Source organism: Elgaria multicarinata, chromosome 17, assembly GCF_023053635.1.
Source record: "Elgaria multicarinata webbii isolate HBS135686 ecotype San Diego chromosome 17, rElgMul1.1.pri, whole genome shotgun sequence".
NCBI classification, from domain to species: Eukaryota; Metazoa; Chordata; class Lepidosauria; order Squamata; family Anguidae; genus Elgaria; species Elgaria multicarinata.
Window position 1 is genome coordinate 11,202,480 of NC_086187.1, and position 101,727 is coordinate 11,304,206.

At 44.9% G+C, this 101,727-nt stretch overlaps 6 protein-coding genes across 6 annotated transcripts; 3 read left to right on the forward strand and 3 right to left on the reverse strand.

Moving 5' to 3' along the window:
* Positions 1 to 14,254: 14,254 nt before the first annotated feature.
* Positions 14,255 to 34,167, forward strand: EEF2KMT (eukaryotic elongation factor 2 lysine methyltransferase). The gene is made up of 8 exons (XM_063143436.1): positions 14,255 to 14,458; positions 19,796 to 19,858; positions 21,227 to 21,307; positions 23,551 to 23,652; positions 26,451 to 26,584; positions 27,626 to 27,933; positions 30,023 to 30,172; positions 33,429 to 34,167. The coding sequence occupies exons 1-8, from the start codon at positions 14,255 to 14,257 to the stop codon at positions 33,527 to 33,529; spliced, it is 1,143 nt and encodes a 380-aa protein (XP_062999506.1). The 3' UTR covers positions 33,530 to 34,167.
* Positions 34,168 to 37,067: 2,900 nt separating this feature from the next.
* Positions 37,068 to 38,000, reverse strand: LOC134410155 (olfactory receptor 2K2-like). Its single transcript, XM_063143283.1, has one exon. The coding sequence runs from the start codon at positions 37,998 to 38,000 to the stop codon at positions 37,068 to 37,070; it is 933 nt and encodes a 310-aa protein (XP_062999353.1).
* Positions 38,001 to 53,341: 15,341 nt separating this feature from the next.
* Positions 53,342 to 54,280, forward strand: LOC134410269 (olfactory receptor 10A7-like). Its single transcript, XM_063143438.1, has one exon. The coding sequence runs from the start codon at positions 53,342 to 53,344 to the stop codon at positions 54,278 to 54,280; it is 939 nt and encodes a 312-aa protein (XP_062999508.1).
* A 2,041-nt stretch (positions 54,281 to 56,321) lies between these two features.
* ALG1 (ALG1 chitobiosyldiphosphodolichol beta-mannosyltransferase) lies at positions 56,322 to 71,326 on the reverse strand. The gene is made up of 13 exons (XM_063143597.1): positions 71,114 to 71,326; positions 69,444 to 69,521; positions 68,836 to 68,939; positions 68,362 to 68,510; positions 67,802 to 67,891; positions 67,062 to 67,178; positions 65,911 to 66,035; positions 63,972 to 64,010; positions 62,928 to 62,987; positions 61,927 to 62,037; positions 60,579 to 60,693; positions 58,234 to 58,309; positions 56,322 to 56,612 (listed from the first exon to the last, which is right to left on the reverse strand). Exons 1-13 carry the CDS (start codon positions 71,319 to 71,321, stop codon positions 56,472 to 56,474), a joined length of 1,413 nt encoding a protein of 470 aa, XP_062999667.1. The 5' UTR covers positions 71,322 to 71,326; the 3' UTR covers positions 56,322 to 56,471.
* Positions 71,327 to 76,213: 4,887 nt separating this feature from the next.
* Positions 76,214 to 89,907, forward strand: C17H16orf89 (chromosome 17 C16orf89 homolog). The gene is made up of 8 exons (XM_063143459.1): positions 76,214 to 76,382; positions 82,062 to 82,211; positions 83,108 to 83,255; positions 85,596 to 85,713; positions 86,896 to 87,031; positions 87,164 to 87,268; positions 88,499 to 88,582; positions 89,837 to 89,907. The coding sequence occupies exons 1-8, from the start codon at positions 76,214 to 76,216 to the stop codon at positions 89,905 to 89,907; spliced, it is 981 nt and encodes a 326-aa protein (XP_062999529.1).
* Positions 89,908 to 92,868: 2,961 nt separating this feature from the next.
* On the reverse strand, positions 92,869 to 98,122 carry LOC134410273 (olfactory receptor 5V1-like). The gene is made up of 2 exons (XM_063143460.1): positions 98,104 to 98,122; positions 92,869 to 93,806 (listed from the first exon to the last, which is right to left on the reverse strand). The coding sequence occupies exons 1-2, from the start codon at positions 98,120 to 98,122 to the stop codon at positions 92,869 to 92,871; spliced, it is 957 nt and encodes a 318-aa protein (XP_062999530.1).
* Between the last annotated feature and the right edge of the window lie 3,605 nt (positions 98,123 to 101,727).

The window sequence follows — 101,727 nt, forward strand, 5'->3', positions numbered from 1 at the left end:
CCACACTAGAGGCCTTCAAGAGGCAGCTGGACAAGCATCTGTTGGGGATGCTTTAGGGTGGATTCCTGCATTGAGCAGGGGGTTGGACTCGATGGCCTTGTAGGCCCCTTCCAACTCTACTATTCTATGATTCTATGATTCTATGAAGAGCATGGCAGTCTTCATGGCCAGTTCTTTGTACCTTGGGGCAGAGCGAGTTGGAACTTACAGGATAGCTGTTATCTCAGCAAAAACCTAGGAGGGACTGGGAGGTTTATATCTTCTCAATTACCTCTTCCTCCTTCCTGGTCATCTGTTGGCTCCCAATGTGCCCTAGTTTCTTCCTTTGCTTCTCCCTCCTCCCAAATAGAACCTTGATAGTGAAGTTTTCTGGCAACCAGACGAGTGCTTCTCAACCAATTCTGGGCTTCTCTCCAGAACCGGCAATGTCTCAGTTCCTGGGGTGACTTTAGCATGATGGGAGTCCACATGCACTCTGTGGGTGTCCAGGCATGGTCTAGATACAGTGCCTGAGATCATCAGGTGGTATTGCGGCTGGCCAACTCAGCCTGCTGTGTCTGTTCATAGTCCCAGTTGCACCACAAACTTCCAGCAGGGTCCCTCTGCAATTTCTCAGAAGAGAAATTCTCTTTGGGTTATGGTCATTCAGTAGCCTCTTCCTGCTTTCTTTCGTACATAAACTACTGAGAGGCTGGACGTAATGAGAGAAGGCATGCTTGCATCTCAAAACGGCCATTTCCTGGGATTCACCTCTTCAAAATGCAGATGGGAAATTGCCAGACTGAATGCTTCCTAACATTAAAAACAAAACTCCCTGCTTCTAGAAAGCTAGCATGTCAGGGCAAGGAGTTCTAGCCTAGCCTTCCCCCTGATGATGTGCTAGTTTTCTACTTTTCTACTATTTTGGCTAGAGCAAAGGGCAGCAACGTTCTTATCCCCAAGAGGAAGGTCAGCAAATATTAGGATGCGAGCTGGTCATTGCAAATCCAGTTTTATTCAGCCCTGTAAAAATATCTGCTCCTTCACAAATCACATTCACACCCCCAAAACGTCAATAAAACACTCATTTCCCAGTCATAATTTAGTCATGTTTCACTCACACACTGATTATTCTGGAATGAAATATCAATGCAAGCATTATTAAACTCTATGAAAATGTATTAGTAAACAACAAGCCATTTGTATAAAACTTTCTCGTGGATTCAATCAGCCAGCAATTGTGATGGCCATTTTTTACTTTATTTTATTTTTTGCTTATGACATTACAAAAGATCTTCATTTTCTCTTCTAAATGCTTGAGCCTATAAAGAGACATCCACACTGAAAACTGTGGAAGAGTGAAAGCATAACCTAAATTAATGTATTGCAACATTCACTGCATTCCTATGATTTAAACCATAACTTAAGTTTCAGTTTCCCCCCATTTTTCTTAACATTCCCATTTTCTTAAAATTTGTCCCCTTATTATGTGCATGCATTTACACACACACACACACACACACACACACACACACACACACACACACTTGCATTGGACAGACTTAGAATCATCGAATAGCAGTGTTGGAAGAGGCCTATAAGGCCATCGAGTCCAACCCCCTGCTCAATGCAGGAATCCACCTTAAAGCATCCCTGACAGATGCCTGTCCAGCTGCCTCTTGGAGTCCTCTAGTGTGGGAGAGCCCACGACCTCCCTAGATCATTGGTTCCATTTTTGTACTGCTCTAACAGCCAGGAAGTTTTTCCTGATGTCCAGCCAGAATCTTACGGAATAAGAAGAATAGCGAGTTTCTTCCCAATGTCCTAGAGCCCTGAAATAGGATACTACATGTTGTCTAAGAGGTTACCAGGAGCACGGCTAGGGCTGGATCTTGGGGGCAAAGTCCAGCGCCCTGCAGCCCAGAGAGCCCCCAAAATGACCACCTAGGGAACACTGACATCACCCCCAGGGCAAACAAGAGACTATTCTGGTCATTGCTCACCCAGAGACCAAGGGATCACTCTCTAAGTGTGTTTACCATCAGGGCAGCAGAAGTTAACTCCATTTTATCCCTGTAGTTGTGATGGAGCTTGGCATGGAGCCAGTCACCTGCATTCCTGATCTAGGTTGAGTCTGACGCTCCAGAAATAACAGTCACACCACAGTAGGGTCTAAAATAGGGTGACCCTATGAAAAGGAGGACAGGGCTCCTGTATCTTTAACAGTTGCATTGAAAAGGGAATTTCAGCAGGTGTCATTTGTATATATGGAGAACCTGGTGAAATTCCCTCTTCATCACAACAGTTAAAGGTGCAGGAGCTATACTAGAGTGACCAGATTTAAAAGAGGGCAGGGCGGTATTTTTGTGAACCGCCCAGAGAGCTTCGGCTATTGGGCGGTATAGAAATGTAATAAATAAATAAATAAACTGTTAAAGATACAGGAGCCCTGTCCTCCTTTTCATAGGGTCACCCTAGTCTACAACAGTTTATTAGTTGCACACAAAAGGTCTGGTAGGGTTCCCACGTCCCAGGGCCGGGACAATACGTAGGGGAAAAGACACAGCACAAAGACAAGGAAAGCAGGAAGGACAAACACAACACCCTCTCCACACTCACACACTCAACCATCCCCCCCACTAGGGTGACCATATGAAAAAGAGGACAGGGCTCCTGTATCTTTAACAGTTGCACAGAACAGGGAATTCCAGCAGGTATAATTTGTATATATGGAGAACCTGGTGAAATTCCCTCTTCATTACAACAGTTAAAGCTGCAAGAGCTATACTAGAGTGACCAGATTTAAAAGAGGGCAGGGCACCTGCAGCTTTAACTGTTGTGATGAAGAGGGAATTTCACCAGGTTCTCCATATATACACATGACCCCTGCTGAAATTCACTTTTCAATACAACTGTTAAAGATACAGGAGCCCTGTCCTCCTTTTCATAGGGTCACCCTACCCCCCCACCCACCCAGGCTGAACGCAGCCACTCCTTTCCCAAGGCATCCAGCCCTTAAACTAACTTTTACACGAACTCTGCCTCTGCGGGCCGTAGCCTCATAGAAAAACATTCCCTCTCAGCCTATGTTACCAGTATCCACACTGCAGCAAGGAAGCCCCACCGGCTCAACCTTGATCTTTTATCGGCTCGGTTGCACGGACAACAGGGGAATATCGGCCAGGTGCAGAGTCGGATGACTGGACACAATGATTACTCAAGGTCCTTGGCATCCCTGTCACAGATCTGCCCAGAGACCAACTTTGTCAGTAGTCTTAAAGGGACTTCGGCCCCGAAGCCCATCACAGAGCATAAGTGAGTTTAAAATGCAAAACTGCACATGCTCAGAGTATGTGTCTTCTCTTTAATCAGGTCTGGCAAACATGTCACCCCAAAAGGCTTACCATGACAACAGGGATAGCTCAAAGCAATCTATTGTTGCTGGGAGAATCCAATCCTCCTCCCCAGCTATGGAAAGGATTGCAGCGAAGATCAGAAGAGGTTAGACTGAACAGGAGGCCAGTTGAGGTCACCACTCCTGCTAATTAAAAAGTTCCAGTGCTTTGACCCTGAGACAGGGTTGGTCCAAGACATTTTTTCTGTCTGAGGCAAAGGACAAGATGGCGCCCTGACCCATTCCACATACCGAAGCCTCCTGGACTGGCAGATGAAGCCTACTTCAAGCCTGGCAATGGGGTAGTGTGTGTCCACCAGCATTATCTGTGATCTGTCCTTCAATAGAGGACTCAAGAGAAAGAACTGGATGGCGGAGGTTGACCTGCCAGCATCTGCCACCCGGTTGCCTCACTCTGCCTAGAGGTAGGGCCGGCCCTGAACTGAGAAACCCAGCTCCACTACAACACTGAGTAACAGCCTTTTTGCCTTGGGAGGAGAAACCCTAACGCCAGCCTTGGTCATGTTTGTATGGGGTGGAGAGCATGTTTCTTTATCTGGAATACTTCCTCTGTTCTTAACTAGGAGTACAAGAAGTTGCCAGTTTGACACACACCCTCACATATGTTTTGTACTACAACTGCCGTCATCCCCAGCCAGTAGGGCAAATGGTTGTGTTCACTGTAGGTGATGTGAAATGTAGCCCAACATATCTGAAGGACACCAGGATAGATGTGGCTGCCATGTTAGGCATTATAAGAAAAGGAATTGAGACTAAAACGGCCAGTATCATGCTGCCTTATACAAATCTATGGTGCGACCACACTTAGAGTACTGTGTACAGTTCTGGTCACCACACTTGAAAAAGGGATATTATAGAGCTGGAAAAAGTGCAGAAAAAGGAAACTAAAATGATTAAGGGGCTGGAGCATCTCCCCTATGAGGGAAGGTTACATCAACTGGGATGGTTTAGCTTGGAGAAGAGGAGGCTAAGGGGAGACACGATAGAGGTGTACAAAATTATGCATGGTGTGGAGGAGACATTTTTCTCCCTCTCAAAAAATACAAGAACCCAATGGGGTCATCCCATGAAACTGACTGGTGGGAGATCCAGGACAAATAAAAGGAAGGACTTCTTCACACAGCACATAGTTAAATTATGGAACTCACTACCACAAGATGTAGTGATGGCCACCACTTTGGATGGCTTTAAAAGGAGTTGGATAAATTCCTGGAGGCAAAGGCTATCCATGGCTACTAGCCCTGATGGTTGTGTGCTCTCTCCAGTAGTCGAGGCAATAAGTCTGTGTGCACCAGTTGCAGGGGAACATGGGTGGGAGGGTGCTGTTGCACCATGTCCTGCTTGTTCATCCCTGGCCGATGGCTGGTTGGCCACTGTGTGAACAGAGTGCTGGACTAGATTAGGGTGACCATATTTGGGAAACCAAAAAAGAGGACACCTAGTGTGTGGGGGGAAGCAGCTTTCCGAGTCCTGCAGAAAGTACGTCATTCCCCCGCCACCTTAAAGAACCCGATTGGAGTGGAGGAGGGGAAAGGATTTCATTCTGCACCACCACCATCCACTCCAATTGGGGCCTTTTCTATAATGTCCACGAATGACCCACTTTCCCCTTTAAGACCTCAATTGGAGCTCGGGGTGGGGGAATGATGTGCCTCAAGAAAGCATGTCATTCCCTCCTGCCATGCTAATGGCAGCCTTAAAGAGGAAGGTGTGTCATTCCAGGACATTATTGAAAATTATAGAAAATCCCCCGACACCATGGAAAGAACAAAAACCAGAACAAATCCGGGGAAATCCTGACAGTTGGTCACCCTAGACTAGATGGACCCTTGGTCTGATCCAGCAGGGCTCTTCTTATGTTCTTATAACAATATGCAATTGTGGGTTTCCCCCCCCCCTCCTTTGCCTAGAAAAAACATTTTCAGTTCCTAATTAACAATAGGGTAGCAGATGTTTTATTCAGTGTACCATCTATCTCTGGATAAAAAGCATCGAGAAACGACTCCGACAATCTGTTAGAAGCCACAGCGATGTGCACAAACAGCGATGGAATGCATCCATTCAAAACAGATTTTCAAAGTTTGCACATATGTGGCCGTTTGTTGTTGGGGGGGGGGCAGTTGCCGGTTTTGTGGACTGTGAAATGGGAAAGCATGAACAGCTTTACCAGAACAAGTGATGTAAAGTTTCTTTTCCAAAAAGAAAGAAACCCGGGGGGGGGGGGGGTTGGTTTTTTTTTGTCAGTAGTGATACTTCTAGTCCGATGTAATGGTTCCATTAATTAGTTAGAACTTTTGCAAACAACGAGATGCAGTTGCCGTGGCAATCCCCAAAATAACTTCGATCAGGAAGAAAATGGTCTCTAAAGGGGAAATAGCCTAATTAATGCTCTCACCCACCCACCCACCAATATATACACCCACCTTGATCTAGTCTTTTGAGGTTATACCAAATATCATATGAAGTTCCTGAAAAGGTTTTGCCTCACCTCTTCAACCATAAGGAAAAGCAGGAATAAATCACGAAGTGTTGTTTTCGTATAAGGACATCAGAAGAGCCCTGCTGGATCAGACCAAGGGTCCGTCTAGTCCAGCACTCTGTTCACACAGTAGCCAACCAGCTGTCGGCCAGGGACCCACAAGCAGGACATGAATGCAACAGCCATGTTCCCCAGCAACTGATGTACACAGGCTTACAGCCTCCAATATTGGAGGTAGCATTCAGCCATCAGGCCGAGTAGCCACGGATAGCCTTCTCCTCCAGGAATTTCTCCATTTCCCTTTTAAAGCTGTCCAAACTGATAGCCATGAGTGCATCTTGTGGTAGTGAGTTCCATAGTTTAGCTATGCGCTGTATACATTTTGCGGCATTGCTAGCTTGTGTTTCCAGGGCTGTCAGAAGACAATCCTCTGTTTGGAAGTTTGTCTGGGCTAAATCCAGTTTTAAAAAAGATCCCACAGAAAGGACAGCCCAGGAGCCTTGAAGTTTCCCATCAACTGCTAGCACGAGCAAGTACCCTGGTCACCTGGCTGCAGTTTTCCCCACTACATGGGGAGGTTTTGTGTTTCTATTGAAATTATAGGGTCCCCCCTTAAACTGGCATCTATACAGATGAATTATTTTATTTATTTATTTATTTATTTATTTATTTATTTATTGCATTTTTATAGCACCACCTCACCATTTCTGGCATCAACGCGCTTTACAATAATATGCAACTTTTCTCTTTTAGCCTCTTTTGCTTTTCTTGCATTTCTGTTTTTCGGTGCTGCATGCATGGCCACCCTAGGAGGAATGGACTCTCAAGCCAGAGGGAGGGTGCAGTAGTGATGTTACCAATAAGTAGGTTATCTGAAAGACCGTATTCTTCCTTATGAGCCTGCCCGTCCTCTGAGATCATAGAATCATAGAATAATAGAATAGCAGAGTTGGAAGGGGCCTACAAGGCCATCGAGTCCAACCCCCTGCTCAATGCAGGAATCCACACTAAAGCATCCCTGACAGATGGTTGTCCAGCTGCCTCTTGAAGGCCTCTAGGGTGGGAGAGCCCACAACCTCCCTAGGTAACTGATTCCATTGTCGCACTGCTCTAACAGTCAGGAAGTTTTTCCTGATGTCCAGCTGGAATCTGGCTTCCTTTAACTTGAGCCCGTTATTCCGGGTCCTGCACTCTGGGAGGATCGAGAAGAGATCCTGGCCCTCCTCTGTGTGACAACCTTTTAAGTATTTGAAGAGTGCTCTCATGTCTCCCCTCAATCTTCTCTTCTCCAGGCTAAACATGCCCAGTTCTTTCAGTCTCTCCTCATAGGGCTTTGTTTCCAGACCCCTGATCATCCTGGTTGCCCTCCTCTGAACACGCTCCAGCTTGTCTGCATCCTTCTTGAATTGTGGAGCCCAGAACTGGACGCAATACTCTAGATGAGGCCTAACCAGGGCCAAATAGAGAGGAACCAGTACCTCACATGATTTGGAAGCTATACTTCTATTAATGCAGCCCAAAATAGCATTTGCCTTTCTTGCAGCCATATCGCACTGTTGGCTCATATCTTCAGGGGAGGCCCTTCTCTCAGTCCCACCATCATCACAGGCACGCCTGGTAATAACGCAGGAGAGGGCCTTCTCAGTGGCTGTCCCGGGGCTCTGGAACTCCCTTCCCAGGGAAGCTAGACTGGCCCCCTGGTGTGTTTCCAGAGGCAGGCAAATGCTTTTTTGTTCCAGCAGGCCTTTAGGGAGTACTCTGAACTTCTGTTAATGCACTGTTTATACATTGGATTTTTAAAAATTATTCATATTTTAAATATTTTTAAATGTTTTAATATTGTAGCTTCTTCAATTATTGTTTTAATTTGTGTATATCTCTATTTGTTTTAACTGTACATGTTTTAATTTGTAAAGCCACCTTGAGTCCCAGTTTTGGGGAAAAGGCATCATTGTCATGATGATAATAGACCAGCCTTCTCCAACGTGGTACCCTCCAGATGTTTAAGACTACACCCCCCCAGCACCCATGACCATTGGTCATGCTGGCAATGGCTGATGGGAATTGTAATCCAGACTGTCTGAAGAGCATCGTGTTGGGGAAAGCTACAGTAGATTCGTCTTCTCCCTTTTTCCTCGGTGTTAGCTGCAAGTCCAAAAATTCTGAGCCCAGAATTTTTCAAGCTGGCCCTTCTGGCAAATTCTGCAATAGCAACGGCCAACATTGCTCAGAATATTTCAAAAGACCTGGCAGGAAAGGAAAGTGGAAAACCAACAGGAGAAAGCAGGGCCGGTTCAGGCTATTTTGAGCCCTAGGCAAGGTGAGCTGCTTTAACCCCACCCCACCGTACCACCGTGCCCCAGCATACCCCCCACCCCAAGTAGGCAGAGACAGGCGGGGCTGGAGGCCGTGTTACCTTTCCCTTGCCCAAAGTCAGAACGTGCGTCCCTGGCTTGGCTTCGGCTGGGCGGGACGCTGGGGGGTGGGGTGGGCGGACGACTCCACGTTCTGACTTCCGGAGCACGCCGGAAGTCAGAACGTGGAGCTGTCCGCCCCCACCCCACCCCCACCCAGTGTCCCGGCTTGGCTTCGGCTGGGCAGGGGCCCAGCCGAAGCCAAGCCAGGGACACTGGGGTGGAAGGGCGGCTTCTGAACGCCGTGCCCAGAAGCTGCCCTCGCTCGGCTAGAGAGGCTGTGGGAGTGGGAGGGCGACTTCCAGGCGCGGCGTTCAGCGCCCCCATTACCTTGGCACTCTAGGCGGCCACCTGACTGGCCTCTATGGCAGCGCCGGCCCTGGGAGAAAGGTTAAGCACAGCCAGCTGAGGCTGGGATCTGAGGCTGCTGCTGCTGCTGACTCAGACAGCACCCATCAATATCCCCACGTTTTGATACACATTTCAAACACGCGGCAGCCATCTTGCTAACATGGCCGCAAGGGCAGTGTAGAGCTGAATAATTATATTCTTTTAGGCGCCAGGTGAAGACCTTTTTATTCTCCCAGCATTTTAACAGTCTATAAATAAATTTTAACTTGGTGTTTTAAATTTTGCATTGCTGCTGTTTTTATCTGGTTGAGCTTTTATATTGTGTTTTATATTATGGTTTTATACTGTTGTTTTATACTTTGAATGTTTTTAATTTTTGTGAACCGCCCAGAGAGCTCCGGCTATTGGGCAGTATAGAAATGTAATAAATAAATAAATAAATAAATAAATATACCCAGTGTGGAGCCCGCAGGGGCCATGGCACCACTGGGCACCTCTAATTGTCTCTGTGAAGGCATCCTCAATGTGGTGCCCATCAGCACCCTCAAAACTTTTAATATGCTTACATGGATTTATAAATATTCTTAGCAATGAATATATTTCTTCGATTCTAAGATGCACTTTTTCCCCATATAAACATCTCTAAAAATGGGGTGCGTCTTAGAATCGCAGGTGTGTCTTAGGGTTGTTGTTTTTCCTGTTGGTGGTACTGAAATTAGTGTGTGTCTTACAATCGATGGCGTCTTACAATCGAAGAAATACGGTATATGAAATGCATACAACTTTCTAACAACTATACATAGGCTTCCACAAAAGCTGACCAGATATCCAATAAGTATCCATTTGAAGGTGATGGTCTCTACACCACCCGTTCAAATATTGAAAGTATTGTAAAGTCCTCAGTCCATTGCATTATAAGAAGTGAGTGTTTATCCTACCAGTGTTGTAATATCAGTCTTTCAACTGTAAAAAGGGCCCAGAGAATCCATTTATGTTGACTATTCGTTAATTTCCATGAAGCAGGTGAATAATTTAAAAGAGTGTGTACATCCAAAAATATTAAGGAGTATTCCAGTACAAGGTTTATCTGTATAATAACCTCCCCACCTTCAAAAGGAACTACTGTACATTGCCAAAACATATGGTTAAAAGAAGTATTAGTTGTGTTACACCTCCAGCAATTAGCCAACTTAGATAGACCCTTATTAAACAGAAGTTGGGGCTGTTTAATAAGGGTCTATCTAATCATGGAGTTTTTGCTGAATAAGGTGTAACCTGAGGTCTATAGATGCTTCGAATATAGATGCTAAGGTAGCGATCCATTGCTCAGGCAAAATGGGACAATCCAATTCCCTATTCCAGTCTTGCTTAAGACCCTGTGTATCATATTTATTCACCAGTAATAAGTATTTATATACATGGATCATGGATTGATATGACTGGTTGGCCTTAATAAGTACGTCAAATAATGAATAAAGCTGTAAAAACATCACCTTAAAATAAAACCGTAAGACATTTTTAGTTTGTAAACCCCATCGTCTGCAATAGATATCATCACACCTTTAAGAACTTAAGAAGAGCCCTGCTGGATCAGACCAAGGGTCCATTTAGTCCAGCACTCTGTTCACACAGTAGCCAACCACCCATCGGCCAGGGACCAACAAAGCAGGCCATGGTGCAAGAGCACCCTCCCACCCATGTTCCCCAGCAACTGGTGCGCACAGGCTTACTGCCTCGAACACTGGAGATAGCGCACAAAAAATGTAACAGTTAATGTTAAACTCTATTTGAATCCATAATACTCTCTAAATCATATCTGTTTTTTGTTTTTTTTTAATGCTTCCATCAGCTGTGATGAAAAGACGACCGTAATGAAATGGCCGGTGCAAGTATCAACCAACTTCTGATGAATTGTTTTCCTGATCAAAGAAGACAATCCGGCACTGGAATAATGCCATGGGAGGTTTAAGTCACACACAGACAGCAGGCTGAGATGGGAATGGTAGAGTCCTCTGCAGTGGTTGAATGGAGCCGTATCACATCAGACCACAACCGTGCTGGAATTATGGGGGGAGAGGCAATTTTAGGCAAACCATGGCTCACCTGTAGCCTTCTAAAAATTGGAGCTAAGTGGGGGCCATCCGAAAATGGTATGGGTGATGGGGGCCCCTCTTCTCCACCATCCTGTAATTTGAGCAGTGGAACGGAGGTGGGAAATCATGTACATCATTCTCTGCAAGTAGAAAAGAGCCCTGTTTGCACGCGATGCTAAAGATGTACACAAGCTGGAACAAACCCCAAACAAGTCTCATGCTTCCATGCTCCTCTCTCCCCTCTGCTACTCCCACACAGCCAGGAGGAGAATTCTGACAATACTTTTGTTTCCTTTTCACTGATTTTCCACTTAGGGGCAGCTTATAACAAGCCGGTCAGTTTCAAAACAGGTCAGTTTCAAACTGTATGGGTTATGAAGCTGGCTTGTTAAAGGGCTCCATCACACACTGTGGGTTTTCGCTTGTTTGCTCTTCCATTCCACCCCGCCCCTTCTCCTTCCTCCTCTAGTTCATTGGTTGTGGTACTCTGATGGGCGTGAGCTCTTCTCCTCCCCCCTCACTCTGGCTTTGTTATCTTGCAATTACTGATTTAAGGTTTCATCCAGGCTCCGTTTCTGTGGGCAGTGGGGGCAGGGAGGGAGGGTTGGAGCACTAAAAAGTCCATTCAACCAACTAACAAGTCCCTACCACAACCGTGCTAGAGGAGGAGAGCCGCCCCGCGCTCTCCTTTCGCCAGCAAGACTCCATTAGCACACGCCCCTAACAAAGGAAAAAAGCGAGAGGGGAAAATAATCCAGACTTTCCCCGCACCAAAATAAAACGCAACGAAGTAGGAGGAAAGGGTGAGATGAGTGCAGGACAGGGACGATGTCATGTGAGTCCCGTGCTGAAAAACCACATACCAGGCATGGCGGGTGGGTGATAAATCGTTGGTGTGATGGAGCTCAAAGTAATCAGAATTCATTATGAACCATCATCTCTGGTTCACTAAGCCTGGATTCTAAGCCAGGATTCTATGGAAACTAAACTAAATGCCTCTGAAGTCTTCCTCCTCTCTATTTTGGAGGGGAAAGTGCACAAGTCCGAAGCTTGTTCAGGTTTATTCTAGCTCATGCACATCATGCATATGTTAGCACACTACACCATGTGCAAAACCAACCAACTATCCTATGCAAAACTGACCAACTAGCATAGCACTGAGAGAACTGTCATAGTATTATTATTATTATTATTATCCCGCCTTTTGCCCAATACTGGGCCTCAAGGCGGCCTTACAAAATTTAAAATATATGCATTTTAAAACCTAGGAAAAGAAATGTACAAAAATTAAAATAAAATAAAATGCAATATTAAAACATTAAAGGTTTAAAATACACGACAATTTTACAAGTCCTTAACATAGATGGAGGACCAGATTATTCTCCTAAGGCCTGCCAGAACAAAGAAGTTTTTGCCTGCTTCCGAAAGCCCATCAAGGAGGGAGCCAGTCTAGCTACCCTGGGAAGAGAGTTCCAAAGCACCGGAGCAGCCACCGAGAAGGCCCTCTCCCATGTTCCCACCAAGCATGCCTGTGAAGACGGTGGGACTGAAAGACGGGCTTCCCCAGAAGATCTCAAAGCACGGGCAGGCTCATAAGGGAGAATACGGTCTTTCAGATAACCTGGACCCGAGCCATATAGGGCTTTATAGGTCATAACCAGCACTTTGAATTGTGCCTGGAAACAGACTGGAAGGCAGTGAAGCTCTTTTAACAGGGGAGTTGTCTGCTCCCTGTAACCAGCCCCGGTCAACAATCTGGCTGCAGCTCTTTGAACCAGATGGAGTTTCCGAACACTGTTTAAAGGCAGCCCCACGTAGAGCGTGTTACAGTAATCCAATTGGGATGTAACTAAGGCATGTGTCACCGTGGCCAGGCCTGACATCTCTAGGAACGGGTGCAGCTGGTGCACTAGCTCTAACTGTGCAAATGCACTTCAGGCCACCGCCGAAACCTGGGCATCTAGGCTCAGGGCTGAATCCAAGAGTACACCCCAGCTGCAAACCTGTGTCTTCAGGGGAAGTGTAACCCCATCCAGCACAAGCTAGAACCTTCCTCTTTGCAATGATGATGAAAAGGAGGAGAAGTGTTTTTATTTTATTTTTTACTTGCATGGATTTTTCCCCCTGCCGCATGTGTAACACAGGCTTGATTCATTTACTGTATATGGGACATGGGACTACAAAGAAATATATTTCTTTTTGCCATATCCGTGTGTGTGTGTGTGTTTCCCATTCGCAAACTCATTGGAGCAGATATGTCTGGCAAGTATGTGTCCTTCTCAAGACAACACACGCATCCTCAATCATTTCACAGATATGAAAACAGCAACACACTCGTTCACACCCTTGCCGGAGGGTAGATTGCGGTTGAACATTAGGCGAAACTATAGTCGGAACCAATTACCTAGAGGGGTGGACAGGCGGGCTCCTCCTTGGCTGAGAGTTCTTTAACCTGAAGCTGGACAGCCATCTCTTGGGGATGCTCAAGCTCTCAATCTCCTGCATCAAACGAGAGGATGTACTGGGACAAGGCCTACGAGGTACCCTCTGACTCTTCTCCTTCGTCCACCGTGGGCTGGGACATAGCTTGGATTTCCTGCTTCCTCTGAATGGAGGAAACACAGGGGACAGCATGGTGCACTTCTCCTGATGGGTCAATATTCAGTTCCTTTTTGTTTCCTTTTCCTCCAGTCACTTTGGGTTGGATCCAGGATCCGCCTTCTACTGATGGAGGGGCTCCGCTCACTCTGAATCACTGCCTCTGGCCAGTTTTGGGGGCCCTTCCATGCCCAAGAACTATTCAGCAGAATCATCCCCCACCCTGCCCTCTGTATAGCAGAAGACCACTCCAAACTGTGGCCCTCTAAATGCATTGAACTACAACATCTAGCATCCCCAAGCCAGCCTTTTCAGAGGGCTGGAAGTCCGCCTCTGTGCGCACATGTGCCTAGACCTGGATCCAACCCTCCTCTAAGATCCTAAAGGTGTATTTATTTTGTTTACTATTACATGTACATCCCGCCTTTCCTCCAAGAAGCCCAAGGCAGTGTACACGATCCTCCACTTTTCTATTTTATCCTCACAACAACCCTGTGAGGTAGGTCAGGTTGAGAATCAGTGCCCGGCCCAAAATCACCCAGTGAGCTTCATAGTCCAGTGGGAATTCCAACCAGGATCTTCGGAGCCCTAGTCTAACGCTCTAACTGCTACACCACACTGCATTACATGAAAGAAGCTGGATTTACAGTGAGCTCTCACCACTACACCACACTGCCTCTGTTGCGCTTGGCGGGGGGGGGGGGTTGTTTCGTTTTTTGCTAAGCAACGAGGGAACCGGGCAGCGCCCTGGACGCAAACGGGGCAGGACGAGCTCGGGTCTGAAAGGAAAGCACTTGGCTCCCTGCAGAGGACGCGTTGCACTACAAGTCCCACCACCCCCGGCTACCAGGGGCGGATGGGAGTTGGAGTCCGGAAGGACTGCAGGGCTACGGGGTTGGGGAAGGCCGGAGACGCGTGGCCCGCGATGCCTCGCCCTCCCTGCGCGCTCCGGAAGGCCGGGGAGGCGCGGCTTGGCAGCCCGCGGGCAGCGGAGGAGGAGCCGCTGCTGATGGAGGAGCCACGAGCCGCCGCCGCCGCGGAGGAAGGGGAGGCCGAGGAAGGGAGGCTGGCGCGCCGCTTCCAGCAGGGCTACCTGGCCGGGACGCGCCTGGCCGAGCTCCCCTGGCAGGTGAGCGCAGCGCCAGGACGCGCCGTCGGGGCTGATCCTCGGGAGGAAGGAGGGGGCGCCTCGGCAGGACGGGGGGGGGGCGGCTGAAGGGGGGAGCATGCGGGGGGGCGGCTCTAATGGGGCGTCGCCTTTCGGGGGCAGGAGGAGACACGCCGGCTTCGGAGTCGACACCCGTAGGGTTCTTGCACCGCTGGAAAGCGGGGAGGGACACGGCGGGATGCCGATGTTCCACCACCACCAGCAGCAGCACTACCCCGCGTTGCTTTAAACACAAAAGTGTGTGTGTGTGTGTGTGTGTGTGTGTGATGGCAGGGGGGAGGATTTCGAGAACGCCCCTTTTATATTACCCTTTCCCCACCACCACCCGGGTCGAGATGTGGTGGACTACAGGCCCCATCGTCCTGAGCTATCGTGGTCATTGGGGAGGAATGAGCGATGTTGTCCGGATTCGAGGTTTGGTATTTTGTTTTCAAGTGCTTTATTTTAAAGGTAGGTGTTTTCTTCTTGGGCTGGGGCTTTGGGGGGGGGGCAGATTTTGGCATAGGTGGAGAAGCGCCGTTGAAATCATTGGGACTGAAGTTGGCGATCCTATTGCTTTCAATGGGTCCGCTCCAAGTATGAGTTGGGCTTGGTTTCCGCCTTGCGTGCTGCTTTGAAAACATTGCCTGTGTATGTGTTTGACGGAGGTGATAACCGATTATTTTAATTTTATTTTTTATTACATTTATATGCCGCTTTTTTTCTCTTGGAAGGGACGCGAGGTAGCTTACATGATCCTTCCCCTTCCCGTTTTTTTTATCCTCACAACAGCCCTGCGAGGTAGACTGGGCTGAGAGTCAGTGACTGTCCCAAAGTCACCCAGTCAGCATCCATGGCTGACTGGGGACTAGAACCTCGGTCTCCTGAGTCCTATTCCAACACTCTAGCCACTACACCACACTGCTCTTTTATTTTAATTAAAATAAAACAACTTCAATAATGCTCCTATGTAGTTACGGCCCTCTTTTCCCTTACACGCTGCCCCATCTCACCATCTTCCTTCTTTAAGTGCCAGGACTCAAAACAACCTGGAAATCTTCACCCACTTCTGACTTGGCAGCTTCTTTCCACCCCTGTTCCTTGGGATAACTAACAGAGCAGGGAGGGAAAGGCACTCTGCGCATGCTCTGGGCTATTGTTCTGATCACACGCTGCTTTCTGCCCTCTGCGGGAGCCGAATTGCTAGCACTAAGTCTGATCTTTTTAAAGCTCTGTGATTTTCACACCCCTGAACATAAATGAGGGAGAAGCTTCCTCTCCGCCCCCCACAAGATGAGTTTTGGAGCCCGCTCAACATTGAGATATTCTTCTCATCTTCCTTTTTGATATAGGGCCCGATTCCTAAGAATAAAAGAAGAGCCTCCCTAGTCCATCAGCCTTTTTTGTACAACAGCTCTTTCCCGCACACATTCCACCCAGTGGTGGGCAGGGTTGAAGGCAAAAGAAATGGATCTGGAAATACCAGCCTGATTCAGCATAAAGTTCTTCCTGCCAGTAACAAAGCCTTAGAAGAGGCATTTCAGCTTTTTTAGAATGGGGAAGAAAACTGCAAAAGAAAAAAAAACCACCAAGATGTCAGGGGAAAGGGGGTGGCAGATCGTTGGAAGATCCAGTGATGGAGCTCCATGTCGCCTCCTTTGGCCCAGACACGAAAGTTTGCGGGTCTTTTACATGACGACAGCAGCGACAGGACGTCTCCTGCAGTATCCGTTGGAAATTCCGCCATGAAAAGAATCACTTTTAAAGTGGCAATAGCCTGGTCTTGTGCCACTAGATGGTGCCGTCTCAGTGGAACTGAACGGAAGGAAAATACTCAATTCAAACTATGTGGTCGCCCCTCTCCGCCTGGGTAATGCAGCCCAGAACAATCGTGCCAAAAACAGGAAGCACCCCGGGTAAGCAACACAATTTCCCCTTAATGTAACGACGCCCCCGTCTCCTTCCGTTCCTCCCTCTAAGACGGCTCCTCTTTAGTTTTGCAGAATAATGTTTCTACCCCAGTTTACATTAAAATCCCTGCATAATCCTAAAGTAACTTGGGCATGACCTTTTTTGGCAGTTCTCCTGGGGCTAACACATTTTGCAAGACACACTACCTAATCCTCTTCAGGAGTAGAGGCTTAAAATGGAAAAGCTATCCTTAATCCATAATTAGACCGTCTACCCGTGGGCTTAATTAACCCCGCCATGAACTTGAGGTAGATGTGCCAGAGCCGGACTGAACAGAAAATTCAGCAGATTCAGCAAATTCTAAGCTAACGTCGGCAAACCGTTGTTTCCAGCATTGCTTGCCCTGTGTTGGGGAGGATGAGAGAGAGTGGCAAGGTTGCTCATTTGCTGTGGCTGCAAAAATGGCAGAGATCCCACTCCCAACAGTGTAGCCATTCTGACCAATCTTTGCCCCCAGAAGCCTTTGCATCTTGCAAGACTCTTCCGCCAACCTGCGTAACAGGCTCCTGCGGCATTACTGCCTGTCTGTCCGTGAGAATACCTTTTCAGGAAGGCCTTTCCCACAGGAGGCAACACCTTTGCCCCACACACAGTAATGCTGCCACCAGGACATTTACCCCCGTTCCAGCCCCGTTACTTCGTGAGATGTGAAGACGCACCGGCTTTTATTCTGACTTGTGTTATTATTCGCTCTATGACTTCACCCTTTTGCAGCCATGAGCCGTAGGGCGCAGGATTTTATAAAACAAATATTTCCTAGTTAGAGCATTAAGATGTTAAACTGTACATAAGTAAGCTTCTATCTATAACCTCCCACTTGCAGGCCCCTTTAATTTCCCCTTTAGTCCCATACACTCAAATCCTAGGCCTCACCTTCACGAGCACGGGAGGAGCACGCATTGTTGTTATTCTCTGTAGTATGCTGGAATCGGCTCTGCTCCATCATTGTTACACAGCAGAGCCAGCTGTACCTAAAACCCGGTTTTTCAATGCCGGAAGAGACATACTCCGGAGGGCGGAGTAGAACCAACATCATCCGGAGAGAGGCTTGTTACCTGCCCCTCTTCAGCTTCCGCATGCCACTACAGTTTAATGAATGGGAATGGGGAGTAACTAACCCACAATGCTAGCTCCCCATGAGAGCACCCCACCAGCACAAATAAACGCCACTCCAAAAAGTATTGCACCAGCCCTAACACTACATCAGAGAACCCATTTAATGCAGTTCCCAACTTTGGAGCTGTGCAGCTCCAGACTTCACACCATATTAAAGAATAGAATTAACACAGTCCCCCTGCAACTCTGGAGCTGCACAGCTCTGGAGCTCAGACTACAAAACAGAAGAGAATTAACACAGTCCCTTTGCAACTCTGGAGCTGCACAGCTCCGGAGCTCAGACTACAAAACAGAAGAGAATTAACACAGTCCCTTTGCAACTCTGGAGCTGCACAGCTCCGGAGCTCAGATTACAAAACAAAAGAGAATTAACACAGTCCCTTTGCAACTCTAGAGCTGCACAGCTCCGGAGCTCAGACTACAAAACAGAAGAGAATTAATACAGTCCCTTTGCAACTCTAGAGCTGCACAGCTCCGGAGCTCAGATTACAAAACAAAAGAGAATTAACACAGTCCCTTTGCAACTCTAGAGCTGCACAGCTCCGGAGCTCAGACTACAAAACAGAAGAGAATTAACACAGTCCCTTTGCAACTCTAGAGCTGCACAGCTCCGGAGCTCAGATTACAAAACAAAAGAGAATTAACACAGTCCCTTTGCAACTCTAGAGCTGCACAGCTCCGGAGCTCAGATTACAAAACAAAAGAGAATTAACACAGTCCCTTTGCAACTCTAGAGCTGCACAGCTCCGGAGCTCAGATTACAAAACAAAAGAGAATTAACACAGTCCCTATGCAACTCTGGAGCTGCACAGCTCCAAACCTCACACCCCATCACAGAAGGGAATTAACAGAATCTCTTTGCAACTCCAGAGCTGCGCAACTCCGGAGCTAACAACATAACAGAGAAGAGAATTAACAATTAACACAGGAAGCGCATAGATGTCACTCAGTGGGAATGCTAAGGAAGTGAATGGGGAAAGAGCCAGCCCCCGTCACAGCCAGGTCGCAGGCAGCCCAGGGTTTAATGCGGAGGCACAGGGACGCTTTGCAGATCAAGATCCTGGGAACCGCTTTAACTAAAAGGAACAGAGTAAAAGGACTCTCCGATACTGAAGATTTTCCAGGCGGAAGTGGCTGGTTGGGAGCACACTGGCCAGGACGTCATGTGCCGCAAAGGATCTCACAACGCAGCCAAGCCACAGGGAAAACCCTGTGAAGATAGCCCCCACATCACAATTTATCTCTTCACAATCTTCCACCCCACCTCCCTCTCTTCCCAAGCCCTATCCACATCTGAACTGCACATGCACAGCACCTTGTATATATAGCACACATCATTTCACACCCACCTGCTCACTCAGCCAACCATCTCACATCATCGCTCCTATCGTTCATCCCACTCTCACTCTAGATCTACTTCACCATAAACGTATAGAGGTGTAACATCACTACACATATCTAACCACAGGTTCATAATATACATACATGTAACATCACAGCTCCCTTGCTAATATTTACCTAAAATAAAGTTATTGGTCTTCCATGTTTTCCTCATAAATTGCTGAACTCTCCTAAACTATTATTTTCATAGAGGAAACAAATGGTATATTAAGAAGCATTGTCTCACGACATTTGACTCAATTCAGATGTCGTGTGATCATTCGAACAGAGGCCTTCTAACCGAAAAAGTTGTGCTAACATGCTGTAACTTTGGTCCTTTCACTGAACTAAGAGCCTGCTATGGGAAGGACAACATTTTCCCAGCTGAACTCAGGAAAGGCCAACTGCTTACTAGACAATTGTAGGTGTTCAGGTTATGATGAAAATAAGTGAACATGAAATATTGTGAGAAGCAAAACCATAAACCTGCGTAAGAGAAGCAGATTTTGTCCTGTTTTGAAAAGAAGTATGATTCAAATCATAAGCCGAAATTTGTAAAAAGTAATATTGCATAGTTCAGAATTCCTGCTCAGAATTTCCATTTTAAGTGATACATTATGACGTAAAAAGCACGAATAAGGAATCAGATAAATACAAGAGCAAAAATGTGTGGTTCCTCACAGAACCACACATTGATTCTCACAGAGCACCACATCTTTCCTCGTGAGAGACTGAAACACCTACCTCCTTGACTTGGTTTTGGCTCAGCTCAGAAAGGTTAATGGGTGAAATATTTTACTCCTTTATAGGCAATGCTCCTAGAACTAATTTTGCATGTGTCTTCTTTTCTAGGAACTTGAAAAGATACTAAAGAATTCAAAGGATTCTTCAGCACTGCTAACTATTTTGCAGAAGGTAGATCTCTCTTAATAACTCAATACTGTTTCATTCCCCATCTATAACCCAGATAGTGTGGTGAAATGAGGCAGCAGGGTGGCTAATGAAGGGTTGTAGCCCGTCACAGACTCCCTTCCAGTTTTCCCAGCAACAATTCTTTCTCTCTGTTTTTTGCATAAGTTCTACATCTAGGAAATAGAAACCAAATGCACAGTTACAAGATGGGGGATACTTGGCTCAGCAATACTACAAACGAGAAGGATCTTGGAATTGTTGTAGATCACAAGCTGAATATGAGCCAACAGTGTGATATAGCTACTAAAAAAGCAAATGCTATTTTGGGCTGAATTAATAGAAGTATAGCTTCCAAATCATGTGAGGTACTGGTTCCTCTCTATTTGGCCCTGGTTAGGCCTCATCTAGAGTATTGCGTCCAGTTCTGGGCTCCACAATTCAAGAAGGACACAGACAAGCTGGAGCGTGTTCAGAGGAGGGCAACCAGGATGATCAGGGGTCTGGAAACAAAGCCCTAGGAGGAGAGACTGAAAGAACTGGGCATGTTTAGCCTGGAGAAGAGAAGATTGAGGGGAGACATGAGAGCACTCTTCAAATACTTAAAAGGTTGTCACACAGAGGAGGGCCAGGATCTCTTCTCGATCCTCCCAGAGTGCAGGACACGGAATATCGGGCTCAAGTTAAAGGAAGCCAGATTCTGGCTGGACATCAGGAAAAATGTCCTGACTGTTAGAGCAGTACGATAATGGAATCAGTTGCCTGGTGAGGTTGTGGGCTCTCCCACACTAGAGGCCTTCAAGAGGCAGCTGGACAAGCATCTGTCAGGGATGCTTTAGGGTGGATTCCTGCATTGAGCAGGGGGTTGGACTCGATGGCCTTGTAGGCCCCTTCCAACTCTGCTATTCGATGATTCTATGATTCTATGATACAAATCATAGCGCTGAGCTACATATTCAGAAAGGGCATGTGGCACAACCCTCCTTGGACTGTACCACCAGAATGAAGGCAGAGAACTACATGTTTGATTACTCTTCTTTGTTAAAACAAAGAAAGAAAGACAATTTTAATGTTTGGTTTAATCTTTGCCTTTTCCCTGAAATGCTAGCTTTCAATGAGCAGGGAATTCATAACATTGTGTGTGTGGTGGGGGACATTTAATCATTCATTCCCCACTTGCATTCTGATGTGATACTGTCCCAATAGGAGTTCCCCTCTTTACTTGTGTGGACAATTGGTTATTAACATCCGTTTGTAAAAATGGACGTATTACTTTGGGCTGTAATTTGATTTAGGGCTTTAAAAAAAACTGGTTCTGTTTGATGGCTTCTACTTGACGTGTAGTCAACCTCTGCTCTTGTTTGATTGTTTCAGACTGTTCTTGATCCGCTGTCCTTGAAATATCCGCCTTCAGTCAAGTACCGAAGATGCTTCTTATCGGAGCTCATTAAAAAGGTGATATTGGGCTTCCTTGAGCCAACATCTGAGAGTTCAGTCATTCATGCATTAATCACCACCAGATTAGACTACTGTAATGTGCTCTTCATGGGACTGCCCTTGAAGGTGATCTGGAAGCTTCAAAACACAGTTGCCTGACCGAAACCAATCAATCACATTAAATTACACTGATTTTATACCAGCTTCACAGTTTTCCAGTTTGTTTCTGGAAGCTGCCTGCCCAAAACTTTCCCTTCTTTTGTGGCCACACTTCAGGACCCTCCCTTGTGCGAAATAGGCTAGGTAGGTATCCAAGACAAGGCCTTTTCAACGGTGGCACCCAAAATACGGAACAGCTCCCCAAGAAAGGTCAGCCTGTCCTGTCTCTGCTCACTTTTAGATGGACAGCAATGACTTATCCTGTTCTAGCGAGCTTTCGTGGAGTTCCATTCTTAACATTTCGTTATCAATATTAATATCCTTTTCTTTGTATTTTTCTTGTATATATATATCGATGTGTTTTTCTATGCTCTTGATGCCAAATTTTTGTTGGTTAAAAAAAAATATTAGAAGTCAAACCCTTGCTGATCTGCTGTATATCATTCGACAATCTGCTAGTAAAACTAACTTCTGTCTGCCCCTGGTTTCAAAGTCACTGTGTAAAGCGCTCTAGCACTTTAGATAGTTCTGGCTTGATTTCCTAAACTCAGGTGACTGCGCTCTAGCACTTTAGATAGTTCTGGCTTGATTTCCTAAACTCAGGTGACTGCGCTCTAGCACTTTAGATAGTTCTGGCTTGATTTCCTAAACTCAGGTGACTGCCATTGCATAGTTGATTATAGAACTCTGTTTGCCATCGGTGTGATGTTCAAAGATTGAAGAGAAGGCTATCAATGGCTATTAGCCCTGAAGGTTATGTGCTATCTCCAGTACCCAAGGCAGTAAGCCTGTGTGCACCAATTGCTGGGGAAGATGGGTGAGAGGGTCCTGTTGCACCCATGTCTTGCTTGTGGCTCCCTGGCTGACAGCTGGCTGGCCACTGTGTGAACAAAGTGCTGAACTAGATAGACCCTTGGTCTGATCCAACAAATCTCTTCTTATGTTCTTATGCAATCCATGTGCCATCATTCATGTAGGGCTGTTAGCAACTTCATATCATGTGTGATAGTTTTCCTTACCCTTATAAGCACACATGTCTCTGATTTGGGTCAAGACTATGTCGCTCTGGGAATGGGGGGATTAAGCCTTCCTTCTCCCCATTTCTCCCCCAAAGTCTATCCCCCACACACACTAGAGAGGAGGGTTAAAAATATTTTAAAGCCTCCATAGTCAAATAGAGGTTCTTTTCTTTTTTAAACCCTCCTCTCTGCGGGGATTGAATTTTGGGGGAAATGGGGCGAGGAAGGTTTAATCCCCCTTTCCAGAGTGCCAAGATCCCAATCAGGGCCACGCGTGCTTACACAAGAGTAACAAACTTTATCACGCACTATGTAGGATTAACAGAATGTTTACTTTGGCTCTTTGTCATACTTAGAGTAGACCTACTGAATTTAATGGGATGTACATTGGTCATAACTAACTTCCATCCCATTTCTTTCAGTGATCTGCTTTAAGGATGTCTAAAAAGTCAATTCTATGCATGTTTAGATGGGGGGGGGGGGAGAGTTCTGCAACTCCCAGGGTTCCACCACCAACCAGGCTGGGAGTTGTAGGACTTTTTCTTTTTAAAAAACCTAAACATGCCTAGGATTGCACTTTTAGCCAGCCTTAGAAGAGACCCACTGAAATCAATGGGATGTAAATTAGTCATGACCAACTTTACGTCCCATTTATTAAACTGTAGGATATTTTCAGATCTAAACATGCGCCAGGTTGTGCCATAAATCAGCTTTTTTATTGTTGTCGCTATCAGTGTCCATCCTTCCCATTCTCTCCCTCATTGTTCCCTACAGTTAAATTATGGAGCTCACTACCACAAGACGTAGTGATGGCCACCCATTTGGATGGCTTTAAAAGGGGGTTAGATAAATTCCTGTGCTATCTCCAGTATCCAGGGCAGTAAGCCTGTGTGTACCAATTGCTGGGGAAGATGGGTGAGAGGGTCCTGTTGCACCCATGTCTTGCTTGTGGGTTCCTGGCTGACAGCTGGTTGGCCACTGTGTGAACAGAGTGCTGAACTAGATAGACCCTTGGTCTGATCCAACAAGTCTCTTCTTATGTTCTTATCATACATTCATTCCACATTTCTTTCTTTCATGCAGCATGAATCTACAGCGGCAGAACCTCTAGATCAGTTGTATGAAGCGCTTGGGGATGTCTTAAACACCAAGGAAACGACACACTGTTATAAAAGCTATTTATTGGTAAGAAACCCAGCAACAACAAATGTATCTAATGTAGATAACGCTCCCATCTTTTGCGACCCTATCCTCGATATCACTTACTTCATTCCGAGGCAGGTTTTAGAAATCATGCAACATAGTGCTAAACGTGGTCACCCATAAGGAATTCCCACTGTGTTCAGTCTTGCACACTTCTACTTGGAAATACTCGGCAATGTTAAAACACACTCCCTTCCCAGGGAGTGTGTTTTAACATTGCAGTCGGGGAATCTTGGGGTTTTTTTTAATCAAGTATGTTTCTAGTCCCTGTGATAAGAGCTGAGAACAAAGAGCTGAGAGCAGATGCTTTGGACTTCAACTCCCTTGAGTCCCAGCTATCCCCATGGGCAATGGTCAGGAATGCTGGGAGTTGTAGTCCAAAACTTCTGGAAGGCACTAGGTTAGGCAAGAGTGCAGAACTGCTTTCAGTTCAAGGGCCAAATTCCATTCGGAGAAGCCCTCAGGGCCCACATCTCAGGTGGGCAGAAACGCAAAGGGGGCAGGGGCAAAAAATGAAGGTCAACACTTACTACCAGAAACTAAGAGCTTCTCTACGCATAGGGAAAATCCCGCAGTCTTACTGGGGCTTTTATCATTCGCAGTCTTTCCACCTTCACAACGGGCCTCTTTATAGGTGACATGATTTTGAATTGAAAACTTCTCTTCTCGGAAAGGTTCCATCATGTTTAATGAGACAGTGCCATCTAGTGGCAGAATTATAGCACCATGCCAACACTGGAGAAAACCTGTGATATCCCAGCGATAACTTTATATACCACATTATCTCCAGTCTTTGCTTTAAGCTTGAGGCAGCGTATAACAAAATTTGAAACCAAATGTCAATAAATGCTCTAAAGGTGTAAACACCATAAATCAGGGGTGAGGGGGCTTTTTTCGGGAGAGGGCTGCATTCTCTTCCAGGTTATTTGTTGAACAGGGACGCAAATCAGTACTTCTTTATATTACAGCCAACCTATTCCTCCTCCCTAGAAACAAAATGTGCTTTCTAAGGTCCTGCAAGTTCAACTTTTTTCTCTAAATCTGGTATAAAAAGGACCAAACTGGATTTCAAACTGCAAGTTTTCAAAGAGTGATTTCTAGTACACTCGCATGATTGGCCACTCACAGAAGTTTACGGGTCCATTACACAACATCGTCAGCATCTGGGGGCCCTCCCGCACTATCCTCTGGAAATTGCGGGTTTAAAAAAACCAGAGATAATGTGGGAATATCCAGGAAATCACGCACCTCCTAGTGTGTAAGCTCAGCGTTGTGCTATAAATGTGCCACTAGATGGCACTGTCTTATTAAAGTGATTGGAGACATGGACTACACAGAGAGAAAGCATTGAATGTCAACCAATATGGCCGCCTGTGTAATGGCACCAATCACATCCCACAAAGAAAGCAAATGCAGAAACCCACAGCAAGGCAGATTTTTTAAAAAAAAAAAATGTAGAGAAGCCCAAAATTTCTTGAGCCAGTTTCTGGAAACATCCCTTTGAACTCCATCCATTAAGTTATACTTAAAAGGCCCTGCAACTGTTCCTGAAACTGTCTTGATCTGAGCAGTCCTTTTGGGGAAAGAGTCCCAGTGTGGTGAAGGTTGTACAGATAAATCGTTTGGCATATTTTTCCTGTTCCAGTTGGTTTAGTTGGAAACAGGGGTGGGGCTGGGGTTTGTTACCAGAAATGTCCATGTCAGCTGACTAGTATTAGAAATGGGTGGTAGCAATGAGTAAAACCCAAAAGTCCTACACAGTTCCCATTGAAATGAGAGGGATTTAGTCATGACCAGCTAGAGCCCAACTCATTTCAATGGGTCTGCTCTAAGGATTTAGTTTGGATTTTACCCAATATTTGCAAGCTCTGATGTTGCTAGCTGTGGGAAGCAAGTATCAGCTTATGAATAGTAGTAGTACTAGTAGTTGTTATTATTGCCAGTGTGGCATAGTGGCTAGAGTGTCAGACTGGGAGTCAGGAGATCTGGGTTCTAGACCCCATCCATCCATGGAAGCTCACTGGGTGACTTTGGGCCAGTCACAAACTCAGCCCAGCCTACCTCACAGGGTTGTTGTTGTGAGGATAAATGGGGAGGAGGAGGATTATGTACCCCGCCTTGAGTTCCTTAAGGAGGAAAAAAAGAGGAATATAAACGTAATAAATAAATAAATTGATGATGATGATGATGATGATGATGAAGCAGAAGAAGAATTAAATAAATATGTGGATTGTTTTTGTGAATTCTAAATCTTGCATGCAGTTCTGACACATTTTTTATTTATTATTTATTTATTTAGAGTATTTTTATCCCGCACCTCAGCCAAAAGGCTCTCGGAGCGGCTTACAATGTAACAATAAAGAAGACAGTCCCTACCCTCAGGCTTACATTCTAAAAAAAGGCATGACACACAAGGAAAAGTGTATGGGGAGGGAAGAGGGAGGAAATAAAAAGAAGTTAAGGAGACTGCTTAGGCTGGTGGGAAGGCCCTGCTCCGTCCTCTCATGTCCCAATGGAGGGGCAAACCAACAGCTCCTTCTTCCCCACACGGTGAAGATGTTAGCCCTGTGTGTGTGTGTGGGGGGGGGGGTGATTCCAACTGAAGCAGGCTCTGATGGTGCCTGCCTGCTCCAGTCTCCCTCGCATTTCAGTTGGTCCTAATATAAAGGTATTACAATTTTTGTGGCGTTTGGATTCATCTTGAGAAAACATGCTCCAAACAAGCACAGTATCAAGTGGGATAAATGTTATTGTCTTAAATCATGATGTGTCGCTTGTAGCCCACAGGAGACGCTGTTACACTTCGTGAGAGCGTGGCCATCATTTCACGAGGAACAACAGGCCTCGTCACGTGGGATGCCGGCCTTTACTTGGCCGAGTGGGCGCTGGAGAATTCTGCAGTCTTCAGCAACAGGTGAGCATTTTTTCTTGCATTTGGTCTACTATCTACTTTGGGTAGTGTAGGGGGTTGACTGTTAGATGTGGGGTGGTTAACCCAAAAAGAAAAGAGACCACAACGCTTCATACAACAAACTTCAGTATTTTACCAAAGGGAAATGTTAATAGGAAGACATTTTAAAATCAGAATGGATACACACACAAAAGCATATGAGCATCAAAGTAATACATCAACTAAGGATAAATGCATCCCACTGACTCAACTCAACTGTTTCCCTATTTTATCCATCCTTTATCCAGTCAATGTCTTACTGTCATAGTCCAGCAGTCTGTCAAACGGTTTCAGCAACTCTAACACTTTCTTTCCCCTATGACTCTGAGTTTCTGTCTTTGTTTCTGCCTTAAGCTTTTTCTCTTAAAATTAGTTCTTTTCCTTCCCCGACTCCATCCACTCAGGAGGGTAGTTCCTTGTTCCCGTTTGCCCTAAATTTCTTTTCCTAAGTTCTTCCCCTGACCCCAGTTAAGTATCCTGCAAACCGTTTTTCTTCTTCTTCCTCTGCAAATAGCCTGTCTCCTATAACCTACCCTAAACATTGACCTTTTGGCTGAAACTGACCAGCCCCCACACAGACACACAGATATATATATATACAAAATATTTAATTCCATAATATCCCCCCTACCAAAAAAAAAAAGAAGGGTAAATACAAAAGTGGAAGACAGTTCTGTTCCTTCACAGCATGCAAAAGATCTCAGGTTGAGTCCACGGCATCTCCAGTTCAACAGGTCTTTCTTAGCCCACCTGTTAAAGACATTTTTTTAAAAAAAAGCCACAGCGTGTGAGAATAGATTAGATAGGCCATGATCTCGTTTGGTATAAGAAAACTTCAGTGTTCATATGTAAGCTGGCTTGTAGATTGGACCCAGGGCTTGAAGAAGCACATTTGAGCCAGAACCAAAGAATGAAAGGCAGATACGGAAACAAACTTCCTACGTTTTTGCTCATCTCTTCTTTTTAAATTCTTGCTGGTTTTACCCCCCCCCCCCCTTTGTTCAGAAGAGTTTTGGAATTGGGAAGTGGCATTGGACTGACGGGAATCGCCATTTGCAAAGTTTGCCATCCCAGGGCGTATACGTTCAGCGATCATCACCAGTGTGTCCTACAGCAGCTGTCGGAGAACGTCCATTTGAATGGCTTCTCTCTGGAGTCTGAATTCTGCCGGCACGGCACGGCCACATGCAAATCCCAGAAGGCATTGCTCGCTGGATCACAGGGCCCTGACGTCACTGTGGCGGAACTGGATTGGCATCGGGTTACAAAAGAGCAGCTTGCAGAACTACGGGCTGATGTCGTCATTGCTGCAGGTACAATACGAGGTCCGATGATCGTTCGGTTTGCTGATAATGTAACAAAGTTCAGTGACTTCCGTCCTTTGGCTTCATTACACGTTGGGAAGGTTTCCACGTCCTCGTACATGTCGCTCCATTCTCTGCAGTGTGAGGGAATCCTGTTTTCAAATCTGTACTGGTTTTAGCTTATTGATGGTTTAATTTGTTTTTAGCTGGGTATAGTTATTGTTTTATATTGGTTGTATGATTTTATCTATACGTCGCCCTGAGATCCAAAGTCCTATGAAGAGAGAGACTGAAAGAACTGGGCATGTTTAGCCTGGAGAAGAGAAGATTGAGGGGAGACATGATAGCACTCTTCAAATACTTGAAAGGTTGTCACACAGAGGAGGGCCAGGATCTCCTCTCGATCCTCCCAGAGTGCAGGACACGGAATAACGGGCTCAAGTTACAGGAAGCCAGATTCCAGCTGGACATCAGGAAAAACTTCCTGACTGTTAGAGTAGTACAACAATGAAACCAGTTACCTAGGGAGGTGGTGGGCTCCCTCACACTAGAGGCCTTCAAGAGGCAGCTGGACAAGCATCTGTCAGGGATGCTTTAGGGTGGATTCCTGCATTGAGCAGGCGGTTGGACTCGATGGCCTTGTAGGCCCCTTCCAACTCTGCTATTCTATGATTCTATGATATAGGGCAGGATACAAATGCTGATGCTGATGCTAGGAAAAGTGGAAGGCAAAAGGGAGAGGGGCCGACCAAAGGCAAGATGGATGGATTATATTCTGGAGGTGACGGACTCGACCTTGGGGGAGCTTGGGGGGCAGCGGCGGGCGACAGAAAGCTCTGGCGTGGGCTGGTCCATGAAGTCACGAAGAGTCGGAAGCGACTGAACGAATAAATACGCACACAAATGTCTTAATAAATAAATAAAATAAAATAAATGCTTCATTCCTTCATCTCTAGGGAGTATTCTTGTACTCTGAATAAGTCCACTTTCAATTAGTTGGTCCCTAATAACCAGAGGAAAGACCTGGCTTTTTAAAATTTATTTTTAGGTCACTATCATTTATATCAGCGGTGGGGAACCTCCAACCCACGGGCCCAATCTGACCTATGGAGGTTCCCCAACTGGCCTGCGGAGCCTTTTGGATTCTTCCAGTGGGTGGAGCTTGGCCTCCAAGTTTTTCCCCCTAGAGCACAGGTGGGCTAGGTGTGGCCCTCCAGATGTTTTGGCCTACAGCTCACATAATCCCTCACCCTTGGTTATGCTGGCTAGAACTGACAGCCAAAACATCTGGAGGGTCCCAAGTTGTCCACCCTTGCCTTAGAGAAATCCCTGCTATTTATTTATTACATTTTTATACCGCCCAATAGCCAAAGCTCTCTGGGCGGTTCACAAAAATTAAAACCACAATAAAACAACCAACAGGTTAAAAGCACAATCACAAAATACAGTATAAAAAGCACAACCAAGATAAAACCATGCAGCAAAATTGATATAAGATTAAAATACAGAGTTAGAACAGTAAAATTTAAATTTAAGTTTAAATTAAGTGTTAAAATACTGAGAGAATAAAAAGGTCTTCAGCTGGCGACGAAAGGAGTACAGTGTAGGCGCCAGGCAGACCTCTCTGGGGAGCTCATTCCACAACCGGGGTGCCACAGCGGAGAAGGCCCTCCTTCTAGTAGCCACCTGCCTCACTTCCTTTGGCAGGGGCTCACGGAGAAGGGCCCCTGGGGATGATCTTAAGGTCTGGGCAGGCACATATGGGAGGAGGCGTTCCTTCAAATAACCTGGCCCCAAACCGTTTAGGGCTTTGAATGTTAATACCAGCACTTTGAATCGGGCCTGGACCTGGATTGGCAGCCAATGAAGTTGTAAAAGGACTGACGTAATAACTTACTTATACCTAGGGCAACAATTTTTTAAAAAAAAATACAAATTTTCGTCACTGTTTTATGCATTTTTTAATAAAATAGTCGAAACCACTCAGCAATGGCTAAATCCAGTGGGTTTATTCTCAGTTTTCTATTTTTTTCATTCTTTTTCTGTTTTTTTCCCCTTCTCGTTTTCTTTTTTCCTTGAATGCACCCTTCCAAATCAGATGTGGTGTATGATCCAGAGCTGGCACAGTCCCTTATTGGTGTACTGCAAAAACTGTCCAGTTGCAACGATGGTGGGAAGTCCCCAGAAGTCTACATCGCCTTCACTATTCGAAATCCAGATACTTACTACTGTTTCCAGATGGAACTTGGTAGGTCCAGTTGCCAGTTTATGCACTGTGGTTTCATCTTCCTGTGGTGGATACTACTACTACTACTACTACTACTACTACTAATAATAATAATAATAATAATAATTCTTACCCGCCTGTCCCTTTGGATCGAGGCGGGGGAAAACATTAGAACAGGAATCAACACACCTTAAAAATTCTTGATTTTACATTGATCTGGGTAGGCCTGCTGGAAAAGGCTAGTCTTCAAAGCTGCCTTAAAATCACAGAGAGAGTTAATTTTACGAATCTCTTCCGGCAGGCCGTTCCACAATCTGGGGGTGACAGAAGAAAAGTTCCTCTGGGAAACTGATGTCAGAGAGAACGTACATTGCTGAAATGAGCCCAGATTGGTTGAAGACTTCCTGGGCTAATCAAATCATAGTTTTCCATTACATCCCATCTGGGAAACTATGTTTTACCAAGATCAGAACAAGCCAGGATCTGAAACCATCTTCGAATCATGGTTTCAGGTCCTGGTTTGTTCTGATCCTGGTAAAACATAGATGTCTGATCCACATATGGTGGGAAACTATGGTTAATCTAAGATGTCGTAAGTTGCTGTGCCCCAAGAATGGAGAAGAGAAAGGACGGCATATGCAGACACAAGGCTTGGGCATATGTTACATCCAAACTGACCTTGCACAAAACACTCTTAGCCACCCCAACTATAAATTGGAATAATAATCGGCTGTCTTTCACAGTGTTGTTTTGAGGGTGAAATACATTAAAAAACTGAAAATGAGTGGTGCTTTGTGGATTGTGGTAGTTGCTAGAATGATAGTGGGTCTACTCTAGAGAAATTGTAGGAGGAAAGACTGAAAGAATGACAGCAGATGAGGAGAAACACCTTTTGCAAAACTAATCTGAGGCACACACCCTTCCACTTTACACAAACAGCAGCCCATGTTTGTGGACTGTACAACTAGAGACAGTAGGTGGGCAATCATATTCTCACTCATGTTAAAAAATCAATTCCCTGCTCATAGAAAACTAGGAAGAAGAGTTCTATGAGTTCATCACACGAGGCTAAAATCCTACTGGGGCTTTCTGCTTCTGGTTTCTTTCTGGGATTATGATGTGCCTCTTCACACAGCAGACACGTGATTTCAGTTGAATTGAATTGAAAACTTCCTTTTTCTATCTTACATTGCACAGTGCCATCTAGTGGCTGACTTATAGTGCTACGCCAGCATTTCACACAGCCATTTGATCAGAATAATGCCCCTTTTCATGTTATCACTGATCTTTTTGAAAGCAGGATAAAGGGGGGAAAGCTCGGGAGATGTCCTGGAGGTTGACAACGTCACGTAAAGGACCCGCTAATGTCCATGAGTCACAAGAATGCAATAAATGGCTCATGTAGAGAAGCCCCTAATCTAGTTTTCTACACATTCTTTTCCCCCATGGGGGATAATCCAAACATGCAGCTTCCCTACCTGAAGCATTGCAGTCCAGGAATTGCTTGATCACATGCTCTGCTGTTTGTGTAGAATGGGGTCTAAATTTAGCCTCATGAGAAGTGTCTGAAAGAGGAGTGGGAATAAGATGAGAGTTTTCAAATCGGTCATGCTTCATTGGAGAGAAGAGGCACCCCACCTGATGATAGATAAACACTAGAGATTTAACTAGGGTATTAATAAGTTGAACAGCAGGGAGAGCTTCAGCAGAGGGACAATTCAGGACTAGCACAGTCTTGTATTTACTAGCCTGCTCACCAGAGGTGACCAGAAATTTCATAGAGGCGAATGCACAAAATTCCATGCAGGATTAGGGACTGCAGTTGGAGAGAGCACTCCATCCTCCGTGCCCAACATGGAAATGCAGCTTTCCAACTCTCTTCTGACAGCCTTCAGCCACCTTGCTAAAATTATTTTCAGGCCAGTAGCTTTCGTAGCCTTATTTACAAGGCTGGTGTGTCAAGTTTCTTTTGGCACGTTGTTTTATGGATTGCGTGCAGTGATCAGATAGTGCAAGAAAGTAAAGTCGATGGTTTGTTTTCAAGTTTCGTTCCTGCACAGTATTTTTCTGATGGGCTTGTGCACTCTGGCACACCGGTAAAACTCCAAACACATGCGATCCTATATAAATAGTTGTGTGTGTTTTTGTAATATGTTTTGTAGTATGTTATGCACTGGCAGTGTAGAGAAGAAAGGAAAGACATGTGAACCGAAAGATAGCGCAAACTCCACATGCAAAGCACTCCTTTCAAAATCTGGACATTGGAAATAATAGGAGATCCCTATGTTATGTATAATTAAGTAAAAGTGTGCAAGCACTGGATTTATTCTGTTGAACTGAGTTGGGTACCTTCATTGTTGCAAAACTATAAAGAAAATAACTGTCTCCATTCAGTGCCCACAGTGGCTCCTTAAGAGCAGAAGGAACAGATGCTAAGGGACCAATCAGCCTTAAGAGGAAAAACATTTTCCGTAAGGGGAGATTGTCTCAGAAGAAATTGTACAAAGTTTATCGATGGAACTTCTCCCAATATAGCTTACTAAGCCAGATCCCACTCCAATAATAAACTCATACACTTGTGTTTGACTAGGCCTCAGGGAAGCCCTGTGTGCCTTTGATGTATGGTGTTTTGAGATGCAAAGGCCTTGTTCGTAGCTAATTTTATACGTTGTATTCCTAGAAATAACTCCACTTGTGGAGTCTGTTGTCTCAAAATGACACTTCAAGGCTACGCACCCATCCAAGGCACCTCGAAGGCACGGTTTGACATTGGAACCATAGGGAGCCCTAAGACATGAGTTCCATTTAGGAAATTTATTAAATTTATTTATTTCATTTCTATACCACCCAGTAGCCAAAGCTCTCTGGGCGGTTCACAGAAGTTGCAACCATAAGGTACAGCGTAATATATAAAATATGGCAGCTTAAAACCACAATATAAAACCGAACAGCAGTGCGGTGATTTAAAATACAGATTTAAAATATAGATTTAAAACAGCAGAGCTAAAAGACTGGCGTGGTAAAATGCCGGGGGAAATAAAAAGGTCTCCGCCTGATGCCAGAAGGAGTACATCGTAGGTGCCAGGAGAACCTCTTGAGGGTGCTCGTTCCACAGCTGTCGTGCCACAGCAGAAAAGGCCCTGCTCCTGGTAGCACCCTGCCTCACTTCTTTTACGACTGGATAATTTGAACATTTAAAATCCGCCGAAATTAAGATAAAGAATATCATGGAAACATCCCAGGTCTGACCCCCTTTTCTTCCTGTTTCTCATTCCAGATAAAGTTGGAATCAGATGGCAAGTCGTTCCCAGCACTCAAAAGAACATTTTCCCTTATGACCACCATGCAAATATAACCATTTTAAGACTGCTCGTTTAAGTTTTTCACCCCAAACTCTTTATTTATCATTGGAACCATTTCAAACAGTCGTGCAACCACTACCATCACTACAATTCAGTAGCGACAACTGGGGAAGCGTCGAAACAGCTCTGACATCTGTGCCTTAAGAGTACTTCGTTCGTCGTGCTTTAATGTGCGCGGCCCACACCATCATCTTCCGTACCAAGTGAACTGTGCAGGATGCATTCAGAAGGACTCATGTTTCCTTGCGTTATATTCTTTAATGACATGTTTGTCATATTTTTACTGCCCAGAGAGGTTTGGGCCGAACTCTATAATCTCAGGGACTAGAAACTTGTCCGTTTTGTTTTAAAGATAACAGCTTCCTGATGCTGAATTCTACCTATAATACCAAATCACGGGATACACATGGCATTTGCCTTACATCAGCCTTCCCTGACCAGGTGCCCTCCAGATGTGTTGGATTTCAGTTCCCATCAGCCCCATCCAGCATGGCCAATGATCAGGGATGCTCAGAGTTCACATCCAAAACATCTGGAAGGCACCAAGTTGGGGGAAGTAAGCTGCGTGGCATCCTTCATATGAATTATTATCTGGAAGTAAACTAGGGTTACCTTTGTGTATCAGAAACAGGATTGGTAGGGGCTGGATTAAATCAGTTTGGGGTTTTTTCAAACTTTCTGTCTAGATTATCTTTTTCATAGCAGATGTCGTGTGGTCCACATTGAAGCATGAAGTCACGGAGCTCGGTTTTGAACGATGAGCTCTGAGATTTGCAGGACTGTAATAAAAGCTCCGTGTCCTTATCTGAAAGATCCACATTGGATAACTTCGTTGCGCGCTTAGGATATGAGCTCCGGTTTTTTAGGCTACTCTTGTCACATTTGCCCTTCAGGGTTAGGAGAGTGGGAGATGAAATCAAAGATCTCCAGTCTTGGCAAGATAAAGGCTCAGTTCAGACAACGCGTTTCTCGACAGTGATTTTAGAACGCCACGGGGGAGTTTTCACACCGCTGTTGAGAAACGTGTTGTCTGGTGGGGAAACTCCACTCCACAGTGGAGGTTTCTTGGGGGTGAACACTCCACTCTGAAGTGCACATCCATTGTGTTGTGTTGAGGGCTCAGTTGCGTTGACTTTTCCCACTGGCTACAGTGTTCCCTGGCAAGAGCGGCGAGTGCCGCTCTAGGAAAGCCGCTGGGATTGGGGTTTTTTGCAGCAACGGCTGATGGAATACCATCGGGAGGACCGGGGGAGAAGAGAGGGCAAAAGGAGAGTCTATCAAATATTGCAATAGATTTTACTCAACTCCACGGGAGCCCACAGTCACACAACAGTGGAGGGAGCACCCCCTAGGAACTCAACCGTTGACGAGTTTTCACACTGCGTTTAACGCGTTGTCTGAGCTGAGCCATACTCATTCATGCTGTTGAAAAAGTACATTTATTACAGTTTTATCCAACCCCCTTCCCTGCCAAGCAGGGTGTCCCCCACCCCCATCCCTTTCTTCCTCACCACAACGCTGTAAGGTAAGGGAGCCTGAGAGTAAGTAGCTTGCCCCACTCACATATCCAAGTAGGGCTGAAAAGAATCCTACGTGGAGAGCCGTTACTGCCAGTCAGCCTCAACAGTACTGAGCCAGACAGACCAAGGGCCTGACTCTGTATTTTATTTTATTTATTTATTTATGGATTTTTATGCCACCATTCAGCCAAAAATGGCTCTCACGGCGGCTTACAAAAGTATTTCTTGACAGTCCCTGCCCACAGGCTTACAATCTAAAAGACATGACACAAAAGGAAAGGGGATTGGGAGGGAGGAGGAGGAGGAGGGGGGAAAGGAAAGCAAATTCAGGCACTACAATCTTAGTTGGAAAGTTCAGCAGTTACAGGTGACAGCAGGAGGGAGGGGGCTCTCAGCTGGAGCTGGACCCAGGCACGGTGGAGAGGTGCCTGGCTGCTGCTTCCTCCCTCACTGGTGGCCTCTCCAGAGACAGTAGGTAGCAGGAGGGAGGGGGCTCTCAGCTGGAGCTGGACCCAGGCACGGTGGAGAGTTGCCTGGCTCCTGCTTCCTCCCTCACTGGTGGCCTCTGCAGTTACAAAATATATGTTCTATGGGGAGGGATGTGGTGCAGTGGTAGAGGCCCTGGTTGGAATGCAGAAGATCCCACGTTCGATCCTCATTGTTTCAAGGTAAGGATGGAAAATGGCTATCAATGGCTACTAGTCCTCATGACTATGTGCTACCTCCAGTATCAGAGGCAGTAAGCCTATATGCACTAGTTGCTGGGGAACATGGGTGGGAGGGTGCTGTTGCACCGTGTCCTGCTTTGTGGGTCCCTGGTCGACAGCTGGTTGGCCACTGTGTGAACAGTGCTGGACGAGATGGACCTTTGATCTGATCCAGAAGGGCTGTTCTGATGTTCTCTTCCAATGTATCCTCAGCATTATTTAATTTATATGTTGGTTTTCCACAAAAGTGCCCGGAGCGGCTAACAAAACCGCAATAGGGGTGGGCAAAAGCATACCAGTGCGTCCTTGCAAACATAAGCAACTCATTTCACTAACACTTAACATTGTAACGTTTCAAATTAATTGCAAAAATAGGCAAATGCAGCCTGCTATCCGTTAGTATTTGTCAGTAATGTGCAAACCCGAACCGAATAAGCTAAACCTTTCCTGTGCATTGAGGCTTTAATAAACACTACAAACTGCACACATCTACCCCAGGAATACAAGGTTTAGAAAATAGCAACCAGATGTCTTATAGCCTGCTGATCTCCTGCGCTCCACCCCCTCATTCTGTCGCGGTTCTCAAGGCTACAACAGAGACAAGTTGGGTCTTATTTCGTCTCTCCCCCTGTGCTCTGGAAGTTTCTGCAGTTTCTGGAAAGCCGGTGGCTGATCTATACCCAGCCACTCTGAAAACCAGAACTTTTCAACTGCATTAATAGAAGTAAAGCTTCCAAATCACGCAAAATACTGGTTCCTCTCTATTCGGCGCTGGTTAGGCCTAATCTTGAGTATTGCGTCCAGTTCTGGGCTCCACAATTCAAGAAGGACGCAGATAAGCTGGAGCGTGTTCAGAGGAGGGCAACCAGGATGATCAGGGGTCTGGAAACAAAGCCCTATGAAGAGAGACTGAAAGAATTGGGCATGTTTAGCCTGGAGAAGAGAAGATTGAGGGGAGACATGATGGCACTCTTCAAGGACTTGAAAGGTGGTCCCACAGAGGAGGGCCAGAATCTCTTCTCGATCCTCCCAGAGTGCAGGACACGGAATAATGGGCTCAAGTGACAGGAAGCCAGATTCCGGCTGGACATCAGGAAAAACTTCCTGACGGTTAGAGCAGTATGACAACGGAACCAATGGCTTAGGGAGGTGGTGGGCTCTCCCACACTAGAGGCCTTCAAAAGGCAGCTGAACAGCCATCTGTCAGGGATGCTTTAAGGTGGATCCCTGCATTGAGCAGGGGGTTGGACTCGATGGCCTTATAGGCCCCTTCCAACTCCACTATTCTATGATTCTATGAACTTCTTGATCAGAGGGTCTATTCTTGCTAAGCTGCTTTGGTTCTCCCCAGCACTTTCCTGAGGGCCTCGTTCACATCGTTGTTCCGCAGGCTGTATATGATGGGGTTCAGCATAGGGTTGATCACTGAGTAGAAGAGAGAGATCAGCTTATCCTTCTCAGCCGAGTAGCTGGCCTTGGGCCGCATGTACATGAACATCCCACTCCCGTAGTAGATAGTTACAACGGTGATGTGGGCCGAGCAAGTGGAGAATGCTTTCCGCTTCCCATCGGCGGAAGAGATCCTCAATACGGCCACGATGATGTGGACGTAGGACAGCAAGATCAAGACAAACGGCACAAGCAGGGTGAACGTGCCCCCGGCCACCATCATGGTCTTGTTGACGGACGTGTCGTCGCCGGGACACGCCAACTGGAGCAGGACGGGAGCTTCGCAGAAGAGGTGGTCAATGGTGGAACCACACAAGGATTGGTTCATTGTCAAAGACGGGACCACCGCCATGAGGAAGCTGCCAACCCATGCTCCGAGAGCGAGGGAAAGGCAGGTGGACTTGTTCATGGTGGTCACGTAATGCAGCGGGTTGCAGATGGCAACGTACCGGTCGAACGCCATCACCAGGAGCAGGAGGCACTCGGCCGCCCCCAAGAAAAGTGTGATGTAGACCTGCGCGGCGCACAGGTGATACGAGATGGTCTTCCTCGCAGCCAGGAAGTTGATGAGCATCTTGGGGACCACAGCAGACGTGTAGCAGACGTTCAGGAAGGCCAGGTTGCCGAGGAAAAAGTACATCGGGGTGTGGAGGCGAGAGTCTAAACAGGTCAACAGCAGTAGCGAGACGTTGCCCAGGAGGGTCACTCCGTAGACCACCGACACCACGGCAAAGAGGACGATCTCCAGTTGGGGATGGGCCGAGAATCCAAGGAGGATGAAGGTGAAAAAAGTGATGTTTCTACTATCCATACTGCTCATGAGCACGTGGTTTGGAAAGCAAGAAGAGAGGGATGGATCATATGCCTAATAGGACTTCTGCAGAGGAAGGAAACATTAAAAAAAACCCAACTTTTGAAAAAGTTAAAAGCAGCACTTGAGAAATGGAAGAGTGGTAGAGCGCACACTTTGCCTGCAGGAAGTCCCCGTTCTAACCCCTGGCATCTCCAGGGAGGGCTTGAGAAACTTCTGTCTGAATCCCTGGAGAGCTGCTGCCTGTCAGTGTCGACAGTACTGGACTAGGTGGGTCCATGGTTCGACTCAGAGCTTCTCTAAACGAGTGACTTATTGCACGCTCGTGATTGGACAGTCACAGAACTTTGCGGGCTCATTACATGACGCCAACATTTCCTGAAAACGCAGATAATCAGCTTTTTTAAAAAAGAAATAGCTGCAAAATCGGCCTCATGTAAAGTTGGCATTGTGCTATACTTCTGCCACTAGACGGTGCTGTTTAATGAAGTTGAATGGACTAGGCAGAGATGGGAAATGTTCAATTCAAAACATGTGGCCACACGTGTAATTGAGCCGATTGCAATCCTGGAATGAAAACAGAAGCAGAAAGCCCAGCTAAAGCAGTGGGTTGTTTTTTAACACAATGTGGAGAAGCGCTCAGTATAAGGCAGCTTCCTAGGTTTCCCTTGCTAAATAGCTCTAAGAAGTTTGATTTATCTAGTTATGTTTGTTTTATTTCCATTCCACCCAAGGAAAAATGGAAGTGGCTAAGAATAAAGTCCAGAGTAATAAAATCTTAATTGAAAACACCATAAAAACAAAGGCATTAAAAACACAATTAAAAATACAACAATAGAAGAAATAAGCGGCACCGACCAATTAGAAAAAAATATTTTTCAGCAACAGACCAGTTTACATGCCATAAAACACAGAGATAAAAGTGGAGTGATGTCAGGGAGACCCTCACATCGCATTGTGTTTTTTTACCTTCATGTCTGGTCTCAGTTGGACAGGGCGGCCTCGGAGACACAAGATCTTTGCCACTGGAAATGGGGAAGATGGCATCAGAAGGACCCACAGAGCTCAGGGGCTGCTTCTTCGGAGACAGGAGATAACTGCCATAAATTAAGCGATGGCAGGAAGTTTCGCCAAGCCATGGTGTTACGTTCCCCTTCCAGAAGCAGCCAAATTTGAATGATTTGCAGCCTCTTGTCACTGTACATAAGAACATAAGAAGAGTCCTGATGCTGGATCAGACCGAGGGTCCATCTAGTCCAGCACTCTGTTCACACAGTGGCCAACCAGCCATCGGCCAGGGATGAACAAGCAGGACATGGTGCAACAGCACCCTCCCGCCCATGTTCCCCAGCAACTGGTGCACACAGGCTTAGTGCCTCGAATACTCGAGGTAGCTCACAACCATCAGGGCTAGTAGCCATGGATAGCCTTTGCCTCCAGGAATTTATCCAACCCCCTTTTAAAGCCATCCAAATTGGTGGCCATCGCTACATCTTTTGGTAGTGAGTTCCATAATTTAACTGTAGGGAACAATGAGGGAGGGAATGGGAGGGATGGACACTGATAGCAAAAAAAAAAAGCTGATTTATGGCACAACCCGGCGCATGTTTAGATCTGAAAATATCCTACAGTTTAATAAATGGGACGTAGTTGGTCATGCCTAATTTACATCCCATTGATTTCATTGGGTCTCTTACACAGAGAGTTGCAGTTTGGAATATAGATGAAAATTCCTTCGAAGAAGAAGAAATGAGTGGTAGAATGCTTACAAATTATCCTCCAGATTGAGGCTGTTTATTGTAAGCCTATGCGGCAGGGTCTTGCGACTTACTGTTTTACTCTGTACAGCACCATGTACATTGATGGTGCTATATAAATAAATAAATAAATAAATAAATAATAATAATAATAATAATAATAATAATAATAATAATACTGTAGGTCCAGACGTTTCCCCGTTCATCAAGCAAGTCAGTGTCTTTTGTTTGTTCTATTAGGAGCAACTCTAGATCAGAGAGACTCAAACACAGGAGAGTTGTATTCTCTTGCAACAGGCTGCTCCAGGTTTTTTTTGGTACAAATCACAGATTTGTGGTTCTGGAATCTTGTTCTTCGTTCCATTGTGGTTTTCCCTGCATGATGCATACACCATACCTTTTTTTTTTTTTTTCTTTTTACGTTCAGCTTAATCAATTACATTAGTAGAAGTGCATGTTACTGATAGTCCAATGCAATAGGTTTTGTTAGTAACCGCGCTCTCGTAAAAGTGTGGGGTTTTTTGGAGGTAACTGCAAGGATCACGCTGGTGTAATCCTGGGTTGCAAAGACTTTGTTGATGTCCAGCTTTAACGAACAAGTTACGCAAATTGGGTGGTTTTCTGAATGCATTGCATGGTGGAGAATTAATGGATTCAATTAGACGAGCACAATAGGATATAAAAGGTTTACGGTCTTTCCTTATCTTGTGGTAATTAGGGGCAGCAGATGGAACGGATGTAGACCAGAAATAGACGCAGTGTTCAACTCCTAGTAGTGCCTAGTGGAGGCAGGCCAGAGACTCAAGCGAAGTTCTTTCCCCATCTTTCTACCTGAGATATTGGAGACTGAGGGGCTGTTTTGACGTCGTCTTTGCCCCAGAGTGGCTCTGAATCCTTGCTGCATTGATTCTATGACGCAGACGCAGATTTGAAGCCACCCTGAGGCAAAGAGGTGAAGGTGCATGTCTGAAAAGTCGTGGACTTACCCCGAGTTTTCCAGCCAGATCAAGGTCAGATTGGCTCTTCCGCCGGTCTGTCCTCGCTCACAGCCACTCCAAGGTTGTTACTGGGTGGAAGACGACCTCCTATTGGTCGCCAGAAGCCGTGGGAAAGGGAGGGGGTGGGCCCAGTAAACCTAACGGCCACCAGAAAGCCCGCACTGCCTCCTCTCGTAAGGTTGTCACACAGAGGAGGGCCAGGATCTCTCCTCGATCCTGCCAGAGTGCAGGACATGGAATAACGGGTTCAAGTTACAGGAAGCCAGATTCCAGCTGGACATCAGGAAAAACTTCCTGACTGTTAGAGCAGTACGACAATGGAACCAGTTACCTAGGGAGGTTGTGGGCTCTCCCACACTAGAGGCCTTCAAGAGACAGCTGGACAACCATCTGTCAGGGATGCTTTAAGGTGGATTTCTGCATTGAGCAGGGGGTTGGACTTGATGGCCTTGTAGGTCCCTTCCAACTCTGCTATTCTATGATTCTATGACAACATGCCACCACTGCACACCAGTGACAGCATGGGCTTTGGAAGCAGAGCAGCACCAACCCAGCACCATGAAGACACCCGCTGATTCTAAGATTTTCTACTTGCCCATACTTTAGATATTTATTCCTGTTTTTCAAAACAAAAACAAAATAAGTGCTCTACCACTCAGCTTTGTAGCCTCTTCTTCCTTCCCCTAACTTACTGCAACAAGTTCCCTGATCGATTTTGGTTTTAGGATGCTGTTGCCATGAAGTCGATGGTGAGCGTCTTTGGTCAGGTCATGCCATTCGATCTTGTAACTGAGGGATGCCCTCTGACAGCAAGACGTCTCCCTAAAAGAGCGTCAGTTTCGAAACCCTTCGCTCCAAGGTAAATGCAAACAAACCATCACGACTCAAGCAACAAAACTGGGCACATGTCCCAAACAACCGGCAGCTATAAAGCAAAACTTTGCTAGAAGAAAAATCCCTTCCCTTCATCCCTTTCTGTGTGATCTCTTGACAGCAGAACCTGGTGATGGGACCCGATATCAATCTGTCAATTCCACTTCGTATCAACAAGTTTATTCCAAATCATTTCCAAGCTGTCTTGCTCCGAGACAGAATGCTTGCCTCATTGCAACCTGCGGGGACTATTTGATTGTGTGTGAGTGTATATTTTTTTAAGGTTCAAGGAAACAAATTGTAACCCTCTAAAAACCTGCCTCTGTTGCGTGACTCACCTTTGTCTCCGTCGGAGCCCAGACAAGCGAGGGAGGCTGAGGTTTCAAACCTCTGTCTAAAAAAGGGTTTTAAGATGCTAAGAACAGTGTTTATGATTTTATTGTTCCAAATCGTTGCTCACTGCCTTGATGGCTTTTAGCAAATAAGGCAGTATATACATGTTAATAATAAATAATAGGAAGAGAAGGGTTAGCATAACTGCCGGCAAAGATTCCTCTTTCTAGAAACCTGGTGTTTCTGCCCATGTAGGAAGAGTGCCTTTCATTTCCCACAAATTGCTTCTCATGTCATAAAAGGCACGGCTTTTTGCTACTTACCCCAAGGGGCGAGGCTGTGATGAAGAGAACGGAGCCAGCACAGTCTTTCAGGAAAGTTTTGTGTGTTTTACCCCTGGAGTATTTGAGCTCAAATTGCTTTGGAGACCAAGTCCCAACTAGACCAGATGACATCATACTCTGGCTAAGGTGACCCTATGAAAAGGAGGACAGGGCTCCTGTATCTTTAAGAGTTGCATAGAAAAGGGAATTTCACCAGGTGTCATTTGTATATATGGAAAACCTGGTGAAATTCCCTCTTCATCACAACAGTTAAAGCTGCAGGAGCTACACTAGAGTGACCAGATTTAAAAGAGGGCAGGGCACCAGCAGCTTTAACTGTTGTGATGAAGAGGGAATTTCACCAGGTTCTCCATATATACAAATGACACTTGATGAAATTTCCTTTTCAATACAACTCTTAAAGATACAGGAGCCCTGTCCTCCTTTTCATTTGGTCACCCTATCCCTGGCACCCGGAGTCACTGTTCATGGGCCAACAACAGTGAGAACCAGCATGGTGTAGTGGTTAGAATGTTGGACTGGGAGTTGGGAGATCCGAGTTCTAGTCCCCACTCGGCCATGAAGCTCACCAAGGGGGTATCTACACAACTGCTTTTAAAGCGCTTTAAAGCACTTTGAAAATGTTTTAAAAACTGTATATGCAGTGTGTCCTGGGCCCCAACAGTTGTCAAAACTGTTATAAAGCGCTTTAAAGCAGTAGTGTAGATTCCACCAGGTGAAATTTGGCCAGTCACTGACTCTCAGCCTAACTTACTTCGTAGAATCAAAGAATAGTAGAGTTGGAAGAACCCTATAAGTCCAACCCCCAGCTCACAGGGTGGTTGTTGTGAGGATAAAATGGAGAAGAAGAGATTTGTGTCAGCCGCTTTGGGTTCCTTCCGGGGGAAACAGTGGGATGTAAATGTAATAATAAATAAATAAAATAAACAACATGCCAGCATATGAGTCTGTCTTGTGCTGGGAAAGCCCCCCGGTCCATCTCTAGCACAATTTAGCATGACTGATTTGTAATCTTTACCATATCTGTTTGGGGGCAGGTCAGGAAATGAGGCTAGGCAGGTTTAGGGGACATTGCTTAATCCTTCCTCTGAAGAGTCATCTCAGCCTATTTCAGATAGGAATTATTTGGTTATCATGCTTCCTGTTAGAAAGGCAATTTAGCAGAGAGAGAGGAAACGAACAAAAAAGTATAACAGAATGAGCGCTTACCAGTCTCACATGCACACAAGGCTGATAAAAGGGAAACCACACCCTTTTTTAGTGAAGAAAAGGTAACATGGTTTACTCACAATATTCCTGCATAAAAATGCAGGTATGGCGTAGAGTTTCAAACAAAGTTTGTTCAATCTATTCCTTTGTGTTCTACAACACGGGCAGAAGAGAAAGGAGGGAGGGAGGGAGAGAGCGAGAACACAACTGCTCCCATCAATGGAGGGATTCAGAGAGAGAGAGAAGGGGAAAGGAAGGAGAGGAGCAGGAAACCACATTGCAGGCTACAGAGACACTAAGGCTAGCTTTACCTCCAAATTCCCATTCATTAACCAGCTAACTGCAACACTGTCCCCTTCCTGTATCTTGCAGACAAAGTTGCGATATTCTCAGCAATTTCAGGATCAGGCATGGCACAGGGGTGCAGGAGCCTAAAAAGACAAATAAACTCTTACAATCTGGGCTGGACTACTTAATCCATTCCCAAGAATGTGCCCACAACTCTTAAGAAATGCAACGTATAATACCCCTGCCCCATAAAATCAGCATCTGTAAGACCCTACACTGCCAAGTCACAGCTGAGGTTTTGTAGTAGCTTCTGGAGATTTAGCATAGTTCCTCCTTCTCAGATTTCGGGCAAAGACTACAGTAAGGGCCCATTTCCCCATGGGGATGCTTGTGGAAGGGTGAGTCAGTGGGCGGAGTCAATGCTGTTTACCCATAAGCCCTCATTCATTTGAAAAATCTGGCTCCTGTTCAATGTCCTCTGTTGCCAACTAGAGGAACCAGCTGGTTCCCTGCGAACACAGTTGGCAGAAAAAAATAAAATCTAATGAAAGGTTTAACTTCACTGATGGTGTACAGAGGCTTTAAATTGTTTTGTTGTTAAATTTCACAGCAAGAGATTCCTTACTGAACAATAACTAAACTTTGATTGGGTTACTTTTAGCTGTAGCTATCTCTTAATCCATTCATGATTTGTTTACAGGCTATACTTTGATCTAAACCTACATTTATAAAGGTGTACAGAGACCTTTTTGTGGTCATTGCTCCAACTTGCAATTAATTATGCTTGTTTAATTAAACTTGACAATTTTTGATATTAAAAAATAGAACATTATAGTACTTTTATAAAAGGTGGCCTAATTCTTTTTTTTAAAAATGTTTATGGACAATAATACACTCCCGACTTTGAATACAGTGAAAACCATTGTCATTCCTGGAATCTGTGCATCAAGAGCTTTTCAATGAAGTGTGTTTCATGAGAATTGGTCAATGGAAAGTCAAAAAAAGATGGCCAACTAACTCCTGACTTTGAATTATATATGATATGCTAGGGATGGGCAAACTCCCCCGAGTCCTGTTCGAGCTGTGATCACTGGACTCCTGCCAGTTGCCCAACCCTTGCAGGTATTCCAGATGGTCTGGGGGGGGTATGTCTTTTATTCTCTCCATGAGCCATGATCTGCCCCAATTCATGACTGAGAATATTTATGGAAATCAGGATTTGTGCAAATTCACAGCCATTAATACTGCCCTTTGCGTCAAATTGCCAGCATAAAGGAGCATTTATGCTTGGAATTTCACCCAAATTGTGCTATTTGCAGCCACAAATTGGTGCAAATCCCGACTTCCCTAACTATTCCCAGCCGCAAATTTGTGTAAATCCCGATTTGCGCAATTTTTTTTATTTTATTTTAAGCAGGAAACCATGTGTGCCAAGTTGAGCCAGCTCAGGGGTCCGTGAGCTGGCATCCAAGGGGCCGAACTGGCAAACCCCCACGAAGCTCCACCCCCAAACCAGATTCCTCCAACATCCCTAGATAAGATGAAGCCTTCTGCAACCTGATGTTCTCCAGCTGTGATGGCCAGGTTGTATTTTAGAACACCAGTTACTGTGACTAAGCAACAGACCACTGCCTTTATACCCTACTTTTTTTCTGAGATCTCATGAGAGGCATATGGCCGGCCATTATGAAAAACTTAGCTAGACTAGATGGATCTTGACATGTTCCAGTAAAGCTTTTGTTATGGCCATTCTTCCCCACCTGCCAGTGTAAATACGCGCACCTGTGTTGTGCTTGCGCAATAGCTGGAACCATCTGAGAACTTTTTATTGCCAAATAAAACTTGTTACCAAATCTTCATAAAGAAAACAATGCAACTCTTTTTTTTTCTTGCAGCGCCTGGAGTAATGGATGCTAAGGAGACCAATCAGCCTTATGAGGTGACACATTATCCACAAGGGGAGATTTTGATCTCCGGAGAAATGGTGGAAAACTTTGTTTATGGAACTTCTCCCAATTTGGCTTCCAAACCCAAATTCCACGAGGCCCCGGGGAAGCCGCGAAATTCATTACAATTTCTATAACGCCCAAGAGCCAAAGCTCTCTGGGAGATTGACAATAATTAAAACCGTAAGATGCAAGATAATAAAATACAATGTAAAAGTTTAAAACAAAAGAAAAAGAAAAATGACCAACAGAAACTAGCCGAAGTGCAATATTTAAAATACAATACCAGAAATAGAGGAGTGGTCTCCGTAAAATTGGACACACCTAGTGTGGCCGGGTGTTCTCTTTCATGGGGGATGGTCCTCCATTTGGAGGCTGCCAGGGGGCTGTCCTTCTTCTTATTATTATTATTATTATTATTATTATTATTATTATTTATTTATTTATTTATTTATTTATATAGCACCATCAATGTACATGGTGCTATACAGAGTAAAACAGTAAATGTTTTACAGTAACTCCGAACATGCCAGAATCTGGAAGTCAACTTCAAACTATGGCTTCAGATTCTTGCTTGTAGGGCAAGCCAAAAATAGTAGTCTGTAATGCTAAACAAACCATTGCTGGAGGTTTCCTGGTTTGTTAGCCACTCACACTGACAAGAGGAGCCAAGCAGGAGCAATTAGGTAGCATTCACAAGCATATTGCTTATGAAGTTTAAGCAAGGATTCTCTGAAAACCTGGCTTAGTTTTATGTACAAACCAAGGCCCTTTCTACACCTAAGTGATGTAAAACCTACAATGTCCATTTATTATTATTATTTATTTATTTATTTATATAGCACCATCAATGTACATGGTGCTGTACAGAGTAAAACAGTAAATAGCAAGACTCTGCCGCATAGGCTTACATTCTAATAAAATCATAGTAAAGCAATAAGGAGGGGAAGAGAAAGCAAACAGGCACTGGGTAGGGTAAACAGGCACAGGGTAGGGTAAAACTAACAGTATAGAGTCCAAACAACATCAGGTTTTAAAAGCTTTAGGAAAAAGAAAAGTTTTTAGCTGAGCTTTAAAAGCTGCGATTGAACTTGTAGTTCTCAAATGTTCTGGAGGAGCGTTCCAGGCGTAAGGGGCAGCAGAAGAAAATGGACGAAGCCGAGCAAGGGAAGTAGAGGCCCTTGGGCAGGCGAGAAACATGGCATCAGAGGAGCGAAGAGCACGAGCGGGGCAATAGTGTGAGATGAGAGAGGAGAGATAGGAAGGAGCTAGACCGTGAAAAGCTTTGAAGGTTAACAGGAGTTTATATTGGATTCTGAAGTGAATTGGAAGCCAATGAAGAGATTTCAGAAGCGGAGTAACATGGTCAGAGCGGCGAGCCAAGAAGATGATCTTTGCGGCAGAGTGGTGAACAGAAACCAACGGAGTGATGTGAGAAGAAGGAAGGCCAGAGAGAAGAAGGTTGCAGTAGTCCAACCGTGAAATAACCGTGAAATAACTCTATTTTGAAGGTCTCCCCTATTTAAAAGGTTGTCCAGCACAAGTCCAGTTTATTTATTGTTTATCTCCACATGTAGACAGATATAAAATGGACACAAGATAAAAAGAATGAAAACTAATATTACAATTATTCTTTAAAAACAGTGCCAGTAAAACCAAGGGTGGTTAACCAAAAGAATGGTTTTCAGGAGGTGCTGAAAGCAACACGGTGTTGTCATCTGCCTGATCTCCAGAAGCAAGGAGTTACATCGAAAGGGTGCCACCACACTGAAGGCTCTTCTCTGAGTGGACTCTACCTGGGCCACAAGCCCCCTGTAGAACTACCAGGCACCACCAAGTCCAGTTTAAAGATCAAGAACCCTTAGTACTGGGCCTTGAACCTGCTGGTCAACAGTCAGCACCTGGACAGCAGACTAAGCAGGTGAGCACTCATGGCCACCTAAGCAGCTGTGACTCATGGTCACAGTTTTCCACATGACGTCAAGATGTACTGTTTCGATTTTAATTATAGTAATTTCTAATTAAGCACCATTATCATACGCAAATATTATGCAAATCAGCATCTTTCTTTGTCCTCTTTTTTGGTGATCCATTTCTTATTTTGGTGATTTCTAAGTGGCCACCCTAGGCGAGGGAAACTGCCAGAACACTTGTAGTGGACGGTGGGATTTGGGGAGCCTGAATACTTAGTTAACGGGGTACAGATCCGTTCACATCTTGGTCAGTGATGATGACTTTATCTGAACCCCTGTATTGACTAAAGACATGGAAAATAAAGAAGGCTGGCCATTACTTATTTCAAATATTCTCTTACCAGGGAGCTTCGGCTGTTGGGCGGTACAAAAATGCAATAAATAATAATAATAATAACACCACCTTGTGGGGTCAGGAGGCAGAACTTAGGATAGGTCAGAGGCTAAAGCCATACAGGAAAGGACGTGCGATACCCAGACCTTTGGCTGCCGCAGCCACATTTTTCTGCCACCACCACCTCTAGGGATGTGCAAATCAGCAAAACTCAAACTAGCCAAAATTCTTTGAATTCCATCTCAAAGCTTGTTCCAACATGAGTCCATATCAGACTATGAGTTATGGTTTTGGAGTTGTTTTCCCCACTGCCAGTAACGACAACTTAGGAGAAGCGTGTCAACCTGTTAGAATGAGGGACAAAAACTGTGCAAAAGCTGGAAAACCAATGAATGATTGACAGTCCGTGGGGAGAGGGGAAGTTGGATTGGGACGGATTAGGACCCCGGGCGGGCTGAATTTGGCCCACAGGCCTAAGGTTCTGTACTCCTGGTCTACAGAGAGTGTCAGCAGCTCTCTGGGGTTTCGGACCTACTGCTGGGGATTGAACGTGGAATGTTCAGCATACTGCTCTTCCCCTAGTGAACTCCGTCTCACACGTAGGGTTGTCAGAGAAATCCACAATGGACTGTAATTGATTAAATTTCCATGAGCCCAACCTGTGGATTCCACAGCACACTGGCTTTTTTCTGAGCCGCGTGGACTTGCCGACCGATTTTGTTTCACTTCGGGGGAGAAGATTATTTATTTATTTATTTATTTAGAATATTTATATACTGCTCCCCATTGAAAAATTTCAGAGCGGTGTACAAGATAAAATGAAAATAAAAACAGAATAAAACAATTAAAACAAAATTTAAAAGAAGCAAAAACAGAAATCCAAGACTGCATATTAAGGAAAGGCTTCCTGGAATAAAGATGTTTTCAGGAGGCGCCGAAAGGAGTACAAGGTTGGCGCCTGCCTGTCCTCCAGAGGCAGGGAATTCCACAGGAGGGGGGCCACCACGCTGAAGGCTCTTCCCCTGGTGGATTCCAATCGGAGGATGGATCTATGTGGGACCACCAGGAGCAGGCCTTCAGATGACCTCAGTGACCGGGCAGGTTGGTAAGGAAGAAGGCGCTCTCTCAGGTATCCTGGTCCCAAGTTGTTTAGGGCTTTGTACACAAGTACAAGAACCTTAAACCTGGCCTGGTAGTGAATAGGAAAACCTATTCACTTTATTTAGTGAATAAGTTCATGCAACCCCCCCCCCCACACACACACACACATTTCTGCTAATGTGCACTACAGGAATGCCTTTGCAAATGAACCAAATCCTCCCCCAAACATCTGATTCAGTCAACCAAGAGGCAACGCAACGAAAGGTGTCTGACAATCCGCAGAACAAAAAATGGATTTAATGAAATCCGTATATCCCTACTCATGCTAAACCCTGGCGATCAACACCGTTGAAGGCCACAATGAAAACAACTCTGCACCAGAAGTGTTAAAACTTAGTTTAAAGTGGAGAGAGCCAATGAGGCTTTCACAGGAATTGAGGGACAGAGATAGATGCACCTAGAGGAGCACGCAAAGGTCTATGTGCCACTCCAAAATAACTGCATAGATGAGTTACGATCCCCAAATCCCATAACAGTTAACATATTTCAGAGATCTTTTAGAAAATGTAAGAACATCTCCCCAGAGTCTCTTCCTCTCTTCCTACCCCACCCATGGGGAGTGCAAATAAACACACCCTAGATTTTATTATGTTTTGAAACTGTTTGAATCCACTGTCACTTCTTTCATAACCTCTTGCGATTCCAAGGACGCTGTAAGCATATACAGCTAACCAATCCTGTGACTCCCAGTCTTATTTTGGTGTTTCTGCTTCGTTCAGATGCTTGGCTGTAGCTGTGATGGCGATTTAAAGAAACCATCCTTTCAGGTAAATCGGGGGGGGGAGGGGGGGCAGGAGAGAGAAAAGCGACAATGCTGAGCCTCCGATTCCTATTCCCTGCTGGGCTTTCCAGTGGAAGTGCTAGTTCCGGCCTTTATGCAAAACTTTGGGACAACCCAAGTGGTGCATTGTAAATTTGGAAGTGCAGAAATTCATCATAACAATCCCCATAGCTATGCTGCCGAGGAGAGTTCAAAATGCAGGCAGTTGTATTGATCTGTGTGTGTGTGTGTGTGTGTGTGTGTGAGAGAGAGAGAGAGAGAGAGAGAGAGAGTGAGAGAGAGAGAGAGAGAGAGAGAGAGAGAGAGCGCAACAGTACATAGCATAATACCTAACTTATTTGGATAAGCTGACAGTCATTGAATAGTAAGCGGGCAAAGGGCAGCATAGTGGTTAGCTTGTTGGACTTTGGCTAGACTATAAGAAGAGCCCTGAGGCTGGATCAGACCAAGGGTCCATGTAGTCCAGCATTCTGTTCACACATTGGCCAAACAGCTGTCGACCACGAACCCACTAGCAGGACATGGGTGCAACAGCACCCTCCCGCCCATGCTCCCCAGCAACTGGTGTACGTAGGCTTACTCCCTCCTGAGATTACCATGGCCAGATCTACACCAAGCAGAATAAAATGCTTTGAAAAAGGTTTGAAGACTGTATAGGGAGTGTGTCCTGGGCCCCAACACTTGTTACTACTGTTATAAACCATTTTAAAGCAGCAGTGTAGATCCTACCCATGTCTCTATACAGTATAAGACCACAGCTCAAGGTTTTCAAGGAGTTTATTACCCTAGCAACAGAAATAAACAGTTGATCTCAAGGTCAGAAATCTAGCCCTAACACCATTTTATCTCCATCAGAAGCCATATTTTTTTTGTAAAATTAATGAGGTCTTAATTGCCCATTTATACCAAAGCCATCCCAAAATAATTCCCATTACTAAAGGGATAGCTCACAACTATACATATTTCTGCTGGGAAAATCAGATTGTGAGGACGGCAGCAGCTAAGCTCAGTAGGGAGAGAGAAGGGTTGGGGTAGCCGATTGTTCCCCTTCATCCGAAAGCCTCCACATTTCATTTCTGTGAGCCCTGGATCCATCACTGGTGCTTGGAATACTGTGTACAGTTCTGGTCACTGGAGCTCTGGAAATTGTGACAAAAAGGGCAGTCAACATTATAGGGGACTGAAACCACTCCCGTGTGTGGAAAGGTTACAGTATTGGGGGCTTACTTAGGAGCTAAGCAGTTAAGGTGGGGATATAAGAGAAATGTATAAATTGAGGCAGGGTACAGAGAAAGCCGGCGGGGAGAGGTATTTCTCCTTCTCTCATAGTAACTCGGAGTCATCCAATGCTGCTAAAGGTGAGAGACTCAGGACAGATAAAAGGAGATAATTAAGCTGTGGATTTGGCTACCACAAATGCAGTGACGACTACCAACTTGGATCACTTTACAAGGGGATGGTGACTAATGGCTACTAATTATTTTTTAATCCCCCCTCGAAAATATTTTTTATTTCTCTTTAATTTTGGTCACACAGGTCAAATATCAAGTCCTTTATTTCCATTCAATTCCAAATTTCTGCCTGGTTTTCATATCAATTAATCATTGACTTGCTTGATACAACTCTTAACCCCCAGATCACCCATTTATGGATCAAGTTTTCTTTCAGACATGTTGGAAAGAGACCCTCATGTCCTTAAATCTATGCTCTTCATAGCCCTGTATATGCTGACGAAAGGGTTCTCCCATGTTCTGCTACATTTACAAATCCACTGAATTTCTTCCATACCTCCTTCAAAACTTGTCTTCATTTGATTGTCCTTGTGCTATTCTTAATTTTGCATCAATTTCTCTATTATTTATTTATTTATTTATTTATTACATTTCTATACCACCCAATAGCCGGAGCTCTCTGGGCAGTTCACAAAAATTAAAAACATTCAAAGTATAAAACAACAGTATAAAACCATAATATAAAATACAATATAAAATCTCAACCAGATAAAAACAGCAGCAATGCAAAATTACAAATTTAAAACACCAAGTTAAAATTTATTTATAGACTGTTAAAATGCTGGGAGAATAAAAAGGTCTTCACCTGGCATCTAAAAGCATATAACGTAGGTGCCAAGCGAATCTCCTTAGGGAGCTCATTCCACAGCCGGGGTGCCACAGCAGAGAAGGCCCTCCTCCTGGTAGCCACCTGCCTCACTTCCTTTGGCAGGGGCTCACGGAGAAGGACCCCTGAGGATGACCTTAGGGTCCGGGCAGGTACATACGGGAGGAGGCGTTCCTTCAGATAGCCTGGCCCCAAGCCGTTTAGGGCTTTAAATGTTAATACCAGCACTTTGAATCAGGCCCGGACCTGGACTGGCAGCCAATGAAGCTGGAAAAGGACTGGCGTGATGTGGTCTCGTCGTCCAGTCCCTGTTAGTAACCGTGCTGCCCTGTTTTGTACCAGTTGAACTTTCCGGACCGTTTTCAAAGACAGCCCCACGTATAACGCATTGCAGTAATCCAAATGAGGGGTTATCAGAGCATGGATAACTGTAGCTAGGCTATCTCTGCCCAGATAAGGGTGCAGTTGGTATATCAGCCTAAGCTGATAAAAGGTGCTCTTTGCCACTGAGTTCACCTGTGCCTCAAGTGACAGTTCTGGATCCAAGAGCACCCCCAAACTTCGGACCCGATCCTTTAGGGAGAGTGCAACCCTGTCCAGGACAGGGCAAACATCACCTCTAGGAGAGCAATCGGCCATACTCTTCACAAACTTTCCAATAACTTTTGTGAACCACCCAGAGAGTTTCGGCTAATGGGCAGTATAGACATATAATAAACAAATACTAGGCATGATGGGTATATGCTGCCTCCAGTATGGGAGACAGTAGGCCTCTGTATAGCAGTTGCTTGGGAACGTAAATGGGAGGCTATTGTGCTCACGTCCTACCAGTTTAAGTTACAGGAAATCAGATTTCAGTTGAACATTAGGGAGAATACAGCTGAAAGGTAAGAGCAATTTCACAACGGAGTGCATTACCTGGAAATGGGGAGGTCTCTCTTTCTCTCCCCCACCCTACTGGAGATTTGGACAGCCACCTGTTAGGGATGCTCTAGTGAAGCATTTGCTGCAATGAGTGGGGGTTAGATTAGATAGCTGATAACATCCGTCTCACTCTATGATTCCAGTTAAAAGAATCTCAAGAAGCAGAGTTTGGAAAGTGGTGCCAGTTGGAACAAACATTAGTGGGCCGGACAGACCATGGTTTGATGCAGTGTAGTAGTTCCGTACACACTCATAAAAGATATTCTGTTATCCTTTCTACAGGTCAAACTCCACTATTAAGAATGGTGAAAGGGAACTCAACGACCATCACAGAATTCATTCTCCTGGGATTCTCTCCTTCCCTGGCAATGGAAGTCTTCCTCTTTGTGCTATTCCTAGCGATCTACACTATAACACTGGTTGGAAATATCGCCATAATTGTCCTGACTAGTTTGGATCCACACCTTCAAACACCCATGTACTTCTTCCTCTGCAACCTTGCCCTCTTGAATATCTGCTGCACCTCAGTTGTAGTCCCCAAAATGCTCTTGAACTTCTTAGCAAGGAGGAAGTCCATCTCCCCTGCACTGTGCGGGGCTCAGATGTACATCACCCTGTTCCTAGGGGCGGCAGAATGCATCTTTCTGGCTGTGATGGCTTTCGACCGGTACGTCGCCATATGCCTCCCATTGCGTTACTCCACTCTTATGAACGGCCGGGTGTGTGTCGGCATGGCTGTCGGCTCATGGCTGAGCACCTTTCTTGGATCGGTGGTTCCACTCTCTGCACTGCAGCTTCCTCTCTGTGGCTCTGTCATCGATCACTACTTCTGTGAAGTACCAGCCATGCTTCAGCTGGTGTGCGTCGACACTTCCGTAAGCGAGAGTGCAATGTATTTGGGCGGCATAGCTACTGAGATAATCCCTTTCATCTTAATCCTACTCTCTTACATACGCATCCTCGTCACCATCCTGCGTATCGCCTCTGCCGACGGCAGGCGGAAAGCGTTTTCCACCTGCTCAGCACACCTGACTGTGGTCACCATTTTTTACACGACCGCCATGCTCATGTACATGAGGTCAAAGGTGCAGCGCACGCCGCAGCAGGACAAGGTGATCTCTGTCTTCTATACCATCATCAACCCCATGATAAACCCAATCATATATAGCCTGCGCAATAAAGAGGTAAAAAGAGCCTTGATGAGAATTTTGGGGTCAAGCAAAACAGCCCTGGGGGAATAACTCTGCCTTTGGGGAGTCTTTTTGGGGAGCAAAGTATTTTTCCACCCTTTAACCACCCCTTTAAGTTTACCATTTTGGTGGCAGGGTGAAGCGAAGAAGCCTTTAGATTAAGTCAGTTGTTTCTTAGTTTGTAACACAAAATATCTATCCTGAACACAGATGCGGAAATGAACCTTCTATATCAGCCTTCCTCAACCTGGGGTGCTCCAGATGTGTTGGACTGCACCTCCCAGAATGCCCCAGCCTGGCTGGGGCATTCTGGGAGTTGTAGTCCAACACATCTGGAGCGCCCCAGGTTGAGGAAGGCTGTTCTATATACTCAAGGCAATTCTCTGAATGCCACGACCCCTGAACCTTTTACCAAAAGGGAGCAGGAAAATGCAAAATATAATGGGCCTGTTCAGACGACACGCTAAGCCGTGGTTAAGCCGCTAACCCTTTTGCAGTGAATGGTTAGTGGAGCGTCCTCCTTCAAGCTCCACTGACCTGCCCCATTCCAGAAACAAGCGTATCCACACATTTGTGGCTGTTTTTATAATTGCAAGCTCCCCATTGCACTAGCGGTGGGTCCTGCTGATAAGACTTAGATACTGCAGAAAATATGCCTTGGAGATTAAGGTATCCAAAAGTCGGTGTGCAATCTCAGGACACAGTTCTCTGGGGAGGGAAGGGAAGCTATTTTTTTTTTAAAAAAAAGTGTAAGGAAGTATCTTCCTTCAATATTGGGTCTTAAAACCTTTGGGAGAGGCCCTTCCTTCAAGACCGCCGCCGTCAGAGGTGGCCAAGCGAAAGAGGGCCTTCTCAGTGGTCGCTCCCAGGCTGTGGAACTCCCTGAGAAGGTAGGCTGTGTTCACTCCCTATCCGCTGTGCAGGCAAAGACCTTTTTATTCAAGGCTTCTGATGGGCTGGATTCTGTTTTTAATCTGTGTTTTGTTGTGTTTTTAAATGTGTTTTAATGCAGTTCTTTTATTATTGTTTTATTCAAGTGTGATTTGGGATTGTGAGGTGCCTTGAGTGCCATTTTTCTTGGTAGAAAAGCGGCGTAAAAACCAAAATCAAATAAACATAATAATAAAGCTTGATTATTAAGCTTATAACAGCGTTCCCCAACTTGGTTTCCTCTAGATGTTTTGGATTACATCTCCCAGACCCCCTGAGCATTGTCCATACTAGCTGGGGCTGATGGGAGCCGAAATTCAAAATATGTAGAGGGTACCAGCTTGGGAATTGCTGGTTTACGACATGTCACCGTTTAAAGTTCAAATGTCACTTCACCCCTACAACCATTGCATTGCGGGGAGGAAAATTATACATTGTAGCGCCTCTTCTCTGCCTCTGTGACATCAGCAAAACTCAGCCAATCAGCCAAAACTCAGTTCCTCTGATGCCATATTTCTCACCTGCCCAAGGGTCTCTACTTCCCTTGCTCGGCTTCGTCCATTTTCTTCTGCTGCCCCTTACGCCTGGAACGCTCTTCCAGAACATCTGAGATCCACAAGTTCAATCGCAGCTTTTAAAGCTCAGCTAAAAACTTTTCTTTTTCCTAAAGCTTTTAAAACCTAATGTTGTTTGGACTCTATACTGTTAGTTTTACCCTACCCTGTGCCTGTTTACCCTACCCAGTGCCTGTTTGCATTCTCTTCCCCTCCTTATTGTTTTATTATGATTTTATTAGAATGTAAGCCTATGCGGCAGGGTCTTGCTATTTACTGTTTTACTCTGTACAGCACCATGTACACTGATGGTGCTATATAAATAAATAATAATAATAACAACAACAACAACAACAATAATAACAACATCACCCCCTAATCTTGCAGGAATCGCAATTCGTGGTCCTCCAAACGTTGAATTACATATCCCATCATACCTAAGCCATCCTGGCTGCAACTGATGTGAGTCCAACAACATTCAAGAGGGTCACAGGCTGCCCACCCTGCAAGAGTTAACGGCATTTCAAAATCAAAGACGGAAATAGATACATGACCTTTTTCACCATGTTGGTTCTGTCCAGAGCATGACTTGTTGCATTGAGAAAGGTTGTGTGTGCCTGTGACCAAACTCCAGGTACAGTTTTATTCACCATAGAACACTTTTTTTTTCTTTTTTAAAGAAAGAATTTTTAATTCATAAACACTCTCGGTGGGTTACAAAATTTGGGAATGCCCTAGTCATAAATTAACTTCTACGTCTAATCAGCTAAACCACTGCTAAACAGAGGAAATACTGTCTGTTCCCAGCTTTCATCCCACCGCTGCTGTTTGGCTGTGCGGAGATTTCTTCGGAATTCACCAAGCTTGCCTTCCACCCTGGGAAATTCCCAGAAAAGCATCTGAAAGTTTAGAAAGAGAGGGGGGGGAGGGAATAAGATTAACACAACATGCGGAAGAATAGAAATTTTGTATTTCAAAAGGCTGCTCTTTCTGTACCAAGGATCACTGAAAGGTGCAGTGAATATTTACATAATTTATACAAGTCATAGAATTCCACAGCATTTGTATTACCTGGATGTAGCAACTTTTTTTTTAAAGCACATTAAGTGGTGCCAAAAGTCTAATACATTTCAAGTGTGGTGGTCATGTCCTTCGGCAGAGACATTTTAAACTCACGTACATCGCTTCGTTAAAAAGCACTGTATAATTGTATTATTATTATTATTATTTTCTTGAGAATCTTTGTAGAAATTCAAAATACAACGGAAACAAAAAATCCCCAAGGTTCCCAAAGACTTGTCATGCTGGGTGGTTTTTCTGCAAAGGTCGACACTTTCTAAGTCTGCACTACATATTTCCCGCTATTTAGCATTAGCAAGAGCAATAATAACCACCCAGTGGGGAGGTTTAGTTGACTTATCTATCAAGGCTTGGTTTTGGAAGCTTCGGAATCATTTATTAACAGACCAGTTGACCTACCATATGAAGGCGGTTAAAGATCATGCAAAACCTGAAACACGCTGTGCAACATTGAACCAATTTTTTGACGTATGTCAATCATACGCTACAGCCCCAAGGCCAGCCTGGATTATTATAGGATTTCCTGATCTACTAAGAAAAAAATAACTGAAGGTTTTGTGCTTCTGTACTCACTGCACCCTAACTATATTGGTTTGTTCATTTATTACATTCCTATAGCGCCCAATAGTCGAAGCTCCCTGGGTTGTTTGCAGCAATTAAAACCATAAAATACAGCATAAGACATCATACAAACTCTCAGAAGTTTAAAACTGCAGTCTAAAATGAAAAATAAAAACCTAGCAGCAGTGCAAAGGTTTAAAATTCAAAAGCTTTAAATATAAAAGCTTTACATTTTGTGAACCGCCCAGAGAGCTTCGGCTATTGGGCGGTATAAAAATGTAATAAATAAATAAATAAATAAATAAATAAATTTTAAACATGGTTGTTTCATTGGAGTATGTTAAGCATGTGTGAACTTACATTCAGTCATTCATTTTAAAAAGCATGGATTACACACTGTTCAGACTGAATGCTCTGCCTTATTTGAGAACCCCCAAGCGCGTCAGAAAGGTTAGGTCAGAACCTTCTCCCAACACGCTAATTTTGTTACGTGCACCTCGTTTTCTTTTTTCAACGAGAGGCGGCGTTCACACATGAGACTTCTCTTCTGCAACCTAAGGTGGTACAGTCCAGCAACAGAAGCATCACGTGGGGCTGATTATGTAATCCCCTCGGTGCCACTTTCCTTCTCCTCCTACAAAGACTGCCTCCCAGTCCCTTAAATGAACAGACCGTCCAACGCGATACACTTTATTCAGAAGTCAGTCCCACTAGGTTCAACAGAACTTACAAGTAACTCTGCACAGTATTGCAAGTTTGGGGGACACGTTCCAACTTCACAACTTCACGTTTCCAAGCAATACAGGCGTCTGACCCATAAAAGCACCATCGTGTAACTCAAAGAATCAATTTCAGAAGCGTTCTCAGAACTTCCATTACCTTCAGCTGCTCTGCCAGTTCACTCGAGTCCCTGAACGTCAAGCCATTTACTTCCTGCTTCACAAGTTCATGTAAACTGCAAAAGGAACAACACAGCACAGAGAGAACCTCATGTTAGTGGATTGGAGCAATCTGTTCACCCAACCTATTGACATGGTTCGCACGATCTCCAAGGGTTAAACAAGCCATGGTGGCTTGCTTAACTCTTGGTGATCATGTGAACCAGCCCATTAAAGTGATGGCTTCCCCCTTTATTTATGGCCATTCTCAATTGAATGTGTGTACGCGTGCGTGTGTGTGAGTGTATACGAGCATGCAAGTAGCCAGCCTAATAGTCTGTAAGATTGTGGGGCCGTTCCGTCATTTGGCGGGGGAAACAACCTAGCACTGGTTGTTGCCATCGCCCATCATGTGAGTCGCACAACTGGGATCACCCTTTTCACCCATGTGACTGGTTGCCATATTGTCCGAACCCAGGGCACAGTGCATTTTCACCCACCCTTATAACCCCAAGCCATGGGTTGTAGGGTGGGGGGAAATTCACTACGCCCGTGCTGCACGCTGGGCTTGGACAATGCAGCATGGGTAATGATGATCACCCCGGCCTCACGGCTGGCAGGGAAAACAATTGCTGTTGCGTTGTTTCCCCTGCTGACCCTCAGAACCTTGACTGTGGCTGCCAGCCTTTTCCCCCGGGAACATTTTGCTGACATGGCCAGAAGAGCATTAAGAGAGACCTCTAGCCATAGAGGTTCCATTCCTGGTTAATAGGATAAACGTTGATTCGAACTGCCCTGAATCTGTTTCTCTGCACCTCTTTTTAAAGCCATCGTTATACATCCAGTGATAAATACAATTCCATAAATAACTCATTGTCTGAGCTAATTTTTGACCCTATGGCATTCTGCAGCCACCACAAACATCATTCCCCACCCCCACCCCACCCTAGAATAGGTGTATGGGGGATTAGTAGGGAGGGGAGGAAGCGGACATAAATTTTATTTCATTGTGGTTTTCCCAACTCGGAATATCTAGATAGTGCTTTTTAGATCAAATTTCAGGCAGCTTCGTTAAGAATATAAGGACAAATTCTGTCGGATCAACACCAAAGGCCTATCTAGTCCAGCCTTTGTTTTATTTATTTATATATTATTGCACTTATATTCCGCATTTTTTCCTGGAAGGAACCCAAGGCGGCATACATAATCCTCCTCCTCCTCTCCATTTTATCCTCAAGAACAACAACCCTGTGAGGTGGGCTGGGCTGAGAGTCTGTGTCTGGTCCAAAGTCACCCAGTGAGCTTCCATGGCCGAGTGGGGACGAGAACCTGGAACTCCCGACTCCCAGTCCAGCACTCTAGCCACTACAACACACTTGCTCTCCACCGTGGCCACCCAAGTTCCTCTAGGTAGCCCACAAGCAGCGCAATAACCCTCCCCTACTGTTGGCCCCAAGCAATCAGCACACTGCCTCTGAACAGAGAGGCTCTATTAAGCTATCAAGAATAAGAGCCGCAGAGAGATCTACCCTCTGTGAATTTGTCACATTCTCTTCTCAAACCATCTAATCCAGTGGTTCCCAAACTTTTTCAGGTCACCGCCCCCTTGGTTCCACAAACTCAGGCCCAGTGCCCCCTACCCTACACTATAAAAATCATTATTCAGAAAAGCGGTTTTCAACGACCCACAGAGGAAGATCATAACAATAAAATTCAAAACAGTAACAATTAATTGAATATTTATTCAAAATCCAATTACATTTTTTAGTTTATTCCATTAAACATAATTGATGAACTTGATCCAGTGATATCATCTTTTCAAAGTCTGATAGTCATTTAGCAAGAATATTAGATATCACATTTAGTAACTAGGGTAGAGTACCTCACTTTTCTGTAAATTCTTAATGTGATGGATGGGCTTGATGAAGTGATACCAGTTTCCCAATGAGTGGTTTAAAGTCACTTAACTTGAGTCTTAAATCACCACGTTTAGTAATCTGGAATTGATTTCTTTGCTTGGAGAGAAGTAGGCAGACCACACTAAAACCACATTCCACCAAATATGATGTTGGAAACACAACCAGGCGCTTCTGAACCAATCTACATAGTGCAGGATAACGATCAGAAATTTCCTTCTGTAACCAAAACTCCTGATACAGAAAATACCACCTTGAGCGCCCCCTGCCTCTTAGCACCCCCATGCCACCCCCTTGCCCCTAAACGCCCCCTATGCAATCCCACCACCCCCAAGGGGGCAATACAGTCCACTCTTGGAACCACTGATCTAATCCATGCACATCCAAGTTGTCTTGACAAGCCAAAACACGCCTACGTATGCATTCTCACCACTGGAAATGCACTGCGCACACAGGCAGGCAGCAGCCGAACATGTCCACCACCTTCATGGGTAGATCTAAGCCGCTGGAGGATTTGTGGAGACAAACGCCTAAATCCGCTGAGCCTGTAAGAGAAATTAAGCCCGGAGTTTATTTTGTGGAGATGCTCGTTCGTAGCGTTACTAGCTGCTGAAGCAATGGGATGCCTGCTTCAAATTCAGGGCGTGTCATTCCAAGGTTCTTGCAGTTCAAACTAGGGGGCACCGTGATGTCACAACCACACTTACCCAGGAGGGGTTTGCACTGGATAAAGCCAGTGTGGTTAAACAAATGCCAGAAACAGTAAACAAGCTCTAACGGAACATCCACTTACAATATTTAAACCGATGGCCAAACACTGCCAAGGTCTGGCTGTAAATGAACATAAGCCAACATGCAAGAGCCTGCTAATGATTTTGGTGTTACATTTTATTTCCCCTCTGCCCGGCCTGTCCTTTCCCTCCTTTAGGAAGACCTAAAGACGGCCGTGCACGCGCTGGTAACTTTGAGGCTCGATTTCTGCAATGCGCTCTACATAGGGCTACCTTTGTGCCTAGCCCAGAAACTTCAATTAGTCCAAAATATCGCAGCCAGGCTTGTCACTGGTACACCTAGGGGTGACCACATTACACGAGTTTTAAAATCTCTTCACTGGCTGCCAATTAGTTTCCGGGCAAAGTGTAAAGTGTTGGTTATTACCTTTAAAGCCCTACATGGTTTGGGTCCAGGTTGCCTGCGGGATCGCCTTCCCCCATACAATCTGCCCCGCACACTCAGGTCCTTTGGGAAGAATTTACGCCAGCTGACAACCATTACCCAGAGGACCTTCTCTTCTGCTGCTCCCAGACTGTGGAACGGCCTGCCGGAGGAGACTCATCAACTTGACAGTTTATTAGCATTCAAGAAAGCTATCAAGACTGATCTCTTCCGGCAGGCCTATCCAGGGGAATTTTAGGATGCTTTTAGGATGTTTTAACAATGTATATTATGTTTTAATTCAGTTTTATGTATTTTATATTTACTGTTGTTTCCCGCCTCGATCAAAATGGAGAGGCGGGTAAGACATCATCATCATTATTATTATTATTATTATTGGAAGACAGAGAGAAGCAGAGGCAAAGCGGAGACTAAAGTCCTCTTCTGCTTTAAACAGACATACTTAGATGTTTAAGCTAAGGCAGCTCCAGCCATCCTAGTCCTGTGATGGGCCAGACCTTGCAACAACATCTTATAACCCCTGGAACACACGACCTTTCCCCTGAAAGTAATCAGATTGGATCAGCAAACTGAAGCAGTGAACCTTTCAAGAAATCCCTTACCGAGCAGACGGGGGTAGTCCTCCGCTTCCAGCCAGGGTGTACAAATCTGGATATGCCTGAAATGCAGTGCTGCAATCAGTTTGTTGTAATACTCCTTCTGAGGCCCTTTGCCTTCAGGAGAGAAAACAAAAAAGGCATGCAATGGACCGTCGTTAACCAAAAGGGCAGGCTGTGTGAATGGGTCTGGCTCTGGGCCAGATCTCATAGAATCTTAGAATAGTAAAGTTGGAAGGGGCCTATAAGGCCATTGAGTCCAACCTCCTGCTCACTGCAGGAATCCACCCTAAAGCATCCCTGACAGATGGCTATCCAGCTGCCTCTTGAAGGCTTCTAGTATGGGAGAGCCCATCACCTCCCTAGATCATTGGTTACTGTTTTACTCTGTACAGCACCATGTACATTGATGGTGCTATATAAATAAATAATAATAACAATAACAATAACAATAATAATAATAATACTGCTCTAACAGTCAGAAAGTTTTTCCTGAGGTCCAGCCGGAATCTGGCTTCCTGTGACTTCAGCCCATGATTCCGTGTCCTACACTCTGGGAGGATCAAGAAGAGATCCTGTCCCTCCTCTGTGGGGCAACCTTTCAAGCATTCAAAGAGTGCTATCATGTCTCCCCTCAATCTTCTCTTCTCCAGGCTAAACATGCCCAGTTCTTTCAGTCTCTCCTCACAGGGCTTTGTTTCCAGTCCCCAGATCATCCTTGTTGCCCTCCTCTGAACACACTCATTTGTACGCCCAGAGTTGTAAGTATCAAAGAGGGCCCTTGACAATATGCAAGTCACCTATCACGAGCAGCTCAAAGAAGCCCAGGACTTCAATAAAATGAGAGGGCAGAGAGCAGGGGGTGGGGAGGACACTCCCTGCAGGGCTCCAATGGACACACACCGCTCTGAAGCAAGTAGAGGCTTCCTTGCTTCTTCAACACAAGGTGAAAAACAGCTTTGAAAGACACAAGAGGGACAGAAAACGAACAATTTAACAGCGGCTACCTGTTATCACACACACTAGAGGAGGAAGTTTTGCTCCTTCACTGAGATAGTGTTCATAGTCTGCGGAACAAACAGAAGAGGGAGAGTTACAATTTCTCCCACAGCCACCATTTAGGAAAAGCGGGAGGCCACAAAAGACAGCTTTGCATTTTAAGCAAGTTCAGGATCCCCAAACGACAGGAATTTCTTACAGAAAGCCTGAGGTGGGAAGAAGTTAATCCTAGATTGTTTTCTATCGGATCCTAAAGTGAATCTGCACAACAAACGATTACTGAGGGGGGTGGGGTGGGGGAGCAGTCATCCTAGTTGCTACCTGATTTTTGTTTTTTAATTTTACATACTAATATGCCACCCTATTACCAAGTTTTCAGGGCAGCTTAAAACAAAAATAAATCAAACTACAGGACGCTTTGTACCAAACAGTCTGACATAGAACGTACTTTGGCAAAACAATCGGAATGGCATCTTTGGCTTGGCAAATGGAACACGTCCGCTCCTTGCTAAGGAGCCTTTTCCTAGGTGTGAACACTTGCCCAGCATCCCTGCCCCACCAGAGATGCTGGGACTAGTAGTCCCAGTCCTCTGCAAAAAAAATTAACAGCCTGCAAACAAACATCATCTATGCTTTGCCCTTCACTTGCCTAAAAGGAAGCGGGGGTTGCCTTTGGAAAAGGGGGAGGGAAAGGTTCACAGGATCAGGCCAAATGCAGGCCTGGTCGCAGTTCTGCTCACAGGCATTCAAAGAGGGCTGTTTGCCTATGGAAGCCCCTCTCCTCAAGCGCTTGCAACACCCCCGCTCAATGCAAGGCGCTTAACCTCAGCCACCTCGGAGAACATGAGCTCCAGCAACCGAACGGAAGGACTAGACCATCATTCCTGCTTTCCAGCTGGAAGGCCAGACAAGGGCGATCCACTTGCCAGCTCTTCTAACCCCTTCTAGTCAAAGCAATGTAGGGGAAATCAAGATTTGCTCCACAATGGATCATGGGGTGACCAAATGGTTTGTTTTTTTAAGGAACACAGAAACTATCCTTGGTGACCTACCTTCTAAAGCTTTTAACAGGATGGAAAAATCTTCATCTTCTAGAAAACCAACAACAACAAAAATGTCCAGAGTTTAATATACAAGACTCACAGTGATGTCTGGTTTCATCTAAAAAGACCAATTATTATAGTTGCTTTTGAGTGCTGCATTTATACTAATTTAGAACAAGCAATGCAATCAACACAGTGCTTCTTTTGCATACAGCTACTAAAGCCAAATAGCAGGTGGAAGGCATGCAACTATACCATGTACTCTGTGTCAGCATTAGTCTTGGCTACGTCCACTAAAATAAACTATGAAATTGAACTTTGCATAGAATCAGGCTGCCGGCAAGATGCTGTGTGCACTTACTGGAATTCCTTAGGCTTGACAGTCTACACATTTTAGTTCAATTGCAATTTATACATTAGACACGGCCCAAGACATTTTCATGCCCAAGGAAGAAGATCCAAATAGTCCCCTAACCACAGCGGTAAAATTGTAATACAAGGGGCCTGTTCAGACAACACGCTAAGCCAAGGTTAGGCCACTAACCCTTTTGCTGCAAGTGGTTAGTGAGAATGTTTAAACTGTGGTTATGGAGCCACCACAGTTAGGAATGGTTCACACAACATGCTAAGCCATAATGTTTAGCAATGCTTCACCACTGTGGCTAAGTGTGACATCTGAACAGGGTCTATAGAACTAATTGTAGCCAGAAAAATTCCATGTCATCCAACCTAGCAGTAGGGTTAGTGCTGTTACAAGTTTTCTACTCGCGTAAATAGGCAGGGTGAATAGAGCCTGACCTTAAAGCAAAACTTGCACCCAATTTTAAGGAGACCACTCTGCACTTTGAAATTCTGTCAATTTCAAAACCATCTCTTTAATTCTGGCCTTTACTTTTGGCAATGATACCAATTGGGAAAGGGGGTGTTTAAGGGTTTTTCAGAGGCCCTAGAAGTGATGGAATAGAGAAATTCTAGCACAGAACAAATCACCAGTACATCCCGTATGGAGAGTAGTGTGTTCATAATGCCTTGCCCACATGACAAGAAGAATTTCACAACACATCCGCATCGGTAAGGAATCCAAGGAAGCAGGGGCGTGAAAACCCTCCTCCCAACATAAGCAGATACCACGGAAGAACAGCTACCAGTGTGGCTGCAGGACCACCATGATTGATAAATGGCCAGCTGTATTTCAACCGCCCAGAAACTTCAGCTATTGGGCAGTATAGAAATGTAATAAATAAAACGATTAATATTTCCAAATTCAACAAATAATACCCCAAACCATTTTGGAGCATACTCTGCTCCAGTATTTGTCACCTCTTTCATTATACATTGTATAGCGGTTTAGAGTTAGCACAAAGTTCACGGCTTCGTGTACGGGCATCTCAAAGATACTGGCTCAGTTCAGACAACACGTTAGCCAACGCAGTGTGAAAACTTCACTCAATGGTTGAATTTTTAGGAGGTACTCTCCATACAACACGTTCTAACTCCATTATTGTGTGACTGTGGGCTACTGTGGAGTTGAATAAAATCCACCATGACATTTGATTGACAGTTCCTCTGCCCTCTCTGCTCCTCTGGACCTCCCGATGGTATCCCATCAGCCATTGCTGCAAAAAAAAAAAAGCCCAATCCTGGTGGCTCTCCTAGAGTGGCACTTGCTCTTTTTGCCACTCTTGCCAGGGAACTCTGTAGCCAGGGGGAAAAGTCAATTCAATGCAACGGAAAACTCCACGAAGCCCTCCACACAACACAACGGTTGTGCAGGAACTCTCCTCTGCACAACGTGGATATTCTGTGTGGAATGTTTTCCCCCCAGACAACATGTTTCTCAATGGTGGTGTAAAAACTCCACCGTGGAGTTCTAAGCTCACCCTTGAGAAACGGCTTGTCTGAACTGAGCCACTGTGTAGTAAAATAAATACTGATTTAGAGTCCAAACCTGTCCAGCTTGTGCTGCTGATGAGAAGGGCTGGCCGGCCCGTACGGTGCGTCACATTTCCACTTCTGATGTCAAGTTGTGTAAAAGCAGATTGTTCAACATCACCTGGGGGGATGGACTCTGCTCTGAGAAGAAACGGTATTCTGAAGACGAGCCTTCGAGAAACATGCATAGCAGATGTGCGCACACATATACAAGTATAAACCTGCCGGAAGCTGGGACACCTGCCCAGCTGGGCTGGAGGACTACAGGAGAAAGAGGGGCAAGGGGGGATTGAACTAAACTACTCTGTGCGGCTTGTTTGTCTAACAGGAGCACAACTTGCATAACCACCTCCCCAGCATAACTTGCCACCCACCATGGGTTAGCATGACATGTGAACCCAGGTGTGTACAGCAAGGTGGAGAAGAAGCCTGCCCCTGTTTCCTTCTACTATAACAGGGGTGCAAAAATGTGGCCCACAGGCCTGCAGCCCCCGAGGGGAAAAAAAGGAAAAATGCTCTTGGAATGGGCTGTATGGTTCCTGTCATAGAACCAGAAGGTACTAGCCCTCCTGAAACATTCCTGGGCAAGAGCTGAACGTGAGTGACTTGTATATGGAAGTGCGCATGTGTGGAGTCCCTGCAACCCCAAGGGACACTCGATGTGACTGTTGGGGCTGAGAAGGCTGTGCACCCCTGCACTACATAGATGATGCAACACATGAGCACCAGGTCAATACCGGTTTGCATGGAGGCCCCGCTCTGTGATCCTTCCTCCTAAAAAGCAGGGTGTAGGGGTGGGGATGAGAATTGTGACATTTGTGCAATCAGACGTCTGTGAAATGTTCTTGCTCATAGATGTTGCTTCATTTGTGTGGTGGTGGAAGAATAGGGATCCCAGTAAAAGATGTAAACTAGGGCTAAGCATTGAGATCAAAAAAGGAGGAGGTATGTGTGAATTCATCTATCCAAGGATTCACATATTCTGCCATTTTTTCCCCTTCACCTCCCTACACACATCTTAAAAGATGCAAGGATGGAAAAATTCTGAATCGGCCTCTCAGATCCTCAAAACCATTCACCCGATGGCTTTTGTGCCAATTGAACACATTGCTAATGCCACAGTTCCAAACGAAGTAGGTTAAAAAAAAGCAACTTGTTTTTACTTACACAAGCTGGGCTTTAAATGGAGCATAGTCTTCGGCGAGTTTCATGAACAACCGGTGCTGGTCGCTCAAAGGTGTTTCCTTAAAGAAAGAAGCTGGCTTGTCGTAGAGGGTTATTGCTCTGCAATGCAATGGGTTCAAACAGAAAATCAAGATAGAATAATTGAAAGGGAGGAGGAAGTGCTACGGAAGAATGATTTGAACAATATTTACACTTAATTAAGACTGAAAAGCTCAGGGCAGATATTAGATTACAGAGATAATAAGGCACATGTGGTGAAAGAGCTCTCCCCCCCTCCTTTGGGATGGGGGTTGGATGTAGATTTAATGCATTCCCCACTTTTCCCAAAATCAGTAGAACTGGGTATTTCTAGTCAATTGGCTTAATCATGAGGAAAGGAAAGGAAAGGAACCTCTCGTGCAAGTATGCCAGCTTTCGTTGACGTTTTCTTGGCAGGCCTTATAGCGGGGTGGTTTGCCGTTGCCTTCCCTGGCCGTTATTACCTTTCCCCCAGCTAACCGGGTACTCATTTTACCGACCTCGGGAGGATGGAAGGCTGAGTCGACCCGAGCGGGCTGCCTGAAACCAGCTTCCGCTGGGATCGAACTCAGGCCGTGGGGAGAGTTTCAGCTGCAGAAACTGCTGCTTTACCGCTCTGCAACCATGAGGCAAATGACCTAGTAAATTCCAGCACAACATATTCTGCTCTTCCAGTCACAGCCAATTTTGAGCCACTGGTTTACCTGATGTTACAATTCACCTGAAGATCCTCTTGCATTGCATTAGTCACACAAATGTTATAGTCAGACAGACGGCCAAAGAATTCTTCATACCTGAAAGAAATGAGCTTCCATCAGTTACTGAATACTGAATCTACCAAACACATACAGGTATGGGCATAGAAATATATTTCATCCATAGTTGCTTTGGCTATGGGGCGGTATATAAATGTAAATAATAATACACAAATATTTCATAAGCATGCAACATTAAGCATCCTTCATTATAGTACGCCGCCCTGAGATCCTAGTGATACAGTGTGGGATACAAACATTTTAAATAAATATTCTAACCCTTTTGAAACAGTCACAAAGGAACATAAAAGACATGAATCAAACAGGGCTTTATAGGACACTGTTCTCAGACATTTAGTCCAAAGCCAGCTTCTTAGAGGTTTCAAAACTACTATGGGAAATCGATATGAGGGGCAAATGAGCAACTTTAGCCAGGTAACAGAATTCCTGTGGTCCACTAACACACTAACCAAGTGTGTACCGTAAGTATAAAAAGCCTTTTTACAAACCATTTAGCAATCCGAACGATAGGGTGTCTCTTTCCATGGGTCAGGCTCATTATAGTATACCCGTAGTTGTGCCAATCAATTATTAGCTTGCTGTTTCGCAGAAGACAAAACGCCCAGATGACCGCTATACTGGGCAGACCTGGAGGATTCTGGTCATTAAATGCATAAAAGGGGAAAAGAACATATTTCAGAGCAATACCAAAAAATAAGATCCCTTGCTTTCTCCACCCATCCTCACCCCTTTTCTCCTACCCCATTGCAAATCCTTGCTCACAAGCCCCCTTTCCCCCAATGCTTTAGACATAATCAAGGATAGGGAAATCTAACCCTTCAGTGTTCCCTACAGGGCCACGCCCCCTGTCCCTCTTCCCGCCCCCTTTCCCCAAATCACCAATAGTTTGGTGATTTCCCAGCTTCTGTGCAGCTTTTCCTCATTCGAAAATGTTGAAACACCTCTTCTGTTCCCATATATACCTGGAGAAGCACATAGCCTGGCTTTGCTATCGTCAGCATTGTATACAACAGCTGGATACTTTGCAAAATCACTTTTGCAATATACTGGAAAACCTTGGGCCCAACTGCAAAAGGGGGGAAAAAACACGTTGTCAAGGTTTTGGTGCAACTTAAGAACCACAGAGATTTTCAAGGGGGGGGAGGCGGGGGAGGCTCTGGGAGAAACAGGGAAAGAACCAATACTTTCTAACTTATCTAGAGCTGACAAATATGGTGCTACGGAATGCAAAGCCTGGCACTGCATGTTGCTCTGAGTTCTCAAATCTTTGCAAGGGAGAACGGGTTGGAGTGGAACTAGCAGTGCTTCACTTTTCTTGCATCTGCTAATAGTTCCTTCCCCCTGAGGCTGTTTGTCCCTTGCTGAGCTTGATCGGCGAAAAACGCACAAGATGGATGAACTTGGGAAGATTTAAACATCCCTCCAATCCTCCCATAAAACTGGCCCCTGCCCCTGACAGTAGAGTTATACAGCACACACACCGTTCTACCCATAGGGTTTTCTTTCAAAATAGTCTTATTCTGGAAATGATACTACTTTTTTAAAGGTTGCATTGCAACATTCACCATACCTTGCCAGATCTTGAGCTCAGCAATGTGAACGATCTGTATGTTTCCATTACTTATAATCTTGCTGTGCGGCTTCGTGCCTGAAAGAGAAGCAAACAATTCTTAGAAAAGCTATCCAGCACACACAATAAGCACAAGGCAATGCGAAACCAAGGTAAGAGAGATGAGCAAAGACAGTTTCAATGTGCGAGAGGCATATGAATTTGACCCAGGAAGGTTCAATGTCCCCCCCTAGGAACTCTCTTCTCCAGGACAGACCTTCAAACCCCTGCAAGGGACACTGCAAAATAAACCACCCCTGCAGGGCAAGGGCCAATGTGGTATGTTGGATCCTGGAATAGATCCTGGTTATGTTTCCATGGATTTACTAATTGCTGAGGAGCTGGAGGAATCAGAAGACTCAGCAGAAAACTTAAAGGTCAACGTTGCACCTGGACATTGATGTCATGATTGAATAATTGGTAACTTGATTGTTTCAATTAAGGGATTGCAAGCAGTTGCATCACTGTACAGTTAGCCTATAAAAAGGAATGTATTCCCATGTACATGTAACTCACTCACTCCATCTATGTATCAGAGCTGTATTGACTGACTGTATGTAAGTATTTGTGATTGCCATAACTAAATTATATTTTTATATGCCAGTAAAGGTTTCTTTAAACCTACTGAAAGTCTCAGTCTTAATCTGTGTCTGTGCTGACTTGCTGGAAACCGCTGCAAAACTCTGTTATAAGGTTATTGGCCAGAAGCCCAGTCCGGCAATAACTAAAATAAGGTTGTAAATATTAGACCAACATATCCCAACAGTGTAGTGGTTAGAGTGTGGGACTTGGGAGACCCAGGTTCTAGTCCCCACTGGGCCATGAAGCTTACTGGGCAACTTTGGGCCAGTCACAGCAGACAATGGGGAACATATACAGTTAGCAGGTCCACAAGCATACTGCAAAGCAGCGGTGGCTGTAGACTGGGGTGGCGGAATAAAGTCTCCAAGAAAAAGCGATCTAAAACTGATCAACTCGCTTGATCAAGATTTAAACACACTGAGAGGCAGTGTGGTGTAGTGGTTAGTGTTGTCCTGGGACACAGCAGATCTGGGTTCAAGTTCCCATGAAGCTCACCAGGTAACATTGGGCCAGCCGCTGACTCTCAGCCTACCTCACAGGGTTGTTGTGAGGATACAACAGAGAGGAAGAGGACCATGTTTAGACGCCAGTTGAAGACCTTTTTATTTCCCCAGCATTTTAACAGTTTATAAATAAATTTTAACTTGGTGTTTTAAAAAGTTGTAATTTTGCATTGCTGCTGTTTTTATCTGGTTGAGCTTTTATATTATGGTTTTATACTTTGGTTTTAATTTTTGTGAACCGCCCAGAGAGCCCTGGCTATTGGGCGGTATAGAAATGTAATAAATAAATAATAAATAAATAAATAAATGTTAGGTGCTTTGGAAGAGTCCAATGTAACCAATACAGAAAAAAATGCATAAGGGTGCCCCTGAGCGCATACAGAGCGCCTAAACAGAGCTCAGGGCTTCCATCCCCTCCGCGCCTGGAGTGAGGATTTGCGGGGCAGGAGGGGGCGTGGCTTTCAGGCCGGCATGAGCCCCGGCACCTCTTCCTGTCCTCCCGCCCAGGAGTGGGAAGGGCCGGAGCCGGAAGGAGGCAGGACTCACCCGCGAAGCCGAGGAAGGCGACGCGGCGGCCGCGCCGGGCCAGCGACAGGGCGTGGTACTGCATGCGGGGGCTGCGGCCCAGGTCGCCCAGCACCACTACCGCCACCCGGCCCGCGCCGCCAGTAGGCCTCCCGCGTTGCCACAGCAACAGGAGCAAGAGCAGCAGCGCCGTCGCCCCGCAGAGCGTCAGCCAAGCCGCGACCGCCATCTTGAGAGGGGAAAGCGAGCCAGAGGGCTAGAGCGGCGTTTACCAGCGCCGAGCGCACCCGCCCTCTTCAGGCCGGGCCCACGAAGCGCAGCTTTTTAAAGACGTCCCTCCCGTGAGGGAGATGGAGCGCTTTCAATCCCGTCGCCATCTTGGAACGAGAGCGAGGCTGGAAGGGCGGGATTCTTTCCACCGTCGCTTAAAACAAATTGAAGCAATAGATGGCTTGGAAAGGAGGGTTAAGTTAAGAGGCGGCCTTTTCATAGTCATTTAGAGCACGCAGTACATCTCCAGGAGTTTGGGACTTCAACTCCCAGCATTCCTGACTGCTGGCTATGCTGGCAGGGGCTTCTGGGAGTTGAAGTCCAAAACATCAGGATAGCCGCCTTCTACCCACCCTACCTTTCCCAACCTGGTGCCCTCCAAATGCTTTGGAGTACAATTCCCATCATCCTCCAGCTGCAATGGCTCCGGATTGGAGAAGGCTGATTTAGGGAGGGAAAAAGAAAGAAAGATATCACTTCTCCAGTATAAAATAATATTTATTTATTTATTTATTACATTTTTATACTGCCCAATAGCCGAATCTCTGTGGGCGGGTCACAAAATTTAAAACCATAATAAAACTACCAACAGGTTAAAAACACAAATACAAAATACAGTATCAAAAGCACGACCAGGATAAAACCACGCAGCAAAAATTGATATAAGATTAAAATACAGAGTTAGAATAGTAAAATTTAAATTTAAGTTATAATTAAGTGTTAAAATACTGCAAGAATAAAACAGCTGGTGACGAAAGGAGTACAGTGTAGGTGCCAGGCAGACCTCTCTGGGGACCTCATTCCACAACCGGGGTGCCACAGCGGAGAAGGCCCTCCTCCTAGTAGCCACCTGCCTCGCTTCCTTTGGCAGGGGCTCACGGGGAATTTATGCAAGAACAGTTACACAACCAGGAAAGTCAGGAAATACAATAAAAACAACAACACTAACACAGCAGCAATATGAAAATGAACAGTATAATCATTATTATTATTGACATGCTCTAAAGGCAGAAGTGGAGTTTTAATAGGGTGACCATATGAAAAGGACAGGGCTTCTGTATCTTTAACAGTTGTATTGAAAATGGAATTTCAGCAGCCCTGTCTTCTTTTTCATATGGTCACCCTAGGCAGGGGTCCTTTTCACATGGTCACCCTACCCAGTGAGCTTTCATGGCTGAGTGGGGTCAAGAAACCAGATCTCCCAACTCCCAGTCCATCACTCTAGCCGCTACACCACACTGGCTTATTGACATGATCCAAAGGCAGTAGTAGTAGTAGTAGTAGTAGTACTGCTACTACTACTATTCCCATTACTATCACTATTATTAAAGCAGGACATGCAACAAACTGTTGCACTATAATACATACATACTCGCACACCACCAAAGACAGATTAGTAAACAGGTACCCTCCAGGTGTTTAGACTACAGATCCCATAAGCCCATGCCAGCGTGACCAGTAGTTGGGAATTATGGGAGTTATAGATTGAAAAATTAACAACTATTGTTTTATCTATATATACTACCACCAGTTGCTTTGCTTTATTGTTGTATTTATCCAGAAACTTCCATGAGTAGCTAGTCATGAGTGTGCTATAAATTGCTCATTTAGAGAAGCCCTTGGTTTCCCGACCTTTCACCATCCTGGTCACACTTCTCTGGAAGTGCTCCAGTTTGTCAATGTCCTTCATTAAATATGGCACCCAGAACTTATGAAGAGAGACTGAAAGAACTGGAGAAGAGAAGATTGAGGGGAGACATGATAGCACTCTTCAAATACTTAAAAGGTTGTCTCACAGAGGAGGGCCAGGATCTCTTCTTGATCTTCCCAGAGTGCAGGACACAGAATAACGGGCTCAAGTTAAAGGAAGCCAGATTCCAGCTGGACATCAGGAAAAACGTCCTGACTGTTAGAGCAGTACGACGGTGGAATCAGTTACCTAGGGAGGTTGTGGGCTCTCCCACACTAGAGGCCTTCAAGAGGCAGCTGGACAACCATCTGTCAGGGATGCTTTAGGGTGGATTCCTGCATTGAGCTGGGGGTTGGACTTGATGGCCTTGTAGGTCCCTTCCAACTCTGCTATTCTATGATTCTATGATAACTGGTCTTTGTACTCAGTACAAATGTGGCTCTCTTGGGCTATTAATTAGCAATCTCCCTTTATAAGGTAAGAACATAAGAAGTGCTATGCTGGATCAGACCAAGGGTCCATCTAGTCCAGCACTCTGTTCCCACAGTGGCCAACCAGCCATTGGCCGGGGATGAACAAGCAGGACATGGTGCAACAGCACCCTCCCGCCCATGTTCCCCATGAGCTAGAACACAGAGATGTGAAGTACATGTTACCTAAAACACACTGCAGTGCATATGGTCAATCATTTACTATTAAAGAGATTGGTAATCGGCCAGAATTTTAATCTTGCATTGCAGCATTTTCTTCATCCCTTTGCCCAGCCTCAGGACTGGTCATAAAACTGAGCCTGATGTTTTGTACTTGTGTGGAGACAGTTCAGTTAATATGACTTGTAGAAGATGAAAACACCCTGAGTTTCTCACCGCCTTCAGAAAACTCTCTGATAATGCTTTGGAGGAGTTGCCTGGATTGCAAAAAGGTACTGAAGCCATGAAAAGAGGATGGGAAAAGGGGTTGAGAGAGGGAGAGAGAATAAGGGGAGTGCTTGGATTTTGGGCCTGCAAAGAGTTGATAAAATTGGATTTTAAAATATTGGGTAAGGTCTATGGAAACTGAGAAGAGAAACAACTATTTTTCACTTGAGTGAGCATAGGTGCAACCGTAATGCTTTGTTTACTTTCCGGCTATAATGCTAGCTTGTAATTGAATTGGATGCTAAGAGCCATAATGCCAATATCTATAAAAGAGCTTATGGAAATGCTATGAACTTATGGATATGAAGTAAGTCGGAACAAATACTTTGTTTTGAGGTAATTTGTCTTGACGGGACGAGAGGTTACCAGACCCTGGAGGGCTTTCCCTCACATATTTCTACATTCTGGGGGTTGAGAATACCTCCAGTTAGGAATTGTCAAGTCTATCATTAATAGACAAATCTGAAATGGGGCATTTGTGTTCCCTCCCCAACCTGTTACTCTCCAGAATTTATTGACTACAGGTCCCATTAGCCCCAGCCAACATGGCCAATGATGGGGGATGATGGGTTGTAATCCAAAACATCTGGAGGATACCAGGTTGGAGCCCCAGCCAGTATGGCCAATGGCCAGGGATGACAGGGGTGGGTGGGTTATCTAAAACGTCTGGAGAGTACAATGCTAGCATACAAATACCCTTGAAGCAGTGAGATCATGCTCAACCAGCTGTTAATTGGGAGGGAGTCACAGACCACAACAATAGCCAACCAAGTCAGCCATCCTTCTTCAACCAGCTTTGAGGCAGGTGGATGAAAGAAACCGGTGGAAGCCAGTATCCCAGCAGAGGGCAAAACTGAGCCATCTATAGGATGGTTTGTTGGGGTGCAGGAATTCTGTTGAGCTTCACCCACTTGAATCAGCAATGGAGAAGGGGCGTGTTGCGTAGGGTGACCATATGAAAAAGAGGACAGGGCTCCTGTATCTTTAACAGTTGTATTGAAAAGAGAATTTCAGCAGGTGTCATTTGTATATATGGGGAACCTGGTGGAATTTCCTCTTCCTCACAACAGTTACAGCTGCAGGTGCCCTGCCCTCTTTTGAATCTGGTCACTCTAGAATAGCTCCTGCAGCTTTAACTGTTGTGATGAAGAGGGAATTTCACCAGGTTCTCCATATATACAAATGACACCTGCTGAAATTCCCTTTTCTATGCAACTGTTAAAGATACAGGAGCCCTGTCCTCCTTTTCATAGGGTCATCCTAGTGTTGTAAAGTGTGGTTTGGAGCTAATCATGGTTAGAGTAAATGCACAGACATAATATTCACAACGGTTATCACCAAAAATGTTATGGAATTTCAAGAGTTTACATGCAAAAGAAGAGAATCAAGGTGAGATAAAGTCTCCCAACCATGATTAGGAGCTGGGACTTTGATAAATCCGCAACAGGCATAATACAAACCCAGTTTAACGTTGTTGGCTGACATAACCACCATTTTCTTTTCTCTACACACCCAATGATACACAACACATAGCTGTTTCTACAAACAACAGGGCTCACTTTGGCTTCTTAATTGTGGGTAACTAAAAATCCCAATTGTTCACACTTCTACCTAAGCAGCAACTCCCAATGATATGTTTCTCACTGGCCCGCATCTCTTGACCAGTCACTAATCCATGATCCATTTCAAGCAATCCTTACCCATTTTGCATGATAATTCTATGAGCAAACCAAGTTATACATAATATGACTTTGGGAATCTGTTGCTCTACAGATGTTTTGGACTACAATGGCCAGCATTCTGACTATCGGCTGTCCTGCCGGAGGCTGATAGAACCTGAAGTCCAAAATATCTGGAGGGCACCAGGTTGAGGAAAAACTACCCTACAGCAACAAAGTTACTTTAGGTCTGTAAAAAGAGAGAAAGAAAGTTCTGCTTATTTTTCAGTTTTTCCCAAAATGTCCATTCCCACCCCACCCAAATTAATCTGGTGGAAAATGTTTGGGTTTCTTTTCCCCCCAAGGTATGTGTGAAAAGGATTCATTGGAAGAACAGTCCGTGGATATCCAGGCACAATGCAAACATATCTTGAAGTGTGTTAGCTGTGCCCTCGAAAGGTATTTGCAGAAATAGCATCCTGCTTTCAAACTGTGGAGCAGAAAGGATCCTCTGACACTCAGCCCAGCAGCTGCTAAGAAGCAACTGGTCCCCGTCAGCTTCTCACAAACCTCAAGCAAAGCAAAGATGCTGTTCCAGCTGTTCATTGGCCTCCTGTATCTGGATGTGTCCAGTTGTAATAAGGTGGACAGGAGGAATCTCATCCTGTCTGCACTGGAGAAAGCAACGTCATTCCTGGAGGACCAATATGATCAGATCAATACAGATGTAGTGCTAGGATTTTGTGTTCTACAAGGTACGCATTGCCAGGTACTCAGAGCCTGTCTATACACACTATATACTCCATCGGGGCTGCACGGTTGCGGCCTGTATTTTATATGTTGCAGCCACCAACTCACAGCCATCTTATTCCCCGCAAAGTGTGTTTCAGGATCGCTGGCAAATTCGTCCTCAATCCTGTTTTACAAGTTCCTTCCCCTCTCGTTTTACTTCCTGTCTTAAAGCCCAGCCTTCCCCCAATCTGGTGCCCATACTTGCTGGGGATGGTGTGAGTTGTAGTCCAACTCCAACCAGGGCAGGAATCTACACTACTGCTTTCTAATATTATTGAAGTGCACTGACAACTATTGGGGCCCGTGACACATTCCATATCCTGTTTTCAAGCCCCGTTCAACGTGTTATATCCTGCTTGGTGTAGAATTGGCCCAATTTGGGAAAGGTGGCCGCAGTTTTTCAAACGTATTTCGTGCGAGGTCTGCCCTTCCGTCTGAGCATCAAAAACCAGACAGCTGTTTTGTGAATGTGTTTCCAGACAGGATTTTTCCATGCTGGAACACGGAGGAGGAGGAGGAGAAGGAGGAGGAGGAATGTGAATCTTGATTAGTTTTCTCCATTCAAAGTCTTAGCCTAGCCAAAGTTAAGCACGTGGAAGTCCCATTGATTTCTATGCCCACAACCAAGCATAATGTTCTTCCATTAAAATCAATGGGGTTTTAAGTGGTTAATCTTTGCTGGATCATGGCTATGCAACCACAAGCTATTTTCAGTTTGCCTTTCTCCCACCCCCTCTGGCCCTACTCAGAACAAATACTTGCCTACACTACAACAAGCTTTTAACTATATTGTATTAAATTAACCCATTATAGCAAAGGGGGTCCTCTCCTTCTGAGACCCACTTCTCTCTTTTTCTCCCACCCACCCCACACTTTTCTCTCCCACTCCCCACACTTTCCCTGTTCCTCTCTGCTCAGCGAGATGATGAAGCAGGGACAGACCACTTTTGCTTGCCACAACCCTGACCTGATCACTAGCAAAGAGCTTTTTCAGAAAAGGCCAACTAAAATTTATTTAAAAATTTAAAACCATAAAAAAAATATAAAACAACAATGATCTAGGGGGCTGGAACAATTTCCCCTTTGAAGGCTCCAGCGCCTTGACATGATAGAGGTAGATAAAATGATGCATGGTGTGGAGAATGTGAATAGGGAGACATTTTTCTTCTGCTTTCATAAAGCTAGAACCCAAGGGGTTATCCCATGAAGCTGAACGGTTGGAGATTCAGGATAGATGACTTCTTCACATAGCTTAACTATAGAATTCACTCCCACAAGATGCAGTCTTGGCACCAGAAAAATGCACACATAAAGGAAAAAGTGCACAAAGAGGTACACATTTTCATATAGATTTTAAAAATGTATTTCAAGCTCCTGCAGAAATGGAACTGCATGAGCTTGACCTTATGAACACAACAATCTCAGCAAGATGAAGTGAATGTTGCTCCTTGTACCTGGAACAGCTTGACACAGAGTATCCATCACTGCTGTGGGCGTATTGGCTGGCCTTTAATGGAATGATAAAATGGTGATGCTGGGTTGATATGGAGCCAATCTAAACCACGGGGTTTTTCCTCTTCCATTATTGAATTGCCTGTGGCACACGGTGCTTTCCCTGTTTGGTTTCTACAGCGTTTTCCATGGTGTTTTGTAACAGAATTTCCTCAACTATTGTTATAACCATTTTTCTTCTCCTTCAGATTCACTTGTGGTGTTCATGCGCATATGTGCACTCAGCTTGCCCTGCCATTGCCTGTTCTGAGGAATGCCCAAAACTTTCAGAATTAGAGGCCCTTTCTACACCTAAGGATTAACCCAGGCAAATGGAGGGGTCGTCCCTGCCTGCTCCTGGGATCCCCTGTGTGTCATTTGGATGCACAGGGATGATCCCAGGAGAGGACAATCCTGGGGGAAAAGGCAGGTGTAGAAACAGCCAGAGATAGACAATTATTTTGGAGGGTTGGGAATATCTGTTCTGTGTTAGTGTTGGGCTCTGCAGGGCAGTGAAGGCTGCTCTCAGCCATTTTTTAACTAGTTTTGCGGTGGTCCACAGAGTTTTATGCATTTTTAAAAATTGCTATAAGAAACTTTCTGCACAACCTCATTGGAGCAAAGAGAAGAAGAAAAAATAGCTTGTCACTTCATAATTCCTGAGATCATAATTATGTGAATTTCCCCATTGTCTAGCATGCAAACAGAGTCCAGGAAGCAGAATTCAAGTTAATATGGTTTGTGCGTACATATTATGCTCTGGCTTGGGTTGAGTCTAAATATTTTTTCTAATAATTTGTCATACAAAAAAACATTTCCCCATCCTTGCAATCCTGGTGTTTCTGTGCACGTGTGCAGAGACATAGCCCATGAAGGGAGAGTAGAATATTTGGTTGTTTTTTTCTGTACTATGTGATTTCTGGAGAGGTGATGAAGGAAGCATTTTTACCATGTTGTTCCTTGGATTTTCCCATCCACCTATTTTTAAGGTTAGTAGTAGTAGTATTGCATCCAGTTCTGGGCTCCACAATTCAAGAAGGACGCAGACGAGCTGGAGGGGGTTCAGAGGAGGGCAACCAGGATGATCAGGGGTCTGGAAACAAAGCCCTATGAAGAGAGACTGAAAGAACTGGGCATGTTTAGCCTGGAGAAGAGAAGATTGAGGGGAGACATGAGAGCACTCTTCAAGGACTTGAATGGATGTCACACAGAGGAGGGCCAGGATCTCTTCTCGATCCTCCCAGGGTACAGGACACGGAATAATAGGCTCAAGTTGCAGGAAGCCAGATCCTGGCTCGACATCAGGAAAAACTTCCTGACTGTTAGAGCAGTACGACAATGGAACCTTTTACCTAGGGAGGTGGTGGGCTCTCCCATCTGTCAGGTATGGTTTATTATTTTATTGATTGATTTATTGCATTTTTACATTGTCCAGTAGCCGAAGCTCCTTTATGTATTGCATTTTTATACCGCCCAAAGCAGAAGCTTTGAGGTGAATTCCCACACTGAGCAGGGGGTTGGACTCGATGGCCTTATAGGCCCCTTCCAACTCAACTATTCTATGATTCCATGGTTGCACGCGTAGTATATTGCCATGATTAAAATGAACTGTGGTCCTGTGAATCTCTACAGGAACATTTAGTTACTGCACAGTGGTATGATTGCTTAGAGCAAGACATGGCTCCCAGTATGGAAATGATGAGCGATGGGGGTGGTAGTACTGATTCATATTTCAATATATGGGGTTATATCACTGCGCGTTTCTTTTGAGTTGCTATAGATGAAAATGAATTATGCGGTAACCAATTTGTGAGGAGTCTCTTGGAGGCATCAAGAAATTCTTGATCTCCTTGATATCCGAGGGAAGTAACAAATCCAGGAACAACTCAGTCGGAGTCACTGCAATATAGACTCCTTCGAGCTTGTGGCTCACGAAATGCTTAGCCATGATCACAACCATTCAGCACCTGAACGCTGCTCCAAAACAGTGCATGAAACTGGAGAGTGCCAAACCACAACGCAAAGTCTGGGAACGACACAGTCACCTGCCTCTGCTTTGCACAGGTACACAGTATTCTTTGAGCAGATAGCACAATGGTACCTACTGATGCACAAACCCCTCGTGGGTTATGAACTTGCAACGGAACATGTTGCTGTGGGATCCAAAGATCTATTTGCTGATGACCTTCATAAAATTAATGTTGCGGAATACATTGGTGGAGAAGAGTTTGTGGCATGTAACTCTCTCTCTGTGTGTGTGAATCTACACTTCTGCTTATATCGATTTTTTGAGCCTTTGTAACGTAACTTGTATCGCTACCTTGTATACCGTTGCTCAGTAGCGTTACTTAACTTTTCTTGTAACGTTGTTGCGGAGCGCACTGTTCGTTGCCCCGTTGTCTGTGTTGTTTCTTCTTCTCATTTCTATGATCCTTGCAATTCCCAGACTGTCCTTTCTCTGCGCCTCCCACTTCCTTGTTTTTGTATTTTCCGCCGCCTTTCTAGCTAACATTCCTTTAGAATGTTAATGCTCTTAATTTCAAATCTTTGTGGCGGGAGTTCTTCAGAGAGAGTGGTTTGTGGATTGTCGGAGTTGTCTGTCTCACGAGGGATGCCTGGTGAACGGAACATGTTAAATCTTTCTCATTTTTAAAACATTATTTCCGTGGCATTACATGCAACCTACCTCGAGTAAAAACTTTTTTTTAAAAAAAATAATTTTATTAAAGGATGCGCATATGCGCATTTCTAATTTAATTTATTTTAAAAAAATATTAAATTAAGGATGCGCATATGCACATCCTTTAATAATAATAAAAATCATGTAAAAAATCATTAAAAAATCAACAGATGACCCAATCTGACTCAAATTTGGTATGCTGAAAGCCCTCCTTAATATCTATTACTGTGCCAATTTTGGTGTCTTTATCTTTAAAACTTGCGCAGATGTAAGCATTTGTTTAATTTGAAGTTTAGAAATATATCATCCTGCACCCCCAGTGGCCGCTCGGAGAACAACAAAAGATTCGCTCTTAAACGGGTACTAAAATATTACACTTCTTTTGGCTAAGAAGCACAATTAAAACAGGATGCATGGGAATACTTCACAGCACTAAGGTGGATTCCTACACTGAGCAGGGGGTTGGACTCAATGGCCTTATAGGCCCCTTCAAACTCTACTATTCTATGATTCTATCTATCCTGAATCTCCCAATAAAACTTCCGTGAGTGGCCAATCGTTAGCATCCAATAAATCGTGGGTTCAGAGAAACACTTACTCAAGCCAACATTGGCTATTCAACACATTCTCTGGAAAGTATCCGGAATTGTTCCTATTATCCAACAGACTCCTCCATTTCTTCCAACTGGAACACTCCTTTTTTTTTTTACCTCTAGGAGGCCTTTCAAGGTTGCTTTTGCGATGGCTGAGGGGGCAGGGGAGTGAACAAGAGGAGGGATAAGACATCAGAATCTCTCTAAGAACATCAGAAGAGCCCTGCTGGATCAGACCAAGGGTCCATCTAGTCCAGCACTCTGTTCACACAGTGGCCAACCAGCTGTCGACCAGGGACCAACAAAGCAGGACATGGTGCAACAGCACCCTCCCACCCATGTTCCCCAGCAACTGGTGCACACAAGCTTACTGCCTCAAATACTGGAGATAGCACACAACCATCAGGCCTAGTAGCCATTGATAGCTTTCTCCTCCAGGAATTCATCCCACACCCTTTTAAAGCCATCCAAATTGGTGGCGATCACTAAATCTTGTAGAAGTGAATCCCATAATTTAACTATGCACTGTGTGAAGAAGTACTTCCCTCCCTTAGCCACAGGAGTGTCTATTGCATCGGGAGGAAGGATCCAAAAAACCATACGTTGCTGAGATGCTCCCTCATGGACCATTGGATTGCTCCCCCTTATATTCTATGATGTTGGATCAGCACTCCAATACCTGCAACATCTGTCCCTCCAGATGTTTTGGCCTCCAACTCCCATCATCCCTGTCTAGTAATGATGGGGTTGAAGGCCAAAACGTTGCCCCTTGCCCCAAACGTCATGGTTTCTGCATGTTGTGGTTGCATCGTGAAGAACTTTATCTCTCTACTCTCCCCTTGATGCTAAACAAGTCCTTTCCCTCTGCAAATATCCAGTTTATTTGAGTGGCACATTGGAGAAATGGGATGCAGAGCCTGGAATAAAGACAGAGCGAGAACGAGTGGAACGCCTGGAGGAGAAAGTGTTCACTTTGATCAAGAAAGCAAAGCATTCTCTGGCACAGCACACTCCAGGTCCATACAGAGGTAGGACAGAAACGTCATTTCAGTGGTAGGGATGTGGTTCAGGAAGAGTTCAGGGAGACAACGGTCTTAAAATATCTATAATCTCTGGTTAAGGCTTCACCATGTTTATCATAAAGCTGATAATCAGTGTTGGAAATGTAGAAGGTCTACTGTAAACATGGCCCACGTTTTCTGGTTTTGTCCTCGGATCAAGGATGAAGGTAACAGATGAAATTGAAATCAAATCAGAGATGGAAGCCAACAAGATAATAGATTCATAGATGTATCAGTGTAGCAAGGATCAAGAGAATGTGCAAACTTTTGTGTTATCAGGAATCCCGGGGCTGTCTGTATGCAATGAAAACTCCGAGATGGCTGCATGGTGGCAATGCGTAAATTATATGAAACAGCAGCCATACATGTGTAAACTCTGAGTGTGTAAGCAGAGGCGGTGACTAATAATATTTTTAAAAAACACTGACATACAATGTATGAAGTCTAAAGCCGTGGCAAATTAATCTGAAATGGCTAAGCAACCTCTGGGCTCATCTACACCAGGCAGGATATTCCACGATGAAAGCGGTATATAAAAGGCAGGAGCCACACTACTGCTTTATAGTGATATTGAAGTGCACTGCAGGATCTACACTACTTCTTTGTAGTGGTACTGAAGTGCACCGACACCTGTTGGGGCCCATAATACATCTACACCAAGCAGGATATAACACTATGAAAGTGGCATGAAAGCAGTATATGGTCTGTGTCAATGGGCCCCAACAGGTTTCAGTGCACTTCAGTACCACTATAAAGCAGTCGTGTGGCTCCTGCCTTTTATATCCTGCTTTCATACCACTTTCATAGTGGAATATCTGCTTGGTGTAGATGAGCCCTCTGTCTCTTTCCTCATTTGTTTAAAGGAATTGGGCCACTTTTAAGCTCAGGGTTTTGGAAGGTTCCTCATCGATGGAGTCAGATCAACACTTCTCTGGCTTTCTCCCAAACAAATGGCTCATGTCTGAGCTGGAAAACGAGTGATGATTGCATCTCGCAGCTGCTAGGAACAAGGTGGGAATTTGGTTTTTCTCTCCCTCATCCCTGCGGTGCATCCAGGTGAAAGGCCCCCAATGCTGCTAAATTGCTGTAAGATCAAGGTGGAACTTCCAGTGATGGTCCCTGCTCCTAGTGCTCTTTGGGCTTGTGCATCCCGCTGTGGCCATTTCTACACCTGCCTTTTCCCCCGGGATCGTCCCTGTGCTCCCAGGGGATCCTGGGAGCAGGCAGGGATGATCCCTCCATTTCCCTCGGATGATCCTTAGGTGTAGAAAGGGCCCCTGTTTCATCATGGTACCTGTCGTGTTTCTCAGAACTTGATGGGAGGCAAATGACGAGGCTTGCTAAGCAATCTACAAAGTTTTTATTAAGCAACAAACGTCTCTTCTACCTGAAGAGAGTCTAACCTCTTGGAAACTCTATGCAAACTAAGCAAGACAATTGTCTGCTCAAGAAGAATAAGAAACTACTTGCTAAACGCCCGTAACTTCAGGGAGCTTGGTTCGGAAACAGGTTCTGGCGTAATCGAGCTGACTTTCTCATGCCTTCCTTCCGCACTTTGCGTTTGAGCTTCTGGCAGACCCTAACGTCAGCTAGCTTGTTGGGACTCTCACCTCCAGAACAAACCTCACTTCCCACCGAGTGTGTAGGATTTGGCCTTGAGGAAGTAAGCTCTGAAGAGGGCTGACTCCCAGCTGGGGAATCGCCCGTAAGAGCTTCCTCCACCACTGGTACAGGCTGGCTGGTGCCTGGCGCTGTGTCTTCTAGTTCTGAATATGATTCTGATTGATTACCTGAAACATCTTTTCCCAAAACAGGGGCAGTAGGGTTACACATGACAGTACCCACACACCCCTCCTCCTGACATGTGGAAGCCAATGCTTCTAAGCAATGTTTTTGGCACTCACATTGGTGTGTGTGTGTTTAAATTTTAACAAAAGGGTGCCTGCAGCACATGGTAAGTAGACTGCAGCCATACTACCATGTAAACATAGTTACTATGAAGCAGGAAATCCTACTTTTTCTAGTCCGATTCACAAGCCAGCTAGGAAACTCCTCAGTTCGCTTTTTCTAATCAGATTCAAAGCCGTTGCTTGATTTTTGTGGCCACTTTTACAAGCAGCCTTTGAGCTTTAATCCATGAGGGAAGTGGTAAAAAGGAAATTGAAAGGGGGTTTCCAGAAGGTTAAATCCCTTCGGAAATGCTTGGAGGTTACTCAAAACTACAATAATAAAAGAATGTATACCGCAGGAAACGCCAAGGCCAAAAGGTCAGTGGCATGGTTAACAAGCAGTGTGAAGGAAGCTATTAGAGAGAAGACGACTTTGTTCAGAAAATGGATGTCTTGCCCAAGTGAGGAAAATGAAAGGGAGCACAAGCTTGCACAAAGGCTATGCAAACATACAATGAGAGTTAAATAATAATAATAATAATAATAATAATAATAATTTTGAGAAGCATATTGATAACAGCATCAAGGCCAACAATAAAGAATTCTTTTATAATATCAGAAGCAGGAAACAAGCTATGGAGGCAGTTAGACCATAGGATGACAACAGAGTTAAAGGAGAACTAGAGGAGATTGCAGAGAAGCTGAGTGAATTCTTTTCATCTGTCTTCATTGCAGAAGATGTAGGACAAATACCTACATCTTCTGCAATGAAGATGTAGGTATTCTACATCTGATGTTTCCAGGAAGGGAGTCTGAGGATCAGAGGCCAAAATTGGTGATCAAAGATGAAGTTCTCGACCTTATTGACAAACTGCAATTTTGTGATAAAGGTGTTTTATGCTTGAGATTGCCTTGTGGCACGGAGTTCTGTAGTCTCAAAATATTTGAAGGGGAAAGCAGTGGAAAACCTAAGTTGCCTTCAGAGCCATTTTTCTTGGAAGAAAAGTGGGGTACAAATCAAATAAATTAATAAACCTACATGGCTTCATCACATTTGATGGTGATAGCAACTGGGATACCATAGTGAAGGGTGGTCCTTCCATAATTGGTGGTGGAGATAGGATACCCTAGAGAAGGATAGTTCCACCGCACAAGCTAATTCCTCTTTTTAACCATAAAAAATTGTACAATATGTGAAGGTGTGCCAGGTGCAGAGTTGTAGTCCAATTGACTCACTGTAATACAATGCTCATACACTAACATGCAATAAAATGTTCCTGTATGCAATGAGTAATAACAGCTCTGGCCATGGATACACGACAGATTTATAATGGCTTTATACCACCAATGCCCAATGCATCATCAACCCTTTGCAGGCGATGTAACACAAAAGCATAGATTTTCTGTAATGTAGCAGTTATTCCCGGCTTTTGCAATTTTCTGATATCCTGCTTTTCCACAGGAAGGATGGTGGTGCGTCTTGCTTTGTACCAGATAACTGCAGAACCCTTATGATGAAAACCCATTGCTCCGATTATAATCTCTCCCATCAACTTTTCTACTTCCTGATCGCAGAGATGGTAAGAAGTTAGCCGTCCCCATTTACCCCTGTGAAAAGATGGAAGGTAAGTGAACAGTGAAATAGCTGGAAGAATGCAAATGAAGGAAATAGGTTGAACTCCATTACATGTCAGGCATTTATTCCAGCTGAAGATGTTGGTATGCTTTAAGGTGGATTCCTGCATTGAACAGAGGGTTGGACTTGATGGCCTTATATGGCTACTATTCTATGTATTCCAGCTCTCTGGGCAGGACTCCTGCAGGTTTAACTGTTGTGATGAGGGGGGAATTTCACCAGGTGCTGCATGCATCCAAATGGCACCTGCTGAAATTCCCTTTTCTATACAACTGTTAAAGATTCAGGAGCCCGGTCCTCCTTTCCACATGGTCACCCTAAATATATTATTATTATTATTATTATTATTATTATTATTATTATTATTATTATTTTCTTACCCTCTTCTCCATTTTGATCGAGACGGGGAAGAACAATAAATTGTAAAATACATAAAACTAATTTAAAACATAATATACATTGTTAAAACATCCTTAAAAAACATTCTAAAAACATCTTAAAATTCCACTGGATAGGCCTGCCGGAAGAGATCTGTCTTTATAGCTTTCTTGAATGTTAGTAGACTGTTAAGTTGACGAGTCTCCTCCAGCAGGCCATTCCACAGTCTGGGAGCAGCAGAAGAGAAGGTCCTCTGGGTAACAGTTGTTAATCTAGTTTTGGCTGGCTGAAGGAAGTTCTTCCCAGAGGACCTGAGTCTGTGGGGTGGATTGTATAGGAGAAGGCGATCCCACAGGTAGCCTGGACCCAAACCATTTAGGGCTTTTAAAGATGATGACCAACACTTTATACTTTGCTTGGAAATTAAAATGCTTAGGTGTAACCTTCCCCCACCTTCCCATATGACTTTAAGCTTTATTGATGCTATACCTTAATTAACAGTTCATGTAGCCACTGCCGCCTCTCTCTTTCTCTCCTCCCTATGAAGGAGGCAGTTACATGAGAGGAGGGAATGCTTTTTGCAAACATGCTCTCTCCCCCTGTTTTACAAGAGACCTACTAGATGATCTGTGGAGATGCTGTCAGGCAGGGACCTCCAAATGACTGCCCTTCCAAAATGAAACTGTCCCATATGAAGGGCAGCTGTTTTCTTTTTTCCCCCTCCACACACCTGTCCTTCCATATCCAGAAAGGATGCTTGGATCGTCTGTTCCTCGATGCTCAGTATTATAAGGACATTTTCTGTAATTTGATGATGCAAATCAACGTCGACGCTGAAAATCAAGCTCTCCTAAACTTCGATAGAGACCTCTTCACCGAAAACAGTACGTGATCTCTTCTCAAACGTGCAAGAATTCCAGTCCCTTCTTCACCCTGAAAGCAGCTGTTTTCTTTAGATTTGTTCCCTCCAAGGTTTGCTAGCAACATCACGGATGTGTTTGCATTCCCCTCTGCAGTTTTTTTTTGCGGCCTGTCTGGGTTCTCCGATTTCTACAAGTCTCGTTGGCTGGATCTCATTCTCAGCTGGCAGAAGCCAGAAAAAGGATGCTTCTGGATGTATGGTGAGTGGAAGTCCAGTGGGTACCACTGTCGACACATTCAATGTAGAAGAACCAGAATGCTGTGCTAATGTATGGGCAGTGATATTTTATATGGGGCGTGTTATTAAGTTCTGTTTCATTTATAGCAAACTTATGTGCCAAGTTTGATAGCTATATGTAGCCAAAAAGGGGGTACTGAGAAATAAGAGAGATGTATCAGTGCGCTCAAGGCTTGGACGGGGTGAAGAAAAAAACCCTGAAATGTTGTTAGGGTTGGAGTACTGCAATGTGCTCTGTGTGGGGCTGCCCTTAAGGCTGCTCCAGAAGCACCCATAGACTTCAGGAATCCCTTATCTAGTATTTTTTAGGTCCAGACCTTGAGAGGGCTGCATTGGAGAGAGAATCCCAGAGGTACAGTTAGGTAATTGTCATGTCTCGCCCTGCTCCCCTTGGGTTGGGGGAAGGTGTTTCAGGTGATCCATCAGAATCAGACTCTGAAGTAGAGGAGACGGAGCCAGAAAACATGCTAGATTTTACCAGTGGAGGAGACAGCTCTCCCGGGCTCTTCACTAGCTGGGAATGAATCTTCTCCAGAGCTTATCTCCTCATGTGTAAACGACACACAGTCAGTGAGAAGCCAGTATTCTTCCGAATGGAAGGCAGAGAGAGGTTAGCCGATCCTAGAGTATGCCGCAGACTAAAATGGGCAGAGCTAAAGGAAGGTGAAAGAAAGTCTGCCCAGCTGGCATCTCGTCAGCAGCTGCATCACAACCAGTTTCTCTGAAGATAGCACATTTTGGGAAAGGGCTTTCCATTCTTCTTGAAAAGACAAGCTGTCGTGTTTCTCTTGACCTCCCGCCTCCTTGGGAGACCATAACGAGGTCTGCAAAGTAATCCACAAAGCTTTATTCAAGCAATAAACATCCCTTCCCACCTGAAGGGAGTCTAATCTCTAGGAAATGCTTTTCACCCAATATTTGTTGCGCATTACCGCCATGTGACTTCAGCACTGTGATTTTTTTCTGTGCTCGCTCCTGCCATGTAACACTTTTGTTGCTGCAGGTTTTGGGGAAAATCAGTAGCAAAAGCAGCACTGTAGAGATGCCCCCCTATACTCAACCTGGGAGGCAGCCCCATTGGGCTCAATGGGACTTGCTTCAGAGTAATCATGTTCAGGATTGCAATGTGCACCTTGGAAGCTGGTGATTAAAGGAGGACCCTCATGCTAAAGCACTTATTCTGTCTTTGAAGGAAATGAAACTTCCTCTGAGAAGGTATGGGAAGAGCCTACCAGAAGATCCCAAAGAGTTAAGAGAGGAGAGAAAATTCTTGAAGGTAAAGCTATTAGTAGCTTGTGTGCTTCTGTGTGTGTAAGACCACTGTTGCTAAGAAAGTTATGTTTTTCCTAATATACTGATCTGAAGCTTTAAACTGGATCCACTTATTCGGGCCATTTTTTTAATGTATTGTCAATATTTTGAGAATGTGGTTCATAATGAACCCTATTAGGGACAGCAGTTGTCCACATTTTTGACCATGCTCATGATATCTTATGAGGAACAAGAATTCCAATAGACAACAAAATTACCCTGTTCAGATGACTTGCTAAGCCACAGTGGTTAAATATTTTTGAGCTAAATGTTATGGCTCATGTCATGTGAACCATTCCTAACTATGGTGGCTAAATAATCATGGTTTAAACATGCTCACTAACCATTTGCTCCGAAGGGATTAGTGGCCGAACCATAGCTTAGCATGCCGTCTGAACATTCATTTGACAATGAATGGCAAATTGCAGATGATAGTTACCGGCCTTGAAAGATTGATGGCAAAGCTTTTAGATGTCTACTTAGAAGTAATTCCTGTTGAGTTCAACAGGGCTTACTCCCAAGTCAGTAAATATAGAAGAGCAGCACAACAGTGCAATCCTATGTAATATGACCCGATGGAAAGGAGGACAGGGATCCTTGTATCTTTAACAGTTGTGTACAAAAGGGAATTTCAGCAGGTGTCATTTGTATGCATGCAGCACCTGGTGAAATTATCCATCTTTATCACAACCGTTAAAGAGTACCCTGTCCTCTTGACCAGATACACAACTGTTAAAGATACAGGAGCCATGTCCTCCTTTCCATATGGCCACCCTAAGCGACATCTCCTGGACCTCCTTCGAAACCCTCTTCAAACTCCACCTTTTCCCATGAAGGCCACTTCCCAGAACCTACTTCAGCCTTCCACAACCTGGTTCCTTCCAGATGTTTTGGATCACACCTCCCCTCACTCCTTTCCATTGGCCATATTGGCTGGGACTGATGGCCGTTGAAGCTCTGAACATCTGGAGGGCACCAGGCTGGTAAAACTACTGTAATTAAGTTTAAGTGGCAGTGATTGGAATCAACAACTGTCCTTCCTTTGTTGACCTGTCCCTCCACTTCTTTCTCTTTCCATCATTGCTTCCCAGGTGATGATGGATTTCACATTGTATTTTCCTCCGGGCAGAAACCTGCCCTCTCTAAAGCACTATGCAGATTAATGACACCCTAGACTCCCATTGCCCCTTTGATACCCAAATGGTTGTTTTCGTTGCAGACGGATGTTCTTCTCATAACACTGCTGTGGCTGTAGCAGCTGTTGGAGGATTCCTCTACTATGGCTTCTGATGCCTTGTCCATCTCTGACAGTTGTCCCAAAGGATCACAGATAAATGCTCTAGAATCGTCAGATGTTTGACTCACTAATACTAGTCTCTGCTTTGGATTGAAACAGCTTTTTCAAAAATCAAAATCTCTCTCTCTCTCTCTCTTTCTCTTTCTCTCTCTCTCCCACTATTGGATTGCAGCCTGAACTAAGATGGATTGTAACAGCAGCACTATCACCATAATAGCACGTCCCCAGTTTTTTACTTGGGCTAAAGCCCTGGGTCTGAAAAGTAGAAGGCTGCTGCTCTTGCATATACAACCCAGCACCCAGCTCTGCAGTTCTTGTACATAAATTCACAGGAACTAAGTTTTCATAGAATCATAGAAGAGTAGAGTTGGAAGGGGCCTGTAAGGCCATCGAGTCCAACCCCTGGTCAATGCAGGAATCCACCTTAAAGTCGTTGATCTGGAGATCAAACGTATAATTTTAAGAAAATGATCTTGCTTGCAAAATTCTCTGTTCAAGAAATATTTGGACTATGTGTAAGGGTCTTGCCTCTTTTCTGAAGCAAGGTGTATGTCTATGTGGCTCGGTTCCAGGTTATCTGAAAGATCATATTCTCCTTTATGAGCCTGCCTGTGCTTTGAGATCTTCTGGAGAAGCCCTTCTTTCAGTCCCACCATCTTCACAGGCACGCTTGGTGGGAACATGGGAGAGGGCCTTCTTGGTGGCTGCTCCGGTGCTCTGGAACTCTCTTCCCGGGGAAGCTAGACTGGCTCCCTCCTTGATGGGCTTTCGGAAGCAGGCTAAAACTTGTTTGTTCCAGCAGGCCTTTGGAGATTAATCTGGCCCTCCATCTAGGTTAAGGTCTTGTAAAATTATCATGAGTTCTGAACGTTTAATGTGTTAATGTTGTATTTTTTATTATTATTTAAATTTTTGTACATTTCTTTCCCTAGGTTTAAAATGTATATGTTTTAAATTTTTTAAGGCTTCCTTGAGGCCCAGTATTGGGCAAAAGGCGGGATACAAATACAAATAATAATAATAATAATAATAATAATAATAATAATAATAAGTCACCCCATTGAGAGTAAGGCTGCCAGTGGGAACGGGAAAGAAGACAATCTCGATTACCCCCAGCGTGCAGATACTTTTAAGTTTTAAAAAATAGCTGAGGGGAGATCTGGTCCTGGTATTCCCAATCAGGTGTCATTTGTCCCTCAGAGAACTGGGGAGGAAGTAGAGAGAAGGGTTGAGCAGCATGTGTAGAGGAGACATTCTGATGTTCCTGACCTGGGCAGTTTGCAGTGCAAACATCTAATGTATTCTGGGGAAACATAGAATCATAGAATAGCAGAGTTGGAAGGGGCCTACAAGGCCATTGAGTCCAACCCCCCACTCATTGCAGGAATCCACCCTACAGCATACTTGACAGATGGTTGTCCAGCTGCCTCTTGAAGGCCTCTAGTGTGGGAGAGCCCACAACCTCCCCAGGTTACTGGTTCCTTTGTCGTACTGCTCTAACAGTCAGGAAGTTTTTCCTGATGTCCAGCTGGAATCTGGCTTCCTTTAACTTGAGTCCATTATTCCGTGTCCTGCACTCTGGGAGGATCGAGAAGAGATCCTGGCTCTCCTCTGTGTGACAACCTTTTAAGTATTTGAAGAGTGCTCTCGTGTCTCCCCTCAATCTTCTCTTCTCCAGGCTAAACCTGCCCAGTTCTTTCAGGCTCTCTTCATAGGGCTTTGTTTCCAGACCCCTGATCATCCTGGTTGCCCTCCTTGTAGCCCAGGGAGGCAGCTGGCTCCAATTTTGATGGGGCTAGTGTTGCCATATTCTGAATCCACAAAACCAGGACGATTTTATTTGGGGGGGGGCTAGGATTGATGCATCTTTTTCTCTGCTGCTGCTGCTTCGCTGAACAGGCTCAAGGCACCATTTTGGAGGTCAGAATTTTTCCGGCCAGCTGGACCAGGAATCCGGGTTTCTTGCCCAGCCGGTCGGGACATTTCAGAATCTCCTGGAAATTGGGACATTCCTGGTTTTCCGGGACATACGGCAACCCTAGGTGGGGCAGGAACTCCATTCTGGGTTTTAGTTGCAACCAGCCAAAAATCTACAGTAGCTCTCCAAAATGCTGAGCCTGAGCCCCAGAATGGATCCAGGACCTTGAACAGCTCATTGATGCTTGTGGCTGGAGGTAACTAAAACTCAGAATGGAATCTCCGCTGTACCAAAATTGGTGCCACCAGTCCCTTCTGCCTGTAGTCCTGGGCTCTTCTGAAAGCACTGCACTGCGGTAGCCCTTTCCAGAGCTCTTCTCAGCTTTCATCCTCAGGAAGAAGCATATATTTGCCTTGAGAAATCTTGTGTGGTTCTTGTTAGTTTAGGGTTCCTTGGAGGAAAAATGGTGGGGGTGTATGCAATTTATTTATTTATTTATTTATTTTATTACATTTATATACCACCCCACAGCCGAAGCTCTCTGGGTGGTTTACAACAATTAAAAATAGTAAACATAAAAAGTATACAAAAAATTTTAAAAACATAAAAACAACAATATCCATTTAAAAACAATAATTCTGGGGTCCATTAAAAACAAACTTAACGTTGTTAAATGCTGTTAAAATGCCTGGGAGAAGAGAAAAGTCTTGACCTGGTGCCGAAAAGATAACGTTGGCGCCAGGCAAGCCTCATCGGGAAGATCATTCCACAGTCGGGGAGCAACCACTGAGAAGGCCCTCTCTCTTGTCGCCATCCTCCAAGCTTCCCTCGGAGGAGGCACTCGGAGGAGGACCTTAGATGTTGAGTGCAGTGTACGGGTAGGTTCATGTCGGGAGAGGCGTTCCATCAGATATTGTGGTCCCAAGCCATGTAGGGCTTTATAGGTTAAGACCCGCACCTTGAATTGGGCTCGGAAATTTATTTATAATAAATAAATAAATAAATAAATAAATAAATACCTTCTGCCCGCCCCATTTTAGAATACATCCTGTTTTCTACTTGCTAGTTTTTGCAGTGCTGCCTTCACGTCTTGGTTCCGTAGGCTGTATATGATTGGGTTTAACATGGGGGTGACGATACAGTACAGAGTTGAGACCAATGTGTCCACATCCAAGGAATAGCCTGCATTGGGTCGGTTGTAATTAAACAAAGCTGTTCCGAAGAACGTTATGACCACCGTGAGATGGGACGTGCAAGTGGAGAAGGCCCTGTGCCTACCCTCGGCCGAACGGATCCGGAGGATGGCTAAAGCTATGAAGACGTAGGAGACGATGATGAAGACGCAGGGGCTGATGCCGATGAACACGCTGGCTGCGTGAAGCACAATGTTATTAAGGGCTGGATCTGTGCAGGACAACTCCAAGAGTGGAGGAACGTCACACATGAAATGGCGGATCTCCTTGGGCCCACAGAAGGACAAGGTAGACGTCAGGAGCGTGTGTACAAGGGAGTTCAGGAGACCACCAAGCCATGACCCAGCCACCATCTGGAGGCAAACCTTTCTGTTCATAATGACCATATACAGTAGCGGGTGGCATATGGCGACGAATCGGTCGTAAGCCATCGCCGCTAGGAGGAAGCACTCTGACCCTACACAAGAAATGAGGGAAAAGATTTGGACCATGCACCCAGCGTAGGAGATGGCCTTTCTATCCCGGAGGAAGTTTGCCAGCATTTGAGGAACGGTGGAGGTCATATAGCAAAGGTCTATGAAGGACAAGTTGCCGAGAAGGAAGTACATGGGGGTGTGGAGATGGCTGTCAGCCATGATGAGCAGAAGTATGACCAGATTCCCTATTAAGGTCAACATGTAAATGATGGAGAACACCAAGAAGAAAAAGGTTTGTAACTCAGGGTGGTTTGAGAAACCCAGCAGTATGAATTCTTGGATATGGGTTTGGTTTTGAAGGTTTCCTAGACCTCAAGAAACAAGAAACAATGTGTAATAATTAAGCCACAACTTAATGGCATTATAATAATGTCACCACCCCAACCAGCAATTCCAGTGGACTCTGTTGAAGGAGATGAGAGGGAGACCAGGGCCATTCTACCATCGACCAGCCTTGCTGAAACACCTATTATTTCCTCATCTTCTCTCCCTGTTCTTCCTTTCCTAGAGTGACATGTCTTATAAGCTTGCAGGCAGGGACTGTCTGGTAATACTGATTATATATAATCTGCTCTAGGAGATTTGGGGGCTGAGATGCTGAATACAAATCATTTAAGGGCACAATCCTATGCATATTTAGAGAGAAAATCCTACAACTCCCAGCATTCCCCAGCCAGCCTTGGATTCCTTGGAAGATGAAAAAATGGTAGAATATAAATTAGGGCTTTGCATGGACTCCCCCAACCCGCTTCAGCCTCAGCCCAATTTGGACCTGATCTGACCTGCTTTGGATCTGGATCTTAATTAGGATTTGGACATCCAAATTATCTACATGTATGTTTTCCCATGCATGTGACAAGCAGTCGCCCTTGCTCGCTTCACCCCCAGATGTGACTAACAAGCATACAAAAGTAATAGAAGGCAGTAGTTATTAAGTAGTACTATATAAGGTGCTAGGAGGCACACAACTAGTCCAAAACCAATAAAAAGTGATAATTATCAAATAACCCATTTATTTACAATTTGTAAAGATATGTAAAACAAACTGATGTGTCTCAATCACGATGTTGGGTACTGTAGTAATCAATAATATATACCAAACTGCGGCTCGCAGTCTGTCCAAGACTATAATAAATAACGAAGCCGAGTTTTACTGGAGGGATTGTTTCCCCGAGACAGAAGCAGTTCTAATGAGTGTATTACCTGATATGGCGTTGAGTCCGAAGAAGCTGGAACAGCGTAAACGGGAAGTTTAATTGCAAATTCCTGTCATTCAATGCATTGACAATGCTGATAAGAATAGAAAATGAGAAGAAACCCTATTTCTGTATATACCTTATTCTGATGGTATTGTCTCAGGTGCCAAGTGTTATAAAAGTCCGTAATATTGTTGGTCCGTATTATAATTGTACTCTTTCATGTTTGGTATATATTATTGGTTATTACAGTACCCAACATCGTGATTGTTAACCACCTTGAGATTGTTTTACATATCTTTACAAATTGTAAATAAATGGCGCAGGGCGGTAAAGCAGCAGTTTCTGCAGCTGAAACTCTCCCCACGGCCTGAGTTCGATCCCAGAGGAAGCTGGTTTCAGGCAGCCGGCTCGGGTCGACTCAACCTTCCATCCTCCCGAGGTCGGTAAAATGAGTACCCAGTTAGCTGGGGGAAAGGTAATAACGGCCGGGGAAGGCAACGGCAAACCACCCCGCTATAAGGCCTGCCAAGAAAATGTCAGCGAAAGCTGGCGTCCCTCCAAAAGTCAGTAATGACTCAGTGCTTGCACAAGAGATTCCTTTCCTTTTTTTCCTCCTATTTGATAATTATCACTTTTTATTGGTGTTTGGAGTACATATAAGGTGCCTCTTGGCACCTTATATAGTCTAGCAAGCATACAAGCCACGCAAAGCCCCTACTCCTTAGTCAGACCCATTGAATGCCCACAGCTATCCGTCCCTTCATGGCAGTGCCCCACCCCACCCCACCCCCATGTTTCATGAATTTGTCTAATCTGCATTCAAAGCCACACAAATCCATGGCCATCACTACACCTTGGGATAGTTAATTCCAAGCGAAGAATTCCATAATTCAACTATGCACTGTGCCTGCAAATATGGACCACGAGGGTTACTGTAAAGTCGCACCCTCTGACGTGTCTGCTGGCAATGTCAGCAGACCTGCCCTTGAGTAAGCGCCTGGCTGCATTCCAAACCGTTGCCCTTGAAGTTAATTTTGGGATCCAAATTAACTTCAAAGTCAGTGTCTGTTAGTATCCTCTAACGTTAGAGTGAATTATAATGGATTTAATCATTTGATTCCTAAGAGGACATGCCTGGCTGCAAAGTTTTCCCACCTTAAGAGTGAATTCACTGGCAGAGTCTGGGAGATGAAGGGAGGAATAAAATTGATCAGATCTACCTGGGAATTTTGATAAAATTGGAGCAATATAATGGGAACGAATGTTCTTGTAATATAGACAGCATAATAAGACATGTTCGACTGCTTCAGCCATGCCCGATTGGCAGGGACACACCAGTTGAGAGTAAGGAGATTCGAAAATATCTCCCTTCCCAAAGAGCTGGTGGTAAAACATTGAAACGAGCCAGAGTAAAAGTCCTGCGGTATTTGGAGATTTCAAGAGCTTAAAGATAGTCTACGGGAGCAATGTTTTTTATTGTAATTACCAGCTGCCAGGTAGCACTGAGTCCTTGCTCTGTCAATCCAGATCCGTGGCTCAACTGTTTCTTTCGCTCTCAAAAATCCCAAATGTAGTAGAGCTGGGGGTGGGGGGAGAATCCGTATCGCTGCAATTTCTCCTTGAAAGCTCTCGCCCAGCTAGAGCAAAAATGACCTAGTGGGATCAGGGACGCTAAACCAGAAGGGTTAAGATTTAGATTCAGCCAATTAGATTACGATAAACTGATAGCTAATTGCATGTAATCAATTGTGGGAGCATTCCAGATCCCACTTTAAGGAGGGCAGTAGGAAGAGAGCAGATAGTATGCAAAAACTTGGACTGTGTTGCTTCTAGGGAACGAAAATCTTTGTGTATGCACAGTTGGGAGCCGTACATAGCTGGAGCTACTGCCTTGCTCCGGGAAACTTTGATCGCTGCTGGTATATGCAACCCTCCTTTAGAAAAGAAAAACCTAAGAGTAGTGGCTGCAGTTCTTTGCACATTCCCAATAACATATGCAGACTGTTCTCCATGACCCAGATGTCTGGAATATTACACTTAGATATTTCTACAATCAAAGCTGTTCTATGACATGGTCATTAATCTGTCACCTATGTTGAATATGCCTTGTAGAAAAAAGGATTTTAGTCTTTTGTTGTTTACCCAAAGCTCTACTTCCCTTGCTCGGCTTCGTCCATTTTCTTCTGCTGCCCCTTACGCCTGGAACGCTCTTCCAGAACATTTGAGAACTACGTTCAATTGCAGCTTTTAAAGCTCAGCTAAAAACTTTTCTTTTTCCTAAAGCTTTTAAAACTTGATTTTGTTCTGACTTTTATACTGTTAGTTTTACCCTACCCTGTGCCTGTTTGGTGCATTCTCTTCCCCTCCTTATTGTTTTTTTATGATTTTATTAGAATGTAAGCCTATGCGGCAGGGTCTTGCTATTTTATTGTTTTACTCTGTACAGCACCATGTACATTGATGGCGCTATATAAATAAATAAATAAATAATAATAATAATAATAATAATAATAATAAGACCAAAGAGCTCTCCTGTGTCCTACTTCTGAATATGATAGAATTACAGTATCATCTGGTTCAATGCCAACCTACACTCAACCCACACTCAACCACTGAGTGTGGGTTATCATGTTGTGTGAACCCAGGAAATGAGAGAACGTCATGAAATGCAAATAGTTTCTTCCTGGCTAAGTCAACTTTGTAGCTTCAGTGAAGAGAATTTCCTCCACCAAAACCACAATCCCCATTCCCATATATTCCCCATGATCTTCTTTGCAACTGTGGGAAAAGTAGCAACTTTTCTAACAACCTTGGCATTTGTAATTTCTTAAATAGTGGGAGGGAAGAACTTGGAGTTGAAAACAGGGAAATTGACTTTAGCTTTAAGGCTACGCAAGAGGGACCTGCCACAAAAACGTTGCAGTCTTGAGTGCAACTACAGCCAGCCATTACCTTTTCCAAGATACTCCATTTCTTTCTCCCCCTGCCCCCTCTCTGACAACATTCCATTCTCACTGAGCAAGCTTATTTCTCACTAGGCTGTTTTTTAAATAAACACACACACACACACACAAAGAAGACTTTTCTTCTAATTTTTTTTCTTCTTTTAGGGGGGTGGGTGTACTTCTGCAACCCTTCCATCCTGACCTGCTGATACTTGGAGGCAGCATGTGGACTCAACGGAATGGAGTCCCCTGGAAAAAGGCATGGCTGGCTGGAACCCTGAACATTTTGGCCGCAGCTAGACCTAAGGTTTATCCTGGGATCTTCCAGGGTTCGCCCCTGCCTGAGCACTGGATCCCCTGTGTGTCACCTGGATGAACAGGTTTGACCCCTGGAAGATCCAGGGATAAACCTTAGGTCTAGCTATGACCTTTCTTGCAGGTATCCTCTAAACACTTACCATTGAAGCCAACAGCCATGATGGACAGTTCAGAAGGCCGGGTCAGTAAAATGGAAATGTGAAGCACGGGGATTTTCTCAACAACCTGCAGGCATGTAAAAAAGAAAAGAAAAACACATGTAAGTACTATATAGAGCAGTTGGGAATCAGCTTTGCATATCTTCAAATCCACATATATTTGTGTGTGTACGTGATGAGACAGAGGTGTAATTGGTGATAACGTTCATTCCCTCCCTCCTGGGGATGCGTCAGCCAGGAACTAGAGTTCACACACAATTCCCTTCACACACACACATACACACACACACACACAAATCGACTGCTAGTTTCCCCCCGCCCCCGCAAGCTTTCTCAATTTCAGCAGCCTAATTTAGCAGAAAAAAACAGCCTTTTCATTGTCTCTGTTGTGAGTCGGGAATCCTTGCTTCAAATCGCCTATAGATCTACAAGGATATTCCAATCCACCTTGCGCCAGCCCCTGTTGTAGAATATTTTTATGATCATATCAACGTCTCGTTTTCCTTTCTGAACTGACAAAACTGGGAGAGCGAGAATCGACTTTTAAGAGGAGGGTGAGAAGAGATGGTCACCTTGCGAAAGGCCAAGGTCTGCGGAAATGCATCTACCTGAGGTGGTATTTGAGAAAGCCTCTGAGGACATATTCACAGAAGAAGCTCAGAACCAGCAATCCATGCCTCGGGTGACCGAAAGGGGATAATTAACGCTTTCGTTCTTAGGAAGTGTCTAAACAATCCTTTCTCTCATGTTTGTTAACCATGAACAACCCTCACAGACATCCCACACTCAACTCATACTCTGGCTTGTCACGTTGTGAGAACGCAGAGTGTGTGTGTGTGGCCCATGCCCCCAAAGCCAGTATCACATCTGGCTTTATGTGTTGTGTGAACCAGGTCACTCACACAAATCCTAGAGGGGATCTACACTAGTATACGAAACGTTGTTTTTACAGTCATTGAACGTTTTGTTTTTGAACGATTTAAAACGTAGCAGTTTTTAAAACGTTTACTTACTTTTCTCTTTCCATGGGAATGCATTCCTTTCGGCCACACTAAGAAAAGAAATCTGTTTGTTCTTTTTCCCCGGCTGCCAATTTCCCCTCCCACTTCCTCTTCTCTCCGAGAATCCCCCACTTACAAACGATCCAGCCAGCAGCCTCCCAAAAGTGAAACTAAAAGTGTCTGCAAAAAAGAGGCTTGAAAGAAAAAAAAACACGGCTCCAACTTTGGGCGCGGAAATTACCTAAACATGCCCCCCCCCCAGGAATGTGATTGGCTAATTAAGAACTACAGGAAACCCATTTAATACGATGAAATCGGCCACATCATACCAAATAGAATGACTTATTTCAGAGAAGTTCAAAATAAAAACCGGAGAACAGACAACAATAAAACGTCACAAACTGAACGTCATGTGGCGAAATACTACCAAACGCACACTTAAAAACGGTAAGACACGTTCCAACTTGACTAGTGTAGATCCCCTCCTTGTGACCTTGATAATGAAGATTCTTTCCTGGCTGCTAGCAGGGTTGAGAAAAAGAGTGATCCATAGGAGGACCTTTGGGGAAGGGAGTAGGTGGCAGGGTCCTTTTGTGGTTGCACCAGCATGTCTTGTTCGGCCCATAGCTGTGCACAGGGACGGTGCTACCATAGAGGCCACTTAGGTGGCCAGCAAAGCCTCAACATAGGTGCCTTTTTTTAACTGCTGAAGGAAGCACAGGATAATTCACAATTTACATAGCAATCATAAGGACAAAGAGCTCAATTCAGGGAATGTTCCCATCTCAGAGGCTCTGTCCTGTCCTAAGTGCTGATGGGTTCTAGCTGGCAAGAAGGAGGGACGCCCCTGAGACACTTCCTTGGGACTGCGGAATTGCTCTGCTAATAAACAGAAGCCTCCTTGAAATGTTTATTGCTCAATCCAAAGATCATTGCAACTAGCCCAGTATAAGCACGTGCTTAGGGCACCAAGGGAAGGGGGGCACCCCCAAAATTGAAACACATGCTCTCGAGATCACATAATTTCAGTAGAGAATATCTTATTTTGACTTATAATCTTTTGGAGGGTGATTAAAAATTGTTTTCAATAAATATTTGCATTTGCATTTTCCCCTTATAACAGTTTTATTAAAAAATGCATAAAACAGTGACAAAAAATTGTATTTTTTTTTTTTAAATTTTGTTGCCCTAGGTATAAGTAAGTAATTATGCCAGTCCTTTTACCATTGGCTGCCAGTCCAGGTCCAGGCCCGATTCAAAGTGCTGGTATTAACATTCAAAGCCCTAAACGGTTTGGGGCCAGGTTATTTGAAGGAACGCCTCCTCCCATATGTGCCTGCCCGTACCTTAAGATCATCCCCAGGGGCCCTTCTCTGTGAGCCCCTGCCAAAGGAAGTGAGGCAGGTGGCTACTAGGAGGAGGGCCTTCTCTGCTGTGGCACCCCGGCTGTGGAATGAGCTCCCCAGAGAGGTCCGCCTGGCACCTACACTGTACTCTTTCCGTTGCCAGCTGAAGACCTTTTTATTCTCTCAGTATTTTAACACTTAATTTTAACTTAAATTTAAATTTTACTGTTCTAATCCTGTATTTTAATCTTATATCAATTTCTGCTGTGCGGTTTTATCCTGGTTGTGCTTTTTATATAGGGTGACCATATTTTGGAAACCAAAAAGGAGGACATGTCCGGCCGCAGGGTGTGTGTCCAGCTCCAAGAGCGCCAAGCTAAGAGGGGCGCCGGGCACAGTGCAGCACTCACGCGCATTGGCTGTGAGCTGGGCCGGCCCAAGGATTCAGCTGGGCCTGGGCAGGCGAGATGGCGCCCCGCGCCCGCCCAGCCAAAGCGAAGCCAGGGACGCTGGGGTGGGGATGGGGCGGCTCCAAGTTTGGACTTCCGGAATGCGCCCGGAAGAGAGAGAGAGAGAGAGAGAGAGAGAGAGAGAGAGAGAGAGAGAGAATGTATGGGTGAATGGGGTGCATGGGGTCTTTGAGTGAATGCATGTGTTCATGCGTGTGTTTGTTTGGAGTGAGTGATGCTAAGTGTGTGTGTGCGCGCGTGCGTGAGTTGGGGGGGATGATTTGGAGGTGATATTCCTATTAAATAATGCATTTTAGACCCATAGACGTTCCTTTCCAATTTGTTTGCTATAATTGGCATGACGTATTTCTTGCACTTTAAAATAAATTTAGCAGTTTCAAGTTTTGTGCTTCTTATTTTTTCCAGGAAACATTTTCTTAAAAATCAAAGTCGGCATTTTTTGGGGTGTGTGTGTGTGAAAATAGCTCACCTTGCCTAGGGCGCAAAATAGTCTGGCACCGGCCCTGGCTGTGCAACGGTATTGTCTACCACTGTGTGTGTGAATGCACTTCTTCCCTCTCATTTATTGCACTAGCATTCACCCCACCAGTGCAAATAACTCCTGCAAACAGTCAGGAAATTCAACCCCCAACCCTTTTCTCCTTTCCTGGCCATTTCTCTCACTTTGCACTTAATAGGGGGAAAGGAGGAGATAAGGAGGAGGGAATGCTCAATTTTCCATGAACAAGCAAACTTCCCAAGTCATCCAGGGCAGGATGTGAAAGCTCCCTATGACAGTGCCTCACTACC

Excerpts from the sequence above, each read along its gene's own strand:
- EEF2KMT (XM_063143436.1), top strand. The coding sequence starts at position 14,255 with ATGCCTCGCCCTCCCTGCGCGCTCCGGAAGGCCGGGGAGGCGCGGCTT. Across the intron at positions 21,308-23,550 it reads TATCGGAGCTCATTAAAAAG|CATGAATCTACAGCGGCAGA; the intron begins GTGATATTGGGC and ends TCTTTCATGCAG. Across the intron at positions 26,585-27,625 it reads TCTGCAGTCTTCAGCAACAG|AAGAGTTTTGGAATTGGGAA; the intron begins GTGAGCATTTTT and ends CCCTTTGTTCAG.
- LOC134410155 (XM_063143283.1), bottom strand. The coding sequence starts at position 38,000 with ATGGATAGTAGAAACATCACTTTTTTCACCTTCATCCTCCTTGGATTC.
- LOC134410269 (XM_063143438.1), top strand. The coding sequence starts at position 53,342 with ATGGTGAAAGGGAACTCAACGACCATCACAGAATTCATTCTCCTGGGA.
- ALG1 (XM_063143597.1), bottom strand. The coding sequence starts at position 71,321 with ATGGCGGTCGCGGCTTGGCTGACGCTCTGCGGGGCGACGGCGCTGCTG. Across the intron at positions 67,892-68,361 it reads ATCGTTCGGATTGCTAAATG|GTATGAAGAATTCTTTGGCC; the intron begins GTTTGTAAAAAG and ends CATTTCTTTCAG. Across the intron at positions 62,038-62,927 it reads TCTAGTGTGTGTGATAACAG|GCAAAGGGCCTCAGAAGGAG; the intron begins GTAGCCGCTGTT and ends TCTCTCCTGAAG.
- C17H16orf89 (XM_063143459.1), top strand. The coding sequence starts at position 76,214 with ATGCTGTTCCAGCTGTTCATTGGCCTCCTGTATCTGGATGTGTCCAGT. Across the intron at positions 85,714-86,895 it reads ACTTCCTGATCGCAGAGATG|AAAGGATGCTTGGATCGTCT; the intron begins GTAAGAAGTTAG and ends TTCCATATCCAG. Across the intron at positions 87,032-87,163 it reads AGACCTCTTCACCGAAAACA|TTTTTTTTTGCGGCCTGTCT; the intron begins GTACGTGATCTC and ends TCCCCTCTGCAG.